This window comes from Lissotriton helveticus, chromosome 12, assembly GCF_964261635.1.
Source record: "Lissotriton helveticus chromosome 12, aLisHel1.1, whole genome shotgun sequence".
Classification (NCBI taxonomy): domain Eukaryota; kingdom Metazoa; phylum Chordata; class Amphibia; order Caudata; family Salamandridae; genus Lissotriton; species Lissotriton helveticus.
The window spans coordinates 46443841-46588019 of NC_136073.1; positions in this window are offsets into that span (position 1 = coordinate 46443841).

Here is a 144179-nt window from a genome sequence, read left to right on the forward strand (position 1 = left end):
CTGGATCCTCTCCAATCAGGGTTCAGAAAGGGCTGCAGTACGGAAACCGCTATCCTAAATGTCCTTGATGACTTGCACATGTCACTCGACTCCAACCAATGTAGCCTCCTCATTCTCCTTGACCTCTCGGCTGCATTTGACACAGTCGATCACTCACTCCTACTTAATCTCCTCCGACAAAGAGCGGGCATCGAAAACACAGTCCTAAAATGGTTCGCCTCCTTTCTTAACAACCGCTCTCAAAGAATAAAGATCAACAGTTTCGAGTCAGACCCCCTCCCCATCAACAGAGGTGTTCCCCAAGGATCAGTACTCTCCCCGCAACTTTTCAACATCTACATGGAACCCCTCACCTCTCTCTTAAGGAACTCTAACATCCCCTTCCACCTGTACGCGGATGACACTCAACTCTACTTGGAAACCACTTTGATCGCTGACATTCACAGACTTAATGCTACACTCATGGAGGGTCAACACTGGCTCTCAGCCAACCACCTCAAACTGAACGAAGAGAAAACGGAAGTTCTCCTAATTTCGAACAAAGATGAAAACCCACAAATAGTGGAATGGCTCAAAGCCTTAAATGCCCTCAATGTCTTTCTTACTCCAACGGACTCAGCTAAATCACTAGGAATCACTCTCAACCCCAAACTGGACATGAAGAAGCACATCTCTAAAACCGCCAAAAGCGCGTTCATGAACTTGAAACTTCTCAACAAAATTAAACCCTTCCTCCCCCCCAAAGATCTGAAACATGCCACCCAGGCACTTGTGCTCTCAAGAATTGACTATGGCATTGCTGTACTGACTGGAACAGCCAAGTCACACCTGGGACCCCTCAACTCCACCCTCAACGCTGCCGCAAGAATGATCACAGGAACAAAGAAATTTGACCACATCTCACCAGCACTCAAAGAACTGGAATGGCTCCCGATTGACCAACGAGCCAACTTCCGCACAGCCTGCCTCACACATAAAGCCTTGCATACAGGCAAACCAGAATACCTGGCCTCTAAGCTCAAAAGGGCTGGACAATCCAGGAACCTCAGAAGCTCCAACACACTCCTGCTCATCCCGCTGAAATCACAGAAACGCAAGACCTCAAATAAATCCTTTGCGGGGAACGCTCCCAGGATTTGGAACTCCATCCCCCCACATATCAGAACGACCGCCTCCTTCCCACAATTCAAAACGCTACTCAAAGCCCTCTTCCTTGAACGCTCCGGTGCTTAGCGAGAAGCCCATCTCCCAACAGCAGAAAGCTGATATCCTTTGCGGAACTCAGAACTAACTGATTCGCCCCCGAACTCCGTCTCTTATTGCGTTATTATTGTTGTTGTTTTGTTGGTGTACAGGCTATATTTCCCTCCTATCGTTTCCGATTCTTGTATTCTATGCTTATTGCCTTGGTTGCATTTCTCTATTTGCTGTGAAGCGCTCTGATACCCCCGGGTCCAGCTAGCGCTATACAAAACTTCAATAAATAAATAAATAAATAAAAATGTAAATAAATAATTTATTCTCACTCGTCATCGTCTGTCGAAATCCCGCCCAACTGGCCCCACTACTTTGGACAAGCCGCAACTGATGGTAACACACAGAGCTGAGCACACAACCACTGCTGTGTGTGTGCTTCCCTTGAGCCACACCCTCCATCATTGCGAGGGAGGCAGGAAAGGCAGTGTTTGGGTTCTGAGGGGTGCAGGGCACTAGAGGGAGGTCAGAGCCCCCTCTGCTTTGGCACATTCAGGCCTGGCACTGTTAGTGTTGGCAGTGGTGCCCTTAACATACAAGAGGGGTTTTGAAAAGCTCAGGTTCCGCCTCCTGCCTGCTTTGTTTGCTGTAGCACTTAACAGCATTGAACAACCCAACTAGAAATACCTTGTGGTACTTTAATTAGTGCTATTTTAAGGACACTGCAGTCCTAATAACAGCTGGGACTGCTGAACTTGGCTACTATTCAGCGCTCACATGTTCTAGTATCCTCAGCTAGAGCTAGAAATCAGAGCTCCTGAGCTAGAAATGAAAAATCATACCTCTAGGCTCTAATATCAGCTCTTAGAAATGAGAAATCAAAGCTCTGAGCTCTAATAACAGCTCTTATAAATGAGAAATCAGAGTTCTGGGCTCCAATATCAGATCTCGGAAATGAGAAAACAGAGCTCTGGGCTCTAATATCAGCTCTCGGAAATGAGAAATCAGAGCTCTGGGCTCCAATACCAGCTCTTATAAAATGGGAAATCAGAGCTCTCAGCTCTAATACCAGCTCTCAGAAATGGGAAATCAGAGCTCTGGGCACTAATATCAGCTCTCGGAAATGGGAAATCAGAGCTCTCTGCTCTAATACCAGCTCTCGTAAATGGGAAATCAGAGCTCTGGGCTCCAATACCAGCTCTTATAAAATGGGAAATCAGAGCTTTGGGCTCCAATACCAGCTCTCGGAAATGGGAAATCAGAGCTCAGGGCTCTAATACCAGCTCTTATAAAATGGGAAATCAGAGCTCTCAGCTCTAATACCAGCTCTCAGAAATGGGAAATCAGAGCTCTGGGCTCTAATATCAGCTCTCGGAAATGGGAAATCAGAGCTCTGGGCTCTAATATCAGCTCTCGGAAATGGGAAATCAGAGCTCTGGGCTCCAATACCAGCTCTTATAAAATGGGAAATCAGAGCTCTGGGCTCCAATACCAGCTCTCGGAAATGGGAAATCAGAGCTCTGGGCTCTAATACCAGCTCTTATAAAATGGGAAATCAGAGCTCTCAGCTCTAATACCAGCTCTCAGATGTGGGAAATCAGAGCTCTGGGCTCTAATATCAGCTCTCGGAAATGGGAAATCAGAGCTCTGGGCTCTAATATCAGCTCTCGGAAATGGGAAATCAGAGCTCTGGACTCCAATACCAGCTCTTATAAAATGGGAAATCAGAGCTCTGGGCTCCAATACCAGCTCTCGGAAATGGGAAATCAGAGCTCTGGGCTCTAATACCAGCTCTTGGAAAAGAGAAATCAGAGCTCTGGGCTCTAATATCAGCTCCTGGAAATGAGAAATCAGAGCTCTCGGCTCTAATACCAGCTCTCGGAAATGGGAAATCAGAGCTCTGGGCTCTAATACCAGCTCTCGGAAATGGGAAATCAGAGCTCTGGGCTCTAATACCAGCTCTTATGAATAGGAAATCAGAGCTCTGGGCTCTAATACCAGCTCTCGGAAATGGGAAATCAGAGCTCTGGGCTCTAATACCAGCTCTCGGAAATGGGAAATCAGAGCTCTGGGCTCTAATACCAGCTCTTATAAATAGGAATTCAGAGCTCTGGGCTCTAATACCAACTCTTATAAATAGGAAATCAGAGCTCTGGGCTCCAACATCAGCTCTCGGAAATGGGAAATCAGAGCTCTGGGCTCCAACATCAGCTCTCGGAAATGGGAAATCAGAGCTCTGGGCTCTAATACCAGCTCTTGGAAATGAGAAATCAGAGCTCTGGGCTCTAATACCAGCTCTTGGAAATGAGAAATCAGAGCTCTGGGCTCCAACATCAGCTCTCGGAAATGGGAAATCAGAGCTCTGGGCTCCAACATCAGCTCTCGGAAATGGGAAATCAGAGCTCTGGCTCCAATATCAGCTCTCGGAAATGGGAAATCAGAGCTCTGGGCTCTAATACCAGCTCTTGGAAATGAGAAATCAGAGCTCTGGTCTCTAATACCAGCTCCTGGAAATGAGAAATCAGAGCTCTCTGCTCTAATACCAGCTCTCGTAAATGGGAAATCAGAGCTCTGGGCTCTAATACCAGCTCTTATAAATGGGAAATCAGAGCTCTGGGCTCTAATATCAGCTCTTATAAATGGGAAATCAAAGCTCTGGGGTCTAACACCAGCTCTCAGAAATGAGAAATCAGAGCTCTGGGCTCTAATACCAGCTCTCGGAAATGAGAAATCAGAGCTCTGGGCTCTAATACCAGCTCTTGGAAATGAGAAATCAGAGCTCTGGGCTCCAACATCAGCTCTCGGAAATGGGAAATCAGAGCTCTGGGCTCCAACATCAGCTCTCGGAAATGGGAAATCAGAGCTCTGGCTCCAATATCAGCTCTCGGAAATGGGAAATCAGAGCTCTGGGCTCTAATACCAGCTCTTGGAAATGAGAAATCAGAGCTCTGGGCTCTAATACCAGCTCTTGGAAATGAGAAATCAGAGCTCTGGTCTCTAATACCAGCTCCTGGAAATGAGAAATCAGAGCTCTCTGCTCTAATACCAGCTCTCGTAAATGGGAAATCAGAGCTCTGGGCTCTAATACCAGCTCTTATAAATGGGAAATCAGAGCTCTGGGCTCTAATATCAGCTCTTATAAATGGGAAATCAAAGCTCTGGGGTCTAACACCAGCTCTCAGAAATGAGAAATCAGAGCTCTGGGCTCTAATACCAGCTCTCGGAAATGAGAAATCAGAGCTCTGGGCTCTGATAGCAGCTCTTAGAAATGAGAAATCAGAGCTCTGGGCTCTAATACCAGCTCTCGGAAATGGGAAATCAGAGCTCTGGGCTCAAATATCAGCTTTTTGAAATGAGAAATCAGAGCTCTAGGCTGTAATATCAGCTCTTAGAAATGAGAAATCAGACCTCTGGGTGTAAGAAGGTGAAATCTGACTGCATGGTTGCCCCCACTTTTGTCCTTGTGTTTTGATGGTTTTTTGACTTACTTTGGCTGGGATCCTGCTATTCAGGACCCCAGCCTAGCTGCTCCCTCTCTAAATTGATTGCATGTACTTTAGGTACACTCCAGATTGGTTACTGGGTTACCCTTGTGAGTCCCTAGTATATGGTACCTTAGGTACCAAGGGCATAGGTACCCCAGAGGCCTACCAGGGGCTGCAGCATGTATTATGCCATCCCTGGGAAGCCTTCCAAAATGGCACCACAGGTTTGCTACTGCAGCCTGGGTAAGGTGGTGCATGCAACCCTTACTAAGATATAGGCTACCTATATCTACCTTTAATAACAGACACATATAAACCTATAAGCCCCTCCTATGGAAGCCTTAACAATCCTGAAGGCAGGGTGCTTGGTTTTGTGTGAGAAGGTGCCCATGCATGAGCAGGACCCCTCTGCAGCTCTCGGAATCTATTCTCTGAGGCTGTTCTGTGAAACAGCCATACCATATACTCTTAAGTGCATTATAACCTCGTGGCAAATGTTTACTTTGGAATGGCTGCATAGAAACATGTTGTGTTTGGTGTCAAACACTTTGAAAACCTACCCCCCCCCCCACCAGTCCTGGCGGCGGGGGTAGATTTCCACCCTTCTAGAGGGAGAAGACATGTACACACTTACCCGACCGGTAATAGTTTAAAAGAGCCCCAGCATCACAAAATGGATGCTGCAGCCACAGACATGAGTCTGACCTCCTGCTGCTGGACGAAACTCCGGCAGGGGAGGCCTGGACAATAGGTTACCTGTCACAGGGAGGTGTAACCACCTCCCCAGACAGGCTTTAGTGTATTGCGGCTGGGTAGGTGCATTCATAGAATGCTTTTCAGACAGTGCTGGGGGGCAAACCTGGTGTCCCTGTGCATATCCTAGTTCAAACCGGTTGCAGGGGCACTCAGCCCCTGCTCTGGCGCGAAACTGGACAAATGGAAAGGGGGGTAACCACCCCCACCCTGGGTCCTGCCATAGGTGGGACTCTAGAGTAAGTCCAACCCCTAAACTTAGTATAAGTATAGGAACCCAGTCCTTAGGACTTTAGATAACACCTGGATGATACTCTGCAACATATATCCTGGAACTTCCCATCAATGAATCAATGGATTTTCCCAGAAGATGTGCTGTCACCATGTGTCCCTTGCATGCTACGACCCACAGAGGGTCAGCAGCAAAAGGAGTGTCCTTTTCCGCTTTCGTCTCTGTATGACAAGTACCCAGTCTCCATTGTCAAAAATTGTCTCCTGGGCATGGCGGTGCTGATCTGTATACGCTTTCATAAATCTTTTCCAACTCTTGTTGGTGTCTTGAACTTTGTCAGTATTCACTGATCGATCCAGGGGTCCATTGAGGTAGTTTTGTTTTGATGGCTCACCCAAATAGCGAGGTGGGTGGACTCTCATCAGTTGTGGAGTAAAATGTTGATCGATAGGCCTGGAGAGGCTGACACATGGCTTGGTTCAGATAAAGTCCCTCCATGGACACTTCTTGAATGAACCTCTTGAGGGCGCCCATGAATCTTTCAACTACACTACTGACTTGCGGCCAGAGGGGTGTATTCTTATGGTGTATGACATTGTGTCGGACAAGGAATTCTATGAACTCTTTGCTATTAAAGGGCGAGCTGTTATCAAATCTGAGGATCTCGGGGATACACCAGGTTGCAAAGATGTCATCAAGCCATTCTATGACTTTGTCATGGGTTGTTGTTGACACGGTTTCCACCAAAGTAAAATTAGAAGGTGTCCATTTCCTAAAGGCCCAAAGAAGTCAACTGCAACTTTCTCCCAATCATGGGCAGCAGGGTCAGATATTGTCACTGGGTGCTGTGTCACCTTGAGGGTCAAACAATTGCAATTGTGGCATGCTTTCAGCTCTTTCTTGACTCGCGTATCTAGTCGAGGGAACCACACTCAATCTCTTAAGGCTCTTTTGGCGGCTACAATACCACAATGTCCTTCCTGGGCCAGCTCGATGACTCGAAGGCTCAGGCTCTCAGGCATGATGATTCTTGAGACTCTTATTATTACACCTTTTTGGTAACTGCTAGCTCTTCCGGCACATTTTTGTACTTTTGGAATTCAATATCATCGTCAAGTGGCTAGGTACCTTTTCTCTGTGATTGCATTGTAATGAGTTCTTTGATGGTTGTCAGGTCTGTGTCGCTGGTGTGCTGGACCTCACAATAAAATAGAGATATTCCTCGGCCATCCTGGATGTCGAACTGTGACGATATAGTGGCACTCGTGAAAAGTAATCTGCTGGGTTTTGATTCTTCCCAGGTTTGCGTACAATCTCAGAGTCATACTCTTGCAGTCTTAACCCCCACCTCTCGATGCAATGAGGCAACTTAGCCTTTGGTTTTTCCAAAGATGGTGAGCGATGCCTGGTGATCCGTGATGACAGTGAATCATTTTCCATAGAGGAATACATGAAAATGTTTGCAGGCCCACACCACAGCCAGACTCTCCTTCTCTAGCTGAGAATAAGCATGTTTTGTTTTAGACAGGCTTCGACCGGCATAGGCCACAATGTGTCTCTGAGCATGCGGGGGGCTGTTGTGTTGAGAAAGGAACACCTCTAGCCCCACCGGGCTCGCATCAACTGTTATTTTGGTATGTAACTTGGGGTCAAAGTAGGCCGTTTTGATTGCATTCTTAATCGAATGTTTTATTTCTTTGAAACTCTGGGCACATTCAGGAGACTACTGAAACAGAACATATTGCTTTGTCAAGTCTCTTCAAGGGGCACTCACGGTAGCAAAGCTGCAAATGTATCTTGAGCAATAGCAGGCCATGCCTAGAAAGGATCGCAGCATGGTAACACCCAGGGAGGAAGGGGAGCTAAGCGTATGACTTTGCTTGCACCTTGTCAGGGTCTGGATTCATTCCCTCATCAGAAAATATGTACAGAAAAAACATATGTTTGGTCTTGTGAAACTCCCACTTTGCGGCGTTCAGAGTTAGACCTGCATCAGCAAATAACTGGCACACTTAGGCAATGGATTTGTTGTTTTCTTTCTGTGTTTTCCCAAAAACCAGTATGTCATCACTGTAATTGAAAGCATGTGTAACAGGTTGGATTACTCAGCGAATAACATCCTGAAACATTTCAGCAGGCAAAGATACTCCAATACTCAATTTCTTATATCTAAACAAACCAACATGAGTCAAAAAGTAATAATATACCTGCAGTTCTCCTCCAACTCGAGTTGATGGCATCCTTTATTCAGGTCAAGATGGGAAAAGACTTCGGCTCCTTTCAATTGCATGATCATGTCCGCCTTGTGTGAACCAGGGTGTCTCTCCCTCTCAATTGCTTTGTTTGCGTGGCATATATCAACACCAATACGCACCACTCTGCTCCTGTCCTTTTTTGATACAACTAGTATGGCTGAAACTCATGGCACGGGGCCTATGGTGTGTTCAGTGATTTCATGTTTTAAAAGTGTTTCCAACTCTTTCTCTACGGCTTCTTGTAAATGAAAAGCAACTCTATGGTGCCGCTGAGCAACATTGTGAATATCTTAATTGGCATGAAGCTTCTTTTTCATTGTCTTGAGTTTTCCCAGGCCACGGAAGAGCGACGGGAACCTGCTCATGATCCCAGACTGAGCACAGAGGTTGTAGTTGAGGGATATCGACCCCATGTCAGCAGCACCAATTGAGCAAGCATGCTTTAGATGAGGTCCCTTGTAGAACATGAATGGTGGTCTGCACTGAAGTCTTTTTGTGTTGCCTTGTCACTGTGAATGACACTTCGCTTTGTAATGGTTTAGAGGCGGCTCAGGTTTATACCTTTGTACCTGATGGAGTGAGGTAGGGCACAGGGGAGGCTGTAAAACGTTTCCACTGGCCTGATATTAATCGACTGTGGGAGAGCGGGTTTTATAAACAGGCGTGGAGGCTGAAGTAGTGGTTTAAAAGATGGTGGTTTATTGAAAACAAAAGATGGTGTTATGGATTTGGTGGATTGTCCCTCAGTAGATTGTTCTTCTGATGTCTCCGGTGACGAGCTGGATGGGGAAGTGAGTAGGGGTGTAGTCTTCTCCTTATCCTCAGGTCCCTGGCGGTCTCCCCGGAGGCTCATAGGAGAGGGAAGAAATAATAACAGAGGGAACCGTGAGACTAGTGGCCCAAAATGAGGTATGGTCTAAGTTACCCGTCACCGCACATTAGGTGGTTGTATGTTTATGAATAGGTGACAACACTAGAAAACGTCGTGGTTCAAATAGTGGTACGCGGAGGAAAGGGGGGGGTGGATTCTCTTTATGTGCCTAGGACAGGGAATCTTGTGCTCCAGGACCCGTGCAAAGTGAGAAAGCACGAGTAAAACTCAGTATACAACGGGCGTATCGGCAAAGCCAGCCCCCCACCCTACTCTCCCTCCCGCTTCCCAGCTTCCCAAGTCCCTCGAGCCGAGTCACTCACCGGCCCCACCGCAACTCTTCTCCCGAGTCGCGGCCGCTCTCCAGCCTCCTCCGGACACCACCAGTCCTCACACCAACGGTCTTCTTCTACGTCCTGGTTTACTGGAGTCTCGGGTCCTGCGTCTTCTTCTACGGGTCCTGCGTCTGCTTCTACGGGTCCCGCGTCTTCTTCTACGGGTCCCGCATCTTCTTCTCCCGTTGCCTGTTTCCTCCTCTCGCCGGCGTCTTGCGCGCCAACTCTCTCCTCTCTCCCCTGTCTATGATGAAGGTTATCAAGTGACTGTTCACTTTCAATGTGATTTTGGGCCCGTGTCCAAATGCAGTTTGTTGCTCTATTTGGTGAGTTTTGCTTGACCCGTGATCTTCTTTACAGGCGGCTAACCGTACTTGTACAGGGTTAGCTGTCCTTTGGCAGATATCATCAGCACCCCACCATCTTCTTCTCAGGTACTCGATAGTGATATTAAAAACCTTTCTATGACGTGCCTGACGACAATTGATTTTGCTTGGTTTCTACTTTTTATAGCTGATGTTGCTTTTTGGTTACGTGGGCGTGGCGAGAGTGCTTCTGGAACGTTCTCGCATCCATCTTTTCTTTCGGTTGTGACCCACTTGATTTTTCCTTGGCTCAGCACACAGTTATGAAATGGTTCTCTTTCCCACAATCTTTGCAGACTTGTCCTACGGCTGGACATTCACCTTCATGAGGAAATGAAAAACTACATCAGAAGCATAGGTTTGATTTATTTGAAGAAGTTGACTTACTTGCGTCTTGTTTATGCTTGTGCTTACTTTTCACGGTCAATGCTGATTCATTGTGTGCTGTTCCTGCTTCCATGTCAGCAGCTTGTCGGTCTTCTTGTTCGTCTGCTCTTGCATCCATCAGTATTTTACTCTAGGCTGTGTGTTTGTCTCAACATATGACATCTACAAGAATCTGAAAGGCAGCCATCGATGACTCTGAGGTGCATGCCTTCTTTGTCGGTGAAGTCACAGAACATTGAATGTTTAATTAGTGCATCAAGTCTTTCAACAAACTCATCCTTTGTTTCACCAACATGTTGTTGTGCTTGGTTGAAGATGTACCTTTCATAATCAACATTCGGCATTGGATTGAACTTGGCTTAGAGCACTTCTTTTACTTTTCGGTACAATGTTGCATCAGTCTGTGAAACTTTCCTTATCACTTCTTTCACTCCATCTCCTACAAGGTTTTTCAAATATTTGATGATCTTCTTGTCATCTTCTTCCTCTAGCACATCTATGTGGTCAACAAATGTTTTTATCCACACAGCCCACCTGGCACCAATGTTCTGCTTCTTGGAAGTGTCAAAAGGTGGTGGTGACTTCAGGAACACACATGCATTGTAATTTGTGCTACCTTCTGCCGCCATTGTGTTGGCACATGCCGTTCATGGGATCGCGGTGCAGGTTGGCTCTGACAACTTCTGCAAGCAGAAGTCTCTTTTGAGGCACGTGTTGCAGTATGCTTCAATCACTTTTGACATTGAGCAAGTTATCTGTTTCATGTACTTTGTTGACGTTATCATTATTTGTTGCTTCATCTGCCTTTTTGCGCTGTATTTAGTGCAGCGCAGAGACTCTGTCGATCACCTCACCAGCAGTTTTGGCAGGCGTCTGAATATGCTCCTCCACAGAGCGTTCGATTTCTTCTGTGGCTGTGTATGGGCTGAGCAGGGCTTTTACTTCACATGTGCCGGTCGAAGACTTTGTTGCACTGTTGCAAACTCTCACGGAGAGCAGTCTGGTATTTCTAGGTCACATATCACCTACACGTCGCCAGTTGTTGTTGTCTTTCCCAGCTCTGGAGCATGTCAATAGATTACGCCACACGGGAGCTGCGGTTGAGCATTACCTTATTCTCCAGCATTCACTCACACCCTCGCATTACATCATACTTCCCATAACCACACCCTAACACTTCACAGCGTATCACGTAGTTCCTGTTCAGGGTCCGCCCCAGAACCACGAAGGTCCTGGTGTGTATAACATCAATATGCTACACATGCCACAAAGTTGCATCTTATTAAGACTTCTCAGTGAGCTCATGTGCCGCCCATTGGTCCAAAGGGCGTGTGACATAATTTTCAGTGATTAACTCGAGTGTCTGAGAAAGAAAAAGGAAGTCTTTAATGGGCCTGTCATTAAACATTTAATAGTGAGTGTGCTGCGGGTGACTCTGTACTTTTCGATAATAAATATGCTAATTAGTGGTTTTAACACTTGAAAAACGCTACCTCGTCTAATTACAAAATGTTGAAGGGTATGACTTTGGGCTCCCACGTCACTCCTAGCCTCTGAATCCTTAAAAGCCTTTCACAGGCTTCCGGTGGACAAGGGGATGGCTTTCATGCCACTTTTTCATAGCTGTTTGTCATTGACCGCAATACGTAACAACCAGAGCTGCCGACTTTGGAACTGGGGAAGCAGGTCCGAGTCTCAGCGTCGGCTTAACATCTTGCGATTCTGGGCAAATCACTTAATCTCTCCGTGCCTACAAAAAATGAACTTGTCCTTATGTAATGTAACTGTTGCTCATGTAAAGTGCTCCAATACCTTTCGGTCAATTTGCCGCTATAATAAACTGCAAAAAAACACTCAAAAAACTATACACCCTCTCGGTGCTTACTATTTTCAGAGACCTGCCTGCATATTGTTGTTCCCAGACTTGTAATGGATTTTTTTCTCATTGAGACCAGCCAAATTACAGAACAAGCTTCCATATAATCCGGGCCACTGGTATTACGAGACTGTGCAGCTATTTTTGCATAATTACAGATGTACCGCATTTGCCACAAAATCTATCATCTGCTACATAATCTGCAGAATTTTGTTTCTAGCTCAAACGGTTCAAAAGTTATTAAAACGCCGCTCAGTGGAAGGCTTTGCAAAGTTGGACTGGTCACCTTTCTGTTGCTTAATGCTATATTTGTGTGTTAAACTGGCACTAAAAAGGTGCAACTAATGCCCAAACAGTGCTAACAAGTTTAAAATTGCCAAAATATTAAAGTCAAACTATAAAAAATGTACCGCATAATTTGCGTTTTCTTGCTGCATAATTTACTCAACCTTGCCGCATAATTTGGCCCTCCAGAGTTACATAATTCCAGTGGCCCTGCTTATAATCTCTGCTTTATGACATTTCAGAAAACCTTTAAAGAGACAGCTTGTCTTAATGCCGAGTCTTCAGCGTCAGGAAAACCTTTAAAGTCGGGCAAACTAAATCGAAACTGTTAACTGCCAACATATTTCCAACCTAATGTCGCCATCTAGTGGTAATATTCCAAAATAGAAGCCTACTTTCCACTGTGCTGAAAATTGTAAAACAGAACTGGCTCTGGATATCGAATTTCTTGTTTTTGACAGCAGCCAGGGTAAACAGCACATTTCGCAGATTCCCCACAGGGGCAGGGGGATAGGGGCATATTAATAAATCTTGTCCCACCTGTTTCGGACTAAGGGGGTACTCTGTAAAATACTACCACTGCTGCCTTTGCGCTTCCTCCCAGTTTTAGGGCAAAGTATTATTCTATGGAGACTTTACTATGGTAACGCCTTTTTCAGGTGTGTGAAGTCTGCATATAGGCGGCGGCTGTGAAATTGGCTTTTTCTCTGCCATTCTTTTCCTCCACATCAGCAACCCTGGATTCTCTTGGTAGCCAAGCGGATTCAGTCCAAATCACTGTGCACAGCACACAGACCTTTCCATCATGTCAGTCCTTGTCGAGGTGGCTTCTCTGTTGGAGTGCAGGAGCGTCGCCCCACTTAAAATCCTCCGAAAACCCCAGAGATGAAAAATAAAATGTTAATTTATTACCATTAAATTTTTTATCCCCCGTCCGGAACAGACCGTCGGGACAGGCGCGGGGCCACCCCTGAGTGACGCGGTACAAAAGAGGGTGGTGATGGACCGAGCATCTGAATCAATCAAACACTCACACCCAGTCAACAGATCTGGGTTTAATCCATCACCGTTCTTTAGCCCACTCTGCCACCCCAGTTCAGACATGGCCATATGCAAATCAGTCTGACCCTGTGCTTCAGGGGAACAGTCCAGCCCGAACCGCCAAGCCATGCCTTCCCTGGACCGGAAACAAGCATCCTGGGACCGGTTTCTGGCATTTCAGCGAGTGACAACAGCAGGGAAGAGGGTGAGTTGTCTATGTAGGTTTTAAAGTGCGCATGTCTTTTTGGCCGGCCGTCTTGCGACAGCCAGCCACACATGTGCATTTTAAACATTTCTAAAGACAGCTGGGTTATAGCAAGTGCAGGTCTCCAGAGCACTGCGGAGCACCGAGTGAGGCCTCTCCCTCCAATTGGGGCGGTGCTCTTGTGCTGCATGAGAGCAGCACCAGCATTGGTCAATGGAGTTGCAGCATCCAGTTCCTGTAAGAAGAGGCCTGGAGTGGAGGAAGTCATGTTCGTCTTCAGGAAGTGCGCCCTCCTCCATTAGTTGTCAGTCACCACTGGTCCTTATCTGCTTTGACATAAGCTGCAACGTTACAATCCACATAGATTGCGATGCTCAGCAAACACTAAGGCCTAGATGTATCAATATTCCATTTTGCGAATCTTAAATAGCGATTTTTAGCGAATCGCTATTTAGAATTCGCAAAATGGAATGTATGTAAAAAAATCGGGTTTTTTTAGCGAATTCGCAAATAAGGAATAATTTCCCATGCATTCCTATGGGCCAGGAGGCCCATAGGACTGATTGTGTAGTAATTCTCAAATTGCGATTCCTTAAATGCTTAAGCAAAATAAGGAATCACAATTTTTTGTGATTCCTTATTTTGCTAATTGCACATACATTCCAAAAGATGCAAATTGTCCGTTTGCGATTTGTTAAGGCCGAAATTCTGCGAATTTCGGCCTTAACGAATCGCAAAAGGCTTCATACATCTAGGCCTAACTTCCTGAGGGTTTCCAAATCTAAGAACGCTGGCATTGGTTGCAGAGCATTTTCTGTACAGGCGGCCAGCCCGTGCAACAGCCTGCCTCATTTCCTTCCCTCTTTCAGTAACCTTTATGCTTTCAGGAAAGCCTTGAAGACCTGGTTGTATGAGCTCTAGGGTTTTACACGTCTGGATCGGTTCATGTTAACCAGAGCCAGTCTGCACTTTATAAACACTGCTAATCATGTGACATCCAAAAACCTGTGCAGTGACAGGCAGCCCTTAGTAGAACAGTCTTAAAACCCATCCCTTGTAACGAACAAGTCTATCACCTGTAGTCAAAAGCTCCCCTTTCCTGTAATGTAATGTAAAGGGCATCTGTAAAGCGCTCTGTTACTCCAGGGAGTGTCCTGGCGCTATGCACCTCACATGTTGACTGGTAGAGCGCCTTAACCATTAAGCCTGATTAAAAAGCCATTTCTCCTGATACTGGGAAGTGGCTAAAATTTTCCGTAGCTCAAAAGGGAGTTTGTACCAGGCTCACAAGTTTAAGAAGGACCCTCCACCCGTTCTAGACTGCTGAATCCTTGGGACTTTCACCACAAAGAGGTTAGCTGGGCAAAGGCACCTGGATGGAGCATAGAAACAGATCCTAACTCTGAGGTACCCTGCACCAGCCTGATGAAGGGCCCTATGTACCAATAACAAGGTCTTAAAAAGGATCCTTTTCTGAATAGGGAGCCAGTGAAATACCCTCAAATGTGCGGAACATGTGTTCGCTTCATTAGTTCTTATACCCTGGTTTCATTTTTGTAGCGCTGCATAATCCTTTTCTTGCGTTGTTGGTCTGTGGTTTACCCTCAGGTGGCGCGCTGGATTTGACTCTGTTGGTTCTTTCCACTCTGGTTTTTTAGGTCTCGCCTGTTGATGCGCATGCGCATCGAGCAAGCGAGACTATAGGGGCTCATCTACACTTTATCTAACTTTCAAGGAATCGTGGCGATTCCTTGCAGTGCCCGTGACTTTTAAGCTCAATGCGCATGTGCATTGAGCTTAAAAGCGCGTGCACAGCCGCCCGCATTCCTCCGACACCTTTGAAGTGAAGCTTAGCTTCACTTCAAAGGCCCGGTTCTTCACACCCACATGCCGCTCTGCCCTGCTCCGCCCCCTCCCCTGAGTCATCCTGCCTGCCCCTTCCCGCCTTGTCGCATTTCTCCTCCCCCCTCCCCCCTCCCCTCTCTTCCCTCCGTCTTGTTAAATCCATTTCTCCATTCCACTAACATTCTTTCCAGACACTTCTCTTCACAACCGCCCAACTTCAACGCCCGTCTCCTCACTCTATTCTTTTTACAACCAGTTCACTCCCCGTTTCTCCACTACCTCTTTGCTGCTCTCCCTCTCACTTATCTTCGTTTCTCTTCTCTCTCCCTCCTCTTGTGGGTGACTACCTCCCTCACGGGTCCCCCTCTGACCCATTAACGGCTCTTTCCTCCCTGCACTGCCCCCTCACCGTCTCGCATCCTTTCACGGCCTCCCTTCACTATCATTATCCCTCCTGTTTAATGGCCCCGTCTGCACTGGCCTCTCGCTGCTGTCTCCAACTCTCAGTCCACTCCACTCCTTCCTTCCTTCATTCGTAGCGCTCACTTATTCACCCTTTACATCCGCAGCCTTGGCTCTCTCGCGTCCCGCACTTATGTCTGCCTCCCCTTCCGCCTCTCCGCCCCCTGCCTTGGCTCTCTCCCCTTCCGCCCTCTCCAGGCTCACTCCACCCCTCCTTTATCTCTTCCCGCTCCCTTCCTTCCTTGGACGTCCTCCAGGAATGTTCAGGTTACTGCCTCAGCGTCTTTCACAGCAGCCTCCCCGTCCAGGGATGGCGAAAAGAGCCATGAAACCATCCAGTTTGAACACTGCCAGGGCCCTGTAATGCAGGACGTGCCCTGGCCTGAAGCATCAACTGCAGGAGTCTATTTGCCACCAGGGCCTCCTGCTCCAGCGCAGACTTTCATCCTTGCGAGGTCGAGGAAGAGATGACCTCTACATTCGGTAACCAGAAACACGTGCTTCATGTAGTGCGAGCAAAACGTCATGCGTCGAGCCCTTATTTTGTAAATGTGTTCCTGTTAATTAAGAATGCAGAGTTTCAGGTGCCTTCTGGTGATCAAGAATCTGTCATGCGCTGAACTTAAGACAAGTCTGCAAGAGAGAATCTGTAATCGGAAAACATCACAGAAAATTCAGGGGACTTTCAAATACACCCAAAGTGACTTCCCCACAGCGGCAATCTCCACAACAAGCATCGGTTTTTTTTTAGCCCAGTGCTCAACCTAACCACTGCTTGAACGCTTTTCTGACCCCCTTCTGATTTGCTTTAGCCCCAGCACTGACTAACCCTGGCCATACCCTAACGCCTGCCTACCTCTGCCATTCATTCTCTTGTTACTCCTCTGGTCACGGGACGCTTCTGTAGGCAAGAAGCAGTTCGCTGGCTAAAGGACAACACGCCTTCTCGTCAGTGCCTGCTACTTGAAAGACATGTACATATGTGCAATTGGTTAATCAGTAAATCTAAAGTCTACCTGGGAGATGCAGTATTGCTTCCATTGTTGGACTCATTTGAAGCTTCATGGTGGCAAGATTTATTATTTTTGAGCGCTAATGTAAGCCTGTTACCAGCTGAGTTCTGGGCTACATTCTTCTGAATGCACACCAAGGGACAGGCTGAGTCAGCTGGTCTCAGCCCCCCCCCCCCTCCCCCCACCCCCCACACTGAAACCTCAGGCCCTTTCCCCACTCTCCCCAATTAGCCCCCCACAATGCCGAAAGCTTGTTTTTCGTGGGTGGCAAAAATGCAGCTCGTCCCCTGCTGCTTTGACTGTTGTCACACAGCTCTTCTCTCTTAGCACAGCGGCTCCTTAACTCAGTTCCTTGGCTGCTCCACCTTTACAGACACCCACCCTGCCTGCCATTGTACCTCTCTGCAAAGCACGAGCGCTGTCAAAGGCAGTAGGGTCTGGATTGTATGTATCGTTGACATTACAAATGCTATAGGTGTCACATTTGAAAAAGTATAAAGTATTGCCATTATAAATGACAAAGCTATTACTTTTGCAAGTTTCAAGACCCACACATTAAAAGAAATTTGTCAATTACAAAACCAATAGCTACAACTTTTCTATTGCGAGACCTATTGCATTTCCAATGCTTGTGATACATAGAGAGTGTTTCATGTTGCCATCTGTGTAAGGTGCCCGTCTGTCCATGTACCGCAGCAGTGGCAGCTCTGAACATTTTGTACAGGTGCATCACCGAGGCTGGGACTGGACAGTGCCTGATGCGCTTGCATTCAAAATCTTTTCAGATACATTTGCGCTTGTGTGCCAACTAGGACATAGTTACTTACACAGCGGCTGGGATACTAAAAAAAACGACTTGGTATCGGTTACTTCTACATACATGGATAACCACAGATCCAACCCAAAGAGGCCTCCCAGTGACAGCAGCAGGACGGTCAGGATGCTGATCTGGAATATCACCCGAGAATAGTGTCATAATTGCACATTCACTCACACATCCACCTATTGTAGCAGATTTACAAGAAAGCGATACATCCGTAGAGATGTGTCACTTTCCCTGCACCACCCTGAGAAACCCTTGAGCCACCATGGATGTGCCGTATTTATAATACGGGGCACCATGGTGTAAGGATTGACAGATGTGTCAGAACTTCTGATGCATCTGTTGGCGCAAAAGTCATGCATTGCTCGAGTTGTGTCGCAAGCACAACACAACTCCAGCAATGCATGGGGAGGCCTATCCTCATTGTGCTGCGTCACTCCTTACGCCTGCTTCAAGCTGGCGTAAGGTTTTGACACAGTGGCGCCCTAGAAGTGGCACAGTGAAATCTTGTAGATTTCACTGCGTTACTTCTAGGAGGCTTTTTTTGAGTGTGGACGCCCACTCTGCATATGTTACACCTGAAGCAGGTATAACGTGACGCATCTCCCTAGATGCGTCACGGCATAAATGGGCCGCATTTTTATGCTGTCGCAGCGTCACAAAAAATGGCGCAACTGCGGCAAAAGAATGACACCAGGGGCTTGTAAATCTGCCTCATAGAGTCCTCTCAGTGAGTTAAGCACCAGCTCCAGAAATCTGCCTAAAACCTCTATACCTGACACTCCTGTCTCACCTGGCCGTGTTCTGGGAGTGGTAAAAGCTCGTTGAAGTCTGTCCTGCTGGATGTGTTTTACGATGACTTGAAGATGGCACCTGCTGCCTTCTGTAAGAGAGGGAAGCCGGATGTGCTTCTGCCTTGTTGTTTTACCTCTTCTGTGAGGAAGCAAAGCTTGCACGGCTGTTGCCCATGTTCGGTGTGTTTTGTTATGGGTAGAACATGAACTGCGACTGATCTACCTGTCCCCTGAGGGAGGAAAGTTTGCACTCTTTTGGCCCAAAGTGCACCTGTTCTTTGAAGGGCAGGGTGTTTCCACTGCTGTTTGTCCAGCATATGAAAAGGCAAGGTATCTATTGAATACACTGGCATAAAATGCCCTATGAACCAGAAACAGTTTCACAATATTTGATGTGAGGCACCTGTAGCCCTGAGGAAGGCTGCTGATTTTTAAGGACAATATTCCAAAACCAAATCATGTTGATGGAGACAATAAGCAGAATCCATTGCTTTAGTGTCTCGTTTTTAATCTTGTTGTAGGGATACACCAGTAAAACCATATTAGCGCATGCACACCCTGTGAATGTAGGTCGAATAATTTGGATATAAATGTCGACATAAGGGACATAACCTCACCAAAACTAGGGAGCCCACAACTAGGAGACTGGTAAACCAGTGACCAGTTGTACTCTTGGAAGCTTTCTCAGTCCCAGATGTGGAACCATCCTATATCAGTAAATGAATGCATGGTAATTCAATAAGAGCACTTCTATGTTTACGTCTGTTTATGGAGAGTGCACAATGGTTTGTTACCTCCTCTTACATTATTTTCAGTGTGTGTAGCTACCTGTGTTGCTGCAGGTCTGTAAGTGTGCGAGAATCATGTGATGCGCCTCCTCCTACTTCCAACTGTCCTTTACTTCTTGTTTTGTAACCTAAGGTTCCACTGCAGATGTCCATGTTGTACCTTTGCTGTGTCATGAATCTTGGTAAAAGAAATTCCACTTTCGGTATAGAATGTTCCACCACACAAAAGAGAAAAACATTTGCATTTCCAAGGCTTATTGTAATGCATGATACAAATATGTGAGTAGTGTTCACTTTTTGTTTTACGCTTGAAACAAGTAGTTTTTTTAAATGGACTAAATTCTGTAAAATCTTAAAATATAGCTGTGAAGTCGCTCCATGTCAGGTATGAGACCTTTAGCCAGTTCTGGCATTGTAGCCAATGTCGCTTTGCATTCTGGGTGTTGGAGTCCATAATGAAAGTGTTAAAAGCAAAACCACATTCCCCTCAATGCATCGTGCTGTTGGCTGCAGAGCCAGGGATCGCTGATGGAATCCTGTCTCTTAGTGCCACTTGGCAGGCTTGTGAAATAAAAAATAAAATGTGGTCCTTAACTCTCTGTCTTTTTCCCTTGTAATCAATAAAGGGTGAAACAGCCCAGTGGGTGAGAGGTCAGAAACAGCCTTTCAAATACAAATGGAGTAACATTAACACTCCTTAAAAAAATGAACAGCATGCCGAAAAGACAATATTGAAAAGAACACTGGGGCATATTTACAAGGGCTTTATCTCCGCTTTTTGGCTTACAAAGACAAAAAAGCAGAGATAAAACCAGCGCCCTATTTACAAGAGGGTGATAACATGCATAATCGCATGATTTTAGCACACATTAGATTTTGGCAAAAACAGCGGTTTTTGCCAAAATCTAACATCTGCTAAAATCCTTACTTAGCCATCCCTAACATAGGGGGTGGATTATGCTGATGCGACCCTGTGAGCCGTATCAGCAAGGTTATCGCCCTTTTGCAGGGAACATCTTGGAAAACCAGCGATGTTCCCTGCAAAAGGGCGATAACCTCGCTATCTCTGGGATTTTTATCGCCCTGGAGTAACGCGATGTTAATTACGCTCTACCTGGGCGATAAATACCAGAGATAGCCTGCGATAATCTAATTATCACTAAGCAGGGCCAGCCATAATTATCGCTGGCCGTTGTTAATATGCCCCAATGTGAGCAGCAGCTCAGCCTGTCCTAAGGGACCCTAAGGAAGGGAAAACAATATTCCGGGACCCCTCTTCCTGAGCCACTCCTCAGCATAGAGGTTGGGTGGATTTAGAAGGGCCCTGAAAACCTGGCTATTCACAAATTAATCCACTTTGTCACGCATTCTAGCGATTAACTAGCGCCAGGACACCTCGCGGTAAAAGTACGCTTAATAAGTGTGTAAAATAAATAAATAAATAAATAAATAAATTTAGGCAGAGTGTCTGCAGCACCAGTGTGATGTGCCCTGTCTTGAGTAGGTGTAATAGATGCAGACCCCCCAAGGGCCACCAAGGCCCCCAGTGTCTGGTGCAGATGTGAATGCACCTCATGCATGCGGGTGACTGGGACCTCTTTTTACTCTCCCCGTTTGCTGAAAGTATGGAAATGAGAAAAACATCCACTATTACCAAATATTCAAGGACTTGAGTTCTGATCAAATCAGGTGTTTATTAAGCGCGACTACTCACCCGTAAGGATCTCAAGGCAGTGGTGGTAAGGGGGGGTCGGGGGGATTCGCAGCTTCCAGTCCATCAAGGAGGGGGTCTGTCGAAGAGCCAGGTTTTGAGGTTTCTTGCGAAGATGGGGAATACTAAATCATCCTCTCCCAAATATTTTGGGGGTACATTTATGCCTCAGAGTCTCAGAGGAAGCATCGAAATGTAGGCCCGAGTGGGGTGCATGGACAGACGGGGGAGCTTGAATGGTTCGAACACCAGCAGTGTCTTGTCGTTTTCCTTCTTGGCTGGGAAGCTGAGGTACTTGTAGGTCTCAGCTCACTTGAACCATAGTGGTTTTGGAAATTTAGTAAGTGTACCAATGGGATGGTGTGTGGGGTTATCCCCTGAGTCATTAGGGGTACCCCTAAGCACTGCCTGCTGAAATACTGTGCCCTGTAGCATTAATGTCAGCTGGGAGTGCTGTGCAATGGAATAATGACCCCAGAATGTCTTCCACCATCCTTCTGAGAATAACAGCTCCAACCCAGGCCCGCAGAGTGTGATTTCAGAATGTCCTGCACTAGAATGAGGTCCTTATCGCTGACATCTTCTGCATTTATTGATTTATTTTGGGTTTTCTATTGCTCTAGACTTGTCGCTTGTGCAGGGTCTGACTTCCACAACTGTCTGTTCTTAATCTGTGGTTATTAGACCCCTGGGGGTCCGCGATGCCTGCTCAGGGGGTCCGCGTCTGTTCAGAAAATGAAATAATGTCAGTTGATTAATAAAGTATATATAAATAAAGAAGCAAAGTGTAAAACTGACATTTTTAAAATATTTTGTAAATTGAAGTTTGAAGTTGGACATTAAAAATTAAGTTGGCATCCTCACCTTGATTTAATGGAGCAGAGCAACTACAAGAAACAGAATATAGCATGGGCGATAAGTGACCTCAGTTGAACCACCTACAAAAAGAGCAGCATTTGGAGCAAAACATAAAAAGTGATAAGCTAGATTTAAGCATATTGCTCCATCTTTTAGAATTTAAAACCAAATTTAGAAAAGCTTTAACCTTCCCAATAAAATTCTGATTTTTCTGTATTCAATTGTGAATCAAATAAAATATTTCATAATTTGTGTATTTGTTTTATGTATACTTGGTTCTATATTTTATATATTGTTTTGAGATTGAAATCATACAAATTGCTAAGGTGGAGGTCCCCGGCTTAAAGTAAAGACTCCTTGGAACTCAACGGTTGCCTATATTTCTTCAGTGTGGATCCACAGAATTAAAAAGGTAAAGAAGTACTGGTCTGCAGTGATTGACAGCCACAATATTGTACAGCCTCTGGGTGTGCAGTAGTGTTTTGCTTACACAATAGTATAGTGTATATGGCATCCACAACAGTGTATGGCTCCCACAATAGTGTCTAGTGTATGACCGGTGTATAGATTATGGCTTCCATAATAGGGCATCCTCGGTGACATGAAGGAAGGTCAGCCAGGGTCCTCAGACAGTGATGTGTCTTGGCATTGGTCGGTTAGGCAGTATGTTTTCTCAAAAAAACAGCTGGAGATATCAATGTGATATTTGTAGCTATTGCCAGAATCGACTGTGTTGTAAATGGTGAGGGAACAGTGGGCGCAATAGGAAGAGATTCATGTATAAAAGGGTGGAATCGATGGGAAGAGAGTAGAGTTATAGATAAGGATAACAGGTACAGGAGGAGGACCGGGTGTGCACATCTGGTGGCTCCCCTTTCGGAACATCTTTTAGTAATTTTTGTGAGACTCAATGGCAGTCAACTTGAACTGGGAACAGTTCTGCATACTGAGAACAGCTCACAAGGCAACCTTTGAAACTGAAGTGAACCACTGGGAAATAAGCTCCAGGGCGAGAAATTGGATTCTAAATTAGGGTGAGTGACCACCCACCTCAAGGAATAATCACAACCCTTGTCAGGTGAACTGGAGGTGCTGTTGAAGGAAGTCGGAAATTGGAACTTCACCTGATGAGGACTTCCAGGTAGTCGTGCCCGACACATTGCGGCAACGCGCTCCACTAACTGAATAGGGTCCGTGCAAACTACTTTGGTCACCGAACATATAAACTACAGACACAATTTAATCACAGCCATGTCTGTATTACAAGTCATTCCTGTGATGGCTGTAGCATGGAGTGTGGATAAGCGCCGTTCAGCCCACCGAGTTTTTTTTTGCCCTGATGATGACCTCTATAAAAGTTTGTCATTTGACCATTCATTCTTGAGGTCGAAACGTGTTGGCAGTTTCTACTGGGGATTCATAAAGGAGTACCACCTCAATATCAGAACATTGGCTATGCCCGACAAGTGTCCAATAGTCAAAAAAAGACAGTAAATCTATTTTTAGAATCGGCTGAGTGTGGGAAGGAAACATTAACCACATAACCCCAGTTCTTCTTTGGTTAGGGGGCCTTGAAAAGACAAATGTGGGTTATTTTGGTCCCATTGCTAACAACCCACGTATTTCCATTTGATATTGTGTGTTTAAATACTTTATGGTTTATTTGTGTTTATGTTTTGTGTAGACCCATGTAAATTTGTAGTTTGTGTATATTGGTTGTACCACGTGGTTAAGACTATCATGAAATGGAAAGTAGTGAAAAAATAATATCAATTGTTAAATGAGATAAATTCTCAAGCACCTTAAATTGATGTGTAAGTTGTGCTTCTTTAACTAATTAGCATCATTGGCCTTGTGGGGTACTTGATATAAATGTGTGATTTGCCCAGAATTACAGGATGTTGAGCTGACGCCAGGACTCCAACCTGGTTCCTCAGTTCCAAAGTGGGCGGCTCAGGCCATTACGTCAAATTCTCTCTGCAGATTGGATAATAATGGAGACCCGCTGTGAAAGAGCTCAAAGAGGGATATTATGCTATTGGATTTTCTCTGAGTGCTTTACACTCACATTGCAGGGTTTTGATGGTTAGCCCATATGAAATGCCCATGAATAAAATGCAAAAATCCCACACAGTGCAGGGTCTGTGTCAAAGCCTGGCCTAACAGTAAGAGCTTCCGACTTTGGAACTGGGTTAACAGGTTTGAATCCTGGCCTGGGCTCAACATCCTGTGACTCTGGGGCAATCAAGTAACCTTGCTATGGCGAAACAAAATGTATGTAACTGTGCTTTCATGTAATGTGCTCTGATGTCCTTGGGCCAAGGTCAGGCTATAAAAACCTGCAAAACAAACACACTCCTTGGGCTCTCCAGATTTCTGTTTTGATCATGTGTGTAATTACTTTCACCAAAGGTGTAGAGCCTCTCCTGAAATCAGGCTCTTTGTTAAGTAACAGGAAGAGGCGATGACAACATTAAAGTAGAGTAACCTGCCTTCTCTTAACTTTGTAATTCTTTCTAGAAAAACTTCTCATTTCAACTGGATTTGACAAGCAATATACATATTTATTTAAGACAGTGTACTGATGTGGTTCCTTGAAGAATCAAAGATAAAGCAGTAACCTTTGAGATAAAATGGGAGAGAGAAAGCGAGTTAACGTATGTGCTGAAAACACAAAAAACAAACACACAGACTGCGAAAAGCAAAGAAACTCCATGGACTGGGTTCAGGTAAGATCTATTTCTTGGTACCAGTGCATTATGCAAAGGGAACACAACCAATGCATTAGCCGCCTAGCCTGCATCTAACTGTCCTCACTTTTAAACATCCCCTCATCACCAACATTTCACATTCCACACTCACCCGACCTACACTCTACAATTCTACACTTCTCACCTGCAGCCACATTTCATATGCAATATACCACACATGTCCCCTTTAAGCATAAAATACAAATTATATAAAGGGGAGACTGAAATACATAGACCTACAATCAGACTGGAGACGGGTCACCCTAACACAATACATACTCCCTTAAACCGACTGGCATACCACACTACCTGCCATTGCCACTTTTTAGGCCACTTACACAGCCACCACCATCAGCATTAACACTCGCCTCAGGTGATTTTGCCAATTCCGACTCCTTATCAGCATGTGTAAATACATTACCTTGTGCTCTCTCATCATTCCTCCAAAGCTCAGATGGTAACATCTCCTTCCCTCAACAGACCAAGACTCTAAACAACTTCCAAACCCAACCATCTTTAAGCCTGACAGCTGACCTCATAACCTTTATTACGTTTGAGAATTAGACCAACACACACAGCCTTTTGCATCAATGCCCGTTTTCTTAATTCTCAACCATTGCCTTATATACATTTTTGAAAACTCACTACTACCATACCTACAATTAGCCTTAGTTCTTAATCAATGTCACACTTTTTCTAGATGACTTTCCACTTTCACACTCTGATCAATATCCCTAGGAAACCACCCCCTTTCTTTTCCTGTAAATCTATTCACCATGGAACCAAACAGGTAAATGGTTTCCTTCCTCTCAGTAATTCAAAAGGCCATTTCCCAGTGACGGTGTTGGGCTCCACTCTATAGGAAAACACTGTTGCCTACAATGACTTCCTCCAACACAGCCTAGCTTTCAGCACCAACAGAATGGATTCCTTCATAACTTGATTAATCCTTTCCACTTTACCATTTGCCTGCGGATGAAACAAGGCTACACGAAAATACGTAGTACCTACCTTGTAGATGCCAACTTTGCTAATTGTGGTCACTGCATTTATAAGAGAACTGTATCAGAGGATCTTGTGTTTGAGGCTGATAAAATGAGTACCATTGAGTTGGGTAACAATAAACATATGTTATTAAGTGCGAAGCTTCGCTGGCAGATGGGCAAGTTTTCGTTTCTTGACGAGTCCGTCTCCATTATTTTTACAGGTGGATATAGAGCGAACCAGACTAAAGGTATTGTAGTGCTTTACACAAGCACCAGTTACAATACACAAGTGCACAGGCATGTTTTAGGCATGGCGATATTAAGTGATTTGCCCAGAATCACAGGACGTTGAGCAGACGCTGAGACTCGAATCTGGTTCCCTAGTTCCAAAGTCAGCAGCTTTGGCTGTAGCTCACACCCTGTGCCCTTTCCTCTAAACCCCTCTCTTCAAAAATCAGAAAGGAAAGCTGTGAGCTACAGGAATCCAGGGATGGGATTTGTAAAATAATCCACAGCACACTGGAAAAAACCAAGCAGCTGTTTATCTTCTAAAGGCTGAGGAATGTGTAGGAGCAGGGCTGGTATTGCTGTTCCTGTCCTGGGTAAGTCTTTCCATGTAGACTGTATCTTGATTTAATTATTTTCCTTTGCTTGAAAAGGAACATCAAACACCTGATTTTTCCCACTTCTGAAATCCATCTCTCTCTCTCTCTCTCTCTCTCTCTCTCTCTCTCTCTCTCTCTCTCTCTCTCTCTCTCTCTCTCTCTCTCTCTCTCTCTCTCTCTCTCTCTCTCTCTCTCCCTCTCTCTCTCGGTCTCTCTCTCAGTCTCTCTCTCTCTCTCTCTCTCTCTCTCTCTCTCTCTCTGTCTCTCTTTCTCTCTCTCTCTGTCTCTCTCTCTCTCTGTCTCTCTCTCTCTCTCTCTCTCTCTCTCCCTCTCTCTCTCGGTCTCTCTCTCTCTCTCTCTCTCTCTCTCTCCTCTCTCTCTCGGTCTCTCTCTCAGTCTCTCTCTCTCTCTCTCTCTCTCTCACACTCTCTCTCTCTCCCTCTTTCTCTCCCTCTCTCTCTCCCTCTCTCTCTCTCTCTCTCTCTCTCTCAGTCTCTCTCTCTCTCTCTCTCTCTCTCTCTTTCTCTGTCTCTCTCTCTGTCTCTCTCTCTCTCTCTCTCTCATAGAAATAGACAGTGAACATATGAGAAAACAAGCAAATATGGATGTAACAAGGGGGGAAAGTGTATCAGAAGAGTGAGAACTAAGTATCGTGTAGGCCTTTCATGGAACATATTATGTGGGCCAGTAAGAGACGACCAGTGTGTTATGTTCAGAGTGATCTAAGGTCAGGTATTCTGTGGCACAGTGACTATTAGACAAGCAATGGCACTCTAATGTTTGCTCTTCATGTGAAGTGCAACCACAGAGCATCATAATATATTCTCACATACATTTTGCAATGTTCCTAACACCAACAAATTGTGTGACTGCACCGTCCTTTCCTATACCGTTGATTGTCTTATTTTGTGTCACAGGTATTTGAGGAACACATTTTGAATGTAATTATAGATCCTTAACAAAATTCTGGTAACCAGGCAAAGAAGGGGCGCTCAACACTAGTACAAGGGATAATAATAATAAGTCAACACAATCTCGAAGGTGCTATAAAGGGAGTAAAAGGGTGATTACCAGACAACCCTCATTAGTTAGATTAAATGAAAGATCCTCCCTGAGCTCCAAAATTATCAAAAAGCTATATATCTCATGAAAACAATATCTAACAAATTCAGTACAAGATCAAATTAATATGTAAAGAATGTGAAGTAAAACTTTCAATCACGTGACCACTAGTAGTGGTAGTGTAGTCCATTATAATATATATATAAATAATGGACTACACTACCACTTGATCACGTGATTGAGAGGTTTACTTCACAATCTTTACAGATTAATTTGATCTTGTACTGAATTTGTTAGATATTGTTTTCATGAGATATATAGCTTTTTGATAATTTTGGAGCTCAGGAAGGATCTCTCATTTAATCTAATTATAGATCCTGTTACTTTTCCTAGATGCTTAATTTTTTGGGTGACATATAAGTTCTGTTGGTCGATATTTGTGCTGCGGCACTTTTTCACATGGGCATAGCTCCTCTTCTTGCACATTTTTTTGTGTCTAGAAGTGATGTCGTTTTTTTTTTACATATGAAAAACGAAGAATACTCCAATCTTTCAACTGATTGTTTTTTGTTCCAGAAGAGTGATGTGTACAGTGTCTATAATTGAAATAAAGGCCAATCTCAACAGTATCTAAACCTAACACGTTTAAGTTTGGAAAATGTGCTATAAAATGCACACTTTAAAACACAGACAACAAGGGTGGATGGAAAAAGGAGGTTGCGAAAAGAGGAATTCCCTTCCTCTATACCTACTTTTAATCAGTACCTGGTTCACGAGCAGGTTCACGAGCATAGCTGCACATCAAATCTATCGATTGTGCTCATAGCCAAGAAAAGTGCACACACAAACATTGAAGAAGAATTAGAGGGAACATTGCTCACCAGTATGCCCAGGTACAAGCCAATAATTATGTTTAATTATTGTGTAATATACCTCAGTTGGATGTAATGCAAAAGAACAACTAATTCATCCAAACTAACAGCGCACATCTTCAGGGCTGGACTGGGAGCGAAACGGGCACTGGCAAACTGCTTTCTATGGCCATTTGTTACAGTGGGGCAATATTGCTGTCCCCTCGTAAAAAAAAAGGCCCAAAACCGGCCCCGGCCATGGTGGCCCACCAGGGAAACGCCCGGTACCCGCGATGGCCTGTCCGGCCCTGCCCACCTTGACAGAGCCCGATCGACTTCACCCAGGTGTGTCTTCTACCCCCAATGCTGCTGGCACCCTCACCCCTCCTGACTGGATCAGGTTGCTAGACTTCATAAAATCCACAGAGGAGGGAAATGGATACAGTACAGAGGACTCTAACTAGCTGTTAGTAAGCTGCGTACTGATGAAAAAGCGAAGAATACGTACTGTATTACACTGGAATGTTCTAGAGTTAGCTTTAATGTAATGATTTTGCACTGTATATAATAAGATATATGTAAGTAAAAATAGTAACTATGCAAATGTATGGAGTATACTTGTTGACCGTCACGCTGCCAGGTTTTGTTTACCTAATAAACAGATTTATTAACCTTTTCCATGCGTCGGACGGCTCCCGGCACTCTGAAGTCACGGTGGGCGTGTGCGTCGGACGGCCAGAGGCTGTCCGATTTCTCATGCGTAGAATTTGCCCGCACAGTGGCGAAATGTGCGCCACATCGAAGCGGCTAAAAAAAAAGAAGAAGAAAAAAATCCACAGAGGCTGATTGCTTTTTCCCCTTAATAACTCGGGTTCAGAATCTGGAGAATGCCATTGATCGGTTATCCTCATCACAAGCCAATCACTTTACTCAGCTGAGTGTTGCTCAGACAACTGCAAAATGTAAATGTAAATGTAATGTAAATTGATACTTGTATAGCGCACTACTCACCCGCAAGGGTCTCAAGGCGCTTGTACGAATACCGCTGTGGAACCCATCCTGGCTTTCCCTGTGAGGTGTCCACTCCTGGGCACCCCCAAGGTGGAGGCCAGGCATCCTTAGCGTTGTGGGGGCCGTTGTGGAGATTAAGCAAGCTATTGCCCAGAGTTGCAGAGTGGGACTCCATGATTCGAATAGGCACCGAGGTGAGAATTATCAGGTCCGTGGAATTTTTGAGCCCAAGACCCGCCGAGGGGGGGAATTGAACCCTGGTCCCGGGCTAGACCTCTGCATCAGGGTCTGCCGCTCTAACCATTGAGCCACACTTTTCCACTTCACCCTCGCTCCACAAACAATGCAGCGAGGGTGTCGTCCCCGACTACTGCCCCTGGCATCATCTCCCAAGGAGCTCCATCCTTTTCCGAAGCACAGCCTCTTCCGGCGACAAGTGTAGGGGCCCTGGCTGCTGTTACCTCGAAAGCAGGTGCCTTTCATCCTCATGAGGCCGACAAAGAGGATCCGCAATCAGCACCAACATATTACCCAAGTCCTGCCTCCACCTTCCACCTGGATGCTGCCCATATGTAACTGTGTTAACTGGCGTGTGGTGTCTGTAAACTATGAGGGAGGAACACCCTCTAGATCTCAAAAACAAAGCTTGCCGCTGGTTGTCCCGGAACTCTGATTTTAAATCTAATGTGTACAATGACACCTCTTTCAAAAAAGAAGTCAAACTACTTCTGATGAATAAATCTCTACCCTGATCCCAGTTCTGGTGCGAGTGGGGTACCAACCAGACGCGGCTCACCTACCAGGATCCACGATGAACTCTAAGCGAGAATAACCAACGCACTCCTGAATACCTCCGGACCTACAACGAGTACGGGCAACATTTGCGCTCTCCTGTTAGCTACTCATATCTATGTGCCTAGTTCTCACTTTATTTTTCTTTTGATGTAACATTTGTAAAGTGCTCTGATATCCTCACCGGGTCTAGTTCACAATATATAAAACTTTATAAATTAATTTAAATTACATTTTGCTTACAACGAGGGTTGGTCCCCAAAAAAGTACATCAGAATGGGGGACTGCGTTGTCATCAATTGCAAATACCCACGCCTAGCCCAGCGCTTCATACAAACTGCTGCTAACAAGAACTTGTCAGGTGTTGCTATAAACATTGTCCCATTAGGCGACTTTTCTCAACACTTGCAACCTCTGAGGGGGTGGGGCGGAGGCCTTTGTCATTTAGTTCTGCTGAGTAACTTGGCCCTGCCATAACCACTTCTAATCGCTTGCTTCCTCTGTCCAACCTGTCACATCTTGATTGACGTTTTACCCCCACTGTGGGATATTTGGACCTCTGTGTATCGGAATCTGTGTCGCAGGGGGACGACCACTACTATCACCAGTAGTTTTGTGTCGCATGTTTTTGAAGTTGGGCTGACGGCGGGTTGAGAGACTCGGCATCTGACGGGGCCTTAGAGGAGCATTTACTTGCAATAGGAGCCGCCTATCACAGCGTACACTGTCTGCCTGACGAACATCGTTAGCTCTAAGACGTGGAGCTTTTAAGCATTTGGGAATCGCTCTATGCAAAGCGTGCAACTTTCTATCGAATTTCGTCCGTGAAAATACTTATCTTTGACGGATGGGTTACCTTTGCGAGAAGCTTATATCATATTGACCTGATATAATAGAGATCACCACTACACTGGTGGACTCAACTATATGCCCTGAGGAAGCCCTATTCGGGCGAAACGCGTTGGCTGTTTCTGTGGATGTTGAGTTTGATCATCTTAAATCAAGAACATCTCAAGGATGTATTAAAGAGATTTTTTCTTGGCATCAATGAAGGACACTCTTATTTCTTTAGTGTGTTGAAGCATTTTGAAAAATATTTGCTGTGTTGCCTCTCTGTGTGCTTGCTTTTTTGATTCAATATGGTCTTGTGGTAGTGGACCAAAGAGGTGGGCAACTATATTTGAGTGAATTATTAGTACCTCTGTGTATAGTAAGGTGCTGCAACTTTCATTTTCCCTACTGCCAATCTGTCTATTTTTGGACGACGACTACTATCGCCAGTAGTTGTGTGGCAGATAGATGAATGTGTCCTTGTTCTTCCATCATAGAGATTTTTTGAACCGCTGCTGATGGGCACTCCTTGTGCCCGGGTGTGGCAGAGCTTGGTCTTCAGGGGGTTGATTGTCTCTTGCCTGACCCTGGCACCAGTTGCCCTGTGGCAGTAAGCCCAATCTATCGTAGATTTCCCTTTGTTGAAGGTTCACATACACCTCCTACCAGACTTTTATCCTGGAATATTGCAGGGCTAGCCTCCAAATTATAGTGTCATTATCTTTCTTTATAGGGTACTAGCAGCCCGCCCCAGCGTTGCCTGGGGCAGAAAGGGGCTGGGGGCAGTACACCCGCTCCCGCCCCGACCCCCTCCTGCACCGACTCCCTCCCGCGCCGATTCACTCGCGCCCCCCTCCCGCCCCGACTCACTCGCTACCCCCTCCCGCCCCGACTCACTCGCGCCCCCCTCCCGCCCCGACTCACTCGCGCTCTGACATTTTCATTTACTGCTGCCTCCTTCTTGCCTCCCCCTGCATCACAGTCTCACATTCCCTTTCCTTACCTGTGCCGCCGCTCCTCACTGCACAGCCGCTTGTCACTGCACTGCCCTCCTCCTTCGTCGTCATCACGCACGTCGCGTCGCGGCCAACGCTAGGTCCCGGCCGGCGCTACTTTCAGGGGACTACTTTGTTTACAAACTTAATTTTTTTAATTTACTTTTTTTTAAAATTTATATAGCCTATGTCCATCTACACACCCTGACATTTTCATAGATGTATCGGGTGTGTAGATTGGCGCTGTGGTTCCTGAGTTTACCTGGCCAAAAGGTGCAAGTTCTCTCTTTATAATAGTAGTATAGATAAGCACATAGAATTTGGTGAATTAATACAAATAATCAAGAATAAGTGTAAAAACATTTTAGTTTTGGAGAAATATAAGCCAAACATACTGGGTAACAGACTTATTCTCTGACTTGTATGCTAAGGCAAATAGATACTAATAGACATAAAGAAAATCTTTACGCGGGAACATGTGAAACCGATTAAAGCGAGGCCAAGTTTTACATGGAGTAGTGAGGGCATGTATTTGGGGTGCCCTTTGAACCGGAAGTGAAGACAAAAGCTCTGAGAGGGTCAATGGTGTGTGGGTGCCTGGCTGGTTATCCGTATACTCTGGTTAGGATATTAATTTGACTAAGGTGGGGGTTTTAACTTACTACATTAATAGTGAGCCCCCAGTTCATGATCATATTGAAGAGGATGGTTTTATTTCCTTTTAGTTTTCTGATGGGCTTCTCAGCTCATGAAATACTCAGAAAACGGACAACAATCAACAATTAGACCCAAGATAGATTTGAACATAGAGCCCCCTCACATTTTAGGTCCGGATAAATCTTCTAGTACTAATAATGCCTTTAACTAGGATAAATCTGTGAAATCCAGTATATATTCACTTCTAAGTGTGACCATGAATCAAATTTTGATTTATTATTTACAGATCTGTATTAAGGGGAACTCAAAGCTATCACATCACTTTTTTGACCTGTGACTTTTTGATTTTTTTTTCTCCAAAAGTGACGCCTTACGCTTCCACTAAAGGTGAGAATCTGAATTAAAGTATTTAAATAGTTGAGCAATCAATAGATCATACAACTCAGAATAATTTAGAGTTAAAAATTGGCTTATATTTATATTTTTACTCCGGACATCAATTAATTTACAAAATCGCTTCTCATGGAAGGTTCGATTGTGATAATTTCGCCACCAAAGGATAATATTATCAAACATATAGAAACCATAGTTTCTATCCATTGTCCATTTGTGTTAATTTGTTCTCGAGAGTGCTAACCACGCAGACACACTAGATTGAATAAGATTGAGGAGACAAGACTGATGAGGAAATGCACATTGACCCAAAAGGTAAATACTTACCTTTGTTCATTTTCCAGGGAAATCGATAGGAAAGGAAATTATTTGAATAAGAATGCCATAGAATACGAAGTACAAGAATGTGTTTAAAATTTTTCTTTAACCCCTTCTATGCTGATGACGGCCCCCGTCCGTCTTGCATCACGGTGGGCGTGTGCTGATGACGGCTGGGGGCCGTCATGATCCCGCCCACTCTTAAAAACCGCCGCACAGGCGCAGAATCGCGGCCGCGCCCAAGGGGTTAATGCATTCTTAATTTTGTAAATTTAGGTTTCTGTATACAAACTATATTTACAGAATTTCTCTGCTTCTAGATGTTTATGTATCACGGAAGTTTAATCTCTAGGTTTAAAGAACATTATGTATGATCTTTGTAATTAAATTGTTGTATTTTTGTTGTATTTTATTTTTGTTATGATTCAAGGTGATGAATTTTGCTATATGATTTCTGTATCTAACAACCCTGAAGAAGTGCAAATGTGCACAAAACACGTGTTGGCTGTATTTTGTATTCACTCGCGTCATCAAGGCTGTATTGCTGTATTCAATCAGTCATCAAAAGAAAGAATAAAGTTCACAGAGTCCGTATTCAAGAAAAAGACCAGAACCGGGGCCCAAATGATGTTCAGTGCAGTATTTATTAGGCACACGGAAAAACAAAGGGTTTGTTTGAATACGGACTCTGTGAACCAGGAGTGTGATATTTGGAGGGGGTGGCGATCCCGTCGGGAGCCCGCTGCGAGGAGTGGCTTGAGCACGCCGAATTTAGTGTGTTTCATATATATATATATACACACACACATATATATATATATATATATATATATATATTCCATATGCAAGAACCAAACGCTTAGAGGCCCTCTCACAGCGCAAATTACTTTAATTCAGCAAGGCAGCATCACAACATGCCGTGGTTATGCCAATCCCCAAGAAGAAAGGCGAGAGGAGCCTGAAACGCGTCGGGACTTTTGGCAGAAACAATTGCTGCGCCTACCATCCTGTGGTGAAATGCTGCCTTGCTGAATTAAAGTAATTCGCGCTGTGAGAGGGCCTCCAAGCGTTTGGTTCTTGCATATGAAATATTTTGCGGCCTGCCACGGTCGCGGAGAGCCCCTCCCTGCGGATGAGCAGGTCAAGCGCCGTCACGAGTACGGGGCTACAATGAACATCGCGAACTCGGCAAGGTGAACATTGGCATAACCACGGCATGTTGTGATGCAGCGAACCCACTGTGGTAAATGAAACACACTTAGGAAAACGACAGCGGCTGGCCCTACTACAGGCTTAATATGACATAGACTACATCAACCATAGTGCATTGCCTGCCCACGCCCACTGGGCGGGACTATTGACTGCTGCATGATTTATAACACCTGCGAGCTATATAAATCTATATATAAACATATATAAATATATCTCATAATCAATCAATGAAGATGAGGGAAACATATAAATATCACAAATTGCACCCATTATATGTGACATTTCTATGTCTGCAGTGTGCTTATGTGTAAGAATTAAGATGCATTATGTGTGACATTTTGCGTGACACTATAAGATCAGCAGAAAAAAGCAAGTTCCCTCCATGCAATGAGATTCACCTCACACAATGTTATGTTTTGGAAGGGGCTTTAAAATACTTACACTCCTCCTGCAAGGTGATTAACCTTTTTTACATGACCCCCATGCATTTCCAAACTAGTTCCTGCAAGCCTCACTCTGACCTCGGCCTTCCGTCTACGCCTTTCTATCTGAGTTAATACCTCTTTCCATTTTTTACTACCAACGTGTTCTTCTACCATCCCCTTTTAAGTGTAGATTCTTCCTTTCACTGATTATCTTATCCTGGTCCAGCCCTTTCCTCAGATCACTATTGCCTGCTCATACACCTGCTTTGCCTCTCTTTACTCATTTGTGGTTCTGTCTTCTCATGATGACTCATTCAGGCTCCATTTTCTCTTTCCTTGTTGCACAATCTGAGTTTTTCTCGACTGTTGTTTTTAGGTTAATAATCTCCAGTGATATGTTGGTATATGTATGAGTGGTTTTTTTTGTTGTTTTTTTGTCTTGTAATTCAGTATTTCTTCTGTAAAGTATTCGAATGCCCTTCGGTCATGTATTCCAAATCACATTCTTGGAGTAGGCAGGGCAGTATATTTTAGACATTGCCACAAGAGGGCAGCAAATGGCCCATTTTCTTTCCAAACATTCTTTCTTATACTCTTTCATAGTAAACTACAACGTATTGTTGTTTTATTGTCAAAAACAGAGGTCTTCAAACTTTTTGATGCCGAGACCCCCTTGTCAAACTTTTTTAGGCGTGAGGACTCCCTCCTGACAAAAAATTCTAGAAAGTGGCACTCCTCATCGACAACTTTTGACAACCATAAACGCCCCCAATTCTCGCAGCAAATAATTTTTACGACAGGGAAATAAAATTAAACAGTGTTTAGCAAACCAAAGGTCACTGAGCGTGGGGGTGTAGTCAAAGGTGTAGCTGAAAACAAAGGGCCTCATTTATGAGGAATTGGCAGAGGGCAGACCCACAAAACTTCTTGCTGCGCTGCCCTATGCCAATGTGAAAGGGCAGGATTGCACTGTATTTATAAAATACGGTGCATTGATGTCCTTTACCCTTGCATTGGCACACAAATTGCTGCCTAGCACCAACATAGGCCGGATTGTTTTTGGGCAGGAAGGGGAACCTTCCTTCACAAAAATGATGCTGAGAGGCGTTTTTCTCTTTCTATGGGAGCTGCAGAGTGTGGCACACACGGAAAGAGGAGAAAACGAGAACATTTCACCTCATCACGCCTCCCTTGGGGAGGTGCATTTTTTTTGCGCTGCTCCAGGTTTGCGTGATTTTGTAAATATGGGCAGCATCAAAATCCATGGGTGTTGCATGGGAACCCTACCCGGAGCGGCCGGTGCAGGTAGGCATGGTGGGGCGGGGTGGGGGTGAGTTGACAGATGATAATGCAGGAAAATAACTTTTAGAAAAATAAACCCACTTACTTTGCTCTTTCTGCAATGCTGACTCGGCGATGCGGCGAGCGCAAGGCAAGCGTTTTTATTTCTTTAATGTTATTTTCCCTCATCGTTGTCTGTTGACTCCCCTCCCAGCCCGCCCACCCCACCCCGTTTACCTGCACCGGCCGCTCCTGAACCCCATGCAACGCCCATGGAACACCTCCTTGACGCAGATTAAGGCAACGCAGTGTCTTGCGCGGCTTTATCTTACTCCTTATCGATGAGGCCATGCAAAGCCAGGCAGGGTGACTTTGCGCTGCCTCATAGATACGGTTGAGATGCTTGCACCACCAGAATGTCAAAAAAAGTTATGCTCTGGTGGTGCAGGACTCATGAATAAGCCCCAAAATATTCTGTACGTTTTTTAGGTCTTTCACCATCGGGTATCTACATATAAAATAATAGGTTGCATAAATGAAAAAAAAAAGTTGTTACTCAGTGGGAAGTGCCCTGTAGTACATTATGAAACCTCTATTACTTAATGCACTGCAGAGGTCTGTGTGTAACCAGAGACGCACAGAATTAAATCTTGGTTGGCGCAGTGGAGAAGAGTGATGTGTATTTTTCGTGCTACGAAGTCACAGCCTGTGACAGGAAACACTGTAAATATGTCAGTCATTATTGTATACTTGCATTACACACACTATAAGATAGACTGATACAAAATGTGAAAATAGTTTTTAAATGTAGATTTTAGTAATACCAGAACCATGTAATGAAATTTATTTTTTACATCACACTCCCTTCAACATGTCCTTAGGGGTACTAAGGGCTGTGTAATACAGTTACAATTAAAAGCATGCACTTTGCAGCCCAGTAAATTATTTGCACTGGCAATCAAAATACAAGGGAGGAGACTTACAAAAAAGTTGCGCAACGCAGACCCCCCGCAAGGCTGCGCTGCATTGCGCGACAGGGAGGGAGCAGGAGAGCGCCATATGTTTAAAGATATGGCTCTCTCCTCCCCTTTCCCTGGCGCCAGCGCTGAGTTCAGAAAGCCATGCGCAATGCATGCACACACCTTAGCGCTGTAGCGCTAGGGTGTGTGCATGAGTGTAGCATAGGTTTTTTACAGGAAGGGTAACCTTCCTGTACATAATACTATGCTAGACATGAGGGAAAGCATTTCCCACTTTGTATGAGTGCTGCACAGTGCAGCAGGCATGCAAGGTTGGAAAAGGAAGGAGAAATGAAAGCATTTCTTCTTCTGTCTAGTTTAAAGGGCTCAGTTTCTCATGCTAAACTCAATCTACTTTTTTTAGTAAATTGGGATTAGCATGAGAAAGCTTGGGTGATTGCATTGGAACCCCCATGCACCACCCTTGGTACGCCACCACAGCGCAAAGTAATGCGAAACAGCTCAATGCGCTGCTTTGCAATACTTTTACGTTGTTTCTAACGCCAAACAAGTTTAACGCTGGAAAGTTAATTGGAAAAAAAACATTTTGCGCTGTTTTGCTACACTTTTGTGATGCAAACAAGGCGCAAAATCTCAGTAAATCTCCCCCTAAATCTTTGTTGTCACAAAGCTTGAAGTGATTCCATCAATTAAAGCCAGAAGCGGTTCCCAAGCACTCTTTACACTTGCAGATGAACTAATAGCGCACATTTGCATTTCATTCAGGCAAGCAGGCACTCTGGCATGGCAGCTTTTAACAGCACAGGAGACTTAAGTGATGAAACTTCAGCTGCTAACAATCGGTCCCAGGACGGCTGTCTTTTTCCAAAACTAAAGCACAAGAGAAGTTGGGGAATGTGCAACGCCCTTCCCAATACTACACAGCACCCCTGGGGGTCACACCCCACAGATTGAAGACCTCTGGTCTAAAATGTAAGCAACATTAGTCACGTAGAAGCCGTATCTGCCATGTTCTCACGGCATATAATGTCAGTCTTGGATGCCAGGCTGCATTTAATGCAGCATGACTACCGGAGCGACTTTAAACTACCTGATTTAGCTCACTCAGGCTCAGTGCGCACAGGCGGTCAAGTCGCTAAAAAAGCGTGATAATGGATTTTAAGGCAGTGATGCGAACCACCACATTAAAATGCGTTAGTCTAACGCTTGATGCGTGGTACTTGGTAGGGCTGCAGTTATCAGTTTGGGACTGCAAATTAACCCCTTGCATGCGTCGGACGGCCGGCGGCCGTCCGACGTCACGGTGGGCGTGTGCGGAGGATGGCCGGGGGCCGTCCGAACCACGCCCACGCCATAAATCACCTGCACTGCGGCGAAATTTTCGCCGCGGTCAATTTTCGCCGCGGTCAAGGGGTTAAAAAAATAGAGCATTCTGATTGGCTGAGAGGGCTTTTTTTTCTGAACATCCAAATATTGTTTTATGGTAGATTCATGGTGCAACATATGTCCTGAGGATGGTCTGGTGGATTGACAGTTTGAGAGACCGAAACGTCGACGTATTGGCACTTCTTTTGCGTATACAGTCATCAATGTTTGTTTTGTGAACTACATGTATACTTATGAATTAAGTTTATATATGGCTAAATGTTGATATTGTCCATATATGTTCTGAGTAAGAGGTGTCTAATGCTACTGTATAGTTTGAAAATAATGATGCAGTAGACTTTTTTGTTGCCTTACATGATGTGATTAATGGTGACATTTCCTATGTTCTATTGTAAAAAAGACAAAAGGATAATTGAATTTCTTCACAGATATAAAAAAACAAATGTTTTGATAAAAATTCCTTGAGTTTGTGTGTAATTACGATCACTGCTGTGGCGAACTGAAGAATTAATAACTAGAGCTAAATGATTCCTCAAGGATCAATGTTGTTGTGTTATTAATTAAAAAAAATAGAGCATTCTGACTGGCTGAGAGGGCTTTTTTTCTCGTCAGCCCTCTCACCACTGTGGAATCATGCCGGTCCTGCAGTACTGAGTGATCAATATACATCTGTTATTCAGCACCTTGAGACCTTCGGGTGATACGTGCGCTTTACAAATGTACATGTTATGTTATGTTATGTTATCTGATTGGCTGTCCGCAACATTGAGAGAAATGCTACAACCACCATTACAGGACACAGGAACTTGGTCCAAAGCCATGCTTTTGCAATTGTACCGGACTTACTGGTTCTCATTCTGTGTTATAAGTAATTCAAATCATAGTCGGGCACTGTTGTTTATCTTCTTAATCTATGGGTTGACAGCAGGGTGGTGAATATATGTTTCTATCAGACTGTAGGTTTGTTAACCCCTCCCCTGCTGGTGACGGAACCACTCCGTCATCAGCCGCGGTTGCGCTCTGCTCATGACGGAGCGGTTCCGTCACGGCCCGCTCGGCACGCCTGCGCAGCGCGGATTCCGCACCTTCGCTGAGCGTTCCATTGAGCGGGCGGGGCCGTGACGGAACCGCTCCATCATGAGTACAGCGCAACCGCGGCTGGTGACGGAGCGGTTCCGTCACCAGCATGCGCCCACCGTGCGCCCGCCCCGCCCCCTTAGCACTGCGGCGGAATAGCCGCCGCAGTGAAGGGGTTAATTAAATTGTTCACTATACCCAGGACTTATAACTGCATATTATACACAAAGTTACTGTGTTCACTCTTGCGGAGTATACCATGTTTCTTCCTGTGGGGAAGGAGGCAACCTGTGGAAACCCCATGTTTGATACCCGATGGTAACGTCCCGGGCTTCTCATTGGTGGATGGAATCCCTCTACGTCAGGGGTCCTGCTGTGTGGTAGGCTAGGTTCAGGGCCGTACCCAGGGTTGGGGGCAGGAAGGGTGCTGTCAGGGCCAATCCATTTTTTTGTCAGCCTCCCCTCCCCCCAAATGCCTCAGATTGTGGGCAGGTGCTGACAGGTGCTTCTTTTAATTTAACTTCCTGTTAGCGCGTGCCAAACCCTAATCTCCTAAAAGAACAGAAGGCGAGTACAGGGCTAGACCTGCCCTGCCCTTCGAAATAAACACTTCAAAAGCAGCGACTAGCTCCCTTCCGGAAGTACAATAAAACCTTCAGTAAAGGAGCGCCTGGGTCTTTGATCTTACTGCCAGGCGAGGCTGACTTCCAAAACGCGTATTTGTTTGGATACTGGGATGGTGAAACATTTGCCCTGATTCGTGTGATGGCTATTTCTTACTTCTTTTCACTTGGTAAATTTTTCATATATTTTTTAAGATAGACATCAGCTTTAACGCTGTAACTTGTTTGTAAGTTATGGACGTTTTTATAATTTAAGTTCATTTTTTCATGAATGTATCATTTCTATATTTTCTCTTTAAACAGGTCTTTTTTATATGTCATATATTAAAAAATAACAAATAATATAGACCAAAGAATGAGGGTGAGGCTTTCACCTACCTGGACATTATGTAATAAAGATAATAGTTTCATTATTGAACACGCTGTATTCATCAGTGAAAGGCCTGGGGTCATTAAGGCTGGAGTGACACGACACGCGGCGCTAGTAATTCAAACCCATATCACACAAAATCATCAAGTGCAGCCAGGAGCTCCAACCCCCTACAGATGGCTCTGCCATAAAGAGAAGGTTTTTGGGTTTTTTAAACTTTGTTTATTGATTATGATCACATTAATACGTTACATGATTAAATGACACAGTGCATATTTTCATCAAGGTGTTACAGATAAAAACAGTAATCAAGAGTTATTCATTACATATCTCCTTCTAGTCTCTCTTGCCTTCGCATTTCCATTTCAGTTGTGGGTGACACACATGTACCCCTATGTTAGTTCCACCGTGACCACTTCTTATCCCATTTTTTGGGCCACCCTCAAGTCTTATAAACCTCTGTCTCTGCAACCACTAAAGAGAAGTTTTTATTCAGATGTGACCAAGTATTCCAATAAACTAGCGTCTGGCACACTGGCTAGGATTTCTTTTTCTCCAAAGTGCTCATATGCATTTTTTCTCCAGCACTGCCCAGTGAAAAAAATCTCCACACTACCCAGGAGCATTTTGTCTCCAACACTGAAACATTCTCCACACTGCCCAAGAGCATTTTGTCTCCAACACTGAAACATTCTCCACACTGCCCAAGAGCATTTTATCTCCACAACAGCAGATGTTTGTCCCTAGAAGATCATTGCATGCTCTCCTTGAGGTGCTTAGAAGCCTTGGTAGGCATTTCTAAATGCATGCAGTACTCCTTTCAGCTCCTGAAGGTCCCAGTTGTAAACAATGCTGAAAGTGTGAGAGCAGGTATTCATTACTAGAGGTGTGGGGAGTTGCAAAGGGGTTTCCTTCTAAACTTTGTAAAGATGTTTGTAAAAAACTTCCCAACGTTTACTGATTTTTATGAAGCTTCAGAAGAAGGCTGGAGAGGATTGAAGCAGATGTGTGGGCTGAGAAACAAGAGGCCATGCCAGGAAAGACAGAGCCAAGAACAAGAATGACTCAGTGGCATGCAGCTGCCCTGCTGGGAAGTGCTGGCATTGTGTATTACAAGAATGCCAACCCTGGTGAGAGGTTCCGGGTGCTGCCCTTAAAGTTATCGCTGGCGAAACTGACACAGACGCATTATCGATATTCACTACAGAAAAGTGGTCTGTTGAAGCTCAAAAAATTGCGAACTTGGCTATCGCAGCAGGTCTAAAGGAGGAAACAGTGGCGGCTGGTACTGAAGGAGGGTGGCGGGCCGGGAGGTTTTAAAAATATAAATCTTACTTATCTTTATAAGCCCACTCACTCTCCTCCATTGTCGTCCCACCTTCGTTTTTCTTCCGGTACAAAGTCAGGAAGCACACAGGTTCCCCTAAGCCAATCACAATGCTGCTGTTAGCAGCGTTGTGATTGGTCTGAGCGCCTTGGTTCAGCACTCAGACATGTTCTACGCCAATATGCTAAGTGCGCATGACTGTTTGGTCGGCCCAAGACGGCTGGCTAAAACATCATGCACACTTAGTGCACATATTTCCTCCTCCCCCTGCTGGCTGTGACAACAGCCAAGCCCCGCCCCATCCCAAAACGTGCTTCAGCACGGAAAAATAATATTGATAACACCATCATGTTCTTATCATTTTATTTTCCTTCTTTGCACTGCTGAAAAACAGTGGGGCGACACTTCTTCGCCTTAGTGGAGGGGCCGCCACTGGGAGCGAAACTAGAGACCGGACTTATGGACCCAGCATTACTGTTGACCCAACCATCAGATCGCCATGGGATGGAAACCTGCTCCGGCACTCCTGCTGGGAACGGGTCGAAGCTGAAGGAGACACTGGATGTACCTGCATGGAACGAGTTACAATTAGCACTAAAGATCAAAAGTGATGAAGAACCACCATAGCAGGTGAGAGGGTGCGGAGGTATTGTTAGCTATCAATTGTAAGGTACTGCGCTCATGGAAGCCTATCATACACTACCATGTACACCACAGGATATACCACCCGTATGACACATGCCCAGCTTCGTGGATATATTCATAGGGTGAAACAAAATGAGCTTATGACTCCCACACCCGTGAACATCAAATCAACATCCACTGCGTCCAGACTCCCACCTTCAGAGGAGGTGAAGTTCTGTGAAAGTCTCACACAGCATGAGACCGAACGGATGGACAGGTCTGCTAACCTGAGCTGCCAAAACTCATTGCAAGGGTTCACCAGTCCAGAAACACCATGATCACAAGACTTCTGTGGAAAAATATCTAATGAATTGATCTAAAACGTTAGAAAGATTGAAGAGAACACGGACAACAGCACAACAATGCATGATCTCACCACCACAGAAACAGACACCAATAACCATCCATTAATACATACCCTCAATATTCAGTTATACAAATATTTTTCCAACATTATCATTGCAGCCAGACCATCAGGATATATATCAAACCCAGCACCGCTGAGAATGTTTAAAGATATCCTTTGTGCAACCGGTGCAGGGGAGGTATTCACTTGCCTACTCAACAAGTCCCTGGAACTAGGTTTCTTCCCATCTGAGCTCAAAACCTCCTACATCCGACCTCTCCTCAAAAAGAAAAAACATTGACCAATCTGATCCAGAAAACTTCAGGCACATATTAAATTAACCATTTTTATGAAAAGAGTTTGAGAGAGCATTGTTTACTCAACCCTCTAATTTTACGGAACATTAAGGTTTACTGTCAGACCAACAGTCTGGTTCCAGACCTGGCAGAAGCACAGAGTTAACATATAAATTTATAGGGTAGCACACCAACTGCTTACGACAATATAACCCTTTGTTTTAAAATCCTAAAAATTAACCGTTGCGTGCTCACTGGCGACGTGCTCAGCCCGTGCAGCATGTAATCAACTGAACAACATCATAATGGAACACCTTAAGGCTCCAAGCCTGTGGGACAGCCTTTTTCAATTGCATTTGCAGCCATACTTTATGATTTATCATTGTTTTGTCATTTTACTCCTTTTTCACTGTATTCATTTTCCGCTTTAGCGTTCGTCACTCTTTACATCCACGTGCCAGGAAAAGCTATTTCCCAAGTTTCTCATGTTCATGTAGGGCCATCCGAACCTCTTATCAAAAACATGTACCGAAGCCAAATCCATTAAAAAGCAGTTTTATTGTAACCCAATGCATTTCAGCCCTCTGGGGCCTTTCGTCAGGGGTAACTACTAACAACTTAACATCTTCCTCCCTCGATCAGAAAACTTTTCTGATCGAGGGAGGATGTAAACAGTGACGAACGTTAAAGCGGAAAATGAATACAGTGAAAAAGGAGTAATATGACAAAACAATGATAAATCATAAATTATGGCTGCAAATGCAATTGAAAAAGACTGTGCTACAGGCTTGGAGCCTTAAGGAGAAGCACAGAGTCAGCCACCATATTCATCTGGGATGAACTAAAACTCACAGTAAACAAAAACGGAGTGGATGCCTTATTACTTCTGGATTTATCGGCTGCATTTGACACTGTCCTACACCAAACGCTACTGCAAAGTCTTCCCAATATCTGAATCTGTGAAAATGCTTTCAAAAGGATAGCTTTTTATCTCTCAGACAAAGGGTAGTCGACCTACACCCTTTCACATCGCCCCCTCACATATAGCACTGTGGTGTTTCACAGGGGTCCATCATATCCTCTCTGGTATACAACGTGAACCGAGACTCCTTACGAAATCCGATTAAAGCGTACAACCTCATTTGTTACAACTATGCAGATGGCACCCAAATCATTTTAACAATGGATAGCCTTGAAGACCTCTACAACTCAAAACTCGATGACTGCCTTTGTGACATAAACACATGGATGATGAATAACTGTCTAAAGCTCAATGCTGGAAAGAGAGAGATTATTATCTACGGACAATTACAAAACTACCACCCTGCTGCCATGTGGCCTAAGGAACTTGAAGCCCTTCCAACAGCATTAAGAGAAGTTAGGAACCTAGGAGTAACCATGGATTTAGACTTATCCTTGATACCTCATGCTAACAAAGTCACACAGTGCCTTCTACACAATGAAAAAACAACGTTGCATCTTCCTATACCTTGTATACCAACATAAACTGTAATCCATCCGATGCTCATAATTTCCAGGTTTAACTATGTCAACAGCCTATACCTGGGCACATCCGCATTAATTATACGCAAAAGGCAATTTATACTAAATGCTGCCGCAAGGCTTTTTCTCTGCCTTTGCCCAAGAGAGCACATGACCCCAGTCCTGCAGTCGCCCCACTGGCTGCCCTTTAGCTAGAAGGACCTTGTTCGAGCCAGTATGAACTGTATAAAGAGCCTCTCAAGGAAAAGGACTACTATATATGCAACTTAAATTCAAGCAAAACAAAGATAACAGAACATGGTGCTCCAAGTTTGCTCCACTAATCATCATATCCCCTTACTCTAAGAAATCTGTAGGAGGCACTGCTTTCTCAAAACCAGCCATCAAGCTCTGGAAATCACTACCAGCCTTTATTAGAAGTATCCAGGAACATGCACACTTCTGAAGTCAGTTGAAAACATAGCTATTTACCAGGTAACTGCACCACCTGCTTCCAGAGAACAGAGGTCAGAAAACAGTCACATTCTCACATGCAGTCCTCAGCTTACAAATTACGAATTGCAAACAACTCAACCAGCAAATTGCTTTCATTATGCAGGTAAGCAGAAAAAAAAGGGTTGACCTATGGCTCACCGTGGCATTATATAGTTATATGCTTCCATATATAACTGTATGGCCCACAACAATACTAAAACCATAATACGCTGCGCTCAGCAACAATTTGTAACTTATAACTATTAAATTCACATTAGACATATCTGATATGATAGTTGTCCATCACTAACACTGTACAGACAAAAAACAAACATCACTAAAAAACAGGCATGAAATAGGTGAAGAGATCTGTCACACACTACTGGACTATTTTGGAGACTTTAATGTAGTCCATTCACTGCAGGTCCCAACTATCTATACAATCTAACTGCTTCTTTTCATCTCACATAGCTCGCCAACCCAGCTACGAGAGCTATGCTCTGAAAGATTAGAGAGCGATGAGTCCCTCATACCATGTTCCTAACAATCCGGAAGCTCTTCTCCTGGACAAGCAGGGGAGGCCTCCCTGGGCCTGTGGGATCCCAGGCATTTTGCAACACAGTAGGCTGAAGAAGGGAACCTAGGGATTGGGGCTTCCACCCCAGAGCTTGCTAGGACTCTGACCTGGGGCCTAGCCAGAGGTTCTGAACCCTGACAAGTAGGGGAGACCTCCCCGAGCCTGTGGGACCCCTTCCTGGGCACTTTGCAACATGGCGGGTCGGAGAAGGAAGCCCAGGGCCAAGGGTTTCATCCTTGGGCCAGCCGGGGCTATCACCTGGGGCCTGGTCAGAGGCACAGAGCCCAGAACAAGCAGGGGAGACCTCCCCCGGCCCCCCGGAACGCCGTCTGCGGCACTTTGAGACAAGACAGGTCAGAGAATGGCACCCTGCACTGGAGTCTTCCATCCCATGGCTTGACGGGGCTCTGACCCAGGCCCAGTAAGAGCTTTTGAACCTGAACACGCAGTGAAGATCTCCCCTGGCCTACGGAGCCCTATCCCAGACACTTTGCCACATGGCAGGCTGGAGAAAGGAACGCAAGGTGTGGGTCCTACACCCCGGGGACTGCCAGGGCTCTGTCCCAGGGCCTGGTCAGAGCTCTTCTTAGCTGGGACAAGCAGTGGAGACCTCCACAGACCTATGGGACCCCATGCTTGGCACTTTGTGACAAGGTAGGCACATGAAAGAAGCCCAGCCCTACCCCCCGACCTCCAATGGGCCAGCCGGAACTCCACCCGAGGCCGGGTCTGGGTTTCCTACCCCAGGCAAGCAGTGGAGGCCTCCTTGGGCCTGTGGGTCTCCATCTTGGGCTCCAAGTGATCACGCCAAGCAGTGGGACAGAGACCGCTGAGGCTCTGACCCAGGGCTTGTCAAATCTTCCTATCCCGGAAAAGCAGGAAAGGTCTCCCTGAGCCTGCTTGTCACCATCCCGCAGCACTTTGTGACACAGCACATGGAAACCCGGCCCCCAGAATCCTAACCATGGGCCTTCCAGATCACTATCCATTCTTGTAATACGTGCATACCGAGTGACAGAGGGGTACATTTGAGAGAATGTATCTGACCTCCTGGAGGTGTGACTGGGATTCAAACTTCAAATTAGCCCGTATTGGGACTTCAAGGGCAACTTGGAATTCTGAAGAGTCACATTAAGGATATGGCAGGCATGTTTGTTAACTTATTTTAGGTACAAAACTTCATCAGTGACATTGGCATGACAGGGTGTAGTGTGCATAGCGGGGCTACGCAGAGGTCCACGGAGTTGAAATCAAACTCTGTGGAACTCCGCTACGCCACCGCCTCCACCCCCCATTATAAAAAGTAATTAAACATTATTAAAAAATAAATTTAAAACCACTTACATGGCATGGGGCATCTCCGGACTGCCCTCCTCCTCTTCTTCGCCATCTCGCTAATCCTTGTGAGAACTGCGCATGTGCGGGCGTGCGCGCATGTGCAATTTTCACAAGGATTACCGAACAGGCGAAGAAGAGGAGGGCGGCCCGGGGACGCCGTATGCCGAGTAAGTGTTTTTACATTTATTTTTTAATAATGTTTAATTACTTTTTATAATGGGGGGTGGAGGCGGGGGCTGGCCAACTCTGCTCCATTGCAGAGTGTGCGGAGATTTGCCTTCTCCGCGGAACGTGGAGAAGGCAAATCTCTGCACACACCGCGGGCGGTGCGGAGGTCTCCGCCCAGGGTTAATATTTTGCACCACCCATGTCGGCATGGTTTTACAATAGAGGTAAGACAGTAGCGGTGGCATAGAGAGTCGCAACACCAATTCAATGTGTGGCATTGTCATTTCCCAAGTGCTTTAATTACAGTCCTAAAAGATTGTTTCTATTTCAAATAGAGTGGTGCCAATAGAGGTAACAATAACATCCCACTACCACAGATGTCAGCAAATGTCTAAATCCCAAAGGATTAGACAAAATAAGTCAATCACAACAGCGATACCTCAGCACTCAATTATGTATAGAACATGGGAACAAGTTCTACCATGAAAAAATTATGTTAACATGACCTTTGTTATGGAATCATGAATAGATCACAACTGTAATGTAACAGTCAACAAAAAAGAACATAAGGAGAACATCGAAGACAATTAGATGGCTTGCTTAATTTAATGTCAAGTTTTAGTTTTTGTATTCAACCAAACATAGTCGATCCCGTGAAGTTTTTTTATACAGTTTACAGAATTTGGGCAGTAGGAGTTCTTCAATACATATGTCCAAGTCAGAAATGCAGTGGGCAGCCGACACGTGTTTCGTTACTCAAAAGTAACTTTCTCAAGGCTGCAAACAAAAGACATACAATAATCAACAATCCAATTTCTGTCATCCTTGGAGTAATTCGATTTGGTGAAATTTGGCTGAGAAAACTAGTTTTTTTATACCAAATCACCAAGAAAAAAGCCCAGTAGTGATGTTCTCAAAGATGTGAGAAGGTTTTTGTTAGACATTGGTCCATGAACAGGAATCCAAATGTGTGTTAGAAAAAAGAAGTAAAGGAAGGGAAAAAGCAGAAGAAGAATTTAAATGAGAAGCCTCTCAAGCGGAACAAAAAATATTTTTGCATGCATAACGGAAGACTAGTGATAAAAGAAGAGAAGTTTGTGCCCCCTTCTCCATCCCGCCACAGTTTAAGTGAAAAGGGGAGGGAAAGAGAGTATCTGTTTATACTTTTCTTACTACGAACACATTAGAGTAGAATCTATTCGGCTTGTGAATTTGATGAGAAATAGTATAACCTGTGGATAAAGAGAAATTTCTTTAAATCTAGGATCTGATGTTGGCATAGCTTTTAATCATTCTCGGTATGAATATCCAAGAAGTCAAATATAGCACAAAATTATCACAATATTGGTACCTTGTCATGTGACGAGACAGAAGATTTTATAGGATCAAAAAGTCACCAAGGTCACGAATTTGGACTCCGAAATTTTCTAAGTCTGAAAATCTGAAGGAATAATATATGAAAATCAATATAATAAACTGTGAATTTGTTACGTGAGAGCAACAAATGCTAAGATAGAGACATACAAGATAATTACCCAAATATTGTGTACTAAGTGGATAATTTAAACTTGATATACGTTGAAAATCGGTCCCAATGATTGGATCCACAATCAAAATATAAGTCCGAACTGACCTATATTAAAAAGCAAAATAAGAACAAGTATGAGTAGACAGCATATTGACTGTATAGTATTAATATTAGAAGACACTAGTAGTCAGGTGGTACCTCCAAAGTAAAACAGGTGGTACTCGTTATGATTTCCAGACTAAAACATTCTAATAGAAGCTTCGACTTGTCCTCGATAAGTATTGGAAGCCTTATCTGTGTATGAAAAAGCAGAAATTAATTCATTAAGATTTATTCTAACCAAAAAATTAAACATGATGGCACCATATTCTGTGCGTGACATTAGAAAAGGTGTACATCACATAGTTTGGAACTCATGTTGCTATATTAGCACCTTTAAAAATCCCCTTGCAAAGGTTTGGAAATGGTCCTATTCTTCTCGTAATGTAGATCAGGGTAAGGAGACGTGAGCTATGATGTACTCCTGTGAAAAATGAGATAAGAAAGACAAAATCTCTGTATTGGTCCCAGCTGGGAAACATCCTTTACAACGCAACTTTTACCACGCAGTGCCTTTACGACGCAACTTTTACAACGCAAACCATTACAGCACATTGCGCTGGGGGGCGCTCTAGGATAGGGAATAAGTTTAATTTACTATCCAACACCTTCCCTAGTGTCCACGGGGAGTGGAGTTGGAATAGTAAATTAAACTATTCACTATCCAGCTCCCCAAAGCGCTATGCGTTGTAAAGGTTTGAGTTGTAAAAACCGCGTTTTAAAGGCATGCGTGTTAAAAGCATGCGTTGTAATGTCATACATCCGTCCCAGCTCAATAAGTCTCAAGAAATGATTTATTTCGGCATGGTAATGGACCCATAATTTAAATTATGCCTGGGCCTAATTTAAACGTTGCAAGAGATAAATCGTTTTTTTCTACTTTCTCAAGCACTGTGTTTAAGACAAATATGTTGATCTCTACACGCTCTCAGGAATGTTAGGTTTGCGATTACACTGACAGGAGCGCTTGCCATAACAGCATGAATTGCTTTTTGGCACATAATGGACCCATTTTACCAACGGTAGTGTAACAAAATATTGAGTTGCTCTGAATGTTCCATTCAACGGTTTGCAGCGGATGCGTAACTTACTCATCTCTTTTACCAGGATTATAAATTGTCACATCCAGGTCACACAAGGATCTCTGCAGCAGAAGCATTGACCTGCTGAACTACCATGTACATCACCCCATGATACAGATGGCCCGGCTGCAATAAAATAATATATGTGAATGTATTTTGTAATCACTGAAGAAGCCTAGGCACCAGTGGTGCAGTCAGTGCAGTGGCACCGCGACCCCTGGCTGGAGGGACCCACTGCACCAGCTTCGACCGCACCTGTGTGTGTGCACAGGAGTGTGCTGCACGTGGAAGATAAGACGCCATAGTAAAGACCCACCATATTAGGGGAGTGTGGGTGTTGTAAAGGTGACAAGGAACCACAGGTGAATGCACCATTCTCTTTATACAAGTCACCTCTCTCCAGCCATCGCTTCTATGACTCTCTCTCTTACAGATTAGAACCTTTCAACATTCTAAAATAGACAACCTCTCAAGCTGTCAGCATGTACTAATGTGAACCAAAGTGGGGAGGGCAGAATACAGAGATTGGGAAAGCACATTAAGTTAATATTCAGGAACAACTCAAACCGTGTTTTCCAAGAAAATAACATTAGGATAGAGGGATTGAAGGGGTTGTGAAAACTGGGGGTATACACTTTTTGTTTTACAAATTGCATTTTATTTATTTGTTTTTATTTAATGAGTTTTATGTAGCGCTGGCTAGACCCGGAGGTATCAGAGCGCTTTACGTGAGGTTACACATTGTTACAAAGTTACATCAGTTACAAATTTCACATTGTTGAAAAAGATAAATCAGTTACATGTTACATCAGATGATGGGATTAATGGAACATAGAAAGGTAGGGGGTTAAGGTAAAAGGGGTAACGAGGAGGCAGATAAAGCGGAGAGATGAAAGAAAGTCTGCCCAATGCCAGTCCACAGCCCATCACCTCTATAGCTATCAAGGTAGCTCCACCGGGCGTCGGCCAGAATGCTATGTCTCCAAGGACAGGTGGCAAGTTCACAGATTCTATGTCCAGATGGATTGGGTGGTACCCCCATTTTCTCCTCTCCGACCCAGATGAAAGAGGAGATGAGATGAAGAGATGAGATGTAATGAAGAGATAAGATGAGATGAAATGAGATGAAATGAAGAAATGAGATGAGGTAAGATGAGATGAAGCGATGAGGTGAGGTGAGGTGAGATGAGATGAAGGGATATGAAGAGATGAGCTGAGATGAAGGGATGAGATGAGATGAAGAGATAAGATGAGGAGAAGAAGAGATGAGATGATATGAGATAAAGAGAAGAGGTGGGATAAGATGAAGAGTTGAGATGACATGATGAGATGAGATGAAGTGATGAGGTGAGATGAGCTGAAGAGATGAGACAAAGAGATGAGATGAAGAGATGAAATGAAGAGATAAGATGAGGTGAGATGAGAGGAGATGAAGAGATGAGATGAGATGAGGTAAAATGAGATGAAGAGATGAGGTGAGGTGAGGTGAGATGAGATGTAGAGATGAGATGTAGATATGAGATGAGGAGATGAGCTGAGATGAAGGGATGAGATGAGATGAAGAGATAAAATGAGATGAGATGAGATGAAGAGATGAGGTGAGGTGAGATGAGCTGAAGAGATGAGACGAACAGATGAGATTAAGAGATGAGATGAAGAGATAATATGAGGTGAGATGAGATGAAGAGATGAGATGAAGAGATGAGATGAGATTAGATGAAGAGATGAGACGAAGAGATGAGATGGAGAGATGAGATGGAGAGATGAGATGAGGTGACATGAGATGAAGAGATGAAGAGTTGAGGTGAGGTGAGATGAAGAGATGAGATTAGATGATGAGATGAAGAAATGAGATGAGGTGTCTCCTCACTGTGAGCTGCTCAGTGGCATTACTGTGCACGTACCTCAAAGGAGCTGAGAAACTCTTCCTTTGAAAGAAGCATATGTGTAACTTGCCTCAACTGAAAAGTACACCAGAAAGAACTGTTTCTCACTAGTAGAGGTCAAAATTCATGTCTTTTAATAAAAGCCTACTATTTGTAGGTGTCTTCTTTAAAAGGTTTTTGCGTGTTGCTAGATTTACCCTCTTTAAACTGGCAATCATTGCACTCAGAATTGAAGGATGAAATGCTGAAATGGGCCCAGCAGACCTTTACCTCAAATCTGCAGGGCACACATAGATCTAAATAGCGTTTAATCCCCTATCAAGTTTTAAAACATGTTTATAGAAATTAATTCAATAATGGAATCATTAAAAAACAGTATGAAAAACTGGTATCAAAGATGGATAAAATACATTTATGTATGTAAATGTAAATAATTCTCATGATCTTAAACTGGAAAATAAACCAATTCCCCTAGAGGTCAACAATGTCATATGAATCAGCAGTGGCCAAGGTAGGCCCAGTAAGGCAGAAGTATGCAACAGATGTTCAGCATCCACATGAGAACCTTACACGCAATGGATAGAAATTGTAATCCTTTCCACAGTCAGTGGGTATCTGGAATAGCCGGCATGAATCAGGTTATTCTGGACCGAGTTTGGCCAGCCCTGATATATCTGTAGCTCAGAACAAAGAAAAGACAAAGATAGCAAAATGAATAGTGATAACCTGGAACAATAATAATTCTTTCAAAAATGATCAAAGTTTATTATTGTTACACATTCACATTTTTATACAAATATGTTTTAATGCTTTTTAAAAACAGAGAGCACACATGGGGAGATGGAGCCAATATCCTAACATAACATCAAAATAATACACAAAAACAAAACAAAAATATAGTGTGATAGAGATGTATTATGCTGCTGAAACATAGGTAGCCGATTCCTACTGATGACTTCTTCCCTTAGACAAGATATATAGAAATGAGTGGCAGCAAGAATGTGCATCGACGTTTCGGTCTCTAATCATCAAGCGTACTGAAGGCCATCCTCAGGACACCTGATCTGCATGTAAGAAGCATGAGTTCCTGTCCAGGAATGTGAAACAGGTCATTACATTGAACTCAAAGCTCTCTTCAAACACCAAAATGTAAGATGTCCAATGTAATTTAAATGTACAAAGAGAAGGTTAAACAGCTTAAAATCTCAGCAACACTGTCACATCACTGCAGCAGTGGAAGCCAGTGATTAATTGGTAAAAAAAAATAAGTGCCAGGGCCCTTTCCGGTAGCCCACTGAAGCTTGCACCACCCACACCCTGCCAGCACTGTAAATGGCAGCACCAACATAACACCTAGCCATTGCACTATTACAAGTGTAACAATTAACACAATTTCCGGTCACACAAAGCTATAATAGTGGCTTTAAATGTATATCGACTTACTAAACATGGTTATTGTGCTCATATCAAAACAGCGCCCAGGGGCGTAATACAGGCCCGCATCCCACGCAGTGCGGTGGGGCCCCGATCTGCAAGGGGCCCCCTCATAAAGTACTCAGTTCTGAGTGCTCCAGATTAAATCCGGAGTGGGGCCCCTCTGTGTACATTGCAGGGGGGGCCCTTCACCTTTCGTTACGCCACTGACAGTGCCACCATGTGTTAATCTGTCATTAGAGCCGGTGCTGACAATTAAGTGACGGTGCTGAGCAGTGGAAACCACTGGCACAAATTATGCACTAGTAGAAGCGAAGAAAGGTGCTTTGTACATTCAATAGAACTGTAGCGGTCAATGTGAAGTGAATATTTACAGATTATTTGAGTATACTTTTTACTGCTTGTCTTCAGGCCTCATTCTTTTGGAAATGCTTTTAACTCTCGGAGGGTCGGTTATATTGATGTAGGTAGGGTGACTAATCCGTAATTTGGATCTCATGTCCGTTGTCGGTGATGATCACTTTTACGGATGACTTTTGTCCGTAATTTTGGGCATTGCAGGGAACAGCACTGTTCCCCTGCATGAAGCCTCAACTCCCTCATGGGACCGCCAAGCAGAAGAGCTGCCCCACCCTGCCCTTTGTCATTCTGTTTGCGGCTGAGTGTCACATACAGAATGACAATGGGCCCGTCTGGGCTGCAAAGCATGTGGTGGGCCTACTCCAGCCTCGGTCCAGGGCTGGGCATTCTGTCGATGGAAGAAATGTGCAAAAAGGCCAATGCTGCTACATGAGAATCCAGTTCAAGAAAAGAAGCTGGTGAAAGAAGTTAAAAAGAAGGGGCTAGAGTTCTTTCACAGTCTTGTCATTTTAGAACTGATGCATTTTCAATATTATATTCAACGAAGCCATGGTTACAGCTTTTTTTATTTCATGCATCTAACAGCCATTGACAAAGCCAATAGTTCTGGCTTGTTGCAGGTGTAACTTTACTTATTGGGTTACATATCTGGATACAATGACAGAAGAGGCAATATACCAGTCGGGCGGTACACTATACTAAGCATAGATTTTTAGCTTAGGTTTTTTAAGCCACACCCTTAATTAAATCGAACACCCCCCTTTGGAGAGACCCCCCAGTTTTTTCATTCCACTTAAAGCTCTGGAAAATACACAATGCTACAGTCAACTCATGGCCTGGCACTGTGCATCATGCATGACTCAAGACTTCCACTTTTTCAGATTGACTATGTACAGGGGCATAGTGAACCCTCCCCCACCCCACCCCACCCCTTGCTTTACGAACTACAGCAAGGGTGAAAATCTTGATTAGCCTCTTCTGTCTGCAACTCTGCAGACAAAGGATCAGCTCATAATTAATATGAAAAGGTGGGTAAGTGAGTAAGTGAAGGGATGGGTGGATGACTGGGTGGATTAGGGAACAGGGAATGGGTGAATGAAAGGGCGAATGGATGTATAAGAGAAAGGATGGATGGATGAGTGAGTGAAAGGCTGGATGAGAAAAAAAGTAAATAGACGGATGGATGGGTGGAAGAGTAGAAGGATGGGTAAAAGGGTGGATGGATGAGTGAAAGGGTGGATGATGGGTGAGTGAATGGGTGGATGGATGAGTGAAATGATGGATGGATTGATGAATTGATAAGCGAAAGGGTGTATGGATCGATGGATTAGTGGAAGGGTAGATGCAAGGATTGATGAGTGAGTAAAAGGGAGGGTAGATGGACAAAAGGATGGATAGATGAGTGAAGGAGTGAAAGGGTGGATGGATGAGAGAAAGGATGGATGGGTAATAGGGTCAATGGATGGATTGATGAGTGGATGAGTAGATGGATTGGTGGGTGGATGGATGGAAGGAAGGATGACAAAGTGAAAGGGTCGATGGAGAGAGAAAGGGAGGGTGGATGGATGAGTGACTGGATGGATGAGTAGGTGAAAGGATGGCCGAAAGGGTAAATGGCTGGATGGATGAGTGAATGGATGGATGAGTGTATGGATTGATAGGGTGAAAGGGCGGATGGATGGATAATAGATGGATGAATGAAAGGGTGGATGGAGGGATGAATGAGTGAAATGATGGATGGAAGGATACATGATGGATAGGTCTGCAAATGTTTGAATATGTTCGGATATGGATGGGCTTATTTATATACTATTGCGCGACCTCCTCTGATGTGCCTGTAAAACTTACCTTTTGTCCCAAAGTTTTGTCCTGAATTTGGACCCTTTGTCCTGAATTTTTAGGCTCACTGTTCGTAATTTGCGCCCATGCCAGTTGGTCACCCTAGATGTAGGTGAAACGGAAGGGTAATACCTTTGACTAAGTAAGTGCTGGTCACCTGCGGGGGGGTGGACACATTTATTCCAGTGAGAATTTCACAATTTTGAATTTTCCAAATTGTTGAATTTGCTGAAGCGTTGTGTGTATACACGTGTCTGGGTGTGGCCTTATGGCCCCTGGAGTGAACGTAAATTCCCATTCATTGAGCAGTTTTGCTGGCGGCTTTGCCACTTCTGTGCTTTGTGTTTGATTGTGGTGTATTAAACCCCTGAACACAAGCAGTTATTGTCTGGGGCTATGAAGGCAGCTAAACATTCCGCTGCTATAATAATTACCCTTGCATGTTACTGCCTAGTTTGCCATAACTTATAACCCCCTTTCCCACATTGATGACAAATAAGCGAAAATGTGTTTTGCTTCATCTGTGCTTTTGATTGTTGACTCCATGAGACCTGCATGCGTGAATTCAGAATGTATTTGTTCTGAAATTTCACAGCGATGTTCTCTTCCTCCCTCCCTCTACCCCTTTGAACAGCAGAATGCTGGGAAAAGTTGCTCCTACTCGGAAGGCCAGCCATGGGACTGAGGGCCGTATGTATCAAGCTAAATTGCATTCGCAAATGCCAAAATTCGCAGAATTTCGGCGTTTACGAATGCAATTTTGCCAAATGGTATGTATTAAGGCAAAAGAAGGAATCACAAAATTTGTGATTCCTTAAATGCAATGTAAGAAGCACCAAAAAAGTGCAATTTGGCCTTAAGGAATCACAAATTACCACCAACTTCAAGTTGGATTTGCAATTTCTTTGAAAAATGCACTTTTTTGCATTTTTCAAAGTGCAATGTGAAGCACATACATGCCCTTAGAGCACACATGCTTATTTCAGGGGTGCATCAGGGTGTCCTTTTGACACCCCTGCACCCTTGAAATTATTCTCAATTTGCGATTCTCAAATTGCGAAACGCAAATTGAGAATAACTTCCCACTCATTCCTATGGGCCTCCTGGCCCATAGAAATGAATGGGAAAGTATTCCTTAATTGCAATTTACAATTTGCTAAGCGCAATTAAGGAATATTAAGAAATCGCTAAAAAATTGCGATTTTTTACATACATCCCTATTTGTAATTCTCAAATAGCGATTTCTAAAAAATCGCTATTTGGGAATCGCAGGATGTTGATACATATGGTCCTAAGAGCCGTGGGTGGTGATGGGTGGGCTGTCCTATGTGTGTGATGTACCAGCCCTGCTGCCTGCACATTGCCACTCTCTGAGCTGGGAGGCTGAGGAGCAGGTGAGGCCACAAACGGTATGGGCAAACTAGTCTGTTCAAATGGGAGAGACTGCATTTCCGCTCCACTAAAAAGTCATTGTTAGGTGCGAAGGACAGACCCATGTTGAGAGCACAGCGGCATCTGTTGCAGATTCCTGTGGCTTCTCCTTTAGCACAGATACTTAAGTTGTTGTCATTAAAGTTCAGGTGCGTGGGTCACCTTCAGCAACAACTCAAACAAAAAGCAAACTACTATTCCCAGAATGCAGCATTTTGTGGCCCTGTAAGGCACATCTACTCAGCCATGAAACTCAAAGGCAGGGCTCTGCCAGGGCAGTGCTGCCCGCCGGATGTGTGGGAGGCCTACACTGGCTCCCCGTACCGAAAAGGATCACCTTCAAGCTCCTGACCCACGCACACAAGGCTCTCTACAACACCGGTCCAGCCTACCTCAACGACAGACTTTCCTTCCACGCTCCCACACGCCATCTCCGCTCCGCCAACCATGCTCTCGCCACCATCCCCCGCATCCGCTACACCACCGCCGGAGGAAGATCCTTCTCACACCTCGCCGCCAAAACCTGGGACTCTCTACCACTCCAGCTACGTCAGACCCAGGACCTCCTAACTTTCAGGAAACGCCTCAAAACATGGATTATCAACCAGTAGCATCCCCTATCCCCAGCGCCTTGAGACCCTAACAGGTGAATAGTGCACTTTATAAGTATATTGATTGATTAATTGATTGATTGCTCACTTTGCCACTGGATTCAAGCAAGCCTGGCTAAAGACGGCTGAAATGCCAGAAACCGGTCCTAGGAAGCTTGTTTCCGTCCAGGGAAGGCATGGTTTGGCAGTTCGGGCTGGACTGTTCCCATGAGGCACAGGGTTAGACTGATTTGCATATGGCCATGTCTGAACTGGGGTGGCAGAGTGGGCTAAAAAACGGTGATGGATTAAACCCAGATCTGTTGACTGGGTGTGAGTGTTTGATTGGTTCAGATTCTCTGTCCATCACCACCTCCTTTTGTACCACTTTGTTCGCCATAAGTTGGCAGGGTATGCTCAGACGTGAGTCCCTTGCTCACTTTGCCACTGGATTCAAGCAAGCCTGGCTGAAGACGGCTGAAATGCCAGAAACTGGTCCTAGGAAGCTTGTTTCCGGTCCAGGGAAGGCATGGCTTGGCAGTTCGGGCTGGACTGTTCCCATGAGGTACAGGGTCAGACTGTTTTGCATAGCCATGTCTGAACTGGGGTGGCAGAGTGGGCTAAAGAACGGTGATGGATTAAACCCAGATCTGTTGACTGGGAGTGAGTGTTTGATTGGTTCAGATGCTCCGTCCATCACCACCCCCTTTTGTACCACTTTGTTCGCTATAAGTTGGCAGGGTTTGCTCAGACGTGAGTCCCTTGCTCACTTTGCCACTGGATTCAAGCAAGCCTGGCTGAAGACGGCTGAAATGCCAGAAACCGGTCCTAGGAAGCTTGTTTCCGGTCCAGGGAAGGCATGGCTTGGCAGTTCGGGCTGGACTGTTCCCATGAGGCACAGGGTCAGACTGATTTGCATATGGCCAAGTCTGAACTGGGGTGGCAGAGTGGGCTAAAGAACGGTGATGGATTAAACCCAGATCTTTTGACTGGATGTGAGTGTTTGATTGGTTCAGATGCTCCGTCCGTCACCACCCCCTTTTGTACCTAATTGATTGATTGGGCATCCCACGGCATTTTGGGTTTGTTCCTATTAGAAGACACATAATGGGCGTAAAAGACCCAGAACGCATGGAGAATGGTTAGTGTCCTGTCAGGGGCACTTGATGACTATTGCAACTGTTTAAAGGATGTTTAGGAACTGTTTTCGTGACATGAACATGACAACTTTATGTGCGAAAAAAAGTGTCACTCAGAAGTGTCACACAGAAGGCATTAAAGCGTTGCACGTGACAGCACTGGAGACATGGAAATGTCACTCATAAGCAAGCTGAAAAAAGCAGGCACTGCAGAGGCAAAGCGTAGATTAGCATATCTGAACAGACCTATCTCGCCTTCTCTACCCGCCTGTAGCAATGGCGCCATGTTTGATGGTCAGAGGGCACCATCTGGCGCCCCCTGCTGGTGGTACCGTGGGTGGCGCCTTGCCCTTGCATGGCTCGCACAGTTTCCCACGCTGCCCGCTAGAGGGCGCTCGTCCCCCATGCTGAGTGGCGGCCAGCAGACGGTGGGTCACACTTCTGTCCCTCGGCCGGGCCTCCTGTCTGTCTGCACATGATGTCCCTGTAAATATAAACCTTCTTTCCAGGGAGAGCCCTCAGGGGCACGGGGAAAGATTGGGGAGGGGGAGGGGTGGATGTAACTTTTAGATGTGCCCAGATGTTCTGATGGCGCAGGGAATCAAAGGCGCCAGCAGCCGGCCTCTGGCCGCCACCAGACCTCCCCCATCACACACAGGCGCTATTTTGGGTTTTAGGCGCAATCCTGGCGGCGGCGCGTGACCCGAGCCCTTTGCACAAGGACGGGGGGGGGGGGGGGGGGCGGCCCATGTGACACCAGCACATAAATAACCTTTCACACAAGCCTGACATTTCACAACACACAGGCCAGGCCTAAAAATACCGCGGCTGTCACTTCTGTCACCCCCGACTTAGACAGAGACACCTGACGGCCGCGCAAGGGATGCCGGGAAACACCTGGCGTTGGGCCAAAGACCCCCCCCCCCCGCGGTGGCTGACAGTGCTTGAGGGGGGGGGGGTGGAGGTGGCACTGGCTCCTCCAACGTCACCTGCAGTGCTAGAGGTGTAGGGGGCCCCTCTCCTCCACCCTGCCCTCCAGTGCTAGAGGGCCCCACCGGGTCCCCCACCCTGCCCTTCAGTGCTAGAGGGCCTCACCGGGTCCTCCACCCTGCCCTTCAGTGCTAGAGGGCCTCACCGGGTCCCCCACCCTGCCCTCCAGTGCTAGAGGGCCCCACCGGGTCCTCCAACCTGCCCTCCAGTTCTAGGGGGCCCCACCGGGTCCTCCAACCTGCCCTCCAGTTCTAGGGGGCCCCACCGGGTCCTCCAACCTGCCCTCCAGTTCTAGGGGGCCCCACCGGGTCCTCCACCCTGTCCTTCAGTGCTAGGGGGCCCCACCGTCTCCTCCACCCTGCTCTTCAGTGCTAGGGGGCCCCTCTCCTCCACCCTGCCCTCCAGTGCTAGAGGGCCCCACCGGCTCCTCCACCCTGCCCTCCAGTGCTAGAGGGCCCCACCGGGTCCTCCACCCTGCCCTCCAGTGCTAGAGGGCCCCACTGGGTCCTCCACTCTGCCCTCCAGTGCTAGGGGCCCCACCGGCTCCTCCACCCTGCCCTCCAGTGCTAGAGGGCCCCACCGGCTCCTCCACCCTGCCCTCCAGTACTAGGGTGTCCACCGGCTCCTCCACCCTGCCCTTCAGTGCTAGGGGGCCCCACCGGCTCCTCCACCCTGCCCTCCAGTGCTAGGGGGCCCCACCGTCTCCTCCACCCTGCCCTCCAGTGCTAGGGGGCCCCTCTCCTCCACCCTGCCCTCCAGTGCTAAGGTGCCCACCGGCTCCTCCACCCTGCCCTCCAGTGCTAGGGGGCCCCTCTCCACCACCCTGCCCTCCAGTGCTAGGGGCCCCACCGGCTCCTCCACCCTGCCCTCCAGTGCTAGAGGGCCCCACCAGATCCTCCACCCTGCCCTCCAGTGCTAGAGGGCCCCACCGGGTCCTCCACCCTGCCCTCCAGTACTAGGGTGTCCACCGGATCCTCCACCCTGTCCTTCAGTGCTAGGGTGTCCACCGGATCCTCCACCCTGCCCTCCAGTGCTAGAGGGCCCCACCAGATCCTCCACCCTGCCCTCCAGTGCTAGAGGGCCCCACCGGGTCCTCCACCCTGCCCTCCAGTACTAGGGTGTCCACCGGATCCTCCACCCTGTCCTTCTATGCTAGGGGGCCCCTCTCCTCCACCCTGCCCTTCAGTGCTAGGGGGCCCCACCGGCTCCTCCAGCCTGCCCTCCAGTACTAGGGTGTCCACCGGCTCCTCCACCCTGTCCTTCTATGCTAGGGGGCCCCTCTCCTCCACCCTGCCCTTCAGTGCTAGGGGCCCCACCGGCTCCTCCAGCCTGCCCTCCAGTACTAGGGTGTCCACCAGATCCTCCACCCTGCCCTCCAGTGCAAGAGGGCCCCACCGGCTCCTCCACCCTGCCCTTCAGTGCTAGGGGGCCCCACCGGCTCCTCCAGCCTGCCCTCCAGTACTAGGGTGTCCACCGGCTCCTCCACCCTGTCCTTCTATGCTAGGGGGCCCCACCGGCTCCTCCAGCCTGCCCTCCAGTACTAGGGTGTCTACCGGATCCTCCACCCTGCCCTCCAGTGCAAGAGGGCCCCACCGGCTCCTCCACCCTGCCCTTCAGTGCTAGAGGGCCCCACCGGGTCCTCCACCCTGCCCTCCAGTGCTAGAGGGCCCCACTGGGTCCTCCACCCTGCCCTCCAGTGCTAGAGGGCCCCACTGGGTCCTCCACCCTGCCCTCCAGTGCTAGGGGCTCCACCGTCACCTCCACCCTGCCCTTCAGTGCTAGGGGGCCCCACCGGATCCTCCACCCTGCCCTCCAGTGCTAGGGGCCCCACCGGCTCCTCCACCCTGCCCTCCAGTGCTAGGGGCCCCACCGGCTCCTCCACCCTGCCCTTCAGTGCTAGAGGGCCCCACCGGGTCCTCCACCCTGCCCTCCAGTGCTAGAGGGCCCCACTGGGTCCTCCACTCTGCCCTCCAGTGCTAGGGGCCCCACCGGCTCCTCCACCCTGCCCTCCAGTGCTAGGGGCCCCACCGTCACCTCCACCCTGTCCTCCAGTGCTAGAGGGCCCCACTGGGTCCTCCACTCTGCCCTCCAGTGCTAGGGTGCCCACCGGCTCCTCCACCCTGCCCTCCAGTGCTAGGGGGCCTCTCCTCCACCCTGTCCTTCAGTGCCAGAGGGCTCCACCGGCGCCTCCACCCTGCCCTTCAGTGCTAGGGTGCCCACCGGCTCCTCCACCATTACTTCCTAAAGGGGAGAAAACAGGCTGTAAAAGTGGGCGTTTTTACATCCACCCGCGGAGCACCCCAGGCCCCCCCATTATCCTCCCACACCTCCAACTGATTCAAGTCATCTCAGAATTTGGGTTTCATTGCCCTTCATATGATGCCCAGATCTTAATTAAGATTTTAGGGGGGGGGCATGGATGTAGGAAAGTTGATAAGACTTGATTAGGACGTTGAAATGTTGGGAGCTCCACTGAAGACAAGGGAGGGGCAGAGGGCCAATAATGGATAATATAGACCACCTGAGCTACAGTCCCAATGCGGTCCTTCTGTGTCTCTCTGATTTAGAACATTGCCTTTAGGGGGTGGAATGTTCTAATAGCATTATAACCTTTCTGCCTCGGGCAATATTGGTTGCTAACGGCCCTCTCCCTCGTTATAGGCCTGACCCATGGGTCAGGCCTAAAACTCAGGAAGAGGACTTGTAACAACCAGTATAGACCTCTGCGGCGGGCTGTAAGGTTATAAGAGTTCAAAACCAGAGGATATGACCTTTGGGACTCCTGCCAAAATGAGGAATACCAGCGGTGCATTGACCCTCTACGCTGTTGGGTCACACTGATGTCCAAGGACAACAATCTTGAGTGGATTGTGATTAGGGCTCCCGGTTTTATGGTGTTTATTTTTATGACATTTCCGCCTTTATTTATCCAGATTTCTAATTTGCTAGTTTAATTTGTATTTATCCAGATTTATAATTTGCTAGTTTTATTTGTATTTATCCAGATTTATAATTTGCTAGTTTAATTTGTATTTATCCAGATTTATTTTGAAGTTTGTGAATAAATGAAGCTGAAACTAGCATATTTTCACATTTATTTAACCAAAAGATGCGCATTCATGCTTAAATGCCGCAGTTTTCAATGATATGAACATACAGATGATAAATCAATGCACTTAAATGTAAACAAGCAAATTCTAGCATCAACCCTGTGCATATCTTCTGCTGTTTAAGCCTCATTACTAAAATTATTTTCTTCTTTTAATCCTTTACCTGTCCATCTGTGCAGCCTGGCTTGGCAGACTTGAATGACAACATTTAGAATCACAAATATTTTTTTTTCCATTCTTCTACTGATTAAAAAAAATGCGGACAGAAAAATAACTGGTTTTCTTTATATATTTATCTGTAAAAATTGCTAAAAATGGAAACTGGGATCTTTAATCTTGATAATTCCACCAGCGCTCCCCAAAAACTAAGTCTGAACCTCAACGCCGCTTATGCGGTGCAACTCCTTAGGGCCCAGAGTGCTGCAGTCCCCTGTCCGGGCGCTTAGGAAGAGACTAGGGGCCAGATGTATGAAGCTCAAATGGGTTCGCAAACCCCGAAATTCGCAAAATGGTATGTATGTAGCAAATTTCAGTGCAAAATAAGGAATCGAAAATTTGCGATTCCTTATTTTGCGATTGCATAAATGCAATGTATGAAGCACCCAAGTTGTGCAATTTCTCATTAAGAAATCGGAAATTACCACCCACTTGAAGATGGTGGCAATTTGCGATTTCTTTCACAAAAGCACTTTTTTGCATTTGTGAAGGTGCCATGTGGCGTACATACATACCCTTAGGGCATGTATGTGCGCCATATGCGCACACATGTGAATTTCAGGGGTGCATCAGGGTGTCCTTATGACACCCTTGCACCCTTGAAATTATTCTCAATTTGCGATTCTCAAATTGCGAATCGCAAATTGAGAATAACTTCCCATTCATTTCTATGGTCCTCCTGGCCCATAGGAATGAATGGGAAATTATTCCTTAATTGCGAATTCGCAATTTGCTATTCGCAAATAAGGAATAATAAGAAATCGCAAAAAAAATTAGATTTTTTTAGATACATACCGTTTTGCAATTCTCAAATAGCGATTCTCAAAAAATCGCTATATGAGAATCGCAAATAGGTATTTTGATACATCTGTCCCTAGATGACTCTAGTGAGGAGGAGGAACCGACCCTGGTTCCCCATGGTGTCTAGGATTCAGTCTGCCTGTTTGTGTCTTATTCATAGTTGTCTCGAGGGCTCTGGCCCAGACTATTTCCGGATCCGGCACACAGTTTTCAGTGACCTCTCGGTCAGGTCCCTGCTGTTCTTCCTCAAAAACCTGGCTGCCCCCTTAACTTGTAAACTGGCATGCCGGGGCTCCTGGGCGGGGGTAGGGGGAGAGAGCGGTGCTGCCTATGGGAGCCCCTCCGGGCCCTCAGTACGCCAAAGAACAATGTTTAAAATTCAAGAGAAAAAGCGTAAAACATGCCCATTCTCGAATACCCCGGCTCCCCTTTATTAGGTTTCGCCTGTCGAAAGCTGCGCAAGCAGCGTTTCGCGCAGGCAAAAACTTTTGTGTACAGTGTGTGTGTGTAGTCCCGCCCCTCTGTTCCATTGGCTAGCTCCATAAATGGAGGCTAGCCATTGGAACAGAGATCTGTCCGTCAATGCCGGAGCAGATTCGTGGGCGTTCCGGCGATTTTTAGGCTTTTCGATACGTCATGCTGCGGTGGGCGGTGCTTTTTTTTTTGGAAGGTTTGTTTTGGTCATTTGTCCGAAGATGGCGGCCGGGCAGTAGCTTACTTGAGAAGCTCCGCCGTGCCGTCTTGAACCAGCGTGTGCCAGTTCCCGCCCCCCTCCCACTGTTCGGGTGCCCATTCCCGCCCCCCTCCCGCTGTTCATATGCCCGTTCTCGCCCCCCCTCCCGCTGTCCGTGTCCGCGTTCCCACCCCCCCTCCCGCTGTCCGTGTCTGCGAGCCATGATCGCAGAAGGGCCGCGCCCCCCGGGGCCCCATTGCTTGCCAGACACAGTGTCTAATTACTGTCTGTCACTGGACCCCCTCCCCTCCCCTAGGACTCACGGGAGTCCAGACAGCCGTGCCTGGACAATTATCAGAAGAGACGGGTCGGGCGGCAAACCCGTGAATTTCCGCCATGGCTCACGGCATGAGCCTGCCTGCTGCGGCCAGCCCTGCAGAGTAGAGTCACTCCCCGCAATTATGGAGCTCCACCCGCAAGTCTTCTCGTCACTCGTCAGGAGTGACTCTCATCTGCCAACGGCGGCCGAGTACCAGCCTGTGTATGGTAACTACAAATGCCGACTCCCTAACTCCAGACTCTGGAGCACTAAGAATTGAATCTATTGATGTTGGCGTGCACTGCCTGTCCTCCTCATACGTAACACGGAGGTAAATAAACTCACCCGAGGTACCAGAAGGGAAGCAGCGATGGCAGAGCCTACCATGTCACCTGAGCCCTCTAGTGCTTCTCTCGCCAGTCGCAGGTCACTGTTCAGGTAAAGTCCGGAGTTTCAACCTCTCTGGTAAATCCGATCGTTAATCCTTGCTTCAGCGCCATCATGGGCCCTGGATCACCTTTGTTGGCGTCCAGGTGCCCATAATTAGGATGATAAAAACTCAATCACCCGTCAAGTGGGAGGACGTGGCGAGTGCCCAGCCTCCTAACCTTTAAGGCCCTGGCGCCATTCCAGCCCACACACCTATGCCTAGACTGCTTAAGTACCTGTGAAAATCACATTCATTTCATGGGAAAGTTGTGATTTTCAAATTCTGCTCCAATACAAGTTTACAGACTGCGAGGCCGCTGGTGGACTATAGGGGCATCCTTCCCCTTAAGTTAATATTGAGCCAGGTTCGAGGGCAGCTAATCTTAGCCTGAATCTTACTGTGTCGGAGGTAGTGTGAAAACGCCGAGGCACATGCTGTGAGACCCGCAGGAGGCTTTACAGCTGGGCCTGGTGCACTGAAGCATTCTGCAGCTCACTGACCAGGCATGGTGCATTTACAGGGCAGGACCAGAGCAGCGCGAGAGAAAAGAACAAGCATTCTATTCAGGGGGGCGAGTGGCCCCAAAGCAGAGCTTGCCTTCCTTCCGAGGAACATAGCTGCCTTAAATTTGGACTCATCCCACCGGACCTATACCACGCTCTCCTGGACCCTGAGGATTACAAAGGACGCACCCGTGCAATGGAGGAGCTGAAAGCCAAGGCGCAGGACTTCTCGCCCGCCCTGGCTCCTTCTTCCAGTGTCCTCGGTCTCCTCAGCTTCTTGTGTAAACTGATGGATGACTCTAACTTCACAGTCCTGCACTGTGAACTGGAAGTGCTCAACCTGTTGTTGCTGAACCTTGGTCAAAGCACTGGACAGTACCTGCGGCCCGTCATCTCCGCCACAGTCAAAGTCATGGGGGACAACAAGGCAGTCATCAGGCAGGAGTACATGAAGACCTACATGAAGCTAATGAAAGTCGTAGGACCACAGGAGGTGCTCTGCCTATTGCTGGAGCATATGAAGCACAAGCAATCCCGAGTCAGATTTGCAGCTCTGCTCACCTACCCAAGTGAAGATTTCAAGCTGCCTCAACTCTCCCGGGACATAGCCCCCTGTCTTGTGGATATTAAACGAAAGGTACGCCATGCAGCGCTGGAGGCCTTTGCTGTGCTGGCCTCGTCCGTGGGTTCAGATAAAGCCAGCCTCTTCAAGGCCGTGGATATTGTGGAACTTAATGAGGAGGGGGATGGAGTGATGCATGCAGTCCAGGCAAGGCTAGCCAGGAAAACCCTTCCCAAACTTGATGCACAAGGTCTAGTAGACTATGCCACCCCTCTACCTACCTCTGCTCATGGAAGAGGTGCTCACATTCTTTCAGGAGCGGACTCAGACTGGCTTCTGTCAGGATGTAGGACTCAGAGTGCGCACACTCCCAGCGGTGACAGTGCCCTCAGGCGTCATGGATCCTACAATGACCTACTGCTTCTGGCTGATCCCACCGTTGGTGCCAGGAGGGTGTTAAGCGCAGGTAAAGGGAAAAACAAACTGCCTTGGGAGAATGATTCCGCTCCAGTACTGGGAGTTCAAGCGAAGGATTCCCTATATGCCAAGGAGCTCCAACAGGCAACTGTGATTTCTTTCATTATTTAGTTTTAATGTATTGTATATTCGATGTTTCAAATATTGAGCCGGCTTTCAGAACTAGAAGCTGCTAACAGAGAGGCTTGTTTATCTGTGAGCACCAACTCTTCATATTTTAACATTAGAAATGCCAACACAAATTGCAGTGCCTCTTTGTCGTAAACCCAGGGCAGTGCTACCACTCATGCTGTTAAAGATTCTGCATGTCTGGGCTGGCTACTTTCTAGCTCTAATCGTTTTATGTGTGACTGGTGGCAAAGCAGCTAAATTGTGCATACAAAATCCACAGCAGATGACTCACACTGCTCCTCATCACAGAACAAAAATAAAATATCCATATTGATTAACATGCATCTATTTACATTTTGTAGCAAATGTTTTAAATGCGAAAATAGCATACTGGAAACCTTCTCTGTATACCTGGGCCCACATCCGTGTTTGCCTGCTTAGAAACCACACTACTGTGTTGAGTTAATTAGCACGGTGCACCGGGAAACAAGATAACCAGGTGTCACACTTCAGCTGCTGCCTCTTTTGAATAGACTGTTTGCATGATTTATGTCAACATTTATCGCAGTTAGCTTTTGCTCTGGGTGGGTGTGTGTGGCTCTGGGTGTGTGCGGGGGGGCTCTGGGTGTGTGTGTGTGTGTGTGTGTGGCTCTGTGTGTGTGTGTGTGGCTCTGGGTGGGTGTGTGTGTGTGTGTGTGTGGCTCTGGGTGTGTGTGTGTGTGTGGCTGGCTATGGGTGTGTGTGTGGCTGGCTCTGGGTGTGTGTGTGTGGCTGGCTCTGGGTGTGTGTGTGTGGCTCTGGGTGTGTGTGGTAGTAATTGCTATCTGCTGAGCTCGTCCGTAGGGTACAATAGGTCTCACATTTGGGGAGATTAAGCTAATGGCAATGTAAATGACAATGCCATTTATTTATCTGTTTTCAAAACCAACACATAAATACAAATGTTGTCATTTACAATGCCAATAGCTCTAACTTTTCCAAAGGCGAAACCATTGCATTGTAAATGCTTGTTCTGAGCAGTGCCTCGAAGCAGATGTGCCTCTACTGCGCGCTTTATATTCCTGCCAGTGGGAGAACGAGTGTGCCACCAGCTCTTCCACCCCCTGTCGTCCAGTGCAAAGGTGTCCCAGCAGACTCCACCCCCGCACCCCCCCCCAATACTGAACATTGCTAGGGGAGCCTAGCGTGCCCCTGGTTCCTGCAGAAACTTCACAGCTAGGGAGCCCTCTGAACCCTATACCGTGCCCTTCGTAGCTAGGGTGCCCGCAGAACCCTATATCGTGCCCTGCACAGCTAGGATGCCTGCAGAACCCTATACCGTGCTCTTCACAGCGAGGGTGCCGACAGAACCCTATACCGTGCCCTGCAGAGCTAGGGTGCCCACAGAACCCTATACCGTGCCCTTCACAGCTAGGATGCCTGCAGAACCCTATAGCGTGCCCTTCACAGATAGGAGACCCACCGACCCCTATACAGTGCCCTTCAAAGCTAGGGTGCCTGCAGAACCATATACCGTGCCCTTCACAGCTAGGGTGCCCATAGAACCCTATGCCATGCTCTTCACAGCTAGGGTGTCTGCACAACCCTATAGCATGCTCCTCACAGCTAGGGTGCCTGCAGACCCCTATACCGTGCCCTTCACAGCTAGGGTGCCCACAGAACCTTATGCCATGCTCTTCACAGCTAGGGTGTCTGCACAACCCTATAGCATGCCCTTCACAGGTAGGGTGCCTGCAGAAACCCTATACCGTGTCCTGCACAGCTAGGGTACCTGCAGAACCCTATACCGTGCCCTGCACAGCTAGGGTACCTGCAGACCCCTATACCGTGCCCTGCAGAGTTAGGGTACCTGCAGAACCCTATACCATGCCCTGCACAGCTAGGGTACCTGCAGAACCCTATACCGTGTCCTGCGAAGCTAGGGTACCTGCAGAACCCTATACCGGGCCCTGCAGAGCTAGGGTACCTGCAGAACCCTATACCGGGCCCTGCACAGCTAGGGTGCCCGCAGAACCCCATACCGGGCCCTGCAGAGCTAGGGTACCTGCAGAACCCTATACCGTGTCCTGCACAGCTAGGGTACCTGCAGAACCCTATACCGTGCCCTGCAGAGCTAGGGTACCTGCAGAACCCTATACCGGGCCCTGCACAGCTAGGGTGCCCGCAGAACCCCATACCGTGCCCTGCAGAGTTAGGGTACCTGCAGAACCCTATACCGTGTCCTGCACAGCTAGGGTACCTGCAGAACCCTATACCGTGCCCTTCACAGCTAGGGTGCCCGCAGAACCCTATACCATGCCCTGCACAGCTAGGGTGCCCGCAGAACCCTATACCGTGCCCTGCAGAGCTAGGGTGCCTTCAGAACCCTATGGCATGCCCTTCACAGTTAGGGTTTCTGCAGAACCCTATACCGTGCCCTGCGGAGCTCCGGATGCCCCCCTCCACTTAGAACTCTATCGCAAGTGCCACCCGTGACGTGAGCAGCTACCCCTGTCCTGGTTTTCTCATAGCATTAGAGAATTCTGGTACTTGTAGTTTTCATTTTTCCATTATAAATGCAAGACTGCAGAATGACATGAAAAACAGGGAGAGCTTCTCCTGTCTGACAAGGGACGTCTTGATAGCTCTGGTGTTTGGGAACTACCACCCCCCTACACAGCAGACACATAGCACCCCCCCTCTCGTTTAACTATTATTTAACAGTAGTAATTTAATCGACCTCAGAGGCTGAAAGGCAGAGTTGTACCTGTTACAATGCCAGCCGGTGGAGAGTAGAACACACACGCAAGTCTGCAGAAGGTGTACTGACCCAACTACCAACAAATTGCATACAGTATATCCCGAGCAAAATCGCAAAAGTTATATAAAGCAATTGTCAAAGTAAGACATCACGTTCCAATTCAGGTGTCAATCTTCTTCTTTAATGTTCGTTACAGCATCGCTTTGATTGTTAGCCAACATGTGTTTCGTCTAATCATAGCAGTTTATGCATTTAGACTTCATCAGGGCTAAACAGTATGTATGGCTTCACGATTGGTAACACCACCAACTTCTTTTTCAAGTGGCGCAATTCAGTTGCTGTATAGCTTTGAGGATCGATAGTTGATTCAGCGAAGAAGTCGCACCACAGTGCAAAAAGATATCAGCGAAACCCTCATCTGGGCAAATCCAGTAATAAAATCGAATAAGTTTGTAGATCTTAGTAACGGCGGCAGCACAAGTACGGCGTCTTTTACTACATTGTTGATGACGAGTGATAGACGTCATTATTATCCCTAGTAGCAATTCAAATAAGTTCTATACATTACTGCTGACAATAGAGCGCAAGCTTGTTACCTTCTATCAATTCTTCTTATTTTGTCTATCCTACCAACAATTCATCCAGTGCCTCGAAGGCACAGTTAGTCTCTGAAGTGAGATGCTCTGTCAGGAGATAAGGGTAGGAATGAATGAATAAGGAGAATGGACATCTCTCTCCTCTAGGAGGTGGTTGGTACCTCCATGGCAGGACTGGAGCAGTGATACCCCAAGAACGACCTGGGGGCGCATGCGGCCCCCTGGTGAACAGCAGCACTGCACCCCTGCTGACTCCACCCTGCACTAACCTCCAGAAAGGTGGTAGAAATATGGAAGATTTAACCCCTTGCATGCTGCCGCGACTCTGTGCCTGTGCGGCACTTTTAAAGAGTGGGCAGGTTCATGACAGCCCCCAGCCGTCATCAGCACACGAGCGCCGTAGTGCATGACGGCTGGGGGCCGTCATCAGCATGCAAAGGGTTAACAACAAGATGAAGTTAGAGAAAGGGAGAAACTAAGGTGTCGTAAACCACCTAACTTAAGCAACACCTTCATTTTTAAAGACATCTTGCAACAAATATGTAAGGATGCCAAAGTCTCCAGAATTCAAAACCCGTATTTCATTAGCAGGCAGCGGCGTTGCACCCTAGTACCTCAGATGATGTCAGTGCATTGAGGAGCATGTGTTTTTAAAGCAAGAGTTTACAAACATGAAATTAGAACCATTTAGGCTTTACTGCACCAAAGCAACAGTGCAAGTAGTGAACAAAGAGGCAGATTAGTTGCTATGTGCATCCTCTGGCTGGCCCGGGAGCAGCAGAAAGGTGACCGGTCAACCTTTGCAAATGGCCTGCAATTGCGTGACCACAGGTGGCACTGCGTTTTTAGTATCTGTTGAGCCGTGTGAGCTAGAAACAGTTCATTTTTAGGTCGAGCCTAGCGTTGCAGCGCATGCGCTCCTCGCTTGCGTGGCATGCATTACTCAGTATAGCGTGGAAGCTTCGTGGAAGCTCCACCCACTCTCCGCCCATCTTTTCCATTGGCTTAGGTCCTAAATGCTGCCTTCCGATTAGTTTTAGGCTTGCTAGTCCCTCCCCATGACGGCCATGTCTTCATTTGTATCCTTCCATGGCTACTGGCCCCTTTACTGCAAACACTTTTCTTCTCCCATTTCCCCCTCCCACAGTCTGTGACTTCTTGGCCCCCCCGAGCACTCCCCTTCGTGCCTTCTCGTGCCCGCCCGCACTCCCCCGCCCACACTCTTGTTTCCAATGCAATAGGTCACCCGTAAATGCGAGTCCTATTGCATTACAAATGCTTGTTAAATTAATATGTGCAGATTTACAGCAGATGATGGGATATGTGGCAAACCCATAAATTATGTGAAAAATGCACAATAACATAATTCCAGTGTCCTTGATTATATTGAATAAATCAAGTACAAGAGAAGGTTTTGTATAGTGTGCATACTGAAGGCATATATGTCATGTGTACCTTATATGTGATAATGAAGTAAAAGGAGGTAGAGTTGAATAAAAACAAATGCCTAAGATCACACAATTTGGTCAAGTGGGAAAGCTGGGATTGATCTCAGGTTCTTTGGTATCACAATGTGCAAATCAGGCTTTAGATGTACATACTCTGCTTCACCTACGCCCACCTTCATAACCCCTCCGTGACATTGTGACCCCCACCCGCTGCCCTGCCAATGAGCCATTCTGCTGGCATCAGTGCGAACCTTGGTCACACCACAGAGAGCAAACGTTTTGGGCTCTGGAAAAATGTTTACGAGTACCCATGGACTGGAGCGACCTCCTTCTGACACCTTGAAGGGGGCGGGCCACATCTCATCTTGACACACCCGCTCTGAACCCTACACAACAGAATTCTAGGAAAGCTTTGGTGATTGAGTATCTGTTGGAGAGCGATGTGTTTGATGAGCAGGTGCAAACTCTCACCTAAATCGATACAGCTAGATGTACTGAGCATTTGAAGGAGAGCAAACTGTGTGATTCAGGGTTTGTCCAGGTTAAAATGAATTTTTGAATGTACTAAAGACATTTTAGGAGTCATAAAAATTTAATGACTTCTAAAAAGGCTTTCCGCATAGATACTAATTCACAATGCGTATGCACCTCTTCCAAACTGTAAACCCGTAATTGACGTATCAGTGTTTGACAACCATAATCCAGTCACAAAACCTTGAAAAATGATTGCCTCGTTTGCATAAGAGAAGTGATCTTTCCCATTTGTGAATGTTAAAAAAAAGTTCTTTTCGGAGTAAGCAATGGTCACCTAAACAAACTGTAAAACTAGAGAAAGTATATTTTTAAAAAAGCATCTGTGTATCCATTGAGGAAAACAGGCATGCATTTAAAATGAAAAGGATTTCTTTATTGAGATCCATCTCAGACAAAGTGGTGTGCAGACCCTCCTTGGCCACCATCCCTGTGATGGTTTCCAATCAGACTGAGTTGAATATTCATGAGGCTGGTCGGATTGTGACCCAATAAAATCTGAATTTTACAAACTGACCTATGACTACATAGGTCAGTTCATATGATTCTTAACTGGTCGCAATTTGCTACCAGATTTTTGTAACCAGTTCTGTTTACATCTGGCTCATAGTTCCTTGTAAAATCACAAAAAGCACTCTTTCTGGACCAAGATCTAGGTTTCTGACAAATTTGGTGAAGTTGCGTACAGCTGTTTTAGATGAAGTGCTGTTCAGTTTTTCTATGGTAAATTGCATGGAGAAAACATATTTCAGGACCCCCCTTTTTTCTCTGCTCCTGCTCGACCAGTCACCCCAAAAGATTTCACAAAGGAGCTTAGTTGGCTGACAACTGCCACTGAGTATTATATGTATGGCTATAGCCAGAGAAATGCCACGTTCCAGTCACATAGAACACCAAACACAGGTGCCCGTGTGGATATTGCAGGTGATTTAATTAGCTACAGCCGAAAGGCCCACCAAGTTTCAAGGACCACTTCTCCAATATATTGAGAATACAGTATACAAAGCAAGCGAACGTGCACTTGAGCATATCAGGGCCATCACACACAATGATAGAAAACAACCGATGGCCCGACATTTCCAACAACATAGTGCTAGTGACATTGCACAACCTCAGATGATGGTGGTGGTTTGTGGTGGATTCGGTGGCCCCCAACATCAAGGGCAATAGAATTCAGAAGATACGTCGCTTGGAATTGAGATATATTATCCAATTCAATACCAAGATTTCGATAGGTCTCAATTCAGATGAAGAATTATCTGTACATTTAGAGTACTCTATTGAAATTGTTGATTCCCTGGTAATGATGTGTAGATTCTATTTATGGCCCCTTAGGTTATTCTGTTCAATTAAATCTTGTGATGGAGTATTCCATATAATGCACTTGTAATACTGCATATGGGATATCCTTCATGTCTGTGATGGAGTATCCCATATAATGCACTTGTAATATTGCGGATGGGATATCCGTCACGTCTGTAATGGAGTATCCCATCCGTATAATGCACTTGTAATACTGCGGACGGGATATCCGTCACATCTGTGATGGAGAATTCATATAATGCACTTATAATACGGCGGACAGGATATCCGTCACGTCTGTGATGGAGTATCCCATCTGTATAATGCACTTGTAATACTGCGGATGGGATATCCGTCACGTCTGTGATGGAGTATCCCATCTGTATAATGCACCTGTAATACTACGGATGGGATATCTGTCACGTCTGTGAAGGAGTATCCCATATAATGCACTTGTGATACTACAGACGGGATATCCGTCACGTCTGTGATGGAGTATCCCATCCGTATAATGCATTTGTAATACTGCAGACGGGATCTCCGTCACGTCGCTGATGGAGTATCCCATCCGTATAATGCACTTGTAATACTGCGGACGGGATATCCGTCACATCTGTGATGGAGTATCCCATCTGTATAATGCACCTGTAATACTATGGATGGGATATCTGTCACGTCTGTGATGGAGTATCCCATCTGTATAATGCACTTGTAATACTGCGGATGGGATATCCGTCACGTCTGTGATGGAGTATCCCATCTGTATAATGCACCTGTAATACTACGGATGGGATATCTGTCACGTCTGTGATGGAGTATCCCATATAATGCACTTGTAATACTACAGACTGGATATCGGTCACGTCTGTGATGGAATATCCCATCCGTATAATGCACTTTTAATACTGCAGACGGGATCTCGGTCACGTCGCTGATGGAGTATCCCATCCGTATAATGCACTTGTAATACGACGGACGGGATATCCGTCACGTTTGTGACAGAGTAGCCATCCCATCACGTTTGTGATGGAGTATCCATTCTGTCAAGATCTAAAATTGGCCCTTCAGTGTTTCAAACTGTATCTTGCCACAAATCCACTTTTCCTTCTGTCGCTGTAAATAATAAGAATCCCTGTTCCCTATAACCCCCCGTTACACACCCCTTGCCCCCCCTGACACACAGCCCTTCAAGTATATGGCAATGCAATCAATATACATTTCCTTGTACACAATTATAATGACCCGCCCATTTTCACTGACCCCTAAATTTTTTCCTGAGTTTGACCCTTGGGGCTAAATTGAGCAACCCTTACTACAAAGCAAGAGGATGTTAGGTAACAACCAGAGCTGTTGACTTTGCCACTTTGGAACTATGGGAACCGGGTTCGAGTCTCGGTGTCGGCTCAACCAGTGCTTTAAATGGTCCGGTACTCACCGGTACGGAGTACCGGCACTTCTGAATGTTCTGTCCCTCAGTACCGGCACTTCTCATTAGCCAGGGAGAGTACCGGTACCCAAATAGATGGCACTGCCGGCTCCGGTTATTTATCTCCTCTAGCACAGGGTAGATGCTGCTCTGCTTCTCAGGAGCTTGTAAGCGCACCAAGCCTCTTTCTGAGTCCCTGCTGGAGATTCCAGCAGCGCCCATGTGAATGGCCTGAGACTGCAGGGGTCTAAGAGGGCTCGCCTTGCGTCACGCTGTGATAAAGAGGACAGGGTCTAGAAAGACCCTTCACTGTCGATCAGGTGCCCGAAGACTATTCGGCTTAAAGTGCTTTAGCCTCATCCCACCCCAGTCAGTAATCCAGTCTTACTTAGGATATTGATTGCACTGACCGTCCTAAAGCGAGTGACAGCCCAACAAAATCCTCTGCCTTCACCAAAGCCGTTTTTCTTTTCATCCTTTTGTTCAGGACAGGAGCCGCTTCTCTTTTTGGAAGGAAGGAGTAGGAATGAATGTAAAGCAGAGAGGTGGCAGGTTAAGTTAGGATTGTCACTGTTTTTCAGATAAAAATACCAGATATTTGAGTTTCGAAATCATGAATTGTCTTAGAAATGGTATTTTAACACACCTTTCTGTAAAGTCATAAATCTGGTGCATTTCTTAACTTTAATTTTCCAGACGACAAATTTAGGGGATGAGTACAGCATGGAGGGGAGAACAGGAGACAGGTACGGAAAAACCAGGGAGAAAATGTAAGACTCGTGGAGAGTAAGCAAAAGGTGGGAAGAAGAGTTGCAGAACTAGTGAGAGAAGCTTAGAGGCTGGGTAAAGATTAGAGGCAAGTGGAGAGGACATGTGAATGTAAAGGCACGGAGCCAGCAAGAGACAGGAAGAGCCTGGTCGTAGGGAAAACGGCAGTGTCATTCGTTTAAATGGGCCGATACTCACAGACACCGAGTCCCTGCACTACTTATTTTTATCCCTGTTAGTACCGGCACTTCTCTGCTGCTGATGAGAGTACCAATACTCATGATACTCTTCTCACTGGCTGCTGGTACTGGTGAATCCACCATAGGACTTGTCTGTTTTTTGGGTCAACCTCACAACCACAAAAGTATGAACTTACTCATATCAGAAGGAACTAACAATAAGGTATTTAATTCAATGGTATTAGCAATTTGTAAACACAATACCTAAACACAATTCTAACAAAACAGTAAGTGTACGAAATGACATTTGTTCTCTTGAACAATTTTAACATATGGATGTGTAATCTTTGTTTTTAACAAATCTGTTTTTATATGTATTGATTTTTTTTAAATGTCTATATGTAATTGTTATTGCACAATAATTTAATTGTATGAAACAGAATAAACATATATGTTTTAATGTTGTAACCACACTCTTGCCACAGACATTTTTTATTCGTACACTTACTGTTTTGTTAGAATTGTGTTTAGGTATTGTGTTTACAAATTGCTAATACCATTGATTTAAATACCTTATTGTAAGTCCCTTCTGATATGAGTAAGTTCATACTTTTGTGGTTGTGAGGTTGACCCAAAAAACAGGCAAGTCCTATGGTGGATGCATAGTATCTTTTGGACCAACGTAGTAATCCATTAGATACATGCTCTAGGGACATCATAGATCTTTTTGAGTATCTTTCCCCTGGTCCCAACATAGCCAATTCAGGGGCCTCCTGATTTTTTCTTTGCTAGTACTGGTGAGCACCCGGCTGTCATGGTTAGAACCTATCTGACAGCCAGGGCGCTTCTATAGTCCTGAGCAGAGCAGCTCTTGAACTATTCAGCCTGGGATCATTTGCATGATGATGTCCCTGTGTTCACCATCACCAGGCCCGGACTGGCCGTTGTGGGCACCGGGCAATTCCCCGGTCGGCTGCATGGGTGGGGGCCGGTTTTGGGCCCCAGGGGGCCGTTTTTGTTACAGGGCCGTTTTGCAGCATAGCTGCAAAAACGGCCCTGTAACAAAATCGGCCGAAAACCGGCCCTGGCAAAGAGTGCGGTCGCACCCCCAGGGGAGAGGTGGGGGCCGGCTGAGCACTTTGCCAGGGCCGATTTCAGTTCCCAGTCCGGCCCTGACCATCACACTGTGTTTGACAGTGGAGAGTCCATTTAGGCCCTGTGCTGTTAATTATTATTTTTTTTGGGTTTTTTTTGTAAGACGTTTATTAGTGTTCAAAAGTACAGTACATATAGCCAAGCCTACAACCCTGCGGGCCGGCTGCAAAAAGGCAGTAGATCTCGAGGGTGAGGGACTGCAAAGGAGGGCGTGTCGTTGCACCCCTCTTGTCGCCGGCAGGTGAAACTTCAGGTATTGCAGTCACATCACTTCCTTTCAGTAAATAAACAGTTTCATAAGTGACGTCTTGTTTTACAATTTTTTAAACCATGAATTCAGCAAACGAAACAGAACAGTTCGTATCGGCATGTCCCAATGTCGCTTCCGCAGCTGCGCCGCGTCGTAGGCCCTGTGCTGTTAATCACAGTGTTTGACAGTGGAGAGTCCATTTAGGCCCTGTGCTGTTAATCACATTCACAGTACTGTGTGGATTTGTGCAAACGCAGGTATGGAGGCAGCACATGGACAGCGGCAATTTAGGAAATAATGCGAGGTAAGGAGTTTAAAATTGTTTTAATCCCATCTAAGACTTTTGGCGAGTGTTTGCTTATGTCTGTGCGCTTGTCGACAATATATGTGTGTGCCTGTTTTTCTGTAAGAGAAAAGGGAGAGAATCAGGGCACTCAGTAGATTTTAGAGGGAATGTGTAGAATGCTTGTGTACGTCTGCTTGTTTTTGTGTGTGTGTGTGCGTGTGGGTGCGGCGTGTGTGCACACGCTTGAGAGTATATAACATTGTGTCAAACAACAACAAATAACAGTATGGCATTAAGAAGCAGCAAATATTCCAAAAGGAGGAAGTGTTCACATATCATCATTTTGGGGTTTCATGTTGTGTAATGAGTTGACCTGTTTCGTTTACATCAACACATTTCTCATGTGTTTTTCATAGTTACTGCAACTGATATAGAAGTCATTATGTATCATAATATGTTGCCCTAAGCCCCGCTCCTAGCCCCGCCCACTCGCCCCACCTCTAGCTCATATTAATGAGTACCTGCACTGATTTTTTCCCATTTAAAGCACTGGGTTTAACATTCTCTGATTCTGGGCAAATCGCTTAATCTCCATGTGCCTAAAAAAAGGAACGTGTCCTTATGTAATATAACTGGTGCTCATGTAAAGCGCTTTAATACTTCCGGGTCGAGTTCAGACTATAGACAAAAACTGCCTCACTCAGAGTTGCACTGGGTTTCTCCTTGTGGGAAAGGTTTCACATTCTCACATCTGTACACAAACTCTAGCGTGGAGCAGCGACGGTTGGAGGGCAGACAGGAAGAGGTCACTTTCCCATCGAGAGTGTCCTGTCGACTGTTTGCAGCTGCATCCTGCCTCGAAGTCTGTTTACAGAGGCAAAGGATAGCCCCGCCCCCTGCCCCGCCCTCCCATCCTGGAGTCAGGTACAGCACGTCCTCTCAGCCTGCCCCGGCGACGTATGAAGCGCCCGCCTTTCGAGGCACGGCACGCTTGTAAGGGCTTCACCACGAATTGCAACTGAGATGAAAAGTGGTGGATTCTTGAATGAAATTTGTACTTGTAAAGTGCACTTATACCCCAACTGGGGTGTCTTGGCGCTGTAACGCATACCGCTGTGGAACCCTTCCTGGCTTTTCCCTGTGAAATGTCCACTCCTGGGCACCCCCAAGGTGAGGTCAGGCATCCCAGCGCTGTTGGGGCCGTTGTGGAGATTAAGCAAGCTATTGCCCAGAGTCACAGAGTGGGACCCATGATTGGAATAGGCACCGAGGCGAGAATGATCAGGTCCGAGGAAATTGAGTCCAAGACCCGCCGAGGCAGGAATTGAACCCTGGTCCCGGGCCAGACCTCTGCATCTGGGTCTGCCGCTCTAACCATTGAGCCACACTTCTCCACTAATGATAGGACGTTTAACTATAAGTTGTATTAATGGGGATCCTGTCAGTTTATTTATGTGACCCTTCCATTTAAACAGCGGAAAGCAGACTTGAATGGCCTCTTGGAGCTCCACACAAGTTTAATATTTTACTTACCACAAGGGCCTCCGTATTATCATCATCATTAGAATGAAATTCTAACTCAACCTGCCAAGACTAGTACCCGTAACATACAATGGGCTTTCAAAACCTCTGAGCCATGTTCCTTCCTCGGCTGCTAAATTAAGCAAAGTGTCACTTTACTGTACTCTGACTTGTTAGCCAGCAACTTTGCATTATGGGATGTGTAGTTTCTCCTCTCCACGTATTGGCTGGGAATCTCATCGTCCAAAATCCCGTTGGCTGAAAAGCCAGAACTGGCAGGGGAGGTGTGTGGGTGTCAGGCGTGGCCAGACATACCTGGTGCTGATGGACATTAGCCTGCTCCATGTGAGCTTCTACATATGTGACCTCACTCATCTCGCTTGGGAAGTATAGTCTGCACTTAGGCTTTTAAGAGGCTGCAACTTTCCCAATCGAAATGTTCGCGTCACACCCGTCATAGCTGTTGTCCTTTGTACACGCTTTGAGACTGCACAACAGGATGTAACTCTCCAGAGAGGAATTTAAAAATTAGAGAAAAGTTCATACAGACATTTCCTTCCTGTTTAAAGAGTGGGCTTTCTTTTCGAGGCCACAGTAGACATTGGAACTAGTCACCCAGGGGTTACAGGGAGGTTATAGTTAGGAATTAGCATGCTAAAACCAAAGAAATTCATCGAAAAACCAAAGTTTACAGGTACGTTATAGTTCGGTTGAGATTTAACAAACACGAAACCATAGAAATTCACTGGTTATAGTTATCTCAAGAATCTATAACTCGTGCCCTATGGCAACTATACCTCACCATGCACTGCTAATTACCCCAAATATTACAACACTTATGACATCTTCTGCGACACTGCTGATAATATCACTACAACAGCTGCATAGCAGTTCTCGATGCGAAAACTGTGCACAGCGGGGGCACGAGTTATGTTTACCCTAGGGCACGAGTTACATGAGATAAGTATAACTGCTGAATTTATATGGTTTTGTGTATATATATATATATATATATATATATATATATATATATATATATATATATATATATATATATATATATATATTAGGTGTGGGTCCATATCTCATTAATGGCAATAAAACAGACGAGCAGACTCCTGTGTTCAACATATAATAAGTACTTCACATGTTTAAGTGCAGATTGCTTGTTCAAATCCCATTGGGATTTATTTCAATCTTTAATTCTTTTGCGATGGATAAAGTGAGTACTGTTGACATGGCTAATAATAATAATATAATTCATTAAGTTGTAAGAGGATACTTGATTTGCATGAACGTGTGTAAGAAAGGTTGAGGCCTCGTAAAGATATATGGAGGTTCAAGACACAGGACAGTGAGCTTATTTAATACAAAGAGACACTATTTGGGGGAGCACTATATAAAGCCTCTCCATGATGAAGTCCATAGAATTCACATTTTAGAGTCATTTAATGGACAGTCTGCTTGTGGCCCGGAAGTGATGTCCAAAGGTGGTCTCACCGGGGTCATCCATTGGCCCACTCTGCTAACACTGCACTTAGGTTGTCAAGGGCGGTATTAAGCGTTGTTAGGTCTAGAATGTCACTGGGGCTGCGGCAGAGAATAAAAAAAATCATTGTTACATTGACCCTGTAGTAAACAAGCATTGGTAAAGCAAATAGGTCTGCTGTTGCCTGCCCAGCTTTTTGCTTTCCTAACGCTTGCATTGTTTCATTATGGCTTTTGTAAAACATTATTGTTGTTCGAGCTGCAAGACTCTCCCCTGATATAAAGAGAATTCCCTAAATGCTAAAGTATTTTTTGGGTCTTGAAAAGCACGCATTTCCATAGTAGCCTCTAACATTAAGCGAACTACTTTATGTGCGGATGCGGTCCTTGTGAAAGAACAGAATATCGCCACTCACAGTAAAGATATCCAATGGCTGAAATGAGTTGACCAATTACCCTATGGTGTATGCTGTAGTGGGTGAGGAAAAATGTGAATGACACAAAAACAGGCCAATGAAGGAAGAGGGATGAGTGAAAGCCCCTGTGAGTAAGCATAATATGTATGTAACATATAGATTTATATTACACAGTGGCGTTAGCCACGAACGCAACTGTATAGTTATAGTTAGTACCTAGTTACCATAGAAAATGATTTTTTTTGTTTTGCTTTTCACTTTGGTGTCGTTTGACAAATCTTCACAAAACTGCCCTCAAAAAAGTTCATCCACCTTAGCTCCTTCCTGGAAAGTTTTGGGGGGATTTGTCAAGTGGGGGCCAAGAAGAAAGGGTGTCCTAAAACTTAAAATCCCTATGCATTTTCCATGGGATTTTTTGAAATGTGCTACAGCCAAAATGGCTGAATGGAATTGCACCAATTTGGCTGTAATCTACATCTTGGTCCAGAAAGAGTGTTTTTTGTGATTTGGTGGAAATCCTTTCAATATTTTCCAGCGATTTTAGAAAAATGTTGTATATCTGGACAGTTGGGTTCGCAGGACTCTTGCCTTACTCCCACAATCAAGAAAGTTAAAAAAATAGAGCGATCTGATTGGCAGAGGGACGTTTATATTCCTGTAGCGCTCTGATTGGCTGGCCACAACATGAAAAGAAATGTTGCAGCGTTCATTACAGGACTCGGGGACTTTAGGCCAGATGTACGACCATAACATTTTGCAACTCGCAAATTGTGACAAATTGCGAGCTGCAATTTGCGAGTCACAAAATGCTATGTACAACAGTGTCTGAGACACTGTTTGCGATTCCTAATGGAGTTGTAAATTGCATGCCTCATGAATATGAATAAGGCTGTCACAATTTGCTTCTCCATTGGGAATGGCCAGCACTCCCAAGGATGGTGGCTTGCTGGGGTCAGCAGACCACCATGTCTGGGACTACTTTTAAATAAAGCAGTTTTTCTTTAATGCAGCCCGTTTTCCTTAATGGATAATGTGATGCATTTAAAAATAAAAAGGAAACTTTTCAGTTTAATTTTTTAAGTGCAGGCAGTGATCCCTGGGACCACTGCCTGCTCTTAAAAAACTATTTGTGCATGCATTCCCAAAGGGGAAGGGAACCCTTGTGGACCCCTTCCCGTTGCGAGTGCTTTACCACCCTTCTGAGAAGGGTGGTAAAATTGCAGTCGCAAAGCATTCATACATGGGTTCTGGACTCACTATTAGGAAGGGATGTCCTTGGCACGCCCCTTCCTAAACGCGAGTCGTTAACCCTATTTTGCGAGTCGCTAATTGATTATCGACTCTCAAAATAGGGTTGGTACATTGGCCAAACGTTTTTTACAGTCACAAACGGGCCTAAAACCCGTAGTGACAGCAAAAAACAGTTCTACATCTAGCCTTTGGTCCCCAGTCCTGAGAAAGTTATAAAAAAAATATATAAGGGCATGTGGTAGGGATACCCTGCCCCCTAGCCCTGTTGGGGGGGGGGGGTCCCAGAGGGATCCCATCCCCTGGGGCTAAAAGGAGCATTGTATATTATTGTTTGCAATCCTGAGGGTCTTCTGCGGGATCACAGTAAAAAAAAATCAAAATGATGCCTGTTTCTTTAAAAAAAAAAATTACAATTACACCCGGGGTGGACCAGGACCCAGGAGTTAAGCCATATTTATTTTTCTTAAAATGAGTAGGGGGGTTGGTGCATGGGGCCTCCTTTTTTGAAGGGGAAGGAAGAGTGTCCCCCTCCCAGAGCTGATTACAGCTTTGCAAACCCCATCCCTGGGGCATGCTGTCATTTTAAAATGAGAGGTAGCGTGGGGCCCTATCACAGTATCTCTATGAGCCCCCAGGGACCCAATTTCCTAGGGCTATTTCCATATTAGGGGTGGTGGTGTGTAGCCTCTCTCCCCATGCCACAGATCAGCCCTGGGGACCTCACCCCTGAGGCCAGATATAAGCAGTCTTCAGGGTACCCCATTTCCAGAGACACTGCTTTTTTCTGTCCAGGAAAGTTGGGGCTTACCAGGCCAGTACCCTCCCTGACTGAAAACACATCTTTGCTCCTACCCATGTGGGGGCAGTGAAATCAGCTGATCCTGCCCAGGAGGGAGCAAAGGAGAATGGCACCGGGTCCTGCCATCATCACAATGGGTGCTGGCTGGGGAGCCGGCAGGGGCCCCAGGGTCCTGGGTCTTGCCCTTATGGCCCTACAATTAAGTGTTCATTGTAGATGCCCCAGGTGGGCATCGGGGCATCCATCAATAAAGCGAATGAACGGGAGCCAGCAGGGGCTGCAGTGGCCCCAGAACTCCCCCCCACTGGCCCCAACATTGAAAAAGGTATGGGTGCCCCAGCTGGGCGCTCATCTGAAAACAAAGACCGGGCTCTCGCCACTGATGTAGCTGGCAGGAGCTGCTGGAGCTTTGGAGCTCCCCTTGCCACCCCATCATTGAAATATGGCTTGGGTGCTCCAATGGAGCACCCACCAATGTTTAAAAATAAAAAAAACAAAAAGAGATATAATAAATGAGCAGCAGAAGCCGCTCGTGTATAATTCACTGCTCCTTGCATGGTGCATCCCAGAATGCCCTGCGGGGGCTTTTTACTTATATTTTTGAAGCTCTGTGGTGCCCCTAGAAGGGACAGTGGCACCACCAAACACTTTTTAATGTTATGGGGGCTGCAGGGAGTGCAGTAGCCCCCCAACAACATAAAACATGCACAGTAAGCCACCTGGGTCATTAAATCCATAACCCCATTAGGGCATACCATATCTTTTTAAAGCACTCCAAGCTGGAGGTACATGCTCATCACGTGGAGTGCTGGGCCCTCTTGTGCTTGATTCCATAGTTACACCTTGTGGCCAGAAAAATGTTAAAAGAAAAACTCAAGGATATTATGTTTTTTTTTAAATAAGGCTTTAGAAAAAACAATTATGGCAATCATTTTTATCAAACATTACAATGTGTGAATTATATCATGTGCATTTGATTATAATTATTAGTGACTTTTTGACAAAGATAATAAGTCTGCTTTACATATGTTAATATGCTGACCTCTTCTTAAAGCCAATAGGCCAGCTGTTTACATTTTACTGTTCTGACTCTTTGTCAAAGCCAGTAGGTCTGCCTTATTAAAATGACACCCTTTGTTTTGTGACATCACATAGTGAGCCGAGTCGGTTTGGGAACCAGTGGGGGTTGGGCACAGGGCCTGGCCTTTGGCCTGGTTTGGCTGCCATACCCTTGCTGTACAATGGCCTTTGGCCTTTCAGTCAACACCACCCCACGCACGGCCACAGGCCTTGTGCTGAGCAGGCCCCATAGTGTTGGCTGCCTACTGGTAGTTGGATGCAGTGCCTGGCTGCAGACCCCTTTGACCAACCACACGCTTCTCAAGGCTGAAGGCTGAGCGTGGCATGGGGTTAGTGTTACATATGGTAATAACATATTACTTTACTTTAATAAAAAAACTAGAAATTCACTGAAAAAATACAAATGTTAAAGTGACACGATAGTTGCGCATGGTAAGAATATCTAACTTTGCATTAAAACAAATCTTAGAAATTGAGAAAAAAAATCAAAAATTGATCTGATAGGTAAAAATCTCACTTAAAACATATCGTTTTAAAGTAAGAAAACCGCTGAAATTCAACAGTTATAGTTATCTCAAGTAACTATTACTCGCGCCTTAGAGTAACTAAAACTCGTGCCCTCGCCAAGCACTGGTATTTTCCTCATATAATACATCACTGATGATATGTTCTATGACATCATTCAAAACATCACCCCAACATCTGAAATTACATAATTGATGATAACACTGTGCATGATGGGGGTGCTAATTATAGCTACTTTAGGGCACGAGTTATAGTTACTTGGGATAACTATAACTGGTGACTTTCTGTGGTTTTGTTAATTTAAAACGGTATGTGTTTAACTGAGATTTTCACTTAACTGAGCCTCGAAAAATCTGAAACTTGTTAACAGACCTGCAGGTCTAGTGAACTGATAATCTGCTTGATATACCTGTAGTGGGCATGACCCATCAACTTGCCTCAAATTGTGTGATCGTACGCAAATATTTTATTTCACCAAGTATTCTTTTTCTTCATTATGACATACAAGAGCTTATTAAAATATTGTGAGTTCATTATGACACAAACCTTCCCACTGACATGCAGTTTTACTAATTAAACTACATAGAGTACAAACAATAATGTGTGGACATAAGATTTCAGCAAATATTTATTATTTGCACATCACCAAGTAAAGTATTCCGATTTGGTTTGATCCAATTAAAATCTTTGTTTCCATCTCACTTCAGACTCAGAAAAAGGTGCTTTCCTAATTACTGAAATATATTGTACATACCATTTACAAGCTATTTAATTGGTGTGTGCCTGCCCGGTTGTCAAACTGTTCCTTTAAAAACAATTAACTTTGCTGTACGTGGAAGAAAAGTAAACACCAATCTCCCCAATAAAGCGTGCAGAAATTCATAGGAAGACGTAAGCTGACATTTGACCTTTGTCTTTCAATGATCAGCAAGTGTGGCAACATAAAGAAGATTTATAGGCATTAATAAAGAAAAAAAAGGATAAAAAAGATTAATAGGCATCTTTATTGCTCACTAACTTTTTTAACGGCCTAATCTTTCCCAGCTGATGCTCTCTCACCCGACCAGGCCAGTAGGCCCTAAAAATAGCTCGCCCTGTTAAAATCTCACTTGAAATAGGGAGTGGGCGAGAAGATTTCTAGAGGCCTGACTTAACTATAATGTCCCTTTATCCTTTTTTTCTTTAGTTTTACGTACATATATATGTCTATATATATATATATATATATATATATATATATATATATATATATATATATATATATGAAACAAACGCCATTCTTTTTCACAGTCGAAGAGAATAACGAGAGTGAGCCCAGATTTAGTGCTGATATTTTCGGTGATTTATTCAAATATTCCACCAGCCATCCGCCATAACGCGTTTCACCTCCAACGAGGCTTGATCACATGACGTAAATTGAAACAAACAAGGGTCTTAAATACAAACATACATGGGAGCGGCTTCGCGCTTAAAGTGGTAAGTGCATAATTAAACTTACAAAGTTCCGTTTTACACATATATATATATACAGATTGATAAAGGCTTCTGCGAAGCCGAAATCGTCTCTCTAATCTCGGGGTCGAGGGAGTCCCAAGAAAATAAAAAGCCTTATCCTAACAGCCTTGTGTACGCACCTTCTTCCTTGGGAGCAGGATTGTGTCTTCATATATATATACATATATATATATATATATACATATATATATATATATATATATATATATATATATATATATATATATATATATATATGTATATATGTATATATATATACATACATATATTTATGTATAGATATATACACACACTCATGTATATATATATGTGTGTGTGTGTGTGTGTGTATATATATATATATATATATATATATATATATATAAAACTCTAAAGTGTAAAGTCATAAGGACTTGGTGGTCCGGTCGAATGTATTAGATTACTTTATAGTGATTACTCTCGAGAGCACAGGATGTTATACACAGAAAACCAGAAGCAGCAAACAAAAAAATACATTTGACCCACTGACTGGCAGAGTGCAGTTTGGTCAACCAAGAAAGGCACTAGCTTTCATCCAAAATAAATCACTGTTTTCCCTTTGACCAGAAACCAGTAGTCCAGTAGGAACTGGACTTTTTCAGGACTAAAGAGGACTTATGTTATGTTATGTAGCGCACAGCTGCCCCAGCAAAGGGGTGTGAAGACACACTGACCCCTGTGGCCCCTGGAAGCCCGCACCTATGGTACAGCATCTGCAGCATTTTACAGCCTATTCAGCATCCTGTATCCCTTGCCTCAGGACCACTCATTTAAAGAGTATAGCAGTTGGCACCCAGAGCCTGGAGCCGGACTTGAAACTGCTTTTGTGACAAAGTAACTGTCCTATAACTCCTTACCAGCCCTCTTGACCTCCTCCCTGCTAGAATCAGTCACCCAAAGTGGGCCGGAACAGTTTCCAAACTTCCAGCTTACCCATGCTGGTTGAAATTGTGTGTGCAAAGCAGTGATTTACGATTTACTTTAAAATCTATATATCTGGAATACTCTGGTCGATTTTGTTCACTTTGGTATCTAAAAATTCCTAAAAATAAGATCTATTTTTATAACTTGGTGACTGATATCTTTCATGTTGTGCGACTTTCATATTTCGTTGTTATGCTTGAGGTACTGGGTTTTTAAGAACCGGCACAGAACCGGTAACCCAGCGGTGTCAGGGAATCAACACCCAGAGACCTCGGGTTCTTCCTGATGCAGACCTACAGAAACTCAGAGTCTTCTAGGTGAAGTCAAAGATTAGTTTATTGGCTGCAACCAAGGTAACAGGGTCCTAGAAGTACAATACGGGCATATTCTCAGGAGACTGCACACTTTCACGAAGTCAGGCTTGTCTCTTTATACATGATATTCGGCCTTGGGCAAACATTCTTTGAATTCGTAGTATGTCGTTTATAGTTACTGGTTACAAAAGAAAAGCAGAGTCATGATGACATGTACATATTTCACGTTGTGCTGCCCATAACAAATCATCCGGCAAGGCCCAACATTTCATCAGATATCGCTGGACCCCCAATAAAAACGGTCACCTCCCCATCATAAAGCAAGTGAAGAAAAGGAGTGGAGGAAAGATGTGAGCGAGATATGGCAGGTGTGCGCGCTGAAATGGTTTTATGGCTGGTTGAGCCTAGATGCTATCTTGCTCGGCCACTGGGAGGGAACTGACCTAACGAGTTCGGCCTGGGGCAATGGTTCTAACTTGTACTGAGGTCAGGGAGAAGTCGATTAAGGAGTATGTGTCCTTGTGGAATCAAATTCAACTGTATTAAGGCCTATGTAGAGGGCAACATATAAATGGGAGCCAAGGGTTCAGAATGTAAATGACGATTTCGAGGTGAAATCGTCACTCGAACACACCGAAAATTCATGTACATGATGTACTCGTCATTCTCGGTCTTTTGATACCAAATTCGTCATATTTCGACAAAGTTTTATTTCTCGAGTCCAGAACTATTATACGAATTCAGATTTTCAGAACCTCAAACCCTCCTTTTGCCCTTACATAGGCAATTAATCTATCCTCATGTTAGTCTGAGTCCAGATCGATATTCCTAAAGTCATTGAGATGTTGCTGTAACATCATTCTGGTAATCAGTTCATCTCTCGACACAGGCTTCCTTACACATGATGTAACACAGAGGCCACATATTGCAGGAGCACACTGTATGCATAGACAGAACAGGAAAAGAATGGCTAAGACCATCCCATGACCATCAGAATTTTCCATCCCCAGGCAGATATCAGTTCCCAGAACCATCCCAATAACGACCAATCTCCCTTATCCACATGGATAGATTCAGAAATCTTATGTAATTTGGAGATGGCCCTGTACACGGTTGGAGCATTATCTGGGATGAAAATGCAACAACTAGACTGGATCAATTTGCATACTCCACCTCAGTCCGCAAGTATTACATCCAAAGCGACCCGGTTCTGAAGGGTCATAAGTCGATCCGACTGGAGCTCAGCAGTCAGGTTACTAAGGGCACCAGCAGTTTCAGTCACGGTGGATTCAACTACCCTTGTCAATCGCCTTATGTTCCTGCTGTTAGCCATGGCTCCCCAGAACGGCAGAAAACCCATTGCAAAGTCACCAAATTCTTGACCTGCAGTGTCTTCTTTACTCAAAACACCTCTAACTACCCTTGTCCGATGGTAATCCGCCGCTGCTGTGTAGGTGGGAGGTAACAGGAATGAAACAAAACATGAGCCCGAGAAGTCAGGGGTAAGCATGAGCGCAAAATCCGCTCCGATCGCGGATTTTGCGGATTTTCGGTAAATCCGCGATCCGCGAACTCTCGCGAATTTACCGAGAATCCGCAATCCGTGATCAGAGCGGATTTTGCGGTCAAAAGTTCAAGCCTAACATAGTTTACGATGGCGCCGGCAAGCTGCCAGCGCCATCCTCAAATGGTTACTTAATTAGCTTCGACAGGAAGCTCTAACAGATAAGATAAAGCAGGGGCTCGAGCGCCTGCTTTATTTTATCAGTTGGAGCTTCCTGTTGAAGCTAATTAAGTAACTTTTGCAGGATGGTGCTGGCAGCTTGCCGGCGCCATCGTAAATTATTTAAACGGTGGTGTCTTTTGAATAAATATGAAGGGCAGGGTTCATTCGGGCACGACGGTCCTGGCACAAAAAATAAACCTCAACAGGAAACACTTGCAGATATCAATAAAGCATGTGCCCTAGTTGAAGCTTAAATTCAGTGACTCATTTGCATCTTTGACTTTCACGAGCGCAAACCCCTTTTATACACACAAGAGTCATGTGCGCTCGCATGGAAGCCCCGTCCGTTTGGCCCCGCCCACACACTCGAGGTGTGCACCGTCTTCCCGCCATTTACCCACTATGATGGACATTTCACTCAAGGGACCCCTGCGCACTTCGGCGCGATTGCATAGTAACACACACTTGGTCGCTGGAACTAGTTGAAGCGCAAATGCAGTGACTCATTCATCAGCCCCAAAAAAATCGTGAGCGTTGGCAGGCTGGGCAGATGTGCCTTCTTCCCAAATATACCATCGAAAATCCGCTGTGATGCTATTGCTGGCCAGAGGCATTTGCATCTTTGACTTTGACGAGCGGAATCCCCGTGCTGTTCCTGTGACCAGGGGCTTCTGCCTCTTAATCTGCTGCTCTGATCGGTCTCTGACCTTTTATACACACAAGCGGCATCTTTGACTTTCACGAGCGCAAACCCCTTTTATACACACAAGGGGCATGTGCGCTCGCATGGAAGCCCCGTCCGTTTGGCCCCGCCCACACACTCGAGGAAGCCCCGCCCCCAAATCCGCCGATCCGCATAATCCGCGGATTTTGCGGATCCACGATCCGTGAATCCGCAAATTCGTGAATCGTGGATCCGCAAAATCCGCCCATGCTTAGTCAGGGGGCAACCATGTATAGGCTCTATCATGGCAGATGAAATAAGTACCCTTAGCGGCTAAAAACGCAGGGGAAGTCTGAGATCCAAAAACATATGTTTCTGTACAGATACTCTTCCCTAGCTGAGCTCTGGGATTCTTGCCAATACCTTGCAGACACAGGTGACCTTGATGGGGTACGATCCAGATAGGGGATGATCTTTTGGCTTGCTGTTTCTCACTTAATGTAGTGCCATATCCGGTCACGTTCCAACCTACATACGCTAGTATCTCATCATCCGGGGTATCTTCGTAAGAAGTTACTTCCTTGATCATGTCAACTATACCTTTGACTAGGGCGCTAGTCTTGAGGTTGTCTTTTACAGAACGTAGGGGTTGGATTTCTCGTGCATATATGAACATTGTCCTATATGCCCATACTGAACCATTGTGGCTAAATGGCAGGACCAAATAGGGGATACCTTTATCCGTGGTGTGGGGCATGAGACCACACACCCAACAGTTAGTTGTGTTCATTACAAGTTGGTGTTGGTGTAATAACTGAACGAAGGAGTTATTAATGAACTCTAATCTCCTATTTGATTCGTGGTCAGGCAGAGGGTGGAAAGAATGAGAGGAAACAGTAGGAGGAGGTATGGGCGATGTAGTGGGCGCAAATGTCACATGAAAGGAGAATAAAACATAGCTTATCAAAAAGACCATTACGCTGGATAGCATAAAAATACACACTTTTATAAAACATTTCTTCGTCATCGTTTTAAAAAACGTCTCTGCTTAAAGTTCATTTGTTTGGCAGGCCTCTCCACATCAGGAAACTCCATCCTCTCTAAGGTGCTGCCCGCGGCGGTAGGTTGCCTCTGCTAAAGGATGCTTCCGTTAGTCTAGGGCAACTCCCTTGGACCAACCAGAACTACCGACCTAACATCGTCAGCTGCACCCAAAAGTCTTTAATCAACCGCGGCCCTAGCAGCGGAACCCGGATGGCGGTTCGAAAAAACAAAAATAAGCAAGTTACCTAGATGGGAGATCTGCACTTTCAAAAATAGGATTTGGGGAAAAAGACACTTTTATTAGTCATAGGTTTTTCTCAGATCATAAAAAGGAATCACTTTTACTTTTAGTCTGTTTTTCTTGGTCGCAAATTGTAGCGTCTTTTCCCGGGTACTGTCTGGTCCAGAAATAGTAGTTCAGGTTCCACAGAGTTCAATTGTTCTGGTGGTGGCACAGTTTCTTGAAAAATGTTCTCACTTTCACAATCAGGGTTAGCTTCTTTTACACGTTCATCAGTTGTGCGCTCTGAGTCAGTGCCTCCTTTCCGGACCCATTGGTCATGTGGCAGAGGGAAGGGTATCTTTTTACAATGGATCCCGTGGACCCAGTTGGCCTTCCCCTCCACCTTAACAGCTGACCTTGTAGACAGAAGGACGAGGTGAGGCCCGGTCCATCTGGGCTGGTTGTTTCTTGTTCTTTGAAAGTTGCGGACGAGCACCCATGAACCGGGGTCAATGGAGTGACCCGGAGTCTCAGAGACCGGAGGCAAGGTGTTGTGGACCTGTTGATATAAAACACGCAATTTAGCCGTCAATTCATACAAGTAATCAAGCAAAATAGGGTGTTGCAGCTCGCTAAACTTCGTGGGCCTAGGCACTCCCCATATGTTGGCTGGCCGACCAAAGATGATTTCATAGGGGCTGAGTTTCACTCGCGAATGCACAGTCATTCTGGTGGATAGGAGTGCTAAGGGTAGAGCGTCAGGCCATTTAAGACCTGTGCTCGCTTGGATTTTGGCCAATTTAAGTTTAAGCGTGCCATTGTAACATTCCACTAATCCAGCTGATTGGGGGTGATTTGCAGCGTGGAACTTCTGTCTAATGCCTAGCCCTTCACACACTCTCTTCATCACACGACCCACAAATTCACTTCCGTTGTCAGACCAGACCATTCTAGGCATTCCAAACCTGGGGAAGAACTCTTTTACAAGGGCTTTTGCTGTGGACAAGGCAGTATTGTCTTTTAGGGGATAGGCTTCTACCCATCTTGAGAAGGCACAAACAACCACGAGCACGTATTTTAAGTTGTTGCACCTCTCCATATGTATGAAATCTAGCTGCAAAACCTCGAACGGATACGTAGGAGGTGCAAAATGACCAGCTGGAGTTGGGGTTCCCCTACCAGGATTGTGTTTCAGACATACCATGCAATTCTTGACAACGTTCTCTGCACACTTGGGAATCCCTGAATTCTTCCACACTGGGGCCAACAACTCGCAAATCCCTTTCGCGCTGATATGGGCCATTCCATGAGCCATTGTAACCACTGCAGGCACATATGCATTGGGTAACAACCATCTCTGATGCTCTGTCAATTCAATCCAACAACCATTTGCATCCATTCTCCCTGTACTTTCTCTCCACGTGCTTAACTCTTTCTCTGTGACCTCAGCTTGAATGGACCTCACACTTTCTATCGTGTCCTCACATATTCCAACCTCACCAGTCCATGTTCCAGGGCTTGCAACATACATTCGGCTCATCACATTCTTTGCAGTTTCCTTAGCGGTTTCATCAGCAAAGGCATTTCCACGACCAACATCATCAGTCACCTTCTTGTGTGCACTACATTTCACAATCGCTATTTGCAGGGGCAAGGTCAGTGATTCAAGAAGCTCATTCACCAACTGACCATGCTGAATCTTAGTTCCATGCGAAGTCAGGAACCCACGTTCTCTCCACAATCGTCCAAAACTGTGAGCCACTCCAAACGCATACTGACTGTCAGTGTAGACAGTCACTCTCATTCCTCTAGACAATACACATGCTCTCGTAAGTGCAACGAGTTCTGCGGCTTGAGCTGAACCATGTGGTATTCGCGCAGTTTCAATGACTGTGTGCAAAGTTGTGACAGCATATGCTGTAGTCACGTTCCCATTTGGGAGCTTAAAGCATGAACCATCTACCCATAATGTGCCCTCACATTCAGCAAGAGGAGTGTCGAATAAATCAACTCTCCCTTTCGTCTCTTCCTCTGTTCTAAGAAAACAGTCGTGTTGTTCTGAAGCATCTGATTCTTCTGCACTTGGTAACAACGTGGCTAGATTCAGGGTATTACACCTTTTTATATGCACATGGCTCACTAGCAGCGTCAGTTCATAGCTGGACAGTCGAGCACTAGTTAAGTGCTGTGTCCTGGTCCTATTTAACAATGTCTCTACTGCATGCGGGACCATCACGATTAGTGTATTATTCATTACTAGACCAGCAGACTGTCGAATAGAAACAGCTGCTGCTGCTGTGGCCCTTAAACAACTTGGCAATGCTCGTGCTACCGGATCCAATGTTGACGAAAAATAGGCGCATGGCCGCTGTCTATCTCCGAATAACTGAGTCAGCACAGACAAGGCACAGCCCTCCTTCTCGTGGACATACAATGTGAAAGGCTTACTGTAGTTGGGGGTACCTAACACAGGGGCCGAACATAATGCTGTGCGTAATTCGAGAAAACTTTTCTGACACTCTTCAGACCAAGGAATGGGATTGGGTGTATTTTTACACGTTAATGCCACCAAGGGTTTGGCCAATAACGAAAAATTTGGAATCCACTGTCTACAGTACGATGTAATGCCCAAGAAAGCACGTACTTCTCTCTGTGTTCTTGGCACATTCAATTTCGCTATTGCCTGAATTCTTTCTGGGGTCAGTTTCCTTCCCTCCTTCGATAAGAGATGACCCAAGTAGGTCACTTCTTGTCGGCAATATTGAAGCTTGGAAAGTGACACCTTGTGATGCAGATCACATAGATGATGCAATAATGACAACGTGGCCGTTTTACAAATTTTCTCAGTATCCGCAGCGATGAGCAAATCGTCCACCTATTGTACAAGAGTGGCACCTTTAGGCAAAACAATTGTGTCAAGCTGGGCTTTCAGAGCTTGACTGTATATTGAGGGGCTTTCGCAGTAGCCCTGAGGAGCGCGTTTGAAGCGGAAGCTGCGACCTCCTAAACTGAAGGAAAAAATATCCCTGCTTTCCTCAGCAATCGGGATACTGAAGAAAGCATTCTTCAGGTCAATCACCGAAAACCAGGAGGCAGAGGCTGGAATCATAGTCAGTAATGTGGTAATGTCGGGGACAACTGGGAATTGTGGCACAACTATTTTATTCACCTCTCTAAGGTCAATCACGAATCTGTACACAGGTGGCTGAGAAGGGTCAGTTCGTTTTAAAACAGGCAGAACAGGACTATTGCAAACATTGCCTCGTGTTTCTTCAATCACATCTTTTTCAATCAATTCGTACACAATTGCTAGCAAAGCTTTTTCACCCTCATTAGATATTCTGTATTGGGGAATTCGTGGCATTTTGACATTTGACTTCAATGTTACAACATATGGTGGAATTTCTAAAAGACCTACATCATTCGGACCAGTAGCCCAAAGAATATCTGGGAGAATCGACAATTCTGCTGGAAGTGCATTTCTCGACAAATAAATGGGAGAAACCACTTTCTTACCTAAAGTAAGTTGTACTCCTGAAGGAGAACAGTACAAAGTCGCATACAATCTTTTTAGCAAATCTAATCCTAGCAAATTTTCACCACAACCTGTTGTTAGAATAAGGGGTGCTTCGAATTCACAAGGACCAACAGAAAGAGATAAAGGGTCAGAAATCGGATTTCTAACTGGGACGCCAGAAAAACCTACAGAAACGTTCATTTCGCCAGACAAAGGTGCGCCAGGGAGTTTGGAGTGCATAATAGAACTCTTTGTAGCACCAGTATCCAACAGAAAAGGTTCTGACACACCTGATGTAATCACCTCAACGTAAGGTCCACTCTGATCTACTGGAACTGAAACAACTCCCTCTCTTTGTCTATGGCTGTCCTAGCAATCCTCACTCTCCCACTGCTCATTTTCTGTGTAATACTCATCAACGTAGTATTGAGCTGTCCTGTCAGATACGTTATTTTGCTGATCAAACCTGTTCATAGAGTTTTGTGGTGGAAGGGGACGTGTGTCGTGTGGGGCGTTTCCACGCCCTCTACCTCTAGGCGCTTGCTGACTGCCACGACCTCTTACACCAGAAACTCCATTTGCACGTTGTGATAGGGCAGGACAATTATACTTGTAATGACCCTCTTGTTTGCAATATAAACACTGGTTAGGACCTACACGGGGTTGAGTGTAATCGAATCTTTGCAAGTTTCTCTGATATTGTTGAGGCTGCTGAAAAGTATTCTGGTAGTGATTCTGGCCATTATTATGTTGATTACCACCACCACGTGGCTGATAGGCTTGCTGTAGCAAAACCTTCGTTTTGAGTTCTCTAGTTTTCTTTTCTACTTTATCTTTCTCATCTATGTCTCTATTCTCGTAGTACTGTGCAGTAGCTAATATCTGGGCTGAAGATGAGACTGCCCAAGAACTTTCTGAATCTTTTAATTTTCTACACAATTCTGGAAGCAGATTGTGCACGAATTTATCGACAAACAATCTCTGACCACCTTCTGTGGTCATATCTTGACCGCTGTGGTCAATGAATGTTTCTTCAAATCTGGTGAAGAAATCTGAAACAGTTTCTTCTTTCTTTTGCTTGCATGCAGACAACTTATCCCAATTTACGCGTATTGCAGGCATTATCGTTTTCATGTAATCTACTATTCTACCAGGTAGTTCTGCTATCAAAGGTTCGGGTTTGGCACCACCAACTTGGCGGGCATCTGCAGCAGAAATATTAGCCCACGTGTCACCTAATTCCTGGTCATGATCTACATGACGAATTTTACCCCATAAAGGCTGTGGAACAAAGTTCCCAAATAGCATATCGATATCGGCTAAATTCATTATACATGACCCAGCAGTTTGTGACAATTCTTTATAGTACCCTGCAGGATTTTTACGTGGATCTGGTAATGTTTGTTTGAGTGCTAAAACTTCAGCTCGCTTCCATGGGACATGTACCCATACTCGTTGGAAATGTGGCAGAATAGGTGGGTTAGCGGCTGTGTCACCCTCTCTCCATTGTGGGGGAACTTCTCTCATAGGGTATTGGCGTGCCTTTTTCCTACTAGATGCACTAGATTCCGATGGTGACCCAGAACTGTTTCCCTTACTTCGATATAATAATAACATTTCAACTGCTTTTTCCACATCGGGACCTACAATCATACCCTCTCCAAACTTAAACCGTACACGACACATCTCTTGTGGGATGCATTCCTGATCATTGTCTTCTAAATCCTCGCAAGGGAAAACACACATCTGTTCGAAAACGTATCTCTGGGTTGCTGCTTCCCATTGATGGAAGACTTCTATAACAGACTGTAAATCATATCTTGCAGTGTCCATGATCCATTTCCGAGCTAAACTATTCAGTGTGTCTCTCTCTTGATAATCAGGCAGTTGACTTCGCAACTGTCTTCTTCCTATGTTAGGGGTCGTAGTAGGCGACCCAAAGAGCGGTAAAAGTAAGTTAGTAACAGTGCTGGCCATTTTCTGCCGAATAGAAGGTGAAACGGATGGAAAAATAGGTGGAAGAACGGGGTGTGATAAGGTGGGGGTAGGGATAGCAGAAGAGGTATCAGGGGAAATAGAGGGGGCACTAGGCAAAGTTGTAGAGGGAGCATTAGGAGACGTAAAAAGTACAGTAGGCAAAATCGTAGAAAACACAGGTGAAACAGAAGTGGTCGGTGGGCCTGGAGGAGGCTGCACCGAAGGAGTAGGAGCCAGCTGAAGAGCAGCTGGTGAGTGCTGTTGAGGAACAGGAGGCGTAGTTTGCGCTACTAAAGGTTGCGGGGGTGCTGTGGCATTCTGCGCATAGGGGGGTGGTGAATTTAATAATTGCGACATTAATGGGTCTTTTTCACGCTCTTTTGCTGCCTCTTGCTGAAGAGACGGCAAAACTGGATAACACTTATCTATTGCCATTTTACGTTGCCTGTGCAACTGCTCATTTATCTGCTCTTCCTCATTATCTTTAAACTGCACTGCAGCTTGCATTACCGAAAGTCCCCCTTCTCTCTTATTTTTCTTAGCTAATTTAATTTCTTTTTGTTTGGCTTCTTTACGCCATAAGCGAAAAGAGTCAAACATCGCCGGCCGGGCTTTCTTTTTAAAGAGTTTTACTTCAAGGTTGTCTAAGATTTCAGAATCAAAGCTACCATATTGGGGCCATTTTAGAACACCGTCTTTTCTAGTGTATTTAATCCATACTTCGTTGTAAACGATGGGGCCTACCCCATGCTTTACATATAGCTCGTAAGTCGGAGTTCCAACTGGAGGAACCGGACATGAGTCCTCCAATCGGGAGTCCCTATTATTACCAAGACAAAACAAATTCCCAAGTCTAAGACTAGGCATCCTCGCTCTCTAGTCTAGTTCCAAAACTTCAAAGGATTATCGATTACGATATTTCTCGTGAATACACGAGTCCTTCGGTTATGGTGCTTGCAAGTACCAATATAAAACCTTTTGTATCCCAAAGATACCACAAAGTAAGTCCAACTAAGGACTGGGAGACGCTCCACTTATACTTAACTGAAAAATATCGATGGCGTCACCAGAAGACTCGTCTCAGTGTTTCGCTCTACCAAAAACTTCAAGGGTCCAACATCAGGGAGACAGCCAGGGCAGCAGTCCTTGTAGCCGTCGGGAAGCGGGGAACCTCGCAGCAAAGACCTTCGGACCACGTCGACATGCAGGGGTCGATGAGGTGGTGGGCCCTCCTCCGGAATTTTCACACGAAGCTCCTCACGATCTTCAGGCTGACTGGTACCACTGGAATCGCCCCAAACGCTGGGCGCCAACTGAGGTACTGGGTTTTTAAGAACCGGCACAGAACCGGTAACCCAGCGGTGTCAGGGAATCAACACCCAGAGACCTCGGGTTCTTCCTGATGCAGACCTACAGAAACTCAGAGTCTTCTAGGTGAAGTCAAAGATTAGTTTATTGGCTGCAACCAAGGTAACAGGGTCCTAGAAGTACAATACGGGTATATTCTCAGGAGACTGCACACTTTCACGAAGTCAGGCTTGTCTCTTTATACATGATATTCGGCCTTGGGCAAACATTCTTTGAATTCGTAGTATGTCGTTTATAGTTACTGGTTACAAAAGAAAAGCAGAGTCATGATGACATGTACATATTTCACGTCGTGCTGCCCATAACAAATCATCCGGCAAGGCCCAACATTTCATCAGATATCGCTGGACCCCCAATAAAAACGGTCACCTCCCCATCATAAAGCAAGTGAAGAAAAGGAGTGGAGGAAAGATGTGAGCGAGATATGGCAGGTGTGCGCGCTGAAATGGTTTTATGGCTGGTTGAGCCTAGATGCTATCTTGCTCGGCCACTGGGAGGGAACTGACCTAACGAGTTCGGCCTGGGGCAATGGTTCTAACTTGTACTGAGGTCAGGGAGAAGTCGATTAAGGAGTATGTGTCCTTGTGGAATCAAATTCAACTGTATTAAGGCCTATGTAGAGGGCAACATATAAATGGGAGCCAAGGGTTCAGAATGTAAATGACGATTTCGAGGTGATATCGTCACTCGAACACACCGAAAATTCATGTACATGATGTACTCGTCATTCTCGGTCTTTTGATACCAAATTCGTCATATTTCGACGAAGTTTTATTTCTCGAGTCCAGAACTATTATACGAATTCAGATTTTCAGAACCTCATGCTGCTTCTAAATGCTTTAAATGTGTTCCTTTGTTAACCCTGATTGCACAACCCCACAGCTACCCAAGGTTGAACAACGGTTTAACAAACGAACGTGACTGGAACCAAGTCCGTCATGAGTGCATCACATTGTGAGGTCACACAACCACGCCATATAATACACCACTTTCCTAACGGGAGATACTGCACATACCAGAATTATCTGAGACACGCATAATCGAATAGACAACATTTTATGGTCCTTGCAAATAGTCTATCCCACTGCCAATCACTTTGGGTAGTATTCCAACCCAACATTTTTTGCCCATTGCGCCAATCTAGACAGAGGCCAGCCTAATGCAAACCAGTGCTAGGCTTGCTCCACCCCGAACTGCCAAGCGAGGCCTTCTCCAGAAGGTAAGCAAAATCAACATAGATCCGATGCCGCTTCATTAGACCTTATTAGTAAAGCACAGCATGGATCTTGTGACAAGGGGAGCAAGGAAACCATGTTACAACAAACACACAAAAGGTGATGAGAGGAATGCTTACACTTAGTCTTAACCACTCTCCATCGCTCTGGGTTACATATCAACCTGTTTATTTCCCCCACTGTGGCATTCTAGATAGAAGACACCCTCAAGAAAACCAGTACAAACCCACTTCTCATGGGACAAAACCATCCCAAACTGCAAGGAAGGCCTCCTCCAGAAGGGAGCACAAGCAACCCCAGACCAGTTTCAGCTTTATGTGGCCTCATCAGTGAAGTATCCTTAGATCCTGTCGCAGAACGAGCAAGAAACGCAGTCTTGGCACACCCTTAGCCACTTAGGGCATTACATCAAACACACAAAAGCCGGAGCTGAGACGCACTTGCAAACAGCCTAGGCCGCTATCAATCATTCTGTAAATTCCAACACAGTGATGGAATGGAATGCTACCAAGAGCAATTGGCAGTGGGTTTGACTCTTTGCAAGCATTGGTCCTATCCCTATTAGTGCATTTGATGTATTGCTCATAATCAGAGCTAAAGCCTGTTGTGGCCGTTGGATGACCCACTGCCCGTACACTGACTGATATTTAGATTTCTGCGTCGGGATGAACGTCGCTTGGCCATGCCCCGGGGTATGTGATATTGTTGGGACTGCCAAAAGAGGTGCTGAATAAATGCCATTTAATCATAGATGGTGAGCCAGCCCTCCATCTTGGTAGAGTATATCTCTGGTGTCATCCATGCTGTTGGGGGGCTCTCGGGAGCTGTACCACTTGATAGTAAGGGGGCAAACGGAGAGGTGATATCTAACATCCACCGGAAGGCTGGTTCAGGGTTTGTACACAGTTTTCATCTCTTTTCTGAACCTATGGTGCTTTGTTAATTCCCAAAATAGGGTGTCCACAGTAGGTCCAAGACGGTATGATACATGCCAGATGTTTAGTATAACCATCAGCTCTGTAACGAGTTTCATTCTGCTTCATTTTACTTATATGGAGGTTATGCGGATAACCTGAATATTCTGAAAGAATGAATGATGAGCTCTTCTATAGCCCACGGCTACTCAGAAAGAGTGTCCCGGCGTTGATTAGGCTCTGTTGAACCTATGTTCAATATCCTCGTCACTGAGAACTTGCTCTAGCTTGGGATTTAGAGTTACTCCTCGGTGTTCTTTCCATCTTGCACTGTGCTGATTGGTCCAGTCTCAGTTTCTCCATTCCTAGTATTTAGTATCAAGCATCTGCATTCTTGTTAGAATGCACACTACTTTGTGAGAGAGAGTGGAGAGAGCGTGGAGAGAGAGTGGAGAGAGAGAGTGGAGAGAGTGGAGAGAGTGGAGAGAGTGGAGAGATTGGAGTGAGAGTAGAGAGAGAGTGGAGAGAGTGGAGAGATTGGAGAGAGTGGAGAGAGAGATTTGAGAGAGAGAGTAGAGAGTGCAGAGAGAGTGGAGAGAGAGAGTGGAGAGAGAGTAGAGAAAGAGTAGAGAGAGAGAGAGTGGAGAGAGAGAGAGTAGAGAGAGAGTAGAGAGAGTAAAGAGAGTGAGAGTGGAGAGAGAGTGGAGAGAGACAGTGGAGAGAGAGAGAGAGGAGAGAGTGGAGAGATTGGAGAGAGAGTGGAGAGAGAGTGGAGCGAGAGAGTGGAGAGAGAGAGTGGAGAGAGAGAGAGTGGAGAGAGAGAGTGGAGAGAGAGAGTGAAGAGAGTGGAGAGATTGGAGAGAGTGGAGAGAGAGAGTGGAGAGAGTGGAGAGAGAGAGTGGAGAGATTGGAGAGAGAGATTAGAGAGAGAGTGGACAGAGAGTGGAGGGAGAGTAGAGAGAGAGTGGAGAGAGAGAGCGAGAGAGAGTGTGAGTGGAGAGAGAGTGGAGAGAGACAGTGGAGACAGAGAGGGGAGAGTGGAGAGATTGGATAGAGAAAGTGGAGAGAGAGAGTAGAGAGAGAGTGGAGAAAGAGAGTGGATAGAGAGAGAGTGGAGACAGAGAGGGGAGAGTGGAGAGATTGGATAGAGAAAGTGGAGAGAGAGAGTAGAGAGAGAGTGGAGAGAGAGAGTGGATAGAGAGAGAGTGGAGAGACAGTGGAGAGAGAGTGGAGAGAGAGTAGAGAGAGAGAGTGGAGGGAGACAGTGGAGAGAGAGAGTGGCGAGGGAGAGAGTGGAGAGAGACAGTGGAGAGAGAGTGGCGAAGGAGAGAGAGAGGGAGTGGAGAGAGAGTAGAGAGAGAGTGGAGACAGAGTAGAGAGAGAGTGGAGAGATAGACTGGAGAGACAGTGGAGAGAGAGTGGAGAGAGAGTACAGAGAGAGAGTGGAGAGAGAGTGTAGAGAGAGAGTGGAGAGACAGTGGAGAGACAGTGGAGAGTGGAGAGAGAGTGGAGAGAGAGTGGAGAGAGAGAGAGAGTGGAGAGAGAGAGAGTAGAGAGAGAGAGTGGAGAGAGAGAGAGCGGAGTGAGACAGTGGAGAGAGAGAGAGTGGAGAGAGACAGTGGAGAAAGAGAGAGAGAGTGGAGAGAGAGAGAGACAGTGGAGAGAGAGTGGAGAGAGAGACAGTGGAGGGAGAGTGGAGAGAGAGTAGAGAGAGAGAGTGGAGGTAGACAGTGGAGAGAGAGAGAGAGAGAGAGTGGAGAGAGAGTGGAGAGAGAGTGGAGGGAGAAAGTGGAGAGAGAGTCGAGAGAGAGTCGAGAGAGAGAGTGGAGGGAGACAGTGGAGAGAGAGTGGAGAGAGAGAGTGGAGAGGAAGTGGAGAGAGAGACAGTGGCAAAAGAGTGGAGAGAATGGAGAGAGAGAAAGTGGAGGGAGACAGTGGAGAGTGGAGAAAGAGAGAGAGTGGAGAGAGACTAGAGAGAGTGGAGAGAGATAGTGGCCACAGAGAGAGTGGAGAGAGACAGTGGAGAGAGAGAGAGTGGAGAGAGAGACAGTGGAGAGAGAGTGGAGAGAGAGACAGTGGAGAGAGAGTGGAGAGAGAGACAGTGGAGGGAGAGTGGAGAGAGAGTAGAGAGAGAGAGTGGAGGTAGACAGTGGAGAGAGAGAGACAGTGGAGGGAGAGTGGAGAGAGAGTAGAGAGAGAGAGTGGAGGTAGACAGTGGAGAGAGAGAGTAGAGAGAGAGTGGAGAGAGAGTGGAGGGAGAAAGTGGAGAGAGAGTCGAGAGAGAGTCGAGAGAGAGAGTGGAGGGAGACAGTGGAGGGAGACAGTGGAGAGAGAGTGGAGAGAGAGAGTGGAGAGAGAGTGGAGAGAGAGACAGAGGCAAGAGAGTGGAGAGAGTGGAGAGAGAGAGAGTGGAGGGAGACAGTGGAGAGTGGAGAGAGAGAGAGAGAGAGTGGGGAGAGATAGTGGAGAGAGAGGGACAGTGAAGAGAGAGCGGAGGGAGAGTAGAGAGAGAGTGGCGAGAGAGACAGTGGAGAGAGAGTGAGACAGTGGAGATAGAGTGGACAGAGTAGAGAGAGAGAGTGGAGAGAGAGAGTGGAGAGAGATTGGAGAGAGAGTAGAGAGAACAAGAGAGAGTGGAGAGAGAGTAGAGAGACTGGCTGACTGACTCAGAGACTGACTGGCTGAGAGACTGATTGAGAGAGAGAGAGACTGGCTGACTGAGAGAGAGTGAGACTGACTGACAGAGAGAGAGAGAGACTGACTGACTGACAGGGACTGACTGACTGACTGAGGTAGAGAGATACTGACTGAGAGAGAGAGAGACTGACTGACTGAGAGAGAGACTGACAGAGAGAGGCAGAGACTGATTGACTGACAGAGAGACAGAGACTGACTGGCTGAGGTAGAGAGAGAATGACTGACTGAGAGAGACTGACTGACAGGAAAGAGAGAGACTGATAGAGAGAGAGACAGACTGACAGAGAGACTGACTGACAGAGAGACTGAGAGACTGACAGAGAGAGAGACTGAGAGACTGACAGAGAAAGAGAGACTGGCCCACAGAGAGAGAGACTGACTGACAGAGAGAGACTGACTGACTGAGGTAGAGAGATACTGACACTGTGAGAGAGAGACTGACTGGCTGAGAGAGAGGCAGAGACTGACTGACTGAGAGAGAGTGACTGATTGACTGCGAGAGAGACCGGCTGACAGAATGAGACTGACTGAGAGAGAGATTGACTGCGAGAGAGACTGACAGAGAGAGTGACTGACTGAGAGAGACTGACTGACTGACAGAGACTGACTGACAGAGAGAGAGAGACTGACTGACTAAGGTAGAGAGAGAATGAGTGACTGAGAGAGACTGACTGACTGGGAGAGAGAGACTGACTGACTGACTGAGAGAGAGAAACTAAGAGAGAGAGACTAAGAGACTGACTGGCTGGGAGAGAGAGACTGACAGACTGACAGAGAGAGAGAGAGACTGACAGAGAGAGAAAGACTGACTGAGCGAGAGACTGACTGACAGAGAGACTGACTGACAGAGAGACTGACTGACAGAGAGACTACGAGACTGACAGAGAAAGAGAGACTGACTGACAGTAAGAGATACTGACTGACAGAGAGAGACTGACTGAGAGAGAGAGACTGACAGAGAGAGACTGACTGACAGAGAGAGAGACTGACTGACAGAGAGAGCGACTGACAGAGAGAGTCACTGACTGAGAGAGAGAGAAACTGACTGAGAGAGACCGGCTGACTGCGAGAGAGAGAGAATGACTTACTGAAAGAAACTGACAGAGGGAGAGAGAGACTGTCCTGAAGACTGACGGACTGAAAGAGAGAGACTGCGAGAGAGAGACAGAGAGGGGGGCTGACAGAGAGAGAGAGACTGACTGACTGAGAGAGAGAGAGACTGACGGAGAGACTGACAGAGAGAGGGACTGACAGAGAGAGAGACTGACTGACTGAGAGAGAGACTGACAGAGAGAGAGAGACTGACTAAGAGAGACTGAGTGAAAGAGAGACTGACTGAGAGACTGACTGAGAGAGAGAGACTGAGACACTAACAGAGAGAGAGAGAGAGACTGACCGACAGAGAGAGAGATTGACTGAGAGAGAGACTGACTGAGAGAGAGAGAGAAAGAGAGAGAGAGAGAGACTAAGAGAGAGAGAGAGAGAGAGACTAACAGAGAGAGTGGATAGAGAGTAGAGAGAGAGTGGAGAGAGAGAGAGACAGTGGGGAGAGAGTGGAGCGAGAGTAGAGAGAGTGGCGATAGAGTAGAGAGAGAGAGAGAGAGTGGAGAGAGACAGTGGAGGGAGAGTGGAGAGAGACAGTGGAGAGAGCGAGAGAGTGGAGAGAGAGTGGAGAGAGGGAGTGGAGAGAGAGTGGAGAGAGAGTGGAGTGAGACAGTGGAGAGAGAGAGAGAGTGGAGAGGGAGTAGAGAGGGAGAGAGAAGAGAGAGAGAGAGAGAGAGAGAGAGAGAAACACTGACTGAGAGAGTGACTGACTGACAGAGAGACTGAGAGACTGACAGAGAGAAAGAATGAGAGACTGACAGAGAAAGAGAGACTGACCGACAGAGAGTGAGACTGAATGACAGAGAGAGACTGACACAGAGAGAGAGAGAGACTGACTGACAGAGAGAGAGACTGACAGAGAGAGTCACTGACTGAGAGAGAAAGAGAGAGACTGATAGAGAGACTGGCTGACTGCGAGAGAGAAAGAATGACTGAGTGAGAGAGACTGACAGAGGGAGAGAGAGAGACAGTCTGGAAGACTGACTGACTGAGAGAGAGACTGACAGAGAGAGACTGAGAGAGAGACTGGCAGAGAGAGGGACTGACAGGGAGAGAGACTGACTGACTAAGAGAGAGAGACTGAGAGAGAGACTGACAGAGAGAGAGACTGACTGACTGAGAGAGACTGACTAAGAGAGAGAGACTGAGACACTGACAGAGAGAGAGAGACTGACCCATAGAGAGAGAGACTGACTGAGAGAGAGACTGACTGAGAGACAGAGAGACTAAGAGAGAGAGAGAGAGACTGACAGAGAAAGACTGACAGAGAGAGAGATTGAGACACGGACAGAGAGAGAGACTGACTAAGAGAGAGAGAGACTGACAGAGAGAGACTGACTGACAGAGAGAGAGAGAGAGAGAGACTGACTAATAGAGAGAGAGACTGACTGACAGAGGGAGAGAGAGAGACTGACAGAGAGAGAAAGACTGGCTGACTGAGAGAGGGAGACTGACTGACTGGGAGAGACTGAAAGAGAGAGACTGTCTGAGAGACTGACTGACAGAAAGGGAGAGACTGACTGACAGAAAGAGAGAGACTGACTGAGAGAGAGACTGACTGACTGAGAGAGACTGACTGACCGAGAGAGAGAGAGAGAGAGACTGAAAAACTGAGACTGACTAAGAAAGAGACTGACTGACAGAGAGAGACTGACAGAAAGAGAGAGATAGACTGACTGACAGAGAGAGAGAGCGAGAGAGACTGGCTGACTGAGCGAGAGAGACTGACTCATTGAGAGAGACTGTGATGGAATTGGGGTCACAGTGTGTATGAAGCTATGCAATGCCTCTTAAGATTGCTATTGTCTGCTAATAAAAATGTATTATCAAAATGTGCTCTTTGTAGTTACATCTGCTTTTGAAATACAGCATTGTCGCATTGTCTTATGTTTTAAAACGGAAACGAGAAGGAGCAGCGGGCGCACTTTTGTCAAAACTGAACGATGAGTGGGCCCGATGATGTACATCATGACAGGAGTCTGTAGTAGGAAACCCCCCTAAAATTGGGCAAACTTCCCCGGTCTACCCATGGCAGGGACCCTGTAATGAATGGACCACCACCTATGATAGCCTGCTGGCAGACTAAGCCCAACCTTTAACTCCACCATCCAGTGTTACTTAGAACGGCTGCATTGGTGACAGTGGCGTAACAATAGCCCCTCATCCCCTGCAGTATGGCGGGTCGCTGGCCTGAGAGCTCTAGACTGGCACGGAGGATGGGAGGGGGCCCCCCTCCATGTAGTTTGCAGGGGGGCCCCCTCAAGTTTCGTTACGCCACTCGTGACGAAGCAAGCGGCGGAGACGGCGCTGACCTGCTTCTTCATTGAGACATCAGAGCATCTGTAAAACGTTACTTACGTCAAGTTCCGGATCAGCACGGGTTGTACGATACTAATCTAATCATCACACTTGCAACACTCGATACCTAATAACGGGGGCCCAACCACAAATGAGAGCAGCCTAATGACCAAGGGTGGATTCGGGCTGGTGACACTTGAATTTAGTGAAGTACCAAACTATGAAAAACACTTTTCCTCATGAAATGTTAGAAATTTGAAAAAACATACCAGACAAAGTGGACATATGGGAGAACAAAATGGTGCAAGAAATGGTAATAGGAGGTAGAGGCAGGTATCATGGAGGTGGTAGTAAGAGCTTCTGGGTTATCAGCGGGGTATGGGTGCCAAGCTATAGTTCACTGTAGAGTTACGAGGGCATAGGGAGCAATAGAGAAAACAACTGCCATTCTTTATCACTAGAGTACAGCTTTAACTCCAGCATTACTCCCAGTGCTCACAAGCAGGTCTCACTGGAAGAACAGCATTCGTTAGTCTTTGTCCAGAGTGTGTGTTACCCCAGAAGCACTTCCAGTCCTGACCAGTAGGAGTCACTGGAAGATCAGTAAATATGTATCCGTACTTGCAGAGAGTGTGTGTCTGACCCGACTAGCACCGCCTGTCCTGATCAGTGATAATAATAATAATAATAATACTGAGCTTATAAAGCACCTGGTTACACTAGCCAGTGTGTCCCCGTGCTGTGCCGCTGAGGAACCCGTCCTGGCCTGTTCCTGTGAGGTGCCCACTCCTGGGCACCCCAAGGTGAAGCCAGGCATCCTAGCAGTAGGGCCGGTGTGGAGATTAAGCAAGCTATTGGGCAGAGTTGCAGAGTGGGACCCATGATTAGAGTAGGCACCGAGGCGAGAGAATTATCGGGTCCGAGGACATTGAGCCCAAGACCCTGCCGCGACAGGAATTGAACCCTGGTCCGGGCCAGACCTCTGCATCAAAGTCTGCCGCTCTAACCAGTGAGCCACACCTCTCCACAAAAGTGATGTAACATAGCTTGAGCCCCCCCCCATGCAAAGTACATGGAGGCCCCCCCGCCCCACTCCCGGACCCAGTAAGGAGCTCTCAGTCTAGGTGCTCACCAACCGTGCATAGTGCCAGCTGTGCTCAGGGGGCCAACTGGAGCTCGGGCCCCCCATGCACCACAGAGCTGCGGGGGCTAATATTATGCCACTACTGATCAGCAGGTGTAGCTGAAAGACCAGTATTAGCCTCTACGTTCCTCCAGTGTTACTCCTGTAGCACTCCCGATCCTGACCAGCAGGTGTCACTGTAAAGTAACAATTCAATGTTTCCAAATGCCTTGACCAGGATTCATTATTTGTCCACCAATTGGGTGAAATATTGTTCAGAACTAACAGAGCAATGTCTCGACTCCATCATCGCTGAGGTCCACAGAAGGAAACATTATATAAGATATATGGCTGCATATTTACTGAAAATGCCTGCAATGGTATGTGCATTCGTTTCACACACAAATAACATTGCAGTTTGTATCTATTTGTTTTTCAAACATTGCAATGTGTTTCCATATATTTAAGAAAGAATAGAGCAATTGTCTAATCACCTGTATTATGAATGAGACAGCAAAGATAGCAGAGAATCGAAAGAAGATGCATCGCGGAACACGTAACTACATTTACCATAGTCCTTAGGGGCGATACCGCTGGTGTGTGTGTAGTCTGTGACCCCACCCCCAATTGTAATGTTAAAGCTCCCTCGAGCAGTTGGCTGACGAGCCTGGGACCCCGCACCTACGCGCCTGAGTGGTACTAAACCTGGCAGATATTTGGCAGCCACCAGCAACCCCAGAACACGGCCTATCTCTGCTGACGAGGGGTGATACCCCGAAACACGTGTCCAGGGATGGCGAAGACAGCGAAGATAGCAGAGAATTGAAAGAAGATGCATCGCGGAACACGTAACTAATTTTACCATAGTCCTTAGGGGCGATACCGCTGGTGTGTGAGTAGTGTGCGACCCCACCCCCAATTGTAATGAGTCCTGTGCTGCTCACTGTCAAAGGGCTCAAGAAGCACACACTGATGAGACTCAAATGGTCTGAAACCAGTCCTGGGTTGCTTGTGTTTCTGTTCAGAGAGCATCACGTCTGGTAGTTCAGGATGAACTGTTCCTATTGGAGCGGAAGCAAAGCTGATTTGCATAGGGCTAGTTCATGTCCGAGGTGGCATGGTGGGCAAAACAAAAAACAATGGACTGGATTGTGGCCCAGAGTAATTACCAGTGGATAAGATTAATTGAAGTAATCCATCCATCACTTTTTTGTTTTCCTCAGTGTGACAGGTGTGCCCAGGCATGGGTCTCATACTCAGGGTGCCATCTGACTCAAGCTGCATATTACTGAAAAGGCTCAAGTAGGCCGAAACTAGTCTGGCTTGTATATGTTCTCCTCCGAAGGGCCCGGCTTAGCAGTTCAGGCTGGACTCTTCGGATTGGAACATAAGCAAGACTGATTACTTATGGCTGGTTCCTGTCTGAGGTGCCATGGTAGGCAAACACACAGCTGTATTGCAGTCCTTAATAATTATCAGTGGCTGAGATGAATTCACATCATCCATCAATCACTTTTTCGTTTTTCTTAGTGTGGTTCACACTATGCCCAAATGTATGTTTCATGCACACTGTGATAAAGGGGTAAAGATGCACCCTGTTTGGTTGGTCCAATAGACCAAAACTAGTCTGTGGCTGCTTATGTTCTAAGGGGCATACGTATCAAAGAATGCATTTCCGAATCTCAAATAGCGATTTTTAGAGAATCGCTATTTGAGAATCGCAAAACATTAGAGCCCACATGCATCAACCTATTTAGGAAGTGCAAACGGTGCGAATCGGTAAATTCGGCCGTTTGCACTTCCTAAATACGTTTTTGGGATGCATCAAACAGAGTGTCAAAATTCGCTATTTTTTGCATTTCTTAAAAATGCAAATGCAATTAAGGAATCGCATTTGTGCGATTCCTTAAATGCAATGCATCATTTTTTTTAAAATTGCGAATTTTGAAATTGGAAGTGCAAATTAACACGAGGTTGACCCTCGTGTTAATTTGCGAAAATTTAAAAAAAAAGCAAAAAAATGCATTTTTTAAACTTGCATGTTACAGACACACATGTCCTTAGGACATGTGTGTGTGAAACATGCACTTGAAAATACATTTCAGGGGTGCAGGGGGGGGGTCCTTTGGACCCCCCTCTGCACCCTTGCAATGCATCAACAAATTGCAAGTGCAAAAAAAAAATGCAAAACGGCATTGATTCCTATGGGCCTCTAGGCCCATAGGAATCAATGTAATGCCATTCCTTAATTGCGATTCGCAATTAAGGAATTGCAATTTCCGAAAATTAAGAAATCCTAAAAACTTTTAGGATTTCTTGATGCATAGGATTTTGCATTTCCTAAATAGCGATTCCTTAATTTTCGCTATTTAAGAAATGCAAAATCCTAGATTGATGCATGTGGGGGTATGTAAATAAAAATTCGCCATTTTTTTGCGAATCCTTGGCATTCCTTAAATGCGACTCGCAAATTGTGGGTCGCAATTAAGGAATGGCTTCCCATTAATTTCTATTGGCCAAGAGGCCTATAGGAATGAATGGGAATTGCATGCACAATTTGCAAGTACCCAATAGGTATCCGCAAATTGCGCATTCTATTTCAAGGGTGAATGGGTTCCAAAAGGACACCCTGTTGCACCACTGAAATGTGCATGTGTGCTCATCTGGCACACATACATGCACTAAGGGCATGTATGTGTGCCACATGGCACTTTAAAAAAAGCAAAAAAGTTCAAGTTGGTGGTAATTTGCGATTTATTATGCCAAAGTCACACAACTTGGGTGCTTCATGCAGCGCATTGAAGGAATCACAATTTGCATTTCCTTAAATGCTATTGCAAAATAGAGAATCGCAAATTTTGCGATTCTCTAATTTGCAATGCCCTTTTGGGATGATACATCCCAAGAGGCCTTTTCCTGTTCACAAACGGCTGATTCTGAGAATTGGCCCTTTTGCGAACGGGAAAAGGGCTTGATACATATGCCCCTAAATATTTTATTGTCGTTTTTGATGAAACACAACATCATAACTTCACAAAGAGTCGATACACATGGACGTGTGTCGGAGCTCAAGGAGCACCGCCATAGGGATACAGTAATAATGATTATGGAGGTGAAGTCAACATATCATTTACTGGAATCGTTGCGTAAGGAGGTTGAGGTAAAGTTTTGGCACAAGATTAAATGCTGTGCATCACAAATGAGATTGACATCATTCCAAAAGCAAACAGTGTAACAAAGGATGTGCTCGCTAACCGAAGGCATGAGCGACCTAGAAGAACGCAGCCAATATCGCTAAAGGAATAAAGTAGGTATATAGAGACGAGGGGAGGGAGGAGAGCTACCGGAGCTGTTGATGGGGTGTCTAAATGGAGGTATAGTAGGAGTCCTGTGACAGTGTAGTAGAGGTGAACGGGCCTCTTGTGAAAGCTAGAGATGGTGCATGAATGGGCCTAGTGTTTCCCATATGCGTTACAAAGTAACCGGGTTACTTTAGTCGTGCGATTGGGATATGTGCATGCTTCTAAGGTAAGTAGCCCACACCCACCATGTGTGGTAAGAAATGTTTTTGAATGATTTCCAGTCAATTGGTATGACTTTCAGGGCGATAGTGAGTAACGGGTCTAGAAGAGCCAGGTCTGAGTCCGGGAGTTTGATAGGTGGGGCGGCTGAGTGCGGACCAAGCATTACCACTGAGACGTTCAGCGAGAGGGGAGTTTTGAAAATATTATTAATTTGGGAAGAGATATTCACCAAGAAAGAGGCGAGGCAGGGGCATGAAAAGAACATATGTTCGACATCACCAGTCGAGGTCTCACAGAACCACCAAGTGTCCGACTGTGTACGTTTTAGTTTAAAAGGTTTGGCAGGGGTCCAGTTGAGGAAGTGGCCGAAAAGAACCTTGGGGCATATTATCAAGGGGCTTTATCTCCGCTTTTTTGGCTTTAAAAGCCAAGAAAGCGGAGATAAAATTATCTCCCTATTACCAAGCTGTCGCTAACACCAGTTAGCGACAGCTAATAGGAGATAGTGACCATCTTGGGCCCCGCTTTGCATGTCAGTGATATTTATCACTAATGACATGCAAAGTGGGCGTGCCAAGATGTTGGCGACTGAAAACAGTCGCTAACATCGCTATCTCCTATTACCAACTTTTGGAGATATTCGCGCTAAGCGCGAATATCTCCAAAAGCTAACACTTGCCCAGGAGCAGTTCTTAGCCATGTTATCCAATGGGATGTGGATAACATGGCTAAGAGCATTTGCTCGATAATGCATGAATATCGCTGACTTTTCAGCGATATTCATGCTTTGCGGCCGTTTTTTATCGCATTTGCGATAAACCTTGCTAATAGCAAGGTTTATCTGCGATAAAAAATCGCCGATTTGCGGCGATAATTTTTGTCTCTAAACAAGTTAGAGACAAAAATTATCTCTATTGGTTGGTAATATGCCCCCTTGTCTGTGTCAGTAAGGAGATTAGTTTGTTTTGAAGAAGTCAAGAGCAGATTTACCACCAGGCTTCCACAGGAAATGGTGGTGAGCCTTTAGAGGAGATGTAAAAAGACCATGTGGTTAGTAGGGTAGGGTTTCGTGGAGATGAGGTTCTGCTAAGCATTTTAAAGATCTTGTTTTCGACATGGCCTCCTGCTTGAAGGAGCTGGGCCGTGGGGAGAAGAGTTGATTTCTGAAGACGGCATAACTTGGTGTGACTGTTGCTTTAATTTGTAGGAAGTCATAGAAATCCATTTTGGAAAGGTATTTTTTCTTCCGTAAATTCGCAAAGGATAAGGGTTCGAAGCCCGTATACAGATATGCTCCCAGAGATACCCTTGGCAGACCATATCAGACCGATGGTTAATGAGTGAGCAATCCGCGGTTTCTTATTGCTCCATAGTGACAAGGTGGTGGAGTAGATGAAAGGACTTTATCTACAGGTCGAAGGGCTGAGATTGTATCCCTGAAGATCCTGATGGAGTGTGGAAAGGGGTGATGGGAAATAGTCAGAGTTGCTTCTAAAGGGAATGGATGACTGATGGATTGTTCAACATTGACCCGTGCAGGTTTTTTGATGGGTTCAACTATGAACCAATGCGCCCCTTGCACGGCCAAGTGAGCTGTTTGTTAGTTTACTCAGTTCAGGAAGTTACAACCACCCTGTTTGGATGTGACTCATTTTCTTCAGACTAATTCTAGCTTTTTTCTTGTTCTAAAGGAAATTAGAGATGAGTTTATCAACTTTATAGAAGTTCTGGGACAGTCAAACAGGGAGCCTGCTAGATAAGAAGTTGATCCGTGGGGTCACCATCATTTTGACAGTTTCTAGCCTGCCCCACCAAGAAATAAGTTTAGGGGTCCATGTAGACTGTAAGTTAATATTGTTTTTGACTCATTATGAGTGACTGATTCTGCGAGGTCATTACAAAACCAGATGCCCAGGTGTTTGATGAATTAGGATCTCCATTGGGAGTTGTAGTTACCGATACAGGTGGGGTTGCAATGACTATTTAAAGGTAAGGCTTCAGTTTGATCTTTGTTTGAGGAATAGCCATAGAAGTTGGAGAACAGGTACATAATATTCAGGAGCGCTAGAATTTCTTTGTCGGAGGATTCTGTAAAAATGAACTTGTCATCAGCAATTGCAGCTGTTTTATATGTCACTTCCCCGAATAGTATGCCTGCAATTTCTGTGGATTTATTTATTATTAATAGGAAGTGGTTGATGGCTAAAAGAAATAGTACGTAGAATAGAGGGTAGTCTTGGCGAGTACCCCATTTAAGGTCATAGGTTTGTGATAAGTGAAGTAGTGTGGCTCACTGGTTAGAGGCGGCAGACCCGAGAGCAGAGGACGGCCCGGGACCAGGGTTCGATTCCCGGCGCGGCAGGTTTCTGGACCAGGGTCAGCGGACTCGATAATTCTCTCGCCTCTGTGCCCACTCTGATCAGCGTTCACACTCGGCAACTCTGGGCATTAGCTTGCCTCATCTTCACTAACGGCCCCACCAGACCGCCGGGGATGCCTGGTCTCACCCTGGAGATACCCATTAAGGGACCATCTCTCAGGGAAGCCAGGAAGGGTTTCGCAGCGGTCGAAGAGCCTTGGGACCCTACGGGTAAGTAGTGCGCTATATAAATGCCTATACATTTACATTTACATACATAGGGCTCCATTGATTTTAAGCCTAGATGAGGGATTACAGTATAATGCCATGGCCATTTTGATAAAGGAGACCCCTTGGTTATATCTGGATAAGGCCAAGAAACCTTGCCAAAGGATTTCTCTGCATCCAAAGCTACAACAGCTGCTGGAGGGGAGAGTGGGTTAGAAGATTTCTCAATTACATGGCAAAATAAGCAAATGTTCTCACAGGCCAATGGCCTTTGATACACCAGCCTGAGATGGACCATGTTGGTTATCAGGGGAGAAAAGTGTTTGGGCAGGATTTCAGCACAGCTTTTTGCCTCCATATTTATTAGCGAGATAGGTCTAGAATTTTTAGAGTTGAAATGATCTTTCCCCTCTTTGGGTATGACCATAATGTTAGCCCCCGAAGCAGTGCCGAACACTTTACCAGAGGTTACAAAATGTTTTAGGGCAGACCCCGAGGGGTCTTTAATTGTGGGGACAAACGTTTTTATAAAAAAATTGATGGATCCCGGGGCTTTACCAGTAGGTTTACATTTTCTTGCAAGCAGAATCTAATTTCTACTGATTGGTCTGCTTAAAGTCAGTGGATCGTCAGGAGAAGTCGAATTTATTGGTAGGTTTCGGAGAAAGTTGAATCAATCCTCCTTGGGTGTGTTCATGGTCGGGGTGTATAATTCAGTATATCATTTTTTAACCCCTTCGACGCTCATGACGAGCTCAGCTCGTCATGAGGTACACCTCTCGTACGCTCATGACGAGCTGCGCTGGTCATGAACCGCGGGTTTTTAAAAACTTCAGCGCACAGCGGGAAAATGCGCCGCACCGATGGTGTTAAAGACCTTAAGGTATGTGAGTCTGAGTAGACCCGTACTACTTATACCTTATTTCCATTTTCTTTACAATGCATGCAATTTATGCAATCACGTAACTCTTTTTGAGCACTCACCTCACAAAATTCTCGTTTTTAATCACTAATCGCCACATTATTTTGGTTAATACATGTTATATAATTGATCATAACACTGACAATGTGTTATTATTCTTGACAGTGTCGTTTTCCCTGACGAAGGGCATATTACTGCATGCCCGAAATGCATTGGATACATCATGATGACAATGTCTGAAATGTAAAAAGATGACAATAATTATGCAAACTACAAAAGAAATTGATATATAATGGATTATATCGAATGTCATTGAAATTAAACATTTAATGAATGAATTGAACTTCAGAGTGGAAGTCTTCTTACAAATGGAGACAACTATATGAGTGCCTGTGAAGGGATGGTTCTAGAGCATCTCTAGACCCACTTCTTGAGCAAGGACCTTAAGGATGTCACTAGTTGTTGATTGCAGTTCATCACAGTGGTCTTTGAAGTTCTGGATTAGAAAGGAGTTTCGTTTGAATTCCAGTCCTGCAGCGAGGGATCTGCCTGCCTTGTTCACATAAAACAATGTCTTGCCTTTCTGAGCGTGTACCCATTAGTCAGCACGTTTGCTAATAGTGGAGTTATATTTATATTTGAGACATTTGAGTGTGGTCATGTCTAGAAGGTCTTGGATGGTCTGCATAGTAATTATATGGCTTTAATGTCAGTGGTTAGTTTGTACAGGGAGGCTTTTCTAGTTTATGTTTTTTTAGACATATGGCTTATCGCTTGACCTCCGGAAAAGCACTTCAGTGTGTCCCAAAGTGTCATCGTGGAGGAGATAGAAGCTTTGTTTCCTTGTATAAATAGGGCCAGTGATTTATGTAAATCACGTCCAATTCTGCCATCATCAAGAACCTCTGTATTCATGCGTTAAGTGCGACCTGTAGATTGGATGGGTAGTATTTGAAGAGTGATCAGGATGGCGGGGTGGTCTGAAATTGTGATGCGCTCAAGGTGCCATGTTGTGGATGAGGGAGGGTTGACCAGATTGTAGTCGATTCTCAAGAAGGTGTTGTATGGTGGAGAGAAGAAGGTGAAGTAATTTCCTACAAGGATATGCAGTCTCCAGATGTTGGATAGGTGGTGCATTTTACACAGAGAGAGCATTGCTTTATGACCATTGGGTACTATATACCTAAAGAATGAGTTTCTATCTAATACGATGTCCATCGGGAGATTGAACTCACCATCCAAGACGATTCAGGCTTGTGGTGGGAGAAGTGAACGTTTCAGGGATAAATTGTTCCAGAATTGTGGGTCATAGAAAGTAGCGGTATAAATGTTTACCGCATATAGGCATAGGTGCATCAAGGTAAAATCCGCTTGCAAAGGGGCAGATTCTCAGAATCTGCCCCTTTGCGACTGGTATTTTTGCTTTTGGGATGCATCATCCCAAATGCAAAAATCGCAAATTAAGAAATCGCAAAATTGCGATTACTTGCATTTAAGGAATCTCAAATTAAGATTCCTTAAATGCAATGCATTAAAGTTTAAAAAATAGCGATTTCACTAATAGGGCTTGCAAATTACCATGAAGTTGAACTTCATGGTAATTTGCAAAAACTTTGAAAAATGCACTAAAGTGCATTTTTCAGAGTTTCATGTTGCACACACACATGCCCTAAGGGCATGTGTGTCCGCAACATATGTGCACAGATCAATTTCAGGGGTGCAACAGGGTCCTTTGGACACCCCTGCACCCTTGAAATCGCATTCTCAATTTGCGATTCGCTAATTGCGATTCGCAAATTGAGAATGTCTTCCCATTCATTCCTATGGGCCTTTAGGCCTATAGGAATGAATGGGGAGGTATTCCTTAATTGCGAGTCGCATTTAAGGAATTTTAAGAAATAGCTATTTTTTTTGTGATTTCTTCATGCATTGCATTTTGCTATTCCTTAATCGCGAATCGTTATTTTTCGCTATTAAGGAATAGCAAAATGGATTCTTGATGCATCTGGGGGAGAGTTCTGTTCTTTCATTTTGAAGCCGTCTGATCAACCATTTGCCATTATTGTCTTGTTCCGATGTTCTAGTTGAGAGACCAGAGTTCTTAGGGATCAAGGTAATCACTCCTTTCTTCTTAGAGACCGCTGCGGTGCAGGCTAGGTGGGAGACCCATCCTGATCGCATGAAGAGTGCATCCTTGTAGCCTATCCTGGTTTCCTGGAGAAAAACGAGGTTGTCCTTAAGAGAGTGGCAGTAGTTGGTGAACGTCCTTGATTTCACTGAGTGGTTGAGGCCTTTAGTGTTAAGGAAAACAACCTTGAGTAGTGGAGTATGCTGATCAGTCATCTGGGTGGAAGGTGATTATTGTGTGAGTAATGTGTGGTGTGTGGTGGGGCCAAAGTATGTGGTGAAACAAAGGGTGTGATTTTGCAGACACATGGGTCAGAGGGAGAGAAAGTGACGGGGTGGAGAAGGAGGCGTGGAGAGCTCTGACTCACTAAAACATTTTGAAATTGGCTATAGTCCTAATTGACATATTTAACTTACCTATAAGTCCTAGTACATGGTACAAAGTGTCTGTAAGTTAAATGTCACTGGCAGATTGGAATACATATTGTACCAGCACTCGACTGACAGTGGAAGGTAGTTTCCTGTTCTATAGGAAAGCATTGTGATATAATAATAAGATAAGAAAATGACATAATGTTACCTTCACTTAGAAAACACCTACAAAGTGAATTCAAGGTTTTTTTAAAATGTGTTTTATAAGCCCAATTCATTCATAAAGTTGGATTTGTACTAAGTATTTTACAAAAGATACTTTTGAAAAGTCACCCTTTTTTGCCCAATTGTGTGAGCTTCCAACTCTCACCCAGTAGCTGAATAGCCCCTTAAATAGTTGTGAACTTTCCCCCAGAGCTAAGACAGAGGCCTTGGGTTTGGGGAGGTGTTCTCTTCATCTGACAGGCTGACCATCGAGGCTCTGCCCAGGAACTTTATTTACTTCAAAGAGACCTACCCGGTCACAGGCAGATGTGGCCAATACCTGGGCCTGCCCCATCCATTGTCCCCCAAGTCAGCCAGGCACCAATCCCATTGGGAGAGGAGCTGCCCCAGAATAACTTTTGACTGACCACAGAGAAGAATTGCTCATTTCCCTGGTCACATTTCTATGATGGTAGGGTTACCTCTGAGAGATTTTTCCCTATTGGTTAGGGAGAGGCTAGGAGTCACCCCCAGCCACAGGCTACCGCCAGACAGAAATATAGCACCCCATGGGCACCCACTTCATAAATAACACTACTGGAGCAGTGGAAGACAGAAGAAGGACTGCACCTGCTTTTGAGACCTGTGAGGAAACCTAAAAGGCTGCACCTGCTCCCGCTTGTACCCAGAACAAAGAAATGGACTCCAAGCATCATTTGGTTGCCCTCCTATTAAATTACAGGTGCTCAGTAGGCTGCTGGAGGCCTTTCTTCCTGAAGAGTCCAGCAAACTAGTTAGACTGGACCGGCACTTGGATCCTGTTGGTGTCTTCTGCTTGAGTCAGCCTTGACCCCAAAGTACTGTTCCTGAGGTCCTGGGACCCTTGGCTGTCTCAACATCTACTCCTCCTAACATCCCGAAAGGCTGGGACTTAGAAATGTTTTTGCTGCAAAGACCTCCAGAGAACCAGGACAAACAAACCAAGTTAATCCTACAAAGGCGCTTTACCACTGGGGCAAACATTCAGGCTGCTCCTACTTGGAGCTTTTCTGCAGCAGAAAATCTGTCTCACGGAGAGGCTATCTGGCCTCGTGGGGAAATGTCCAGCTACAGATTACAGTCCTGCCCCACTAAATCTGAGTTCCCAAAAAGTGACTATGTCTAAATGCAAAAATGTTCACCGGGTGAAGGAGCCAAAAGTATCCTGCCAGTGAGGGACCTTCCTTGGACAAGTATTTTGGATTTCTCCTGCTCTAAGTTTTTCCGGCTTCAAATGGACTTCGTCTTATGGCTATGCGGCCTCATGGAGCCCTTCTCGGTCATCGCCTGCTGTCTTTCCCTGCTGGGGATTTTTGGACTTTTATTTTAGAGACTAAGTCAGAAGGTATAACTTCTGACTGTAATGGACCTGGCTTCCGTATCCAACATGCACTCCATGGCAGTCTTGTTAGGAGTTCTTTGAGGTCACCTTCCCCTTACAGAACCAACACTCTCCATATTGTATTTGTATGGCTCCCCAGGCTCTGTTTTGATTGAGATTTTCACGCAGCGCAGACTCCATTTTGCTGGCCTGCATGTTAGATTGCTGTGCAGTGTCAGAATGACCTTTAGGCTCACTGAGAGGTCAGGAAGGAGGCACCTTCAGAGTACTGATGTTCTGCAGCTTTGAACAATCTCAGACCCCACCTTGTTGGTCTGGTCCTCATCAGTGGAGGTACTGTGATCTTGTGGAGGTGGCATAAAAGTTGTCTAAAACAAAAGTCTTCGTATTGTTGTGCTGGTCTGAGTAAGAACCTCTTGTAGTCACAGTGAATCTGAGGGCTGACGTTGGCTCAATGAGTGCAACTTGTAAATGCCAACATTTTAGAAGAGGTAAGTGGGAGATTTAAAAAATATAATTGGGAGCAGGTATTTTGCCCATTGACTTCTATTGACGAAGAGGCCTCTTCAGGTGGGAGACAGACAAGAAAAAGCAATTTATGGCTTCCGAAATCATGAGTCTCTCGCCAGAATGGGGTCTCTTGGCATGTATTGGAACTATACTCTTGGATGCGCCCTTCCCTTCTACATTAGTAGGCTCTGGAACAGTGCGTTTGTAATGCAGCAACAGCGATAATTGAACAATGGCTTTAGTCGTCTGTCTTGTTTTCGTCTATCAGATTCCTTCTGACAGTGGTGAGTTTTTGGATACCGAGGCAGTAGCCTCATTACTCCACATTCATTTTGAATTTTTTTAGTCGCTGTTTAGGTTGTCTTATTGATGTGTGACGCTTTGTCACAGTTGAGGTTGTATCACAAGGTCAGCTCAATCCAGAGCCTCTTGCATGGTGCAGCTGAGGCACATGCTGCAAGCTTGCTGATTGGCTGCACGCCGGACTGGTGACACCCCTAGATGGCACTTATCCAGGAGCTACTGTGAAAGCAGGGAAGTTGTGCGTTATACTGGCGGCCGTGTTGGAGTGGGCGATGTAAGTCTACAGTGCTGCAGTTATGCCCTTCCCATCCTCTCCACCTTCTCTCAAACAGACGTGAGAAATTAGCTTCAAGATGAATGTGCTGCAGCAATGAGCAGCTTCCTTATCAGTACAGTTCGAGAGCCTGATGGCAGGGTGGACACATCACTTGGGCCACCAATGCACGTGGAGCAGCAGTTTCACACCAGACACAAGTGATGGCCACTGTGAAGACAGGCTGCCTCAGGTGCTCATGCTGGAAGTTATGGGGTCTGACTTCCTTGCTGCAGTATATGGTGCCATACTAGGGACTACCAGGTAGGGACAAACTGAAGACACTGCACAAAAGACAAGGCACAAGAAAAATGTGGTGTGTCATACTGGAGTGGAACTTGTGCACCTTTTTTCCCAGGAGTTTTATATAGCGTGAACTTGACCCGAAAGCATCAGAGCACTTTACATGAGCACCAGTGCATTACAGACGGACACATTCATTTTTTGTTAGACACGGGGAGAATACGTGATTTGCCCAGAATCACAGAATGTTGTGCGTCCCTACAGAGACTCAAACCCTGTTCCCCAGCTTCGAGAATCACTGCTCTAGCTGTTAGGCCACATGTTTCCCATTTGCTTGGGTCTGTACCAGGGCCGGACTGGCTACCGGGCAGTTGTGTGTGCTGCTGAGCTGGGGGCTAATTTCTCTGTGGTGGGGGCTTATTTCGTTGATGGGGACCTGCGTGCGCGTTGAAATAAAAAAAGCAAAACGAATTTCGTTTTTCACACGCAGGTCCCTACCAACGAAATCAGCCCCCAGCTCGGCAGCACACACAACTGCCCGGTAGCCAGTCCGGCCCTGGTCTGTACCTCCTTGAAGGCAGTTGCTTGATTGATCCTCGTTGGATTATTGTTTTCAGCAGTCTCCACTCCCATGTGATGGAGTATTCTTCTTAACTAGGTTTTTGTCTGTGAGATCCCCAAACTGAATCCAAAAGGACATGGATGCTCCTACAAGGGCAGGATTGTGTTTCTGAATTCCATTTTGCTGATTAAGGGCCTGATTTAGAGTTTGGTGGACTGGGTTACCTCGTCTCAAACAGGACGGATATCCTCTTCATCATATTACAAGTCCACTATACCCTCTGGCACTTGTAATACAGTGGACGGTAAATCCGTCACGTTTGTGACAGAGTAACCCATCCGCAAAACTTTAAATCAGGCCCTAATTCCCACTGGGTAGAACATCCAGGGTGGGGTGTAACACTAACAACTCTTTCTACTAAAAGACACTGTACTAAGATATTAGTTTTAGTCTTTACGGCCATACTGTCAGTGCATTTGATATCGGTAAAGTTGGCGTTATATACTTGCATACACATTACACAGCTAAAAGATGGCATTCTAAACATATGTAAACTATAGTGTTATGTGTTTCAGGAGAACTACAGTGTCTACATAAAGAACATGTAGCTGTAGAGATTCTGTCCTACTACAAAGATACATCATCAGTGGCGGCTGCCTCGGAACGGGGGTAGTGGGGCAATGGATAAAAAAAGTAAAAAAATATAAACTTACCTTCGCCACCGCATGCCTCTTCTCCATCCTCTTCATCTGCTGGTAGCTCCGGAAGCACCCAGGCTCACGTATTCGACCAGCCAATCACGACGCTGCATGAGCAGAGTCGTGATTTTACTGGGCGGCCTGGGATCCTGGGCATGATCTCAACCAGGCTGGTGGAGAACATGCTAAGTGCGCATGACGGCTGTACATCATAATGTTGTTAATTAATCTAGTAAGATTTATGCACTAATGGTGCCTTTTATACATCTTTTAGGACCAGAGGTATTGAACCACAGATCAAGAAAAGAATGCATACCAGGTTCAGGTGAGGCCACTATGTGTTTTTTCAGTTCCCTTTTGCCCTCAGTTGTAGCTTCTTCGGAGATCAAGACCTGGCTCTTCGATTGAACCGGAGCTGCACCCTCCCGCCCCCGCCCCCATCCCCCCTCCCCCAGCGCCTTGAGACACTCACGGGTGAGTAGCTTGCTTTATAAACCCCTGATTAATTGATTGATTGGACAGACAGTGCTGCACTGAAGCCCTGACACCCTTGCAGATAAAGAACGGGTCTGACACACAGGTTGTTCTACTTGACTTGCAGGTGTCCCGGTTAGAAGAGTACCTGCTTCCCCATTGCTGTGGGCTGTTACTTCAGCTGCAATCACAGCTCTGGCCAGCAGGTGTCGCTCAAAGACCAGTGCTTTGATCTCTTAAGAGTAATGCAGTCAAGAAGTTGGCTTTTTGCAACATCGATGCAACTTCTGGGTCTGGCCATGTGCTTCAAGCAAAACACAATGTAGGTGTGTGTTGCTGTACATATGTGTTCATTTAAAGGGGGGTATGGAAGACACAACATGTAGACTTCACTTGGTTTACACTGTACATTTCCACGTTCGTGAGGAACACACGTGCCTCTGTTCCTGAACATACGCTTTTATTGTGAGTTCTGCAAAGCGAAAAGGGCGCACATGTTTCTACTGAACACGAGGAATACTAGTGGAAAGTCGGAAACGCTCCCGTCCTGTTTATTTGCACAAGGATAGGACTCTTTTATAAGCACACTGATTCTGGTGGTGCTCTGTGCACGGACGGAAAACTGTGCACACAGGTTCTGTTGAAGTGCGCAAAAGAAGTACTTTTGTGTGCATTTACGTTTTTTTCTGTGCACATGCAGAGTGAAATTTTGTGCACATAATTTCTGCTTGAGTGGCAATAGGTTCTGCTGGTGAGCACGAGAAGTGTAATACAGGTGTTTGTGCTCATTGTGATCGGTTTGTGTGCACACAAGGGTTGCAGTTTTTGCCTGAAACAAGACTCTCTCACGAGGACAAAGCTTTGCACAGGGATTGCAGTTTGTGTGTACAGCGAGCACAGGGGAGACAATGAGTTAACTTTGTACGCACCAGGAACGCCGTGTGAGTGCACTACAATTACTGCCTGAGTGCACATCCATTCTGTTTGTTTACAAGATGTGTTTATATGCACTACAATTACTGCCTGAGTGCACATCCAATCTGTTTGTTTACAAGATGTCTTTGTATGCACTACAATTACTGCCTGAGTGCACATCCAATCTGTTTGTTTACAAGATGTGTCTGTATGCACTACAATTACTGCCTGAGTGTGCATACAGTTTGTTTGTTTGTTTACAAGATGTGTTTATATGCACTACAATTACTGCCTGAGTGCACATCCAATCTGTTTGTTTACAAGATGTGTCTGTATGCACTACAATTACTGCCTGAGTGACCATCCATTCTGTTTGTTTACAAGATGTGTCTGTATACACTACAATTACTGGCTGAGTGCACATCCATTCTGTTTATTTACAAGATGTCTTTGTATGCACTACAATTACTGCCTGAGTGCACATCCAATCTGTTTGTTTACAAGATGTGTCTGTATGCACACCAATTACTGCCTGAGTGCACATCCAATCTGTTTGTTTACAAGATGTGTCTGTATGCACTACAATTACTGCCTGAGTGCACATACAGTTTGTTTGTTTACAAGATGGCTTTATATGCACTACAATTACTGCCCGAGTGCACATCCAATCTGTTTGTTTACAAGATGTGTTTATATGCACTACAATTACTGCCTGAGTGCACATCCAATCTGTTTGTTTACAAGATGTGTTTATATGCACTACAATTACTGCCTGAGTGCACATCCATTCTGTTTGTTTACAAGATGTGTTTATATGCACTACAATTACTGCCTGAGTGCACATCCATTCTGTTTGTTTACAAGATGTGTTTATATGCACTACAATTGCTGCCTGAGTGCACATCCATTCTGTTTGTTTACAAGATGTCTTTGTATGCACTACAATTACTGCCTGAGTGCACATCCAATCTGTTTGTTTACAAGATGCGTCTGTATGCACTACAATTACTGCCTGTGTGCGCATACAGTTTATTTGTTTACAAGATGTGTTTATATGCACTACAATTACTGTCTGAGTGCACATCCAATCTGTTTGTTTACAAGATGTGTCTGTATGCACTACAATTACTGCCTGAGTGCACATCCATTCTGTTTGTTTACAAGATGTGTCTATATGCACTACAATTACTGCCTGTGTGCGCATACAGTTTATTTGTTTACAAGATGTGTTTATATGCACTACAATTACTGCCTGAGTGCACATCCAATCTGTTTGTTTACAAGATGCGTCTGTATGCACTACAATTACTGCCTGTGTGCGCATACAGTTTATTTGTTTACAAGATGTGTTTATATGCACTACAATTACTGCCTGAGTGCACATCCAATCTGTTTGTTTACAAGATGTGTCTGTATGCACTACAATTACTGCCTGAGTGCGCATACAGTTTGTTTGTTTACAAGATGTGTTTATATGCACTACAATTACTGCCTGAGTGCACATCCAATCTGTTTGTTTACAAGATGTCTTTGTATGCACTACAATTACTGCCTGAGTGCACATCCAATCTGTTTGTTTACAAGATGTCTTTATATGCACTACAATTATTGCCTGAGTGCACAAATCTGTTTGTTTACAAGATGTGTCTGTATGCACTACAATTACTGCCTGAGTGCGCATACAGTTTGTTTGTTTACAAGATGTGTTTATATGCACTACAATTACTGCCTGAGTGACCATCCATTCTGTTTGTTTACAAGATGTGTCTGTATGCACTACAATTACTGCCTGAGTGCACATCCATTCCGTTTGTTTACAAGATGTCTTTAGATGTCTTTGTATGCACTACAATTACTGCCTGAGTGCACATCCAATCTGTTTGTTTACAAGATGTGTCTGTATGCACAACAATTACTGCCTGAGTGCACATCCAAGCTGTTTGTTTACAAGATGTGTCTGTATGCACTACAATTACTTCCTGAGTGCACATACAGTTTGTTTGTTTACAAGATGGCTTTATATGCACTACAATTACTGCCTGAGTGCACGTCCAATCTGTTTGATTACAAGATGTCTTTGTATGCACTACAATTACTGCCTGAGTGCACATCCAATCTGTTTGTTTACAAGATGTGTCTGTATGCACTACAATTACTGCCTGAGTGCGCATACAGTTTGTTTGTTTACAAGATGTGTTTATATGCACTACAATTACTGTCTGAGTGCACATCCAATCTGTTTGTTTACAAGATGTGTCTGTATGCACTACAATTACTGCCTGAGTGCACATCCATTCTGTTTGTTTACAAGATGTGTCTATATGCACTACAATTACTGCCTGAGTGCACATCCAATCTGTTTGTTTACAAGATGTGTCTGTATGCACTACAATTACTGCCTGAGTGCACATCCATTTTGTTTGTTTACAAGATGTGTCTGTATGCACTCCAATTACTGCCTGAGCGTGCATACAGTCTTTTTGTTTCAGGGCTTGATTAGTAAAACAAATAAGTGTCAGGGCTCTGGTCAGGAGGCCATTGCAGCTTGCACCACACACTTGCCCCTGCTGTACTGCCAAGGATAGTAACAACACAACTACTAACCATCACACTCCTAAAAGTGTGACAATTCAGACTATTTCAGGCCCCCAAAGATATAAGACTGGCTTGGGCAGCAGGTAATAATAATTTTTAATGTATATTGAATTAATAATTGACTGTTGATGTGGTAATCCCTGAATTAACCAGAGAACGCCACCTTGTGACAGATTGTTAAAAGTGCCGGTATTGACAATTAAGTGCCGTGCCGAGCACCGGAAACCACCGGCTCAAATTAGGCACTGGTTTGTTTACACGATGTGTTTGTGTGCACTATAAGCCTCTCTTGAGAATGTTGTGCACAGGGAGTGCGGTTTCTGTGCACAGCATACGCTGTGTGTGAACATCCTCAGTAGGGGAGGCAATGAGTCCCCCTAGTATGCACCAGGAATGTGTTTGTGTGCACTACAATGAGTGCCTGAATGCACATACATTCTATTTGTGTATACATAAGCTGTGCTTGTGTGCACTATAAGCCTCTCTTGAGAATGATGTGTACTAGCCGTGCACTATGTGTGTACAGCTAAAGTTACCTTTATATGCACCAGGAATGCCATTAAAGTGCACTACAATTACGGCCTTGTGTTTGTGTGCACTATAATCCTCTCTTGAGAATACGTGCATAAAGAGTGCAGTTAAAGTACACTACAGTTAAAGCCTTGTGTTTGTGTGCACTATGATCCTCTCTTGAGAATGTTGTGCTTAAGGGGTGCTGTTTATGTGCACACAATTGGTAGGGCGACCACCTGTCCATAATTTACACAGAATGTCCGTAATTTGGGGGAACTGTCTACTGTCCGTAAATGGTGCTTTCCCGGACAGCATTTGTCCTTGATTCCAGTGATGCCTGTTGACAGCGAGCCATGGGGCTGCGCACCGCCACCAGTGGCGCTAAGATGTAGACAACCCGGTATGGGGTTCCCCTCTTATGTCATAGGCCTGTCCTGGGAAGTCCACTATGGCCTGCGACGTCTGCTGCCTGCAGCCTCGCTGATGTTCAAGCCGCTGTATATCTGCAGACAAATACTGAGGCTATCACAAATGCAGCCGTGGACATGGAATACTCAATGCTTAATTTGAACCAATGGTTTCTGGTGCTCGGCACCGGCACTTAATTATCAACACTGGCGCTATGATAGTATGCCACATGGTGGCGATGTTTGCCTAATTTTGAGGCGAGCATAGAAACAGTTGTTTGTTAATTCAATATACCTTAAAATGACTAATACCTGGCTACCAATCCATTCTTATAGCGATCGGGCCTGGAATAGTTTTATTAAGGCTTCGTCTTTCTGTTTTTACTGATTTTTACAGATAAATACCAACAGAAAACAATGCGTTTCCTGTCTTATTTTTTTTTAAAGCGGAAAATACTGAAAATGGTGCTTCTTTTGTGAGACTCTCCATGCTGTCTTTCGTGAATACCAGACAACAGCTGAGCAGATAGACATCATGGAAAGTTAAAAAACAAGATGAGATTTCATTAAATACAGGCATATACTAAAATATATTTGTAGGATAACGCTAATATGTACCTGTGAGTGTAGTCTTATATTATATGTGGCTGCTGAGTTTGCTAAAACATGACAGGCATCCATGTATGAGCACACATCCAAGAGTTAAATAAACCTGGATATATACCATTTTACAGCACCATTTATTCTCAAAATAAATATGTATAAACAGCAATGAGATGGCCAAAAAAGAAATATGGATAAATACAGACGGAAATGTAAAAAAAAATATACTATAAAACTGGGTCCCTCAAGTGTGATTAGGTGCACTTGGAGGTGTGTTATGGTCAGACGTTTATTTGCCATCCTGACCAGGGCCCCAGCACTCATGTTTTTCACAAATGGGCACTGGGAGTGCCCATACAATCCCCAAATATTGCAGTCAGTGTCAAGTCATGAAGGTCAGTTCATCAAAATGCCTGGGGTATCAGGTGAACACAAAACCACTGGGTATGGGCTCCCACAGGCATTGCTTGCCACACTTGTGTAAGAAACAAAACAGTTGCAAATGCCACTACTTTTTTCAAAATAACATTACTTGAATAAACATGTGAACCAAACAATATGTTTACCGTGAAATAAATTCAGTTTGTTTTAATCTTTTTTCATTTTCATTTGACACTTCTATTTCAAAAATGATCTCACAATATATTGTACAAATATTAAAAACCTGAGGTGCGCAACAAATATCAAATACAGTGATGACAAAATTTGTCAGATATTTACAGTGTAATACAACTTATTCACCATTCAATCTCCACTCATACACCACTCAATCCACTACAGATAGACAAACTCACAACAAAACATAAATGATTCGAAACGTTACTGGATGCACTCTCCAGTAACACAAGCCAATTGTTTTTTCAGTATTTACAAATTCTAATAGATTAAAGATTCAATAATAGACTCTGTTTGGCTATTAACGGGGTCTACGCGTTTCGAACTACCATTCTTGCGTAGTTCTCTTCAGGACCAATCTGTAATGACAAAAAAGCAACAAATCTATTGTTGGGGGGGGGAAAAAAAAAAAAAAAAAAACATATTCTCTACTGTGCCCTGTCCCTGAAACTCGAGTGTCCGCACCTACCTTGTACTCGACAAGACAAGCTAGAAGGGTTGTGATCCCAATCTAAAAAGCAACAACAGCACATAGCCAAATCAGAAAAGCATTGACACAATCAACACGCTGGCATTCAACATGGCATTCAACCCCCTAACTTACTTGGGAATCACTGTGCACTCCCAGGTTTTGCCTGGCTCGCCTATCTGTGGGGAGAGAACAATGGAACATTGTTGGTTGTGGTTCTACATGAGCTCCGACCAAGGGATCGAATCAAGCACGCACTGTTTACCTGTATGGGACGAGGCAGGCGTGATGCATGCAGAAAGCGTTTCCGTTTGTTTGATCGTTATATTCTGCGCCGTCCTGGGGGAACAAATCATGAAAAGCGCGTTTGTGGATTATGTCCATTACTGCGGGCGTCGTGCTGCTTGTACAAAGTTCGGGAGACTTACTAGGTACACGGTGGATCGCTCGCGTCTGAAACACCCGGCGTCTGAATGCTGCATTGATTTTCAGGCACTTCCTGGTTCCTCTAGAATTATGGGTAATGTAGTTTTCGACGGTTGCGTGTGGGCATCAGGTGACACCACACGCTATTTGACCTTCACTTTCACTTACACAAACATATTTACACATAAACAGACTCTCTCCTACAAGCATGCTCACAACATACATTTGTAAGTTTTTTTTTCTTTATAACAGCTGCTAGGGAGGGTCATATTCCAAGTAATTGTATTCCTATTTTTTATTACACTGATAGTGAATAATGTAATGCTATTCAGTAGTAGTGTAATAAAATAATTGACTGAAAACAAGGAAACTGGAGCCCCAATCAACGTACATAAGGATGAGCTGCTCCTATGCGCCTGACACTGGTTTTGCCAGGTCTGAGGCCAGGGGTCGCAAATGCAGTACCGGGGTTGCAAAGGGCAAGCCAGGGGTTGCAGCTGTGACCCCTAAATGACGTCCATGTGTTAAGTAAGGACAAATTAAGACAAGTGCTCCACCAGGCGCCACTTCTGCTACCAGGAAGTGTATGTCAGGTGACAGGTCATGGCGAAAGCAACAGAAAAGGTATTTATTCTGACTTGTCTGGAGCACACAAAAGTAGTGTGTGAACATTGAACACACAGCGTTAAATAATTATAGAGTTTATTCTGACACAATAATAAGATAAACAATAGACCATGAGGATATATATATATATATATATTAACATCCAATATTCAAAAATCCAGCTAGATATATTGTACACAGCGCATATAACAGCCAAGCAGCGTTGCTTTCCATGCAATCAAGGTATAAACAGTACAATGTGCTGTTGGAGCATGGAGTGAGGGTTCAGCATATTTACAAGTCCCTTCTTGAAATCATTAGACGTTACAGATACAGTCGACACGTGTTTCATCAGATTGACTTCTTCAAGGCTATCAATGAGTTCCATCCAGAAAACTAGAGAGAAAGACCCTCCATCGCCCTCAGTAAATCACTTAAATATTGTAACAAATCAAGTGAAGTCCTAGTTATGGTATACGCACCACCAAGTGATAGTCCTCCAAAAATGTAAAATTTTGAACCTATTTTGTACATATAGTAGAAAGTAGGTACATACTCTACAAGCCGCAGCAAGAAGTTCCACATATGTGTCAATTTCAAAGCACTAATATTCTGACCAAGGTACAACAGTACTGGCCCAGTTTTGCACATATACGTTCCGGCAACCAGTTGCAGACAAAACAGAAGCTTCAATTTCGTTTGAACCTGGTTGCTGCAGCTGATATGTGCAAAACTGTCCCAAATTTGTAGCTGAAGGGTGTGGAGGTGGCAAGAGGGAGAATACAGTTGCCCACAATGAAAATCTATCCATCCACCCGCTGTTATCATCCGCTGTTGTTAATTTATTTTTGTTGTGTTTTATAAAGCACAAACTGTGCGTGAGACATCAGGTATCAGAGCGCTTTACATAGCACCAGTTTTGTTACATGAAGACACATTCATTTTGATAGGCACGGGGAGATTAAGTGATTTGCCCAGAATCACAGGATGTTGAGCGTCGTTGCCGAGACTCAAACCTGGTTCCTCAGCTTCGAGTTCGACCTCTCTAGCAATAAGACTACATCCTCTTCTCAATTTATCATGTTATCAATGTATCAATGTTATCATCCAGTTTTATCATCCTCTGATATAATCCGGTTTTATCATCCGCTGTTATCATCCGCTGTTATCTTACGCTACTATCATTCGTGGTTATCATCTGCTGTTATCATCTGCTATTATCATCCACTGTTATCACCTGCTATTATCATCCGTTGTTATCATCTGCTGTTATCATCCGCTGTTATCATCCACTGTTATCTTCCGTTATTATCATCCGTTGTTATCACCTGCTATTATCATCCGCTGTTATCATCTGCGGTTATCATCCACTGTTGTCACCTGCTATTATCATCTGCTGTTATCATCTGCTGCTATCCAATGTTATCATCCACTGTTATCTTCCACTATTATTATCCACTGTTACCTTCACTGTTATCATCCACTGTTATCTTCCGCTATTATCATCCACTGATACCTTCCGCAATTATCATCCACTGTTATCATCCGCTGTTATCATCCACTGTTATCTTCCGCTATTATCATCTGCTGTTATCATCCGCTGTTATCATCCACTGTTATCATCCACTGTTATCATCCGCTGTTATCATCCACTGTTATCACCCACTGTTATCTTCAGCTATTATCATCTGCTGTTATCATCCACTGTTATCATCCGCTGTTATCATCTATTGTTATCATCCACTGTTATCATCTGCTGTTATCATCCACTGTTATCATCCACTGTTATCATCCACTGTTATCGTCCACTGTTATCGTCCACTGTTATCGTCTGCTATTATCATCCACTGTTATCTTCAGCTGTTATCATCCCCTGTTATCTTCCGCTGTTATCTTCTGCTGTTATCATCCATTGTTATCATTCGCTGTTATCACCCGCTGTTATCACCCGCTGTTATCACCCGCTGTTATCACCCGCTGTTATCACCTGCTGTTATCACCCGCTGTTATCACCCGCTGTTATCATCCACTGTTATCATCCACTGTTATCGTCCACTGTTATCGTCCACTGTTATCGTCCACTGTTATCGTCTGCTATTATCATCCACTGTTATCTTCAGCTGTTATCATCCCCTGTTATCTTCCGCTGTTATCTTCTGCTGTTATCATCCGTTGTTATCATTCGCTGTTATCACCCGCTGTTATCACCCGCTGTTATCACCTGCTGTTATCACCCGCTGTTATCATCCACTGTTATCATCCACTGTTATCTTCCGCTATTATCATCCCCTGCTATCTTCCGCTGTTATTATGCACTGTTATTGGCTCGTCTGGTCTGTGTGTCCTAGAAATTTCCACTTTCTCTCTGGCCCATCGCATTCTTTAATCGGTGTTGGAGGTGAATGTGCTATTATAAAGCACTTATTGTGTCTGCCTCATCACTTCCTTTCCCATTGTTTCTGGAGCTAAATCCGTGCTGGGCGGTGAATGTTTGGCATAGTTCATTTACAATACTCTCTTTTCCTATGACGTGTCCCATCCGTTTTTGGACAAAAGTTCGAGCGGAATAAGTACATGCTTCTGTTTTACCAGGAGGTCTGTGATGTAACGCAGCTGGGAGGAAGGCTGAAAATGCCTTCTGCATCACCTCCCATAGCTCTTGTTTAATACAGAAAAAACTCAGCATTTTCATGCTTCCAATCTGGCCAGATTGTATTTTTACTCTTTTGCTCGTATCTGACATGGGGCGCTATCCGATCTGCGTTGTGTTTGTCCAGTTAGAGCATTGTCATGCTGGGAGCTCATTGAAGGCAATGAAGGGACTGAGGCCGTAAAATGGCGGGTATCAGACTTCTGCTCCAACATTCCAATGTTTGTCTTTCTGTTTCTCCCTTTCTAATTATGAACATTCTACCCTCAGTGTGTGGAATGTTCTAATAGCCTTATAGCCCTCCGGCCTCGGGCTGTATGTTTGTTAAAGGCACTCGCCCTCGTTATAGGCCCAAGGCGCAGGTTCGGAGCCGTTAGCCTGTACAGCTCTCGGCAGCGGTCTATAAGCCTCTATTAATATAGCATATCTGGAATCAGGGCGGGACTTGAAAACCTTGTGGAAAACTTTGGGGTTAACTTTATGCCAAGCTCTGTATATAGTTACAGATTCATCAATGTAGGAATTGTTGTAGCGTTACTAGGCCCCTGTCAATACTTTAATATATATCTAGATAAGCCTTGTCCCTGTTTCCCTGTCAATGATGAGTTCTCTCCCTCTTGGTCCTCCGAAGGATCTTGTTTTGTGCCGAGAGGGGTTGGATATAAAGCGTTCCAACAGTCGTCCAATGAGGACCAGGAATCGGATGACTGAACTACAAACTAGATATCAGACTCATATAGATTACTCTCAAAACAATACTATAAAAATAAAAGATCATGACGGCCAGCCCAAATCTCCTGACGAAATTGAGACGAGCCAAAATCATATACACTAAGAGCTCTGTTAAAGCTGCGCAGAACAACAGCATTAGTATTTGATGTCCCAAGAGCTCTCTAATATGATCTCCTCCGGTCATTAGTCCCAAATTAGGATTGCACATTCAATTGAAGAGAAAACAATCATGATAACTGGGTTGACATGGTAAATTTAATTTAGTTTATCAAATTTAAGGTAAAAAAGTGCATCAATAAATTAGTTTATAGACAATTTGATCAGATTCTAATAAGACATTTGAAATAAGATACCAAAGCTCAAGAGACATGAAGTATGCTAGTTGAAACAGTTTCCCAAAAAGGAAGAGACCGCAATGCGCACACAGCGTATGCGTCATTTCAGGTAAGACGCCAGATACGTCTGCATTTGGGCAAGTTGCGTTTGCCTCCAGGAAAGTTCTGGAAAGAATAATGAGCGCTCATCCGTCGCTATTCCATCTCCAACAGCCGCTCGTCCTTCTCTCGCACAGCATAGCCTTGCCCCTTTTCATTAAATCGAGCAATATTATATTCTTTCAGTCCCAGCGGTGATACCTTCTAAAATCAGCTCATTCGGTCAGACCACTCAGGCAATGGTCAGTTTGTATAGGATGGGTGTCAGGCGACATAAAGAAGACACAAAGGGGTATATTTACAAGGGAAGTGGCGGAGCACGGCGTTTGCTTTCTTCGCTTAATGCCTTAACGGCGGCCGCAATTTTGCCAGGTGGGCCGTGTCGGCCATTGGCCGACGGCAGCACTGGGGAGGTAGTGCTGCCGTCGGCCAATTGGCGACGGCAGCACGGAACGGGTTAACGCCGCAGTGCGCCATTTTGGAAATGCAAGGCACCAGCGTGTTTACAACAATATGGTGTAGCCCTGCGATTCCCACTACGTTGGCGCTAATTATAGTTGCCTAGCACCAACGCAGGCACCGGGTGCTTATGTTGTGAGAATTATTGTTTATGCTCAGGAAGGTGTCTCTTCCTGCACATAAACAATCTTAAATGCCGATTGTGCAGCAAACATGGAAGTTGCAACTCATCATTCTTAAAATGATTGTTTATGTGCAGGAATGGACACCTTCCTGCGCATAAACAATCATGCTTTGCTTTTTCTCCGTGAGCTGCACAACGCAGCACACATAGAAACAGCTAAAACGAGGAGAAATAAAGCATTCCTCTTCATTGCATCATGTTAAGACCAAGGTTTTTTGGTCTTAATTTTGGCACTGTTTCATATTTACGCCACCCTTGTAAAGATAGGGCAGCATCAAAATCAATGGGTCTTGCAGCGTAACGCCCACCACAACACCCATTCGCCTGCCCTTTCACGCTAAGTATAGCAGGAAGGGTGCCTTATTTACAAGGCAGTGTTAAGCCACGTTTAGTGGCTTAACATTGCCTTGTAAATAAGGTGAAGCCAATATCGCGACAGGAACGTCTTTCAAATTGACGTTCCTGTGGTGATAGGGGCTTGTAAATACGCCCTAAACTGCAGAAAAATAGACGGGACTGTTATACAGTCCTTAAGCAAGCCAGTATGCGGAACATTGAACAATGCTCCTTTCGCAAAAACACGTAGGCGAGTTCAAGAGGACAGTTTCCCCGGCTGCTGGCTAGGATTGTAACAAATATTGTAGCAAAGTGTCTCCTACAGTGTGTGAGAACTCAGGAAAGAAAACACTGTTTCATGTTCTTAGTTATATTGAGGAATTCTCTCACGAGCAGAATATTGAGTGAATCAAGAAACCTCATTTATGCAGTTAGGCCTACATTAAATTGTGCTAATATAACGTGAAATGTATAGAATTAATAAGCATGCATTCATAAGAAACACAAGGATGTCATGATTCTAGTATGACTTTGATGCACTTGAAATCATTTAGTGTGGTTATAATAACACGTGTCAGTGTCACAAACTTCTACTTTTCAAATGAACTAACATGCAAATATATTTTAAAATACAATTTTGATAATTCGTTATGGATGCATAGTATTAGTACATACACAAAATACAATGTATGAAAGTTTCATGACCGCATTATTAATTATGAATGTGTGACAGCTACTTTTCATTTGTCATTTAGGTGCACACGTTTACACACTTATATAGTAGATTTTAGTCAAATTCATCATAATATTTTGTTTATTTCATTAGTTGTTCACATAAATTGTAATAAAGAATGATTAGAGATAAACTCAATAACACAAGAGTTCACCATTTACACATTTCTAGTACATGTTAATCATGTCACAATCACAATCTATTTTATTTATACGAATATTATCTAAGCTACACTTTTTCTACATGCGTTTATGATGCAGTAACTAAATTCTCTCGTTCTGTCATGTTTTCTCAAATGTGTAGCTGGTGCACGATTAATTTCTCTCAGAAGGTGTCATATTCAGTGTTCTCAATGCCACTAAAGTGTAAATGCTCTCCATTAGTGATAACAGGTGCTTAGAAGTAAAGTCATCAAGGTGCTGTCCACGGTACAGTTTTATATCACCGAGAATTATAAGGACGTTTTTATGACAAGTGAAGGCAGAAATGATGTTGAAGAATTTGTGAATCGAGGGAGTAGGAGAGTTGTATGGGTGATGGATAAGAATTCTGGATGTAGCGGTTTTGGGTAATAAAGCCGGGATGGTGGTTAGGACATCACCACCTACTATGGCTAAATATTAAGGTCCACATTTACAATCAATCAATCAATCATGCCATTTATAAAGCGCACTACATACTCGTGAGGGTCTCAAGGCGCTGGGGGGAGGGGGGCGGTGCTGCTAGTGATCGAAGAGCCAGGTCTTGAGGAGTCTTCTGAAGGCCGGTAGGTCTTGGGTCTGCCGCAGGTTAGTGGGAAGGGTGTTCCAGGTCTTGGCGGCGAGGTGGGAGAAGGATCTGCCGCCGGCAGTTGTTCTTCGGATGCGGGGAAGAGTGGCGAGGGCGAGGCTGGCGGAGCTGGCAGGTGGGGATGTAGAAGTTGAGTCGTCTGTTGAGGTAGGCTGGGCCGGTCTTGTGGAGAGCTTTGTGTGCGTGGATGAGGAGTTTAAAAGTTATTCTCTTGTTGACGGGGAGCTGGTGCAGGTCTCTCAGGTGGGGTGTGATGTGGCTGCAGCGGGGGATATCGAGGATCAGACGTGCCGAGGCGTTCTGGAGCTTGGCCGACGTTGCTGCGTACCATTGCATGTAATGGGGTGACCCTGTAACCCTCAGAACCTGGGTGGGTAATAGAACTATTAATAATGGTTCTGTCGGAACGAAATACACACTGATATAGTATTTCTTATTGCATTACTTAGAGAATCCGTCCCTCCACGGGTACCAGGATAATGGTATCTATACCAGTATAAACAAAGCACACTGACCACAGAGGAAATAAAGTTTTAGTCATTAATTTCCATCATATCTGAATCATGTTAAATCATTAATTTTGCTGTCCAACAAAAACACATACAACATATAAACCACATAAATTTTGTGCAAAATTATTATACATTTAAAAACAACATACATTGATGTCAAATCACGCGGTTCTTTGACAAAGTCAACTATTATTGCAATAAACCAATAGGTACATCAATTAATTCTCGGGTCCTAGTGGGTTTTTGTATAGTTGATTCATGGAAAGAAGGAATGCGTCGACGTTTCGACCCGGGGGGCGATGCGCTGGTTGTGCGCATCAAGGGCGGGTCTTCATCAGGACAGTACAATGGTGGGACAGCCTTAATTGAACCTCGGCTCCTCTTGGAACCCTGGTCCTGTATAATTAGGGTTGCTGGTCAGCTGACTCAGTCAACACGATAGTCCTTCGACCTCTATGGTGGTTTATTCTACCAGCTAGTGAAGATGGAACGGGTAAGGTTTCCTCGATTTAGAAACGCTGGTGCCAGCATCTGTCTCCTTCTTTGCAGGTCACGCGAATGACGTTGCTGCGTAGACGGCTTTTTCGTAGTCCAGCCTACTGGTGATGAGGGCCTGGGTGACTGTTCTTCTTGTCTCGGTTGACACAGCAAGTGCTGCGTTGCGTGAACAGGGGATAGCAGAACTGCACCATATCAGGGGGTGTGTGATGAATTCTGCTGCGCCTGCGGAGTTGGTGGAATTTTGGCACCTCAACGCAGAGTTCTGGTCAAATTCCACCAACTGCGGCTTGCGAACAGTAAGTTAGCGAGCGCAAGCGAGATTTGGGAACCTCTAGGGTGAATTTTTGGTCACTAGGAGGGCACCCGGTGAGATTTCTCCAACGTAAATGGTTGTGGGCCGTCGTAACCGTTGGCGGTCAGAATGCTGCTGCTCGAGTAGAAAATCTACTCGAGCAGCAGCAAAATCAACTCAAGAAGCAGCGCCTTCTGGTGTGCCGCTTGGTGGCGTTCGCGGTGATTTTTCAGCGCAGAACGAGCTCCCAGCACTAAATCACAGAGCAAGCAGTGCAACGTGCCAATTTCCGCCTGTTTGCAGAACTCCATGGAATTTCGCAGAGTTTTCATGGAGCTCCGTGGAATTCCACTGAGTGAAGATCTGCGAGTTCCACCCACCGCTAGGCGTATATACAAAGAAGTGGCGCTGTGCTGCTCGTTCCCTGAGCTGGCTCGCTTTCAGCAGACATGCGCCAATGCTGGCACCCGTCCGGCACTGTGCAAGGGCGGCTGCTGTGTGGTCAGCATAGATGAAGGAGTCTCTTCCAGGAAAAAAACGATGCCGTACAGCAATTTCTTCTTTGCATGAACGCTGTAGGACGCATCACTTATGCAAAGAGATAAAAACTAGGAAACATATGAATATTTCTCCTTGAACGCCAGCCTGAGGAATGCCGCCTTGACGCAAAGTAACACAAAGTAGTGCATTGTGTTGCGTTACTTTTGGTTACAAGTCGCCATTTGCGTTGATTTGTAAATACCAACCAGGATTAAGCGCCGGGTCTGCATTAAAAAAGTAACGCAAACCTGACATCAAATCTTTGTAGACCTAGGCCTGAGTGTTGGTAGCTGTCGTGCACGTGAGGAGTACAGTTTCTCTGTGCAGACGAGGAGTACAGTTTCTGTGTGCACGTGAGGAGTACAGTTTATGTGTGTACACGAGGAGTGCAGTTTCTGTGTGCACGTGAGGAGTACAGTTTCTGTGTGCACGTGAGGAGTACAGTTTCTGTGTGCATGTGAGGAGTACAGTTTCTGTGTGCACGTGAGGAGTGCACTTTCTGTGTGCACGTGAGGAGTGCAGTTTCTGTGTGCACGTGAGGAGTGCACTTTCTGTGTGCACGTGAGGAGTACAGTTTCTCTGTGCAGACGAGGAGTACAGTTTCTGTGTGCACGTGAGGAGTACAGTTTATGTGTGTACACGAGGAGTGCAGTTTCTGTGTGCACGTGAAGAGTACAGTTTCTGTGTGCACGTGAGGAGTACAGTTTCTGTGTGCACGTGAGGAGTACAGTTTCTGTGTGCACGTGAGGAGTGCACTTTCTGTGTGCACGTGAGGAGTACAGTTTCTCTGTGCAGACGAGGAGTACAGTTTCTGTGTGCACGTGAGGAGTACAGTTTATGTGTGTACACGAGGAGTGCAGTTTCTGTGTGCACGTGAGGAGTACAGTTTCTGTGTGCACGTGAGGAGTACAGTTTCTGTGTGCACGTGAGGAGTACAGTTTCTGTGTGCACGTGAGGAGTACAGTTTCTGTGTGCACGTGAGGAGTACAGTTTCTGTGTGCACGTGAGGAGTGCACTTTCTGTGTGCACGTGAGGAGTGCAGTTTCTGTGTGCACGTAAGGAGTACAGTTTCTGTGTGCACGTGAGGAGTGCAGTTTCTGTGTGCACGTGAGGAGTACAGTTTCTGTGTGCACACGAGGAGTACAGTTTCTGTGTGCACGTGAGGGGTGCGGTTTCTGTGTGCACACGAGGAGTACAGTTTCTGTGTGCACGTGAGGAGTACAGTTTCTGTGTGCACGTGAGCACGTGAGGAGTACAGTTTCTGTGTGCACGTGAGGAGTGCAGTTTCTGTGTGCACGTGAGGAGTACAGTTTCTGTGTGCACGTGAGGAGTACAGTTTCTGTGTGCACACGAGGAGTACAGTTTCTGTGTGCACACGAGGAGTACAGTTTCTGTGTGCACACGAGGAGTACAGTTTCTGTGTGCACGTGAGGAGTACAGTTTCTGTGTGCACACGAGGAGTGCAGTTTCTGTGTGCACGTGAGAGGTGCGGTTTCTGTGTGCACACGAGGAGTAGTTTCTGTGTGCACGTGAGGAGTACAGTTTCTGTGTGCACGTGAGGAGTACAGTTTATGTGTGTACACGAGGAGTGCAGTTTCTGTGTGCACGTGAGGAGTACAGTTTCTGTGTGCACGTGAGGAGTACAGTTTCTGTGTGCACGTGAGGAGTACAGTTTCTGTGTGCACGTGAGGAGTACAGTTTCTCTGTGCAGACGAGGAGTACAGTTTCTGTGTGCACGTGAGGAGTACAGTTTATGTGTGTACACGAGGAGTGCAGTTTCTGTGTGCACGTGAGGAGTACAGTTTCTGTGTGCACGTGAGGAGTACAGTTTCTGTGTGCATGTGAGGAGTACAGTTTCTCTGTGCACGTGAGGAGTACAGTTTCTGTGTGCACGTGAGGAGTGCACTTTCTGTGTGCACGTGAGGAGTGCAGTTTCTGTGTGCACGTGAGGAGTGCACTTTCTGTGTGCACGTGAGGAGTACAGTTTCTCTGTGCAGACGAGGAGTACAGTTTCTGTGTGCACGTGAGGAGTACAGTTTATGTGTGTACACGAGGAGTGCAGTTTCTGTGTGCACGTGAGGAGTACAGTTTCTGTGTGCACGTGAGGAGTACAGTTTCTGTGTGCACGTGAGGAGTACAGTTTCTGTGTGCACGTGAGGAGTACAGTTTCTGTGTGCACGTGAGGAGTACAGTTTCTGTGTGCACGTGAGGAGTGCACTTTCTGTGTGCACGTGAGGAGTACAGTTTCTCTGTGCAGACGAGGAGTACAGTTTCTGTGTGCACGTGAGGAGTACAGTTTATGTGTGTACACGAGTGCAGTTTCTGTGTGCACGTGAGGAGTACAGTTTCTGTGTGCACGTGAGGAGTACAGTTTCTGTGTGCACGTGAGGAGTACAGTTTCTGTGTGCACGTGAGGAGTACAGTTTCTGTGTGCACGTGAGGAGTACAGTTTCTGTGTGCACGTGAGGAGTGCACTTTCTGTGTGCACGTGAGGAGTGCAGTTTCTGTGTGCACATAAGGAGTACAGTTTCTGTGTGCACGTGAGGAGTGCAGTTTCTGTGTGCACGTGAGGAGTACAGTTTCTGTGTGCACACGAGGAGTACAGTTTCTGTGTGCACGTGAGGGGTGCGGTTTCTGTGTGCACACGAGGAGTACAGTTTCTGTGTGCACGTGAGGAGTACAGTTTCTGTGTGCACGTGAGCACGTGAGGAGTACAGTTTCTGTGTGCACGTGAGGAGTGCAGTTTCTGTGTGCACGTGAGGAGTACAGTTTCTGTGTGCACGTGAGGAGTACAGTTTCTGTGTGCACACGAGGAGTACAGTTTCTGTGTGCACACGAGGAGTACAGTTTCTGTGTGCACGTGAGGAGTACAGTTTCTGTGTGCACACGAGGAGTGCAGTTTCTGTGTGCACGTGAGAGGTGCGGTTTCTGTGTGCACACGAGGAGTAGTTTCTGTGTGCACGTGAGGAGTACAGTTTCTGTGTGCACATGAGGAGTACAGTTTCTGTGTGCACATGAGGAGTACAGTTTCTGTGTGCACGTGAGGAGTGCAGTTTCTGTGTGCACGTGAGGAGTGCAGTTTCCGTGTGCACGTGAGGAGTGCAGTTTCTGTGTGCACGTGAGGAGTGCAGTTTCTGTGTGCACGCGAGGAGTGCAGTTTCTGTGTGCACGTGAGGAGTGCAGTTTCTGTGTGCACGTGAGGAGTGCAGTTTCTGTGTGTACACGAGGAGTGCAGTTTCTGTGTGTACACGAGGAGTGCAGTTTCTGTGTGCACACGAGGAGTGCAGTTTCTGTGTGCACGTGAGGGGTGCGGTTTCTGTGTGCACGTGAGGAGTACAGTTTCTGTGTGTACACGAGGAGTACAGTTTCTGTTTGCACGTGAGGAGTACAGTTTCTGTGTGCACGTGAGGAGTGCAGTTTCTGTGTGTACACGAGGAGTGCAGTTTCTGTGTGCACACGAGGAGTGCAGTTTCTGTGTGCACGTGAGGAGTACAGTTTCTGTGTGCACGTGAGGAGTGCAGTTTCTGTGTGTACACGAGGAGTGCAGTTTCTGTGTGCACACGAGGAGTGCAGTTTCTGTGTGCACGTGAGGAGTACAGTTTCTGTGTGCACACGAGGAGTACAGTTTCTGTGTGCACACGAGGAGTACAGTTTCTGTGTGCACGTGAGGAGTACAGTTTCTGTGTGCACGTGAGGAGTACAGTTTATGTGTGTACACGAGGAGTGCAGTTTCTGTGTGCACGTGAGGAGTACAGTTTATGTGTGCACGTGAGGAGTACAGTTTCTGTGTGCACGTGAGGAGTACAGTTTCTGTGTGCACGTGAGGAGTACAGTTTCTGTGTGCACGTGAGGAGTACAGTTTCTGTGTGCACGTGAGGAGTGCACTTTCTGTGTGCACGTGAGGAGTACAGTTTCTCTGTGCAGACGAGGAGTACAGTTTCTGTGTGCACGTGAGGAGTACAGTTTCTCTGTGCAGACGAGGAGTACAGTTTCTGTGTGCACGTGAGGAGAACAGTTTCTGTGTGCACACGAGGAGTACAGTTTCTGTGTGCACACGAGGAGTACAGTTTCTGTGTGCACGTGAGGAGTACAGTTTCTGTGTGCACGTGAGGAGTACAGTTTATGTGTGTACACGAGGAGTGCAGTTTCTGTGTGCACGTGAGGAGTACAGTTTCTGTGTGCACGTGAGGAGTACAGTTTCTGTGTGCACGTGAGGAGTACAGTTTCTGTGTGCACGTGAGGAGTACAGTTTCTGTGTGCACGTGAGGAGTGCACTTTCTGTGTGCACGTGAGGAGTGCAGTTTCTGTGTGCACATGACGAGTGCACTTTCTGTGTGCACGTGAGGAGTACAGTTTCTCTGTGCAGACGAGGAGTACAGTTTCTGTGTGCACGTGAGGAGTACAGTTTATGTGTGTACACGAGGAGTGCAGTTTCTGTGTGCACGTGAGGAGTACAGTTTCTGTGTGCACGTGAGGAGTACAGTTTCTGTGTGCACGTGAGGAGTACAGTTTCTGTGTGCACGTGAGGAGTACAGTTTCTGTGTGCACGTGAGGAGTACAGTTTCTGTGTGCACGTGAGGAGTACAGTTTCTGTGTGCACGTGAGGAGTGCACTTTCTGTGTGCACGTGAGGAGTACAGTTTCTCTGTGCAGACGAGGAGTACAGTTTGTGTGCACGTGAGGAGTACAGTTTATGTGTGTACACGAGGAGTGCAGTTTCTGTGTGCACGTGAGGAGTACAGTTTCTGTGTGCACGTGAGGAGTACAGTTTCTGTGTGCACGTGAGGAGTACAGTTTCTGTGTGCACGTGAGGAGTACAGTTTCTGTGTGCACGTGAGGAGTACAGTTTCTGTGTGCACGTGAGGAGTGCACTTTCTGTGTGCACGTGAGGAGTGCAGTTTCTGTGTGCACGTAAGGAGTACAGTTTCTGTGTGCACGTGAGGAGTGCAGTTTCTGTGTGCACGTGAGGAGTACAGTTTCTGTGTGCACACGAGGAGTACAGTTTCTGTGTGCACGTGAGGGGTGCGGTTTCTGTGTGCACACGAGGAGTACAGTTTCTGTGTGCACGTGAGGAGTACAGTTTCTGTGTGCACGTGAGCACGTGAGGAGTACAGTTTCTGTGTGCACGTGAGGAGTGCAGTTTCTGTGTGCACGTGAGGAGTACAGTTTCTGTGTGCACGTGAGGAGTACAGTTTCTGTGTGCACACGAGGAGTACAGTTTCTGTGTGCACACGAGGAGTACAGTTTCTGTGTGCACGTGAGGAGTACAGTTTCTGTGTGCACACGAGGAGTGCAGTTTCTGTGTGCACGTGAGAGGTGCGGTTTCTGTGTGCACACGAGGAGTAGTTTCTGTGTGCACGTGAGGAGTACAGTTTCTGTGTGCACGTGAGGAGTACAGTTTATGTGTGTACACGAGGAGTGCAGTTTCTGTGTGCACGAGGAGTACAGTTTCTGTGTGCACGTGAGTACAGTTTCTGTGTGCACGTGAGGAGTACAGTTTCTGTGTGCACGTGAGGAGTACAGTTTCTCTGTGCAGACGAGGAGTACAGTTTCTGTGTGCACGTGAGGAGTACAGTTTATGTGTGTACACGAGGAGTGCAGTTTCTGTGTGCACGTGAGGAGTACAGTTTCTGTGTGCACGTGAGGAGTACAGTTTCTGTGTGCACGTGAGGAGTACAGTTTCTGTGTGCACGTGAGGAGTACAGTTTCTGTGTGCACGTGAGGAGTGCACTTTCTGTGTGCACGTGAGGAGTGCAGTTTCTGTGTGCACGTGAGGAGTGCACTTTCTGTGTGCACGTGAGGAGTACAGTTTCTCTGTGCAGACGAGGAGTACAGTTTCTGTGTGCACGTGAGGAGTACAGTTTATGTGTGTACACGAGGAGTGCAGTTTCTGTGTGCACGTGAGGAGTACAGTTTCTGTGTGCACGTGAGGAGTACAGTTTCTGTGTGCACGTGAGGAGTACAGTTTCTGTGTGCACGTGAGGAGTACAGTTTCTGTGTGCACGTGAGGAGTACAGTTTCTGTGTGCACGTGAGGAGTGCACTTTCTGTGTGCACGTGAGGAGTACAGTTTCTCTGTGCAGACGAGGAGTACAGTTTCTGTGTGCACGTGAGGAGTACAGTTTATGTGTGTACACGAGGAGTGCAGTTTCTGTGTGCACGTGAGGAGTACAGTTTCTGTGTGCACGTGAGGAGTACAGTTTCTGTGTGCACGTGAGGAGTACAGTTTCTGTGTGCACGTGAGGAGTACAGTTTCTGTGTGCACGTGAGGAGTACAGTTTCTGTGTGCACGTGAGGAGTGCACTTTCTGTGTGCACGTGAGGAGTGCAGTTTCTGTGTGCACGTGAGGAGTGCAGTTTCTGTGTGCACGTGAGGAGTGCAGTTTCTGTGTGCACGTGAGGAGTACAGTTTCTGTGTGCACACGAGGAGTACAGTTTCTGTGTGCACGTGAGGGGTGCGGTTTCTGTGTGCACACGAGGAGTACAGTTTCTGTGTGCACGTGAGGAGTACAGTTTCTGTGTGCACGTGAGCACGTGAGGAGTACAGTTTCTGTGTGCACGTGAGGAGTGCAGTTTCTGTGTGCACGTGAGGAGTACAGTTTCTGTGTGCACGTGAGGAGTACAGTTTCTGTGTGCACACGAGGAGTACAGTTTCTGTGTGCACACGAGGAGTACAGTTTCTGTGTGCACACGAGGAGTACAGTTTCTGTGTGCACGTGAGGAGTACAGTTTCTGTGTGCACACGAGGAGTGCAGTTTCTGTGTGCACGTGAGAGGTGCGGTTTCTGTGTGCACACGAGGAGTAGTTTGTGTGCACGTGAGGAGTACAGTTTCTGTGTGCACGTGAGCACGTGAGGAGTGCAGTTTCTGTGTGCACACGAGGAGTGCAGTTTCTGTGTGCACGTGAGGGGTGCGGTTTCTGTGTGCACGTGAGGAGTACAGTTTCTGTGTGTACACGAGGAGTACAGTTTCTGTTTGCACGTGAGGAGTACAGTTTCTGTGTGCACGTGAGGAGTGCAGTTTCTGTGTGTACACGAGGAGTGCAGTTTCTGTGTGCACACGAGGAGTGCAGTTTCTGTGTGTACACAAGGAGTGCAGTTTCTGTGTGCACACGAGGAGTGCAGTTTCTGTGTGCACGTGAGGGGTGCGGTTTCTGTGTGCACGTGAGGAGTGCAGTTTCTGTGTGCACATTAGGAGTGCAGTTTCTGTGTGCACACGAGGAGTGCAGTTTCTGTGTGCACGTGAGGGGTGCGGTTTCTGTGTGCACGTGAGGAGTGCAGTTTCTGTGTGCACCTGAGGAGTACAGTTTCTGTGTGCACGTGAGGAGTGCAGTTTCTCTGTGCAGACGAGGAGTGCAGTTTCTGTGTGAACGTGAGGGGTGCGGTTTCTGTGTGCACGTGAGGAGTACAGTTTATGTGTGTACACGAGGAGTGCAGTTTCTGTGTGCACACGAGGAGTGCAGTTTCCGTGTGTACACAAGGAGTGCAGTTTCTGTGTGCACACGAGGAGTGCAGTTTCTGTGTGCACGTGAGGGGTGCGGTTTCTGTGTGCACGTGAGGAGTGCAGTTTCTGTGTGCACATTAGGAGTGCAGTTTCTGTGTGCACACGAGGAGTGCAGTTTCTGTGTGCACGTGAGGGGTGCGGTTTCTGTGTGCACGTGAGGAGTGCAGTTTCTGTGTGCACCTGAGGAGTACAGTTTCTGTGTGCACGTGAGGAGTGCAGTTTCTCTGTGCAGACGAGGAGTGCAGTTTCTG